Genomic DNA, 142,523 nt, shown 5'->3' on the forward strand with positions numbered 1-142,523 from the left:
CAGAGTCATGCCTTGACACATGCACAACTGTTTTGTAATTCTTACCTGCCTTACTGTTAGTTCTGTCATTCTGGTGAAGTGGGAATAGAATTGGGACTTGCTGTAACCTCATCCTGAGTATTCAGAGCATAAATGCTGCTCTACTAAAGAGCAAGAATTTAGTGGATTAGTGGAGATTGTGCTTAATGGCTTGCTAGTAGTTGTGTCAGCTTTTGTACTCAAAAAGAACCCACCAATCTACCTGGGCAGGATTACCAATGGACCTGTTGTGTGGGAAGAAATTTCAGGGCTTGGTGTTTTCACCATGCCAAGTAATTTAGGGTTTAGGAAGCCTTTTGGGAAAGTGGGAGGCAGGATGGAGAAAATCAGCAACTCTGCATTACTCCTGGTGTGTGATTGTTCAGGGTGATGTTTTCCATGGTTGTGTTCAGTGTTAACGAAAAGCATGGGAGAGGCTGCTGTTTCCAGTTAGCAGTTCCACCCTTTGTGCTGGGAAATGGTTGTAGAAGAATCTGTTTATGATCACCAGGGTGAAAACTGCAACCTGGATCTAGATACAGAGTTTACAAATGACCCTGATCCTTAACTGTGCTACAACCCACACCCCTCTCCTACCTTTCCATCCTGAAGTTCAGCTGTGTGATGGCTGAAGGAAACCTCTGCTTAATTCCCTTTGTTCATTTTTGTCCTGTTATTCTGTCTTTCACACCCTGGAGTCCTCTTTAAGCAGCTCGAGTTGTGTGATGTTCTACTGTGGGTCATTGCAGTCTCTCCATAGCTGTCATCCAGCCAACATGTTGTGCACATTCAAACTTATTAATCTAGTGAAGAAACTGATGAATTGGGTGATTCTTTCGGAGCATTCTTTGTTTCTCCAGGTTTCCTCTTACCTTCAGATACTTGGACTTCCCTGGCTCTGAGGGTACCCAATATTTCTACCAGTATTTAATGCTCAGCTTTGACTGGTGAGATAAAAATCAGTAGGCTAGAGAAACAAATTCCTCAGCTCAAGGGAATCTGTACTGCTGAGTTACGTGGTTTCTGTGACGCTTACTACTTGGCTAAGTTGCCTTGTTTCTTCAGCAGTGTGTTTGCTTATGTTGCAAAATTAGTCATCAAATCTGTGCCACCTTCTTCATTGGCTTTCATTTTAATTTCTATATTGTACAGCATAGGAAACCAGTATGTAATATTTGTCATGAACTTCTCTCAACTGAGCATCTGCTCTTCCTCGCCTTTGCCAAAGAAAGCATTAGGGATCCAGGCTGGATAGGAAAGAAATAAAAAAAATAAAAATCCTGTTTTGTGTTAGAATTGTCTGTCAAAAGACTTCTTTGTAGCACAAAGGACTGAGAGTGAAGTGTGACCAGTGTGCATGGAGGCTCTGGGCTACCTTGGTAGTCCAATGAGAGAGAAGCTCCTTGCCTTATAATGAGACTTTGTGGGACAAAGGCAGTTCTGATCTGTCACTTAGAAAAGCCAGATGAGGGCAAAATGGGATGGCAGCCCTAAAGGTTTTCTCTTGGAACTTCTGGAAGGCAGCAGTGTGCATTGGTGAGTTTCTGCCCATGCTCTGCTAGGAGACGCTCCGTCTCCTGTGGGTTTTGGCAGCTTCTCAGAGCTGTCTGTGCAGCTCAAGTCAGGAGGAGCTCTGTATTCATGTGCTGCCCATGAGCTAAGGAGCCCACAGAGGTCTGGAATGTCTGCTCTATTTCAAAGGCCACTCAGTGTTACAGCTGGAAAGAGCAGATCGGGTCAGTGCGTCCTCTGACCAATAATAGAAGGAACTGAGGCTGAACAAAGTGAGCTGGGTGGTGTGAGTGCCCAGTTGGTGTGTGGGAGATGGGGAAATGCATGTGAGATAGGGGTCATCCAGAGAAGAAATAATTGTTCTTGTTCTGTTTTCTGGTGGCTGGCATTGCCTTTGAAAGCAAATCTCTTTAACAGATCTAGTGTTGTTCTCCAGTTAGCAGTCTCCTTTGGCTTCACCGTCAAAATGTCAATTAATACCAAAGAGAAAATCTTCTTGAACTTGGACATGAAAAAGGATTGGGTGAAGATTCTACTGAAACACTGAGTATAGGACTTCAGAGTGTCTGTGCATCTCAGGCAACTAAAGAAACTTTTTTATTACTAAAAAGGGGAGGAAAAGTTAACAAAAAACCTTTCACAGAAGCTGATCCCTTGAGGTAGTCTGGGTCAGCATCCAGCCCCTTGAAAACCCTTTCCAAGGAAATGTGGCACAGTTATTCTCTGTTAATCCTGAAATGTAGCATAGCTTTCATGTGATGCTGCAGTGCCTCCTTCAATCCATTAGTTTTAAGAGGCAATTGAGTTTAGCAAGTGGGGTTTTAGCTTTGTTTTTTAGCATCTCTTTCCTCCATTCATGGATCTTAAGTGTAGGAATCCAAGGAGCTTGACAGTGCTGTTATGTCAGCCTGTCATTCTTCTGTGATGTTTATTGATGTATTTATTTCCTGTTACTTTGTGAAAGCTTAAATGAAATTATTCTGGGCTGTAATTTGAATGTCAAGTGTAATTATTGCTGAGATGATCTGCTTTCTAGTGCCCTTGACTCTCTGGATCCTTCATCCTGAAGAGTGAACAGAAATTGAGACGAGGTTGCTTAAGGCCAACACTTGTAGTTTGTGTCCACAGGAGAGCATTTTGCTTCCCCTATTTGCTATGTGAACAAACTTCACATAAGGGTATTTAATTTAATGTTAAAGGAACTGTTAGAAGCATATCAATAACAAATGTGTGTTTGGTGGCGTAACTCTGCCATTAGCCTCAGGGTAACCTGGGGTTTATAGCAGCAGCCTGGGGGTCAGCATCTCCAGGGTTGGTTGTTATCTTTAGATGGGCAATAGTGATTGGCTCAGTGACTGCACACTTCTCTACCAATTCCCTGTTTAAAACAAACAAAAAGTCCAAACAAACCCCATGAGCATCAACAGGAAATGCTGAATGGCTTTCACTTCGTAAGAACATTTCAGTATCCCATGTTTGCATGGATCCTTTGGCTTTCTGACCAGTGTGTTAGTGCCAGGGAAAAGGATTCTGCTGCAGTAGTTGACAGCTGACTGGAAAACTGCCAAAGGGTGTTTAGATCTGCTTTAAAATGGGAACTGGGCATCTGTTGCATTGGTTTGTGAGAACGAGAATGGCAAAGATGCTCCTCTTCGGCCTCTGTAGTGGATAGAGAACACATGTGGGTTTGGAATTCATAAGAAAAAAAACATTGACAAATTGGCAAAGCATCTGAGGGCCACTTGAATTACTGCTTTTTGTGATCCAGGAGTAAGAAAAGGTTCTGAAGGTATCTGTTCCTTTAAGTGTGTGGGTTACTGTTCTGCCTTTGGCTGCTTCCAGGCTGACTCCAGACTGAAAATTGAGCGGAAAACTAATCACAGCAACATAGCAAATCCATGTTAATAGTTTTACTACAAGCATGCTCAAAGATGTGTGCTGCAGATGTGTTTAAATACGAAAATGAATGGGGTAGAGCTCTGTCAGTGGCAAGTAAGCTGCTCTGAGTAACAGCTTGGCGTATTCAAATCCAAATGTGCTGCTTCCAAAATGTCATGAAAATGTATGTGTAGTGTTTGACTGTCTGTGTGCCATCTGTGTGTGTTCTGGTAAAGCTCTTCAATAACTTGTTAATCGTTACTGTGTTGTTCCTTTCTTTAGCACCCTCTGGTCGTTAGCAGGATTCCTCAGATAATCTTATTCGTAGGGGTTTCATTCAGCTAGGTGATTCTCCTTGGCTGGATCTCACATCTGAGGAGGAAATTAAACTGTGAGCTCTTATGCTTACATGAGTGTTTTGGATTGAGGAGTGATCCTATTTTTTTTTTTTTTTTTAAGCTTTTTTTTTTAAAGGGCATTTTAAAGGGTGAGAACACAGCTTCTATATACTGAAGAGAATATGAGCAAGGGAATGCATCATGTTGGGCAGTAATGAAGTGATCTGAGGAGGGAAAGCAGAGGAGAATCTAAGCTGGCAGCTTTGGAAACTGATTAAGAACTAATTGTGCCCTGATTTTGCAGAGCTTCTTGGTGTGGCAAGAAGACAGCACAGCTCTGACAGAAGATGTATTCAGAAGATACCCACAATTTGTCATATAAAAATGTAATTTAGCTTCCGTTATCTTTGGGAAGGAGAGAAGCATAATTGCCCCACTGCTGAGTTAACTTCAGACTGTCCAGGTGTCTTATACATATTTATACAATCTGTGTGATTGGCAGTCCAAAATGAGCAAGGCTTGTTTGTGCTTTTGAGATGTGAAAGTGGTTATTAGAGGAGTACAGGTGTCCATGGAAGCTGTATGCAGCATCATTTTACTTGAAAAGTGTTTACTTTTTAAAATTCATCTCTTTCACTCGTGTATTTCTTCCTGTTCACTTCAGCAATTCTTTGCTGATGTTGTTTGTTTGAATGGAAACCAAAGGCTGCAAAAAAGTCAAGACTTCAAATTGTGAGCTGAGGCTGGGACTGGTTCTCCCTACAATGGCAGCCCAGGTCTCAGCTTTGATTCTCTTTCAAAGCATTTATTGAAAACAACAGATTTTCAGCTCTGACCTCTGGGCTCTGTTCCAGCGAACTGACATTCACCTGAGGTTTTGATGCTGTGTTTTTCAGTGGATTGGATTTAAATCCCTGCAATGGAGAATGTCTTCTCCAGAAGAGCAGTAAATGGGCAAGCTGCGAAGCGTGGGGGAGAGGATTTAGAGAGTGGGATTTACTGCAAGATAGACAGGGAAGGCTCTTCCTGAGCTGTAATGAGGGAGTTTAACATGAAGAGTGTGAAGTTTTGGCAAGCCGTGTGAGGAATGTGAAATGGAGCAAGGCAGGAAGAGGTCAGAGAATTGCCCCGAAGGGATGCAAAAACAAAATAGGGTCTGGAAAGCTCAGTGTAGGGCAAGACCTGCTGTGTGCCTTGGAACTCTGATCTTATTAAGAAAGGCCTTGCTGCGTGTTAATGCAATAAAAAGGAGGAAGAGCTTTTGTGCGTGCTTTGTGTGTAGTCTGTCCTGCCCTGAGCTCTTGCTGGAGGATGCCTCAGCATTGCACAAGTTCAGGGTACAGCTGTGTGGATTAAAGCGAGTCTCCAAGATTGTTTGAAATCAAAACTCCTTCTGGTTAAACATAATCAAAGGGAGTGGAAAAGGGAAATGAAATGGAGGGGGGGGGGGGGGGGGGGGGAAAAGGGGGACTGTTTTCATGTTTCTTTAATTCAGTGCCTCTCATAACTGCACAAAATGTTTCTTTTCAAATTGGGGACAAAGCAGCCAGATGTTGGGAAAACTCTGACTTTTCTGTGGAGAATTTGAGACTATTTAATGTTGTTTCTACAGTGCCTCCTGCACTACACTTACCCTCACGAATGCTAAAGTAAGGGTTTGGGTCTTGGCTGAGATCATGTTTTGCAGTTAGGGAATGAAGGAGCAGATAGTCAGCTGCTTGGATAGTTTCAAATAGACAGCATTAAGTAATATATCTGAGTTTAGTAGACTGACATGTGCTGATTAAGGATGTTTCAGTATGTTTGCTTTGGCTTCTATCCTAATGCTTATTTCAGCATGAGATGGTATATTTATGGTAGGAGTAACTGCATCAGATTCAGATGCTCTTTGCAGTTAAGTCTTACCTGTGGAGACTTGACTACAATCCAAAAACAACATGTATTGGTGTGATTTTTTTTCTCTCAATTTGTGAAGAAAATGGGAATTTCTGGGAAGTTTCTCCTAAACTTAGCAGTGGCACGGTGTGCTTACAGTGACTGTGGGCAGATGTCTGTGCTCCTCCAGGGCGCATGGCAACATCTGACCTTAAGCTGTCCTAGAGCTCTGTGCTGCCAGGTTTTGGTGCAGCTGCAAGGCAGCAGCTGTTTGGATGATGCTAACCTGGTCTGCAAGGCTCCTGTTTTGCACAGATGACAGTCAGCTCAGTTCCTTCCCACACAACCGCCTCCTTCACCTCCTCTGACAGTCAGGGCTCGTTTCCATGGAGCTGTTCCAGCCATACCTTAGGAAACCTTTTTTCTGTTCCCCTATAGACATCATTTGAGGTTTCCATGGAAACCTTCTGAAGGAAGGCCCATGGTATCTTTAAGCAAGTTAAGAACTTGATCAACTCCATGTGTGCTCCTAACACACATGATGGCAGTGTTCACTGCCTGATTTGTTATTCTACCTTGTGTTAAGGATGTTGAAAAAGGCCTCAGGCACTGCCTGACTTAAGCTCAAACTCTGAAAGTTAGTTTTTATTTAAAAAAAAAATCCTAGGAATTTCTAGCAATTAATGGCGTCGCGTTGTGCATTTGAGATATGAAATTATATCATTTTTTTAACTAGTGTTCATAGAATCATAGAATCACCAAGGTTGGAAAAGACCTAAAAGATCGTCCAGTCCAACCGTTCACCTGTTCCCAATAGCTCCCACTAAACCATGTCCCTCAACACAACATCCAGCCTTTCCTTGAACACCCCCAGGCTCAGTGACTCCACCACCTCCCTGGGCATCCATTGCAGTGCCTGACCACCCTTTCTGAAAAGTAATACTTCCTGATGTCCAGCCTGAATCTCCCCTGCCGTAGCTTGAAGCCATTCCCTCTGGTCCTATCACTGATGACACAAGAGGCTGACCCCCAGCTCACTACAACCTCCATTCAGGAAGTTATAGAGAGCAATGAGGTCTGCCCTGAGCCTCCTCTTCTCCAGGCTGAACATTCCCAGCTCCTTCAGCCTCTCCTCATATGGCCTGTGTTCCAGACCCCTCACCAGCTTTGTTGCCCTCCTTTGAACACGTTCCACGTGTTGGTCTTCTATAAACGTGGGAGTGCATCCTATAGATCCATAAGAATTCTTTTTTAAGCTTTCAATATTAGAGTGGGAGAAATGAGGTAACTCATTCACTGTGAGTTGTTGGGAAGCTGTCAACAGGGGCAGCAGCATTGTGCAATTTAGGAGAGCCAACAGGTGGAGGTCACTGGTGGTACGAGATGCACAGAGATGAGGAAGTGACTGTGGAGCTGAAATTGCAGGCTCTGATCCAAGGGGCTGCGTGTGATGGGGTTGATGCAAAAGGTCTGGATGATAGAACGGGTCAGAAACAGCTGAGGAGGGGAGATGTGTGGGAAATGACCCAAGGGAGGATGTAGAGTTGGAGCTTATGTGGACTGAAACAACTGTGCTGCATTCATCTCCCTGCCCCCCATACTGGTCCTGTGTAACCTCAATTTGGTCTGAGAAGAATCATATATTTTTAACAGAAACTACTGATCTTGTGTTTGTGCTGCTTAGGTCAAGAGTAAGCACATCCTTTGTATGCCTGCTGTACTTGTTCAATTCCATTTGCTCTTAAGTTGATTAGGTTTTGTTGGTTGGACTGATTTTTAGATCAAATGCTGTGACTTTAGTATAGAAAGATACTTTGAAGAGTTCTAGAGATGGTAAAGATGCAAAAAAAAAAAAAGTGTCACTTCAGTAACTGGGAAGTGCATTTCAGTGGTGCTCACCATGAGGAGGACGGGAGGGCTCCACTCATGACTCATAAATAGAGGGAAGGCAGTGGGAAGTTTGAGTTTGGCTGAAGTGCTATGAGTGTCTGGAGGTGGATTCTCAATTATTGCATTACAGAAATGCTTGAAGAAGAAAAATGATGCCTTCAATCTTCTATTACAAACAAACAAAAAACTCAATCTTGTAGCACTTTGTATTTTTGTCGCTTGCCTTTTCTTGAATTGAAGGTGACTAACATGGAGTATGTCCTGGTAAGCAATCAGTTGAACATTCCTGTGCCTTTTTGCTGCTTGGATTACTAACAGCTGTTGTTGCACACTATGGGCTTCAATTCACTTTTTGTTCCCTTGTGTTGTCACTGCAGAAGCTTGAGAATCTCTTGATCAAGTTCCCTTTATTTTGTGTGCAGTCACTTGCTATCCTGGGCTACTAAACTTAGACCCATGAATAATTTGTAATCTTTTAAATGATCTTTGCACAGTCCTACATGTGCTGAGTGCTCCTATGGAAAAATGGCCTGGATTTTGAAGGGAGAATCTTGCAGTTCTTCTTTTTTTATAGCTGATTGAATAGTTCGTATTAACTGGAAGAGAACCTGTGTGCTGAGTACTGTATGAAGGCAGCATCAGAGAGCTTCAGAGAGGGAATGGTCTGTGCCTCCCATGTCACTTCATTTCTGGACTGGAGTTTGCTCAGGTCCTATGTCAAAGGCATAAATAGAAGAGCTTGGCTTTGTTGGTATCCGGATCCCATGTGGAAGAGAAGCACTGCCCTGGAAGGGAAATAGAGCGTTGCCTCTTTAAGAACAGCAATATCCTTTCAGAGGATTCCAGTTCAAAAGCCACCACCATAAGCTGGTGGGTTGACAGCACAAATAAATAGTTTCCTATGGGGAGGGATTCATGCAAGTGTCGATCTTCAGTTAGATAGCATTGCATGCTCTGTCATAATGCATGTGAAAGGTTGTGCCTGCATATGGAAAGTTGCTTGTGTGTATGTGCTTGCACATTAGTGATCCAGCTGCAGAATAGAGAGGACAGCTGTGTTTGCAAGTCTGCATTTCACCTGTGTGCTTATTTTATAAGCAGCACCTGTGAGTGAAGACTTGCTTAGGAGCCCAAATCCTGCAGTCCAGTAGTTACTTTTTGAGAAAGAGCAGTCAGGAATGTAACTTCTTATACATCAGCTCATACTGCTGACCCTAAAAACGATGCATGAAATCCCTAGTGCTCTACAAAAGGTTGTCTTCATATAAAATATATTTCTGCACATCTCTTGCTAGTGCTGCCTTCTCTCATAGAAAGGGATCTCTGCAGAGAGGTTGCTTGCAGGAGGGAGCAATGTGTGAGAGGAGAACTTCACCCAGTGGGTACTGCAGGCCCTGGTCCTGCTTTGCAGCCACTTGCTTTCCTTCCAGCCCTGTGGCAGCTGTGTAGCAGCAGTTGGTGCTTGCAGTTGCTCTCTCTGTGCTTGCTGAAATGCCAGAACAGGCTGTTAACTCACTGCAGTCGCAGACAGATTAGGGCCAGTGTTATAAATGTGAACTTTATTAGACGTAGCCTCGTCATTTGTTTCCTCTGGCTTTGAAACTGCTCTTTGGATAGTAGTGGGAGTGAGGGGGGTGGGGAGGGATGGAGAGGCACAGGAGATCCTGTCTGAAACTCATCCTCCATTCAGCAGGATTTCCTATGATCCTGCAATCCTTCCTGCTCCATTTTCCCCCACCTCCCTCTTTCCTGGCCACATGCAAGTCTGCACACAGTGTGCCTTTACTCCATCACTGCAGCTCTGGAAGGTGCTGACATGAACCCACTGCTGTGCTTTAGAGGTTTCCCTGATGAAGATGGCCATGGAAGACTGCCTATGTTTCCTGCTGTTCACTTAACCCTGTAAGTGCTGCACCACCATTTGCATTTCATACTGGCTGTTTCAAATGTGTGCTGTATTGAGCACTTAGACAATTTTAGTCCAGAAAGGATCAGCTATTAAAAGGGAGAAAACCACGAGTAGAGGATATGCATCAGTGGGTGTTACCCAGGTTTGTTTGTTGTAGTTGGGTTTTTTGGATGCTGGTCTGCATGGAGCAATAATGGCTTTGTAATTGCAAAGGAAACTGTTGGATGAGGAGTTGTTTGCTAGTGAAATTAGTGTCAAAGTGGTTTGTAGGAAAAGCATTCTGATGTCACATGCCAACTTTGTATGACGAGTTCTTAACCAAAGTGATACTTAGGTGAGTTTATTTAAATGCTTTGGTGTGTATATGGGATTTGAATCAGAGTTGTATTTATATGACTGTTAGATGCTCTTCAACCCTTAAAAAATAAGATGAGTGATTAGAACTTGCTTGGACAGATGGAAATACTCAGGAAAGTATGACAAAGGATCTCAAGGATCTTCATATGTTTGATTGCTGCTGGAATGTTCACATCTTCTAGAGGAACTGTGGCTTGAATGAAATGGATCTGTCTCACTTCTAATTACACCTAGCTTGAGTTTTGTTTTGTCTGAGATTCCCCCCCCAAGATCTTTGCTGGAAGGTATCCTTGTCTTTGTATAGATGTATGGCAAAGATTTGATCAAGGGTATGGGCAATACAGGGCTAGAGGTGAGTTGTTTGCTTCCAGTGGTCATGTTGACCCAAAATTAGCAGATCACATTGATGCTAAGGGAAGTGTTATGCCATCAGACATCAGGTGTTGATGGCAGTCTTTGAAGAGCTAGGATTTCAGTTGTCATTTTTTCCTATGTCAGCTGGTCAATCTCTTGTGAGAGTATATGGCATAACCAGAGGAAACTGCTCTACATGAAGGGGAGTTGTTTGGTAGCAAATAACAATTCTACTTGAACCAGAGGCTGTGCTGGTTCCAGGCTTTGCATCACTGAGGTCCACTGTCGTAATGGAAGGAGACAAACACTGACTCAGCTTGCATTAATGTTTGAACAGCTGTGCTGCTGTCACTGGGCAGACGCTGCAACACTGAGCTCTAATTTTACATCTTCATTCATTTCTTTTCTCTTGATTCCTTTCCTAAAAGCGTCATTCTAAACAAGCCCTCTGAGGTGAGTTGTGGTTTTCCCTTGTTTTGTTGTTTCTTCATGTAGGTTCATCTGAGAATGGAGTTGTTGTAAGCACCTGCTAGGAAGTGTTCATACTGTTCCCACTTCAGTAGATACCTCACTCCTGCCGCTGCCTTAAAATACACTGACGTGGGGGGAAAAAAAAATGACATGTCATGTAGATTCCTGCTCCTGGGGGCTGACTTCTGTGTTCAAAAGCTTGGTGCAGCTCCTCCAGAGAAGGAGCAGAGTTTCTGACTTCCAGAATCTCAGTCCTTCCTGCACATGAATTGGTTTGTGAGATGTGAGACTGTCGGATGATGCTTGTCTTTGTGTGACAGAAACCTTCTGCATTTCTTGAGCAGATGCTGTCGCTGAATCTTTGTTTCCTGATGGGGAGAGGCCCAGCCTGGCTGTCCATCTGGCTGTGCCTCACTAAGTGCTCTGTTCTTTAAGCAGTGCAGATTGTTGTGAGCTGAGCTGTTAGAAGTGGTTTTGTATCATGGGCAGACATCTGCATGGCTGTTTGTATACTTGATTGGACTGTCCTTTTAAGTTTGGGGGTAAAGGAACACTAACTTCTGCAGAGCACTTGATTTCCACTGAGCCTGAACACCTTGGGAAAGGTGCTTTGGGAATTCTTATCATAAAAGCTACTTGATGCAGCAGAACAAATTCCATTGAAAATTGCTGGAAGATACAGTTCTGTATTATAAAAGGATTATCAGAACAGAGCCATCTTGAACCGTGACTGCAGAAATAACATATGAATACAGACAGATTCCTCCCCACAGCCCCATGCCATATTTGTGTTCTATGAATGTTGATAGAAGTGTTAATTACTTGTGCTGTACTGTAAGATTCTGATGGTAATTCTGTGTAATTTAGATAAATGCTTGATGCTCATCAGTTGCTATCCAAAGTGGTTAAACCAAGGCATAACTTAAATCCAAAGGGATGTGACACATTTGTGTAAAGGTGAAAGATGTAACAGATGCCATCTCTTAAGTAAGGAAAGAAATCTATGGCCCTTCTCTTTGGGGAGCAGTGACAGCTATCAGGTCTATAGTCCCCTCTTCCAAAAGACAGAAAGATTTACTTCTTAGTACACATTTAGGATTTAAACAAAATGCTTTACTCTGAGAACTATTCAGGAATTGTTTGGCCATTGGCAGCCGTGCTACTGCTATCAGTACTCTTTAAACTGTGCGTAATTATAAAGTCCATTCGTTATTTTAGACCCAAATCAAGCACTTACATAAGCTCTGTGCCTTAGATTTAATTACTGGATGTGATTCGCATCAGACGCACTGATTCATCCAAAGAAGATAATTGCCAGATCCCAGTGTATTAAAGAAAGACATTTATCTCATGCCTCGCTTCCTCTTGCTGGGCTTTCTTCTTTGCCATTTGACGTGGGCCTCTTTCTGACACCTCTAAAAAGGTACTGTTGTACAGGTTAGCCCTAGGCATGCTGATGAGAGGTCCTGAAATAGCTTTTTTCTTTTCTTATCTAATAAATGTCATTGTTCACTTAAAACTTATACAGGTTTGCTGAGAAGTGGGAGTAAAACTGAGTGCAGGCAAGAGTGAATGGCAGGTGTATTTATAACTAATGAATAGATGCTGCGAGTATTCATTCCTGCAGAGACTATTGACTCAAATGCTGACAGTGGGCTGAATAATTTTCCAACTAAGAGTCAACTTTGGAAACGAAATCCAATTCATGGTCCAGAGCTTTTTGTCTATTCCTGCTTTCAGATTCTTTTCCAAATGTGATGGCATTGTTTGCTGGAATTGTTGCTTTTGGTTTTTTTTTTTTTTCATCCTACCATAGGTGGAATTCAGCACTGAGGAACAGAAGCTGTTCTGCTTGTAACTTGTCCTTTAAAAACTACTGAATGGCTTTCTGTAGAGAAACTACAGTTCTAAGAAAGGTGAAGAGTCCCAATTAGAAATATCTGGAATGACGCTTTCCCTACGCACATTCACACGTCTTGCCTGCATCCCCATCCCTCCTACTTGAAACAGACTTCTAAAATCAGCAGTGCTTAATATTTTAAATCCTGGAACAGTTTGCTCCCAGAAGAAGCTCTGGGTTTGTATGTTCAATAGACTGGGCAGAATGGGAGATGCAGGTACTGATTCACCTTGCAAAGCAGCTCAGTCAGTGGCAGATGGCAAAGTCCTGATTTGTTTTCCTTTCCTTTCTCTCAGTGATTGCTCTCACATTCCACCAAAATCTTGCCTTTTAGTTCTCCTTTGCTTAGCAGAAGTATAAAAGAAAGGCCAACCTGTCCTATATAATTCAATTTTTGGGTGACAGTTGGTTTCAGCTCTTCAGAAGGTGGTGAGGAAAGGGGATGAACTCCAGAACAGTCTTTCCTGGTGTGATTTCTTCGACTTTGTTTCCTCACAGCAGGAATTAGTTTGTTTCTCAGCAAATGCTACGCACCAAGTCTTGCACACGTGGCTAGCAAAACCTTTCAGCACACAACTAGATCCTTCAGCTTCCTCTACAAATGTCTGCCCAGGAGGAGGATTTTTTCTTCCTAAGGCTGCCTCAGAATAACTCTTTTTTTTTTTTTTTTTTTTTAAAAAAAAAAAGGGGAAAAAAAAAGGAAAAAATCCCAGTTGTAGTCATGTACGTTCTGCTGTTTTTATCTCCTCCTCCTCTGACAATTCGGTCCATGATCTGTTAGCACCCGCTTCTAAGATTTGTCCTTTGGAAGCAAACCTGGCATAACTTAAGAACATCTTGTACTCAGCAGCAAGACCCACGGGAAAAGCTTAGTGTCTGTATGAGCATGAGAACTGCTGATATCGAAGAATATCAGATGAGCAACTGGAATGTGCGAGGAAAAGCAAACCTGGTAAGGGCAGGAAAATTCTTTTGTCAGTTCCCAAAGACTATGAACAGTGCTAACGACCCAGCTCTTGGAGAAAGACTGACTTTGGCAGGCATGTCTGGCTGGCTTGAAGACCTCTCTGCATCCCCTGTGCAGACACAGCCATGTCTGTGGAGCATTGGGTTATCTGTCATGCACTGGCCAAGTGTTCCCTTATTCCATGGAATGTGGTAGCTGTCTGTGGCTGTTGGCAGAAGGAGATGTCAGTGTGTGGCTTGTAGGGTCTGGAACACTTGGCAGCCCATAACTCGATGCTCCAAGTGATCTCATAGGAATCTGTGCTCTTGTCCAATGAATTGATGGACAGATTTGTTAAGGGTTGAGATGTCTTTTGTGGATGGGACTGTGGGCTCTGGGTAAGATATCTTTGACTAGAGGTGAAAGAGTCTGGTAATTGTAGCAGCTAAGGATGTTGATCACTTGTAATATTGCATTAATATCTTCTATGTCCACGCAGGATGCTGGAGGCTAGGAACCATCTTAAAGCAGGTTCTATGCAGGCTGTGTCTGAAGCTAATCAGTAACCTTGCCTGCAGCTTTGTAGCCACTAGAGAGCAGCAGGGCCCTGTTGGGAGAGGTTCCCCCAGCAGCTGCGTTGTGCTGCTGCCCTGTTTGAGCTAAAGAGAATCTGCTGGACTGTGGACATGGGAAGGCAGGAGGAGGAACCCAGACTGAATGTGAAAATGCATATTATTTCAGGGGCTCATGAGACATCAAGAAACCTCAGGGCGAGTGAGAGGTCTGCTGCAGGTGCCTCACTACTGAGATGGTCAGAAAAACAGACTCACTGTGAGCTTAAGAGGCTGCCTCTTTAAACTGAATTGGGTGGCACATAAAGCATTTATTAGGGGAAATGAAGGAAAAGGTAGGACAGCCCCATTAGCAAGTAGCTTGTAATTTGCTGCTGTTAGATATGGCAGCTTTACTACTTAGTTTTTTTCTTCACATTGTCAGTGCTCCATGTAATGGTACCACATGCCATTTATTTTGGCTCCTGGTTTAGAAAGGGCTTTGAATATAGGTTCATGTCCTTCCGTTTTGTAACTTGTCCTTTACAGAAGATTATATTAAATGTGTGGCAGTGGTTATGAAACTCAGTAGGAGCTGTGAATAAAGCAGAGGGGTCATATGAAAACAGCCAGAGTGATGCTTAATTTGAGAATATTTTCTTCTCATTCACAGCTTCTCAGAGTTCAGATGTGGTAGGAGAAAAATCAGCATACTGTGTAATGATAAAGCTGGAGATGCTGAGATATCAACTCATTAAACAGTGCAATCTTCAGACTGAATTTCCTAATGAATAAGAAGAGGTCAGCAGGGTTTGGGAAACTTATGGATTCTTAATTTTCACCAAATCAGATGTCCTCTGAAAGAGCAGTGGGATTTCAATGCTGACATCAAGAGAGAAAGGAACTGTATCTTCTGTATCCATCCTTCAGGTGGATCCTTGATTTGGACTGCAGTCACTCCTGTGGGTGACAGACCACAGAACCTTCAGCTCTGTTAGGTCAGGTGGGCTCAGCTCTGCATACAGGATACACTTTGCTTGTCTCAAGGATGGCCGTGTGATTTACATACTTCCCTAAATTAACCTTGCTCAGTTCCAACGCATCAGACAGCCACCTTAATCTCCATTAAGGGAAATGGAGATCCAATGTGGAATGGCTCTTTCTGAAGGACAGATGAGAGCAATAGGATTGTATCCCTGGAACACAGATAGCCAATCTCAGCAGCAGTCCTGTCCAGCCCTAAGCCTCATCTCCCTGGCATTCAGTGAGTAGGGAAAAGCTTTTTAAGTAGCACTTGGTGCTATTAACACTGGTGGAACGCATGTAGGATCTGTTTGTAGGGCTTATGTGTGGTACAAACCTTTCTTTGGCCTCTAATGTGCTGTTAGAGCAACTGATGAGCATCAACGTGTTTGGTACGATCTCAGTGTAGAAGCATAGGAATTCCAGTGGTTCAGCATTACTTACAAACCCAGCTCAGTATCACCTTCCTGATCCTGCTGCTACTTCTATATTGAAAGGCAAACAAAACGGTAAGCAGGCTTTTAGCTGACTGTGATTGTTGGTGTTTGAAGCCATGCAGACAAATGAAAAAGAGCACTTTGAGGGTTTTGTTAGTGTGAGCTTTGCCCCAGAGCACTCGGATCTGACCTTGATCAAGTGCTTCTGCAGAGTCTGAGTGTAGCTGCATGGTACTGGGAAGGAAAACATGGGAAGCAGATTCCTGGCAAGTGGGACATAACCTGACAGCTATAAGCTGCTTCACTGAGGGATGACCATTGGATGCTGTTGTTTGGAACTAGGTCAGCAAGAGAGTCTGTGGTACCTGCATCTTTGTATGTATCATCATTCTGCATCTGTGTATATACAAAAATGAGCTTATTTCCAGCTTGGATCAGTAGGTGTGACTGACTGCCATGGTTTGGGTTGGGATGGACTTGATTTCAGACCTCAGTTGCCTGCTGGGTTAAACCACAGCAGTAACAACCACAATTGCAACCAAGGCATCTTAGCAAATGAACGTGTAATGACAAAAACACTGCTGGGAAGGTGCTGCTGTAAAAGGGTGGATGGCATCTGTCATGTCTCCAAATGATCTGCAGTGACTGTTTCAAGATGTATGGTATCAGCTGCATTCCTGCCAGTGGATTGTGGAGGTGTTTATCAGAGATTTCACACCTGCACATGCATTCTCTGGTGAAACTTGTGCCTGAGGGGCATATTCAAAGCATTCTGCTTATATGTGATAAATGTGGCATCTCCACTGTGACATTCATTGCAGTGATGGTGCTTTTGATCTGTGTAGAACCATCCCTGTTCATTCACTGTAAGTATTTGCTACCTGCTGGTGGTGCATGTACCATCTTACAGATGTGCTTGCAGTTATGCAAGCAAGAAACATGAGTTAATTTTGTGGTTGTAAATATACCTTGCCTCAAACAACTTCATGGCGTATAACCCAAGTGGAGAGAGAATTTCTATCAGCATTACATGCTGCTGTGGTTTGTGCTGTGTGTGTCGGGGAATGGCCTTGCTTTGTCTCTACATCAGCAGTGAAGTGCAGGATTCGAAGTGTGAGTGGCAAAGTCAGCTGGAGGAGACGTTTTTCAGCATTGTATGAAGTAGTTCCCAAATAGCTCAGTTCTGACAACTGTGAAGAGAAATGACAGCTTTCCTCAGGCATTTGTCTAATTGAGGAAATGAGCTTCTAACAGCCTTGCTGCTGAAGTTGGGGATAATTGAGGTGATGGGCAGGAATGATATTTTTAAAGCAATCTCTCTACACTAGCTGTAAAATGAGTTGACTAGCTGCAGAAAACCTTTCCTGTCCTTCCGTCATTCAGTGGCTACTAGGATTTCAGAGCTAGTTTTGGAGTTTCCATTTGATTTTGTACAGAATAAGACCGAGGAAAATACTTCTTTCTTTTCCTGCAGGCATTCTTTTTCTCAATATTTTGTAGGGCAAAGCAATATTCTGCTTTTTGCTCTTCCAACGGGGGTGGGGGGGCAGGACTTGGTTGTTACATGGTAGGATTGCTTTCAGTAGCCATCAATGTAAGACAGAGCAGAAATACTTCAGAACATTTCACTGTTAACCATGCTGTTGGTACAGAGGAATGAGTTGCAAGTAGCATTTAGGATCAGTTCCAACACTTCAACTTGATCTTTGTCTCATTTTTGGTGTCTAAAACCCAAGAGGGGTAAGAGTTCATATTGAATTGATCATATTGAGGCTATTTCGTGATGGTGTCACAATAAAACCATGCTTTTGTTCTGAGGGTAGGTGCTTACGATGCTTAATCAAGGTGAATGCATCTGTGTAAAATGGGGAGGAAATTCAGTGCAGTCTGATGCTCAGCTCTGTGCCTTTCTGTCCACCCCTGCTGTCAGTTCTGCTTCTGTAGGCTGTGTTTGTGAGGCTTGGTTGGGTTGCTCATGTATTGACAAGCCCAACTACTGCTGTGCTGAGCCCTCGCTAGGGTGTGTGTCTTGGAACTGAGATTTCTGGTGCAGATTGCAGCTGGCTTGACAGAGGGAAGCAAGGATTTATTGAAATCCAGTTGGTTTTCTTGGGGAGGAAAATAAAACTTAGCTATGCTTATTATTTTTAAAGAGGGCTTTGAGGATTTGTGTAGGCAGTTTTATGTCTTCCCAAATGCACACTGAGAAACTTCTACCATGTTTCTTTTTGTGTGGGTCTGGGTTAAATACAGCAAGCTGGACTGACTCGAGCTAGTGAAGCAGATATTTTAGCTGAGTAGGAAAGAATGTACTGTTCAGAGACCTTTTGTACTTACAGGCTTGTTCTGTGATTAATGGTGTGTGCTGTGAGCTGTGACACATTAGGAAAGTGCTGAGCAGGTAGTGGAAATCCAAGGAATTTGGGCAGAGTCACTTATTTGTGCACTGTGCATACAATGCAAAGCAAAAATGCCAAGCTCCCATGCAGATTCATTCAAACCATCACCTGTGCTTTGAGTGGGACCACATTCAGCCTGTGCTAGAGGAGGAGAGAGCCTTTGGTGATGCTTTTGTGATAATGCAGCAGTGTAAGTAGGCAGTGCAAAATTATAATCTGCTCCAGTTCTTAATAGAAAAGAAAACTGAGGAGAAGGCCCTTGATCCTTTGCTCCATTGCCATATTCTGACGAATCACTGCAAAGTCATGACAGCAATTTCACGTGTTTTGCTTGCTGGCCTTTGGCTCAGCTATCCATTTCAGTTTGGATGGAAAGTGCTAGAAAAGAGTTGTCCCACTGCTGGAAGAAATAGGTGGTGTGCTGTGCTGTTTGTGGATGGTGGTTGCTGGTGTTCTGGATGATGACTGAAGAACCTGGGGTTTGCAGCTGTGCACAAGGCTGTGTTTGAATGCTTCCAGTTGTGTGATACTGTATTAGCAATAATTAATAGCTAGGAGTCTTTGAGAGTTACTGTTGCTGTTAGAATTGCTTCTTTTGGGAGGTGAGAGAGAAAAGGGTACAAGGTAACTTTCAGCAGAAAGCACCGTGGGGATCAGACCGCTTTCAACCCCCTGCAAGCAGTATATAAAGCCATAAAACTCCCAGAAGTTCTATAGATGTGATTCTTTTAGGAGAGGTGGGATACAGTGCAATTAAGCCTGTTGCAACCCACGTTATTGCTCATTTCTACTGCTGCTGGTAGAAGTGGGCTGCTTATGGCAAATGAGGCAATGGTGGGCATGGAACTTCAGCATCAGGTAAACCATGGGTAGTGCACATACGGGCTGTGCTTTGTGTGGGGTAGAATGATGTATGTGCCACTGTTAAATTTCTAAGGCCATCAGTTTGCTGACTTGCAGTCCAGGTGTTTCACTTCACACTGAGATATGTGGTGTAATGAGACAAAGCCCTGGCACAAGGTAAAGACTTAGGAAATGTGAAGTCTGGCAGCAAATAATCCAGGCTGCAGTCATAGTGCAATATTTCTTGTGGCAGAGCTTGTCATTTCAAATTGGACATGATGCCTTCCATCGCTCTGTGGCCATTGTAACAGACACTGGTTTCCCTGCCTTGGTACTGACCTGCACAATTACTGACTGAGATGGGGCATGCTGAAGTCTTTGGCCACTGAAGTTTATGTAATTTATCCAAAAGCCACTGTTTTATTTTAGTGGAAATATGGCTGGAAACTATTCTGTTACCTGTGGTCAAACTCTAAGTAATTCTTATTTGGCCATGTGGAATGGAAGGTGAAAAATGCAGTCCTTTCCTTTCCCAGCATGTTTTTAGGAAATGAAGAGGTGCAGAGATCTTCAACCCAAGTAATTAGGGTTGGTGATCATTACACAATGTGTAGAATTGCTTTCTCACTTGTGAAAGAGATGCCAGCATGTCCTGAATGGATGTTGTAGCAGAGGTGGGAGAACTGGGGAGTGACTGGGCTACAAGATTGCTTCCATCTTGCTTTGTGATACACTGAGGTCAGCCTGCTGCTGGCATTTCTCACCCTGCAGCCTGTGAAATTGGTGGCATCTGTCTTGTAATGCAGTGCCTGGGTTTCAGAGAACAACACATGCAAGTGTCTGATGTCACGTATCCAAAATAAAATTGACTGCATGTGTTCAGATGGGAGCAACTGCTGGCTGGTGTGTTGTGACTTAAAGGGACAGATTTGTAGGGCACTGAAGTCAAGAATGGTCAGCTGGTAGGTGTTCCTTGCATGTATCCACAAGTCTGGCATTTGTTAAGTTGTAAAATGTCTCATTTAAACACCAAGGCCAGAGGATGTCACAGTCAGTCCTGCTGTAGGGATATGCTGTACTGTCACTAGTATGATTATTCTTGCAGAAAACTCTTGAAATAGGAAAGTAAATGCAGATACATATTTATCTTTTTCATAGCACTGACATGCTGTATTCATCTGCTGGGGATGATGTTCTGTTTAAGACACATGGGAAGGAGGCATTCTTCTTGCCAAAGAATACAGGCTGGCATTAGTTCGTGTTCTCAACTCAGGAAAGAGACTTTTAGTTTTCCTGGGGATGTTTTTCTTTATTCATCTTATCAGTCCTGTTCTACAGACACTGGAAACGTGTTCAGAATGCTTGTGTAGGAAGTGAGCAGTAATCCACAATCTCCTTGATCAAGCTGTAGGACTGACGGCCATTTGCTGCTTTGCTCGCTCTGGGCAGAGTACGGCTCCAGCAGCAGAGCCTCTCGTGGAAGCAGTTAAATAGTGCTGCCATTGTGATTTGCACAGAAATAGCACTTGATCCTGGGTGTTACGTCTCACTTTGTGGGTCAGGTGCTTGAGTGGTCTCTCCTATTACATAGCTCCTGTTTTTCTCTTAGAGAACTGGACAGGTGGTCGGCATCCTCTCTGCTCAATAAGAATATCCTGAGAATGCTTGAGAACAAATAAGTGTTGCTTACTAATCAGTGAAGCACTTGGAATTAAAGGGTACATGTACCCTGTGCTAACCAGGTTCCCTTGGCACTGCCAGAGGGGATTATTTGTGTTTGTGTGCGAGCGGAGTGGGGATGGATCCCATTTGAGGAGGTTTCCAGTGGGGTTCAGTGAGGCAGAGGGTGAAGAAACTGCTGGAATTAACAAGCAGATCAGTGTGAGGGTTCAGCCTTGCCAAAGAAGCAGTTCCAAGCAATGGTCCAAATTAATACAGTGTGAGTCTGGTTGACTAATTTGTCATTTGTAGGGGTTTTGAGGGTCAGCAATATACGCTGTGTGAATTATTACTAAAGCAAGAAAGCATGCAAAACTGCAAACATTTTGACCCTGTTAATTGCTGAGTAGCTGTGAATAAGTATTAAAATCTTGCTTACTGGATTAAATATTCCACTGGAAATCAAGCTCAGTGTATGGGACAAAACTTCTTTGGGATGGCCTGCAAAGGACTGCTCATCTGCTTGCTGCATTTGGAGAGGAATGGAAGTACTTCTAGAGGATGGGATGTGGGTGGGATTTAAGGGTAAAACACTTTCTGTTCTTACCATCTTTTCCTTATGTGAGAAATGAAGCAGGAAAGATCGCCCCCCCAGTTGCAGTTATTTGCTCTTGGTTAAGATTTAGCAATGATTTTGTGCTTTTGGACACAGGTGTGTGGCCATGCACTGAAAGGGGGTTTTCTGTGAGTTAACAGCTGGTTGATAATGTTCTGTATGTACAGGTGGCAGCAGGTGGCTGGAGTACTTGATTGCAGGTTGCTCCCTATTTGAGTCTCAGATTTAACTCTTTTATTCCCTGCATATTTTTAATTTAAACGGGATGTTTGTGGAAGATGTTCTGATTGTGCTTGGTATATTGGTACCCAAGTGGCCGAAGTTCTGGATGTTGATTTCAAGCTTTGCTCAAGCTAGTAACTTAAAGGAGAAGCGGAGCACAAAAAAGGCAGTGCTACAAAGTAGGATTTAGGGATTCCTCCCCCTTTTGCTCCTGACATTCTAAGTCTTCCCTTTTTTGACATGTTCAGTTAGGTATGTCCCAGATTCCACAGTTTCTGATGTTCCAGGTTCATGTGAGGTTTATTTTCAAGCAGAACTTTGAGGCAGCTCATGCAAAGCAAAATATTTTGGTTTGGGTCAAGAGAAATATTTTTTTTTTAACCTGAAATCAATGTGTTTTTTAAAGGTTCCAGCTGTTGAGTGAAAATTAAAGCTGTGCCAGATTCATTGGGATATTTTTTTCTGACAGCATGCTTAGAATTCATGCAGCTGAATTGTAGTTGCTCTCCTTAAGTACTTAAGTTCTATCGCTCTCACCTAAAAATCCATCTTAATGCAGTTTCATCCAGGAGCTTTTGAATAATAGGTGATCCAGGGGATCTGAATGGTGAATCACTTGTGGTGTTTGTTCTTACTGATTTGGTTTCATTAGCAGAATTTTGCAAGGCTGGTCCCAATGCTGCTGTTCCTCCCAGTGCATGATCCCTGTTTTTTGCCTCCTTAGCATACTCGAATCTTCCACATAGCATGTATGTTTATCCTGGTCTGAATCTGTCCTGCACATTGTCTTTGTGGTGTCTTTGTTCCTGGACCTTGAGACCGTTCATCACCCACTGTGCCATTTTGGAAGCAGCATCGCCCTACAGCGGCTCCCTTTTGTCAGCTTACACCCACATGGATCTGAGCTAGAAAACCAGCCAGCCTCGCAGTTCTGGTGCCACTTGCTGCCACTGCCTCTGAAGCTTCTCCTCAGTCCCTCTCCTTCGCTGCCCTTTCTGTGAGCAATTAATGGGGACAACAAATCCTCACCTTGCAAAAAGGCTGTGCAAGCCTGAGTGTGCTTGCTCCCTCCCTGCACAGGGTGGGCTGTCCAAGCAGGAAGGTGGGACGAGGGGAAAGCCTGTCCAATTGGCTTCTACAGAAAGTTACTATTCCTTTGTACCCTTGTCATTCGGTTGATTTGCAGCAGCAGCATATTTGGTAATATAAACCCTGTCCATTGGGATTATGAGTGCGGTGATGCTTGGAGCAGCTGCCTGCACATGTCTTATCTGCTACAGAAAAAGAACATGCTGCTGCTCCTCCTCCTCCTGATATTATCTAGTATCATTTCTTCCCTCCTTCTTTGTCTCTCTCTGACCTCCTCACAGCTCCACGTCGCTCCATACTTGCTTCGTCTCTTAAGAAGACCACAGCTGAGTTTTCCAGCACAGCACCAGGAGAGTTTATGAACCAACTTTAGGCAAAGAGGACAGAAAGCAAAAAAGGAGGGGAGAGGGGGGGAGGGAGGGAATCTGAAAGTGAGCCAAGCTTTTGCAAGCAAGTCCTGGTGCTAAACCTGCTGCTTTCAGAGACCAGGAGGGGAAGAACCTTGTTTGGTGGAGAGGGGAAGGACAAAAGAAACTTGAAACTGGCTTTCCTTGTGGCATGTCGGTCCTGAACAACCCCCCCTCCCCACCCCCTGCTCGTTAAATGAAAGCACCTGAGGAACACGAGATTGCCTGCGTGAGAGGGAGGGCTGGTGCTGGACTGGGTGAGGGAGCAGAAAGGCGACTTGTGGCTTTGTGGTGTGGCTTACACTGAGATCAGAGCTAGCGTGCCTGGGGGTGGGAGCAGAAGGAGAAAGGGCACCTGATGCCAGCTGCCAATATGACAGAAACCCTGCAGCTCCCTGCCCTGCAAGTCCCAGAGCAGCAGGTGGTGGAGGGCAGCCGTGCCTGGTCCAGCTCATCCACCCCCACCCTGCGCAGGAAGCGCTTCAAGATGAGGCGGATGAAGAATGTGCAGGAGCAGAGCCTGGAGGCCGGCAGTTATCAGGATTCTCCTTCCTCCAGCAAGGAATACCTGCAGCTCCCATCCATTGAGATCACTCCCTCCAGTGATGAGGACACTCCCTGGTCCAACTGTTCCACACCCAGTGCCTCCCCGCGCCGCAAGCGCTTCCTTCTGCGGAAGTGGCTGCGTGTCAGAGAGAAGAAGGAGTGCAGTGAGAGCAGGTAGGTTGGTGGCCGTCTCCCTTCCCTGCTCCCCAAACAGCCCCTGGCAGTGGGTAGGGCCTGCTGAGCTTTTGGTGTGGATCTCCAGAGCACTTTGTCCTCACCCAGTGGTTGGAATGGGTAATACGATGGGTTGGGCTTGGTGATGGTGGATCAGATGGTACTGTTGTATGCCCAAACAGTGGGGCATGTTGAAAATGACATTGCGGTGCTTTATTGTGGCCTTCCCTGTATCTTTTCTAGACAGTGCAGGTCAAGTGAAAAGAACTCGTCTGAGTGGGGGAAATTGTGCTTAAAGATTGGGTGGTGGGACTGACTGCTGCGGGGTGTCCTGCGGAGACCTTCAGGAGAAAGGACAGTGAATCTCAGCTGGGATTACCTGGACAGGGAGTGGTGATGCTGAACCCTTGCTGGTGTGGGTTTTCTTGTTGTTGGGTTGTTTCTGTGATGATGGGTCAAATCTTTCCCCTGAGATTGTTTCTGGAGCTCTTCATTCACTTGCTGGCATTGGGTCAGGGAGGGGAGGATGGACACCGTGGATATGTGTGTCAAGATGTCTGAATTCAACTCCTGGCTTCTTTCCAGACCTGAAAGTTACTCTGTTCTTTGGCTCAAAAGCAGGGGACGGATCATTCCAAGACTCCCAAGGGCTTGTCAGTGCAGCAGAATGGATGCCCAGTGAGTTACTGCATAGACATGAAGAAGGAGATTTACCTTATCGAACTGTGCAGGTGTGGTTGGTGCCTGTATCATGCAGTGTCGTTCACTCTGCTTTTAGTGTCTGAGGGGAACAATGTACCTGTCATGAAGGGCCTGAAAAATACAGCATGCTTTCTCTGCAGGAAGTTAGCACTTCATTAATCTTCATGCTAGCTTAGTGTGGGCTAACTTGTCTTTCCCTTCAGCCTATGGCTTTATGCCTGAATGTAGGGACTGTTTTCCCCTCTGAGCATGCAGTAACTCTTCTTGCAGAAATTCCCTTTGGCAAGCTCTGGCTTCCAGTCATTTCTTTTTTTAAATTTCAGGGAAGTGAACTCATGCCATAAAACCTCAATAATCCCTCTCAGAAGAGTAGCCTTGGAAAACATTTCTTGGCTGAGGAATATTACTGACTTCTTTCACCTACCTGTGGTGATGTAGGGAGTGATACAGGTGATGGTGTTGGGAAGATGGGAAGGGCAATGCATGGGGTGGATGCTGAAGTGTCAGATTCACAAAATTAAGTTCTGAATTTCACCTGAGAACAGCTTTTCAGTTCTGAACTTCACCTAAGGACTTGAACTGGGGCTTAGCAATAGTGAGTGATTGAGGCAGAGGTGAGATAGGGTTCTTTGTATATGTGTTCAGGAAATAAAAAATAATAATAAAAAAAAAGTAAAAAAGCAGTAAATCTGTGTACACGTGGTATTTGCATGGCTGTGCTGAGCGACTCCTTACTCATCTTCTTAAAGGCATCTGTGCCTTAACCTTGGTTATGTTTTTGAAGTGCCGACTGGAAAAAAGCCATCAGTTGATGGATTAGTTGGCATTAGCATACCAATGCCAGCATGGCACCTCCTTCTTTCAAATGTGGCAGGCTTCAAATCTGCCCCTTTACAATGGAAAACACATATGTTTTCAAATGGTATTTTTCCCTTTCCAGTCCAGAGGGGAAAAACCTGACATGGTTTTGGTCACTGTGCACTGAGCCACTGGATTCCTAATAACTCAGCTCTTTCTTGCTGCTGTTTCAGAGTGTGTTTTTTTTCTTTGCAACAGGTACTGGTTGTCACTTCACTGTTTAAATGCAGAAAGGAATACTGTGCAGCAATTAATTATTATAATCTTGGAATCCAGCAGCCTGTACCCCATCACATGGCCGGATTTCCGCAGGGCTCTCCAGAGAGAGCTGCTAGCTGAGAGCAAGCTGTGCTCCAGCTGATGTGTTGCACTGATGCACGCACTGCTCACAGCCCTGAGCCACAGCAGCAGCTCTGACCGTGAGCATCTGAGTGAATAAACTCCATTCTATAAAATATTTTAGGACACCGGGTAGTTTTTAGTAGCCTGTATAATTTTTATGGTTGTTTACTGACTGCAAACTGGTGGTTGATAGTGAGAGTCAACGAGCAGCTGTTTGTTAAACAGAAGGGAGTGTATGTAGGAGCCCAGCACTGCCTACACCACTGAAACAGTGGGAAGAAGCTGTTTTCTGACAGGGCTTTTCCTGTGGCTGATGACATGACCTGAAAACATGATGGTCCAGACAGCAGGATTACTCCAAGGGGCCTGTATGGGTAACTGAATGATTCCTTAAGTGATGCAGGAAGCTTCTCACCAGTGCTCCCTGTCTGTTGTTTGTCATCCTGGTAGAGAGAACATCTTGCAAGTGGTTTAAAACTGTTTTTGGTCTCAAGATTTGAATGAAGTGGGTTCTGTTCCACCAGAGCATCTGTTTCTAAGATGGTGGAAAGAAAAAATATTTTGGACTTATGGAAATTGTCCAGGCAGCCAAGCTTGCTCTGTGGGAAGTAAAGGAATGGTGAGATGGAGGAGCAGTGGAAGTGGGCTCTGCAGATTTAACCATTAAGAGACATGGTTCATCTTTACTTATTGCTTGAGAAGGTGCTGAAGAGTTTTAGATGATGTTTGGAGCCTCAGTGTTGGTGTGGGGTTTGAGAAACAACTTTATGAATTCTAGTTGTAACATTGCAGTGCCTCGGAATGAAATGAGAAGCTGTTTGCTGATTTCCTAAGACCTTTAACCACTTCTAGTATAAAATTGCAATGTCTGTGTATAAAGCTTTCCCCTTATATTACTTCTCAATGCTGTTCAGTCTCCTTATAATCATGTTTAATATCACAGCAGCAATTTGTTGTTCCACCGTCTCGGAGGAACACTCATCTTAAAAGCAGGTCAGTTTGCAATGGACTGAAGTATAATAATAAAACAATAGCTCTGCATTTCAGCCACTCTGTACTTCTTAGGGAATTCTATAGCTGTACTTTATAGTATTCAGAATGTTTAAATGACTTTCTCTTCATGTGAAGGGCTCCCAAACTTGAATGGAAAACTTCCATGCCAAACCCTGTTGCAATGAAGTAGGTGAGAGGGGAAGGAACTGAATTTTGTTGTTTTTTCCTCTCCCACACTGAGTTTCTTGAATTTCTTGTCTTGAGCATTGGCCAGTGACAAGAGGGCAAGATGTCACAATACCTCTATTCCATTAAACTTTAAACCTTGATCTGAGGGACTTCTTGAGCTGAGTGAATGAGCATGGAAGGGTCAAAGGTACATCTTGTATGACTGTAGTAAACCTTCAGCAGGGACTGCCAGCATTGCAGGAGTGGTAGTTGGGCTGTGCTATATTGGACTTCTCTTTCTGGTAAGTACCATTGCCTGCTTAATAGAAATGGATGTGGCAAAGGTTTGTGGTAAGATTTTCATTTGTGACTAATTAAGACGCTATGGATGTGATCCTGCCATGAATTTAATTTCAAAAGGGTGATGATACTTCCTAGGAGTTTAGAGCGGAATTCTGTCTTTTCTTGCACTCTTTCCAATGTATGTAGTTTAGTCAGCCATAGTTAAGCTCAGAAGTACAGGGAAGAGGTTTTCTTTCTGATTTAGGATATATTGTTGTCACCCAGCTGGATGCTAAAAGATGTAAACAATTTTGTTGTTACTCAAATAGACCCCTGGGTGCTCCATTCACCATGCAGTTGAGAGCAGAGCTCTTGGTGTGAGATGGGAGACCCAAAGAGCAACCATAGATACAGAGGGCCTAAAGAGCTGTCTGTGTATCTCAACATCCTTGCAAGAATCTTTCGAGTGACAGATAAGGGTGCAGTGTTGGACTTAATGAGTACAGAATGGGGAATTCTGTGGGAATTTTATGGATATTTGTATGTGAAATGTGTATAATGAGGGCCATTGAACTCTGAGGTGTGCTTTGTGGAGAGATCCCCATGCACCCAGTGCTGTAATAACCCAGTGTTGGCTTTCTAAAAAACTACCCCTTGGTTTAGACAACGTTCTTGGTTATGGTTCTTGGTAAGAAGCTGTTTCATAGCTTGAAGCCAATAAAGAGTTCTTGTTCTTGAGTTGTCCTTTCTGCTATGAGATGCAAGGGAAAAGAAGAATGATGGAGTATGTGGGTGTGGGAACAGCAAGTGCAGTCTCTCCCCTCTTGCTGTGTGCCATAATGTTTACCTGCCTTGGCTCTGATACAAAAACCACATTGTGTGCAGTGGGGAAACAAGAAAAGAGCTCTTTGTGGGATTAAGAGGTTGTGTATAGATGTGATGCTCCCCCCACCATACGGATGGAAATGCATGCATTTGTGTGTATGTAAGCACCCAGTTTAAACCTCCAGCCAAACATCACAAATTTGGGTAACCTTTTTATCCCAAGTCCAATCTCAAAGACCAATTTCTGCTCAAGGATTTCACAAATGATTGGTTTTTCTTGTTGTTCTTTCTACCTTAAGAATAAATGATTTTTTTCACTGTGTGGAAGCGGACAGGTTTGAGGGGTTTAGATTCCTAAAATCAGTAGGGGGGCTCGTTGAGCCACTTATTGTACAGAATTGCTGAAGAAATGCTGTCTAATACCAGAGCATGTAGTTATTGGTGGCAGATGATGCATTTTCTAGCTCCTGGTGTCAGGGAAAAGCACCGGGTCCTGGGTGGCACTGCACAGTTTGTGGTAGGGCTGTGCTGCCCTGGCTCACAGGTGGGTTCTCAAGTTTGGCAGAGGAAATCTAGCCCAGGGACAACTGCTCTTTGTGCTGCAGCCTGTTGTCTGAAGGCAGAATCAGACCCTCTTCAGGGCTTGGAAGGGAAGCTTTGATAAGAAACAAGCTATAGAAATGAGCAGCAGGAGCTCTGAGGCCTTGGTGCTAGTGGGGGTTGCTAGTAGAGAATCAGACCAACTCCATACAGTGCTGTTACAAAAACTAATAACACCAAAAAAAAGCAAATCCACAAAGCACTACAGAAACCCCCGACCCGTTTACAGGGGAAGAGTGACATCTTGTGGGCTCAACTTGCAGTTCTCCACCAAAACGCAGCGGTCACTTCGCCCTGAGCTGGGGCTCCCTTCCACGGCTGCCTTGCTGCCCAGACATGGGCACACAGCTCACAGGGGCTGTGAACACACAGCAGGCTGGTAGTTGAACGTTAGGCTGTATGAAACCATTCTCGGGTGGTGTGATGAAACATGCAGTGTTACTTCTGCATCTCCAGAAGTACTTAGGGAAGCTTTACTAGATGAGATGAAGAGGCTTTAAACCACTCGTGCCTGTTGTACATCAGATAGGAACTTCCTTGGTTTCTCTTTGCAACCCCAGTGAGATGAAGGATGAACCTTGCGGTGTTTTTGGTCTAGCTGTAAAACTTGAAGTGTCTAATGGGGAAATCTGTCTTAATTCTTGTCTTCTATTGCAGCAGCCAGCAGAGCAGCCAGCAGAGCAGCCATGATGACGACTCGTCCCGATTCTTGAGCCCTCACACACGTGACGACAGGTAGGGCTGGCAGCAGCTGAACTGCAGAGGGTTTCTGCAACCAATCCTGATGGGCCAGGCTGGTTGAGACCTCGCTTAAGTTTGTTCTTGGAGTTATCTAGCAAAAAAAAAAAAAGTCACTTGCATTTTTAAATGTGATTTAACAGGTCTTAGCGATGTCTGAAAAGATGCATTTTCATGTTGTTAATAGCAGAACGTGTGAGACAAATGCATCGCAAGCAGCTCTGATCCTTGAAAATGCACAGGTGAAATTTCATATGTAATTCTTCAGCATAACGTGAACGTTGGCTGTTTTATTCTACTTGTGATGTGTTGGGACAGTTCTTGGGTATTTTTTGCAATGAGGGCAGTGAGGCACTGGCACAGGTTGCCCAGAGCAGCAGTGATGTCCCATCCCTGCAACAGCTAAGGTCAGGCTGGATGGGGCTCTGAGCACTTTGAGGGTCCCTTCCAACTCGAACAGTTCTGTGATCTGAGCTCATTTGTAGCAGCTGTGATGTTCAAGAAGAAAAGTTTCTTGTGCTTAGGGTTGATTTATGACTGCTTTAAGCTGCAGCACTGGCACGGAAGCTGTTGAAAAATGAATGCTTATTTTGGTGTGTGATTTATTATTGTTACTCTGCCCAGAGCCCTATGATTAAGGGTTTTGCTGTATCTTGTAGTTCATCTTGTGAGCCTGAAAGTGCTTCGTTTCCTTCTGTGCCCTGAGCCTTTCTGTCCTGGGTTGGCTCCTGCAGGTTCTTTTCCCTAATAACACCCTGGTCTAGGTTCTAGATTCTACTATTTTTTTATGCTGTGACTGTGTTGCATTTTTCTTTAATGTTGCCATTGTGGATCACAGCAAAACTGACTGGAGTGCATGTGCTGGGAGTTGGGGAGAGGTGCCTTTCTGCTGCTGCGTAGTGCTTCATGAGAAGCATCTGAATGTGGCTTGTGCTCGATGTGTGCAGTCAGAAGAGCTGTGCTCCTGCTCTGTTACTCAGTTACCCACCCAAGCTATCCTTGAGGCCAAAGGCCCTTTTTTTCTGACTGCAGCAGGGCAAACTCTTTGTGAACTCAGATTCCCCACTGATGTCAAAGACCAATGGATTGAGTAAGGACTGAGTATCAGCTAAGGAAGCATCTGAGGAATCTCTCACTTGAGAGAACATCCCAACCCTGGAGAGCTAATTAATATCCCAGCAGAATTTGACTCTGAATTAGTACTTGGTAGTCATGGCTAACCTTCTCCTCCATATGCTTCCCTCCAATTATCAGTCTCTCTGGTGCTCTGGAGCCTGGCATAATTGACTGGTGGGTAGCAGTGTTTGCAACTGGTAAATAAAGAATCTGACAGCAAAGCAGATGGATACCTAGATTATACCTGGGCTTTCTATATAATATTGCATGTTGCTGTACTAACTGGTCTGGGATTTCATAGGGTTAGTAGAGTTAGGCTTCCTTAACACTCAGATGGGGGTTTTCTGGGCATGGAAAGAAGAGGCACTTCCAAATCGTTCCCAGGTTTCATATGTAGATTAAACCAGAACCCTTAGCCTGGTGTTGAGAGCATCTTTGTGGCTGGAGGAGATGCGCGTTTGATGGAGCGCTGCCAGATATCAGACCAGAGTGATGGTGAGCCTACAACGTTCTTGCAGCCTGGGTTTAATTTCAAGTCAGTTTTGCTTTCACAGAAGAATACTGATCCTAAAATGACCCATATGGCTACACTTCACAAAGTAACAGCTTCACTGCTGCTGCCTCCCTTTGGATAGCAGAGGCTCTTGCTCAAGTCACTTGCTAAAGATATCTCAAAATCATTTGTAGTTTCTTGTAAAATGCGAAGCTGGATGTGAATTCAGCTAGCAAAACTATCAAGAGCTTGCTACCTATTATTCCTATTAGCAAAGTTGAAGGTTGTTTCTGAAGCACTGTGAATGTACTAGACTCTTTAAGGTGCTGGTCTTGAACACTAACAAAGGTCCTCCATCCATGAGCTTTCACCTCTTCTCTGTGTTACACTGGTGAAGGCCTACAGGCAGCTGTGTCTGCTTGTTTAATTGATGATATAGGAGCTCTAACTAAAAATAACTAAGAGGTTTCATAAGTCCTGTAAGTGTTGACAAAAGCTGAAGAGAAGGGCAGAAGAGGGAAGAACAAGAAGTCTTGTAGTGCGCACCTTCTCTTGGCATGCTGCCTCTGCATCACAGGCAGGTGCACTGCAAGGAGCAGAGAGAGAGCATCCACAAGAGTTTGCCTGGAAAAGGGCTGAAAGAAGCTACTCCAGCCAGAATGAAAGGATGCTGAGTTGCTATGTGGACTGTGGGATTTAAAATAAAAATGGAGAGAAATGCATAGGTGAAGATAACTGATATGTGGACTAGGCATAAGCAAGATCTTAGCCTGCATGCTCTTACTGTGAATTATGGTACCAGGGAATGCTGCTCATGGAGTTAACTGCTCAGTGATGGGATTCCAAGGATCGTGCTCCAATCCCTGGGCTCTTCCAGAGAAGACTCAGTGTTTGCTCTGCTGGCAGATGCGCTCAGTGTCGGCTAATGGCTCCATTTCTTGAGTTGTGAGCAGTCTGTCAGCTGGTGAATTGTGAAGTACAGCCATGGTCCAGAACCCACACCCTGAAAAGGTGTCCTGCAGCACAGCAGTGAGGCAGGTCTGTCACCTGCACGTGTCTTCTCTGAGGAAAAAGCTTTCCTTCTGCAAAATCATGTAAGTTATGTGCATCATGTCTGGTTGCTAATGCTGGGAGGGAGCCTGTACAGATTTGATTTTTATGGTAAATATGTGGGTATTTTCTGGAGTTATGGAAGGGAAAAGTGAAGCTAGGAAGACTTAGTTTTTGCCTGAGCTTGGAGCTCAACTCCCTGCTCTCTGATCCTGGGTGAGTTTGGATGAATCATTTCAGTGATGCTGCCTATGAAATAAGGAGGAAGATTTTCTTACCTCACAGGAGATGGATAAGAGATGTTGGATTAAGCTGGTGGGTTGCTGAGGTACTGAAGCACCACAACCATAGGAGTACGAAGTGGTAGAGCTGAGTTGATGTCCAAATAGTTGTTCCCACGAGCAACTTAAAGTAATTTGGAGTGGGTAAGGTTGGGATGGAGACAGCTGGAGACCTTGATGTATACATACACATATCCTTGTCTTGTGACAATGATTAGGGAACTATGTGAGTTGCCTTGAGCTCTGGATTAAGTCTAAGGTCATGAGCCTGCTTGTGCTTGAACCAAGGACTTGTTCTTCCTTGTGGCATTGAGGTGCCTATCAGTTTTAGGGCGCAGAGATACTTTAATGAAGAGTTTCAGCTACTGAGCTGGGGGGGAAATCAGTCCTCAACCTTGTATGTAATCTAAGGGGAGAAAATGCTAAAGTGGAGGCATAAATGTGGGAGGTATGGGGATGGAGAACAATAGGGCACAGATGTGGGAGAAAAGAAGCAGTACACCTCTTACGGGCCTTATTAATAAAAATGGAAGAAATGAGAAAAGCTACTTCTAAAATGCCCTGGATTTTTATGCCCTGCGTCTTAATTAGCCCCCTACTCTGTGCAGTAACTTATTCTGGTAATTCTGGGGCTGTGGGGCTTGTTTTACCTTTGCATAATTTAATAAGAGTTTCCTCAATGGATCAAAATTGAGGACTTGCAGAAGGATTAGAGAACAGCTTAAGAATGAGACAAGCTGAAGAAATTCTGCCATTTGAGTTTGCAGGAAGTTGTGCAGAGATTGGAGGGAGGACAGACATCTTTTGTTAGTTGACATCCATTAACTCTGCTGAGTCAGTTGGACTTGATGTTAAATGGACTAACTTTGTAGAAGCTTAACCAGAATGGCACAAAGCTCCTTTGTCACACAGGAAAGATGGTTAACATTTAGTCAGAGCTCATGTCCTCCCTGAACCCTCCTCCTCACCTCCTTGCTGCTGATAGCTGGGCCCAGCACTGATTCTGAGCTGCAGAAGACAAGAAGAGCAGTGTAAGAGCAGCTCTCCTCCACTTGGGCTGCCAGATTTGCTGCTGTCAGCAGAGCTATTGTGAATGGAAATAGCAGCTGCCCTGTTCCTCATGCGCCAGCATTGTTCCTTCCTTTGAAGATGGGCTGTTGTTAATTACAGTGTGCTTGAAGCTGCTCTGGTGGATAAGGCAGGCTGCTACCAAGCAGATGGAATAAGATGAATTTCTTCTTTCTGTGTTTAGCTGAGAAGCCGCTTTTGCACCTGGGTGCCAGCTCAGTGGTTCTGCCCTGTAGAGGGGTAAGCAGTTTGGGAGGAAAGCTTTCATCCCTTTTCCCTGAAATCCTGGTGTTCTGCCAGTGAAGATAAGGATGTGTTTTGTTTTCCATTCTTACTCTCTTAATCTTAAGGAGACTGATCTTGAGAGCACTTTGTGATTTTGAAGCAAGAGGAATCCACCCTATGCTTCCTCCTTCAGGGCAGAGGGATGTGGAAGCACGGGCACCTCCTCTGCCTGCCTGGGGCCAGCAACCAGGAGGAGACCTGAGAGGATGAACTGGCTTTCTTGTGCCCATGTGCTCAGTTGATGCCACTGCTCAGCATGGCAGTATGAAGCTTCGAAGAGTTTAGAGCAATTGGCAAACTTGAGAGCAGGGTGATTTCATGCTTCCTATAGTAATGTAACACATCCTGCCTCTCAGTGTTAGCTGGTGGCTGCTGGTGAGAGGCAATTTGATTGATATCACAGCTTTTGTACAGACAGTAGGTAGAGTACATTCAGAGTCCCAACCATCACTGAAAATAAATCATTCTTAAAATTTGGCCCTCTGTTCCAAGCTGCTGTGGCACAAAGGTATCTGCCTGTTGCCCTTTTGAAAACTCAGTCAGCTCTAAGCTTTTAGCATGAGAGCATCCATGCAGATCAGTAGTGGAACTTCACAAGGAAAGGAGTGATCTTACACCAGATGTAACAGCAGGGTGGAGCAGGATTTGGATCTCGCATCTCAATTTCCTTATCAGTTCTGTCTCTACTGGACTAGTGCTTTATTGTTAGGTAAAACCCTGCTGTGCCTTGCATATCTCTGAATGCAGAGGAGTTCTGACAGACCTCATATGGCTGCGTCACCAACTCGTGATGCTCAGGAACAGGAGGAGGAGGAGAGGTTCTAATGTGTCTCTTCGCCCTTATCTGTGATGCAGGGCAGACTCTTTGCTCTGCTTTTCTGCCAGTTCCCAAGAGCAGAGGGCTCAGTTGTGAAACTGTATTTCACTTGGAGGCCTTCAGCAATGGTCACCCTATCAGCCCTGCATCCTCTGGGAGCATTGGGATATTCAGACTATCACAGCTTGAGGGATGCAGAGGTGGGGGGCAGGCTGGAACCTTTGGCATTGCTGTAAACCATCCCATTTCACAGAGCTCCAGTTCACTAGGCTGTCAGCAGGCTTACATGCAGCATGCTTTCGGCTGCTAAGCCCCTTGCATAGATTCGCCTTGCAACAGAGCACTTACTGTGCCTTAGAGCAATACTGCTATAGAAGCAGCCATCAGAGGGTTTCAGAGGACTTAATTGATTTTAGTCTCTCACAGCCAGAGCTCAGGCTTTTGAGTGCAGGGGAGTGAGGCTTTTTGAGGGAGCTTGACACTTAATTCAGATAGTGGTTGGCCAGGTTCATACAGTGATGCTATATAACCTGAACTAGACTTTTTTACTTCACAACTGGAGGCCAGAAGTTCTTAAGCTATGGAACACATCTCTTCTGTTGTATAGGTAGCTGCATAACCTGGGATACGTCTACATATGTATCCTTCCAATTATATTGCATGTATGCAAAGGTGGGTTATAGGAGTTGCGGCTGTACCAGGGATCTCTTCTTTTCAACACATAAAAATGAAGTGGTGGTAGAAGTACAAGGTTTTCTCAGAGCACTGTGTAGGCATTGCTTCTGTCTCACTGTCAGAGAAACCCACCTTCCTTTGCAGAAAGTGTTTTAACTGAGATCTCATGAGAAACCTCCGTGCATTTGCAAGTCCTGTAGGGAGCTTACTTGGCCCTCCTGTTGCAGAGATAAGATCTGGAAGCATGTTCTTCCTTTGTATTTTGTGGAATGATTGATGGATGAATGCAGTGCAGTAAAACAAAGGTGTTATTTAAAATAAAGGAGGGGAGGAGTGGGCAGAGAGATGATGCATAGCTCTCCAGGTCCCTTCTTCACAGCAGTTCTTCCTTGTGATGAGAAGGAAGCTCAGGAAAAAGCAGTGCTTGAGGTCCCCAGTTGCAGCCAGGGCCCTGATGTGTTGTTTAGGTGTTACCTGCATGGAGCTCCATCTCTAGGTGTACATCGAGACACACAGTTGGTAGAGAGGATGGTACAGAAGAAAGGGAACAGAATGTGTCCTTTAGCTTCTTGGTGGAGAAGCTTGGAGCCAAAAAGCCCCAGATTTGAAGATGTTTCCCTCTTCAAATGCTTCCTGAGAGCTGGAAGTGAAGCTTTTATGTTTCTTAATAAAAGATGAACTTGTGCTGCCCAAAAGAAATCTCAGTGGGAGAGATGACTGTTCTGTTAGTCAACTGTGCTACAGCTGAGCTACAACTGACTATTCAAGTAAGGAGATGGAACTGTTTCTTGTGTCTGAAGGAAGTGCATAACACCTCTTCTGCTGTCCATAGTACAGTGCTTTGTAATTAATGGCAAGGGGTGAGGTGAGAAGGGTGCCTTGAGGTGTCAGTCCCTTCAGCTGCTGCAACTGAAATCTGCTTAGGTTGCTGTTAAGGTCTCAAAGCTCTCAAGCTTTTCCTGAGAGCCTTGAAGATGAGAAATATCTGCTAATTTGTAGTGACTTGTTGGGTGTGCAGTGGGCATGGAAAAGAAGATAACTGCTCAAGAGAATAGCTGGGTTAACTATTCTAGGCTAAGCAGGTTAAAACCCATCTGTTGAGCCAGTAAATGAGCAGGCAGGACTGGCACATATCAGAGGGGAGAAACTGGAAGCTTCTTAAAATTTTAATGGAGTTCTTGTTGCTTTACTGTGGCCTTTTTCATGCTTTTAGTGCTGTTTATCTTTGGCATATGGAAGTATTTGCAATGTTTACCTTGGAAAATGTGTGCGTATTTGCATTTCATAGTTGGCTGCCTAAGTGGGGAAATACCAAGCACTGAAAACATATAATACAAAACAAAGAAGCAGAAATGAGACTGGGGCTGCCTGGGAGTTCTGCAGTGTTTGATTCTTGATGCATTCCATGAATGCTGGAAATAAGATACTGTTTGGAAATGCAGTGCACAAAAAATAATGTAAGGAAGAGGCGGTGAAGCATTAAGTGCTTTACAGAGAGCTGTTCTTGCAACTTTGGGTTTTAGTTGCCTCTTTTCATAGAATCTCAGAGTGAAGAGAAAGCCTGTCTCCATTTAGCAAAGTGCTCAACCCAACGAGGAGCTCATCTGTGTGACACCCCCATAGCAGGAGCATCCGTAGCAGGTTTGAGTGATGCTGTGCCTTTAAAATTGAATCGCTTGTGATAGAAGAAATCTGAGAGCACAGAAAGGAAACCAGTGCCTCTTGCGCAGAGCAGGCTCTTTGGAGATTTCTCCATTGCTCTGCATTCTCACCAGCCTGGTCACTGCTCCTTCCCTTTGGGGCCAAACGGCAGCCACTAGGATAGCATCGATGAAAGCCATCCCAGAGCCATCTTAATGGTGACATTACATCTTTCTGCTGTGGACTCTGAGGTCACCAATCTGTGCCTCTTTCTCCCCAAAACTGCTGTGTGTATGTGTAAGCCAGCTGGGATTCCATCTTCTGACTAAACAGCGCTTCACTCCCTCGCTGCTGAAGCAACACTTGCTCAGGTTTCTGGGGAGCACATGGCACTTGGACAGACCTCCCTATGCTGATGACTGTAACCGTGTGAGTGCTTACCGACCTCATTTCCTCCTTTCCTTCTCCTCCTTCCTTGTTTATCTTCCCATCTGTTTCTTTCTTGGCCTTTGCAGAGTATTTGTTGTGCATTTCGGTGATAAGATGGCAGCATGCGTCTCCCCACCGCGCCATGCATCGTAACAAGGTCAGCTGTTATCATGGGTACTAACCAAGGTCTGTCCTTGAGCCCCTCTGCTGGACCTCTGCTTTTCTTCGTGCTCCTGCAAGTTTCACTCTGAACTCTTCCTTAAGCCCTCTCTGCTGCTCGTTCTCCCTTCCCTCTTAAGTACCCCACTGTAATTCTTTGGTTGTAGAATGCCTTTGTGCTCTTTCCCTTACCCTTTTCTTTTTGTTTAGATAGAGGGTCGTGTGTAAGCATGGGCCTTGCTTGAGGGATGCTGGTCTGTCAGAGTTTCAGGTGTGGTAAGGTGATGGTATTTCTCTGTTGTGGATAAGGAGTAGCTTCACTTCAGGCTTAGACATGGAGGTGCTCAGATTTCCTTACCTATCCTGAGCCTAAGAGGTGTTGCTTTTTCTGTGCAACAACTGCCATGCATCAGTGCCTTCAAGCTCAGAATCATTCTGGGTTTCTGAATGAAGGGTGGCTTTGTGGTCTGTGACACAGTGAGATAAGTCATCCTCTGTATCATACCCCTAATTGCAAGCAGTCACCCTTTGTTCCACCTTGGTGATGCCACTTCTATTGGAAGGCCCCTCTAACATGTAGGAGTATGGTGTGCTTGGGCTGAGATGCCTCTGTCTGCAAGTTGAAGGCTTTTGTCTGAGAGCTGTGTCTGGAGCAGCTGCTTTCTCTGATTCAGAAACAAGAGGGCTCTTTTCCTTCAAGACTTTGCAGTGATTTCTCTAGTTGCTCATTCTTGAAGTCAACACACTGTGCACATGTTCCTGCTGCAGTACTTCTCCCCCCTTTATCTGCAGCATCTGAAGTTATTTTTTTTTTTGCCTGGGAGAAGATATTGCATTAGATGCATGGGTCAGATCAGTACAGACAGCTTTGTTTCTCTGATGTGCTACCTCTGTGCCTCTATGGATTATCTTTTTAAGCCGTGCCAGCCCAAAGGCTAAAGTTCATATCTTATTTAAAGATTTAGCTTGACATAACTGAAAGCTGTCTTATTACAAAGGATCCAGGCTGTCAAGCATTTCAGAGCACTCCGATTTTGAGAGATCGAGTGTTGAGCATTATACACTCATCCTGTTGTCAGGCTTGGGCATGATGTATCCCATGCCATGAGTTACTTCAAGTATCCTGACCTAACAAAAAGGAAGGTGATCAGTCCATAGCACGTGTGCCCAAACTATGAAGCCTTACTGCCTTCCTGTTGCTTGCTGCAAGGTTACTTGCAATGGAAGGTAAAATTCAAAGATGGCTTTTCAACTTCCTGACACATTGAGAGCAAGGAGTTTCAAGGCATAATCCATATGCTGTGAGTCCTGAAGCTGTCTTTTGTTAGCCTGCCTCTTCCCACAGTGAATGAGCCTTTTTTGGAAGGGCTGTTGCACCTTTGTAGGCAAAGGCAAGTTTGAACTCTTAACCTTCCAAGACAATGATGGGAAGAAGAGCCAGAAGACTGTGTGAAAGCACCAGGCCTCTTTCGTTACAGCATTGCTCTGAATCATCCTGTTTTCCCTACTCTGCTGATACTGATCATCTTTCTCCTTTTGAAAAATATTCTTCCCTTTCTAAATCTTTACAGGAAATTACTTTCTTTTCTTCTCTGTACAGAGAGAAGCTTCTATTCATGTTATTTTGTGGTAGCCAAAGTTCTCTCTTTCCTGCTGCAATACTCTTTAGTCTTGCTCTCCCTTCCAAGACCCTCAGACGTAGTTTTCGTGCCCTGCTAAACCACACTTAGCATAGAAAGAAGCAGCTTAGGTGCACTTTCTGTTCTGCATATGGTGTGACTACACCTCCCATGATGCCAGGAGTGCAAAATGCATATTTTATTTCTGGAAATGAAGTCTCACGTGACTTCCCAGCTGCTGCAGCAAACAGGGAACTCCCTTCTGAGGTTTTTTTCCCTGGGAAATGGAGGTGTGTCCTAGCTTGCAGATGCTGTGATTGCGTCTGACAGCAGAGGCTGTGGGGCTGCAGAACGCTGCTGACTTTGGGAACGAATTGGGAATTTATCCATCTGGCTTGTTTTCCTAAATGCTAAGGTGCAGAACAGTCAAACTACCTCTTCCATATGTTCAGCTGCACTTCATAGTTTTCTTTCTCCCCCTAATGTTCACTGTTTATTTATTCCCTACCCTTCCCCCCCCACTAGCCCTGTCACTAACAGGGTTTTGTCTTGCCTGCATATTCCACAGAAGCTTTGTATCCATCATGTGGGTACCTAAACCACTCGTGTTTTGGTTTGTGGGGATCTTTGAGGCTTTGCAGGCTCACACCCCAAAGTAATGCAGTGCTGTATATCTATTCATAGAGCTTTGGATCTTTACCCAGAGCTCGGTGTGTCACACTGGGTTGTTCGCTTCCGAAAAGTGGACTTCCTCAGGAGATGTTTCCTGTTTTGCTCTTAAGTTCATGAGCTGGAATTAGCTGCTGTAATGACAGTGCAGAGTGGGAACTGGGCTTTTTTTCTGAAAAGCAAACTGTTTTTTATGAGGAGGTGACTACGTGAAAGGCACCAGAAATACACCCTTTTTATATGCATTTAATAGAATATAGAATGTAGTACATTTAATTCAATAAAACTCAATGAGATTGCTTTATGGGGTGTGTGCACGCATGCCTCTGCACAAGAAATGAGTAGCACAGCTTTGCAGAAAATAGGTAGCTGCCCTTGAATTCATGTGAACTGTTGAGTGCATTGTAAATTACATGGCGCTGCCCCCTGGGCTTTGTGTACTGTAGTGTGCAGTGCCTGCCGTGTGCTGGAGCACCGCTTGCTGCACTGCTCTATGAATAAGCACTTTCATGCAGTGATGTTTCTAGCCCTTAGAGGCTCTTAATTTGACTGAGCTCTGCAGTGGTTTTTTTCCAGCCTTCCTCTCCCTCCCTCCCAGCCTGGATTGCTCACGTCTCTCTGCTCTGCCAGCACTGGGATGCTCTGACCACTCGCATGCAGCAGCTCCTGGCTGGCTCACCGGCTCCAGCCTGGTTTTGTGTCTGGAGCAGACTGGGAAGAGCGAGAGGGAGAGGCTGGGTGATGGTTGGGGCTGGCTGAAGTCACCCCGTGCCACCAATCACTGCCTCAGCAGCTCCGGGTGCCTTTTGACGCCAGCACAGATTCAGCTTAGAGGATGATTTGATATTTGCAGCGTCTGAGCTGACAGTGTGCACCACAGAGTTCTTAGTTTTAGGCCCAGTCATTTCTGTGTGTTATCCTGAGGTGAGTGCTCTCAGTAGGGTGCAGATGACTAACCTCCACCTTTTTTTTTTCTCTGCACGTGTTAATCTCTCTTTAAATGGTCTCTGCTAAGCTTATCTTCTCTTGCAGCATTGCTTCTCTGCCTGTCTGGCTGTCTTCTCTCACGCTTTCCTTTCCTCTTCCTCCTCATCTCACCTCATCCCTCCTCCTTTACCCACTGCGCTGCCCAAGCCCCACTCACCACTCTCCTTTCTCCTGATTTCTGAAGCACCCACGTTAGTGGTTTGTTGCCCCTCTCCCCTTCCATAGAGCAAGAAGGAGGAAGAGCAGCATGGCCTCTTACCCCCAGGCAGGGGTGGGTCGCTGCCTGCTCCTTGCAGCAGCTCAGATTTGAAGTCAAGGGGGAGGAGGCAGGCTGATCCCCAGCATCCTACAATAATTTGGGGGGGGGGGCCAGCAGCAGGGAGGGCTGCCAAATTTCATGGATTTTTGTGCCAGCCTTCAGTTGGGAATCTAAATTGGGACCATCAGCTTGAGATGCTTTTCCTTTGTTTGGGGACAGCATGGTGAGCTCTTCCATGACCTCCATGACACCTGTCAAATTGTCTGTCCTCTCTTCACCCTCCTTTTCTTGACTCTCCTTTTCTCTCCCCCTTTTCCTTCAATGCCCTTGTTTACTGATAGGCCAAGCAGAAAACATGGAGACGTCTGATATGGCGACAGCAAAGGTAGGATGGAAATGCTGCCGGCCTCACTGTGCGTAAGTGGTTTTGCTTGGCAACTTCTTATTTCTCTCACCCTTTTTGCTTTCTCCAGACCCTGTTCTCTGAAGCTGGGAGTGGTTTTAGTGCTGGGGTTGGCAGCAGGGTTTGCATTCCAGAAGGAAGTTGGTATTGGGGCCACGCAGTGCTTTGCATGTAAGATTTCAGATAGAATCTTCCTGCCCTAAAATATCGATGCTCCAGGCTGATGTGGGGATAGGAGAGACATGGGGGGGGTCTGCATTGCTGCCAGCGGCAGGGCTTCTTTTGTCCAAAGGAAAACCTGAGGAGAGAGCCGGGATGCTGGCTGCAGCCTGCACTGCTGCTGTATGAGAAGGGATCGCTAGAGGGTGCTTAAGAGGAAGGCTTCCTACCGAGTCGGTCTTGTGGAGCAGAAACGCCTTTTGGCAGCTTAATTTTCTTCTTTTTTTTTTTTTCTTTTTTTTGGGGGGGGAGGGGGGGGAAAAGGGGGGGAGGGAAGGACCTCAGGGGAGTCCTGAGTGATGCAGTAATTGGAGCTTGTAGATGCATCCGCCCTTTTTGTGCAAGGCTTCTCTGCTGGCTTTGCCCAGGCTGTAGGTTCTGCTCTCTGGGCTGGCAGATGGGAAATGTGTAGGGATGGAGGGGGAGAGGGTGAGATAGAGGAGGGAGATGGATGCTACACATGGCTTCAGCATGCTCCTCCAGGGAGGACTGGGAAGCATTAAGCCAGCTCACTATTAGATGGCTCTCTATCATAGCAGGGGATGTTGATGGTGTCTTCGTAGCAAATGGTGGTTTTCTATCACGAGCCTGCAGCTTCACTTGGCATCGCAGCAAAAGTAATGTGCAGATTGTCTGTGGGCATCTCTTGGTGTGCTGTGTGTCAGCAGCGTTTGCCACTGAGCAGGATTGAGAAGGCAGAGCTTGGAAAGATTGGGAAATGTCATTAGTGGTTATAAAGCACCTGCACTGAACTGGATGCTCAAGCCTGGCAATCTGGTGGTCTGTGCTCCAGGAGGCACCTGCTTCACATGGAGGTAGTCCTCAGTTCAAAAACCCATGGTGCTGTCCAGATTAAAGGGCTTTGTCCTATATCTTAGTTAAAATTCAAGTGAAGTAACTATTTTCCCTTTTCCCATTTATTTCTGCTGAATACTGTGTATTTTCCAGTTCACATTGCCATAATTCCCTTAAGACTGCGTGATGCTTGTGAACAGCTGCCCTGTTTAGTCCCAGGACTGAGCTATAGGATTTGAGTTTGTGGCATTAGTTAATAAGTTCTATGAAATGCTTCAGGGTAAACATAATTTTATAAAAGCAAAATCATTCTCACTATCATGTTTACGTAGACTTCAGCTGCCTGTCACTGCATACCCACAAAGAATTGGAGGAGAAGGCTTAACTGGTTTATTTCTGTCAGCCTGAGTGCTGGGAGCATCCCAGGGCTGTAGCACAGGATGTTGCTTACTTCCATGGTTGCTCTCCATTGTATTGCACCACTGCTTCCTTTGCTGCTGGGACACCTTCCAGGGCATCTCAGGAACTGGCATTTCCTGCCATGCCAGAGAAGGGTCCCACATTGAGTGCTTCAAAAATAGAGGCACAGCTTTGAGCAGCTTAAAGATTGTGGCTTTAATCTTGGGGTGATCATTCACTCATGTTATAAGGCTTTCTGGAACTGCTCTTGCAATCAAACACTGCTTGCCCTGTGCATGCTGTGAGACACTCTGCAGTGGGATTGTGACACGCTGTCCCATCACCTCACAACTTGGCTTCTATACTGTCCCAATAAATGTAGAAGCACTGTTGTGTTTTTTTTTTTTCTCCTGCCCCTTGCTGAGAACCAGAGGGTAACGCAGTTAACCCATTAACAAAGAAAATTGGCTTGACGTGATGCTCAAATGCTTCCCAGGAAAGCATGAATCACCTTCCAGGTAATCAGTGAGTGGAAAGGTGGAATATAAGTCAGAGAGATGGCTTTCATTCCCCTCACAGCAGAAGGTTTCTGCACTGCAAGTGTGCGCACAGCAAGTCCTCAGTGCTGCTGGTGTGGTGCAGAGGTAATTAAGCACCTGATTTACGTGTTCTGTCTTGAAGGAAATCTGTTTGTCTTATGAGCTGTAACTCGAACAATGAGTGAAGTGAGAAAAGATGCCTGTTAGCAGTACCTCAGGGCTCCTGCGTGGGGACGTTTGTTGGCTTCTATTAGATGGCTCTTGCTGAGACTGGGACTGCTGAGGGGAGTAAGGGGAGAAAGATGATGGAGTAACGCAGGATAACTGGCTGCTGTTTTTTTTGTTTTTTACACAGAGGGTGGTGAGGCACTGGAACAGGTTGCACAGAGGCTGTGGATGCCCCATCCCTGCAGGCATTCAAGGCCAGGCTGGATGTGGCTCTGGGCAGCCTGGGCTGCTGGTTGGTGACCTGCACACAGCAGGGGGTTGGAACTGGATGAACGCTGTGGTCTTTTCCAACCCAGGGCATTCTGTGGTTCTGTGAGTGAAGCACTGCCAAACAGTAATGGCTGGTAGGATTTTCATTAGTGGTCTCTGTGCTTTTGGTTCAACCTGGGCCCTGACTGCAGAGGTGGCACAGCGCTGGACACAAGCACATCTGGACACAAGCATTTAGTTCTTCTTTCATCCAAGGTGGGGGTCAGAAAACAAAATCAGCTCAGTTTTGTGTATTACAGCCTCTTCTAAAAGGTTTGTTGTTGCAGGTCAGGAAAACACCCATTCTTTTTTCTAACCCCCTTTTCCTGCTGCTCAGAATCCCTGAGTCTGTCCTTGGTTTGGGAAAGCTGGGCATGTTTTGATGTTGTTGCTGTATTTAGTGTGTGTATGCTGTTTGACTTCCTCATCCTGACCAGTGCTCCCCAAGGGGAGGCTGTGTCCATGGTGTTCTTGCTCTGGATCAGAAATCTCCCAAATGCTGCTGGCTGTAGGCCAGGATCCAAATTATCTTATTGAATCCCTATTGAAGTTGATGGGAATTCCGCTTGTGGGGAGGGACAGGGGATGAGTTGGATGCTGTGTCTGTTTGTTGTGGTGGTAGTTGCTGTACATAGTAGTAATTACATACACAGTACTTTGCAATCAAAAAGATGGGATCCCTTTCCTAAACAACTAAAATTCTACTGCAGTAAGGAAATAATTTGCCTTAGATATTTTACAATGAGAAGGGAGATGATGAGCATCTGATCTAACATCCTGTATGAAGGGCAGTCCTCGGTGCAAATACCCACCTGGCTCCATGTAAAATAGGTAGACTGCAAACAAATAGAAAGAAGAAAGAGGAGGGTGGACTGGGGCAAAATAATGCAAAATTGGAGTTGAGTGAGGGGGGAAAAAAGGTGATGCGGTGATTGGTGTGTGAACGGGAGCTGAGAACAGAGCATGACACTGAACAAGATGTGGAGTTGTGATCTGAGTGCTGTGGTTAAGCATTGGAACTTTGGACACCACTTCCTTCCTCAGCAGAAGGGCACTTCTCACTGTTTCCAGTCCACTGCTGTGAGATGTGAAGGAACCAGGATTTTGTGATCGTTAACACTTGCCGGATAGGCGCCCACTCTCAGAAACACTTCTGTTTTCAACCACTGCGCTCATTCTTCTGAAACATCACAACAGACAGAAGTGAAAACTCATTTACGCTGCATTCTTATTTTCAGTTACTTTTTTTTTTTTTTTTTTTTTTTTGCCATTCACGTGGAAAAAGTTTTTGCCCAAAAGAAGGAGATTTTTTGAGGGCTCTTTTGCATGCAGGACGTGATTATCAAAGATGATCTGTGTTCACGTTGACACAACACACAGCCTGCCCTTGGAGCTTCTATATCACAACATGAGGAGCATCTCCTTGCAGTGCAGTCTCACATCAATGAGAAGACACGCACAGCTTGCCCAGTTTCCAACCAGAGCTTTATGGCAGAGCCAGAACTGCTTTTGATCCCTGAAGGCCCCGGTTCTCACGATGCTTTTCTGCTTTCCCATTCTCCTGCTCTGTGGGATGGATGCTCAGGATGGAGTAGGTAGATAATTTATCTGGAATTCAGCTTGCTTGTGACTTCTAAGTATTCTTAGCACTGTGGAGGTGGGCAGGGTGGCTGCACGGAGCCTACCTCTCTTGATATGTACACGTGCTCTTTTGTTACCCTATTTAAATGTTAATATTCCTTGTTCCTCTTGAGTATTGCTTTGCAGATGAAGGAGGAGAAAGGAAAGGGTTTGCCCATGCAGTTCAAACTGCCACAGAGGGAGCAGCTCAAGGACTGTCCCCACCATAGGTGACAGAGGGTCACCTGTGAGCATGGGGTTTGCTTTGGATGGTGACCTGCAGTCCTCTCTCCTTCAGGCTGCTGCTGTGAGCAGAGAGCAGACTGCAGCTGTGATGGAGATGGCAGCGCCTGCCAGTCTGCTCATACAGATACTTCCCACTTCTAAGTGATCTATTTCCTTTGATAATTTCCTAACCATCACGTTACTCTTCTATTTTTTAAAGTAAATGACTGCTTATCTCTTAATACCTTTCTTGCCTGAGCTTTGATTTCTAAACATGTGACTGCAGCATTAGTCTGTCCCAGATTTGCCAAGCTTGCAGGTCTCCTGACCCATTTTACAGCATTGTGATTTGCTTCCCTCCTTGCAACCTGCGGGCCACAGATGTGCAGCATTTCATGGTGAGAAGCAGCTCTGGAGCTGAGCTGAGGCCAGGCAGCTCATATAGGATGGACCAAATGAGGGCTGAGATTTGAGTGTTTCTCCCATGTTGTTTGTGACATTTGGAAACGCATGTGTAAGTTGTCAGTGGGTTTTGTCTGGAAATAAAAGCTCATGTTCCAAGCAAACTTTTAACTGCTTGAGAATGGAGTTTTATCTCAAACTCCTTTGCCTGGCATGGCTCTCCTGAGGCACTCACTTCTCCTCAGCCCTTTGCAGATGGGAGCAGAGGGCAGCTGTGGGCAGGATGCAGTTCCCCATTCATTGCTTCCTTCTGCAGACAGCTCAGTATTAAATGCTTAAACAGAAAGTGCAACCTGTCACAAGCCTGGGGGAAGCCATCTGGATGGGGTTAGCATCGAATTGCTTTTTTCCTTTTACAATTCAACTTCTGAGAAAGGCTTCTCAGCATCACTCGTGTGCTTTCTGAAACTTCTGCCCCCTGCTGAGAATCCAGTTTCCTTTCAGCTGTGGGTTTTGAATGCCAGAAGCTATTTCTAGCTGAAATCAGAACTAGAACTTTGCTTCTGCTTGTGCTTCGGGGGCATCAGTCAGGGGAAAAAAAAAAGTCCGGTGCTGCTCTTGAGTGGGATGAGGTGGAGGTGAGGAGGAACGTTTGGTGCTTTGTGAAGGTTGATGTGCACGATGTGCCAGTGATTCCTGGCTACTCAGGCCCAATTTCACAGAAAGCTTTTTAAACCAAAAGTGAAGAACTCGTCCTCCCTGCTGCTACCCGGGGAGCTGAATGGAGCTCAGGCTGTTGCAGGTGGGGATTCTGTGTTGCAGCCATTAATAGCGGCGTCACCCCTGGACCGTGAGGTTTGTCATTCAAGGTGTCACAAAAAATCACCTCCCAAATACATCCTTCAGGCTACACCGCACAACCCCGAAGCGTGAGGAGAAGGAAAGGAGGGAGCCGGTATTGGTAACGGGCGCTTCTCCCCCTTCTGCGTCACTCGTCGCCCTGCAGCTCCGGCTCGCACCGGCCACCACCGCTGCCCCCCATCACAGGAGCAGAGCACAGAAGCGGAGCCCAGGCCGTTGCCGGGGGCGGGCCGTGCGGTGCCGCACATGCTCAGCAGGCGGCGGGGCGGTTCGGGAGCCGGCGGTGCGGCTGCGGGCGGCCCTGCGCCTCTCGGCCGCGCTCGGGGCGGGCGCCGGGGGCGGGAGGCGGCGGGGCCGCGCCGCTGGGGGGTTCGGTGGATGGAGCGCGGCGGCCGGCTCCGCTCCAATATGTCCTGGGAGCTGCGGAGCTGGCGGTGGGCACGCGAGGACGCGGGCAGCGGCTTCTCGTGACTGTACTGATGAAAGGCTTCAAGCTCGCCTGGTAAGCGGAGCCACGGGGGCGGGGGGAGCGCTCCCGAACGCCGCTCCGCCGCAGCAGCCCTGCGGGCATCCACCGAATCCGCGGTGCTTTTCCTCCCGCTCGGGCGTCTCCGTCTCTCTGCGCCGTCCTCTGCTCCGGGCATCCGCTGCCTCCGGGCCGCCGCTTCTCCTCCTCTGAGCGCTTTCTTCGGGGCTGTGCATGAATTTGCATCCCTGGATGCGCGCACATCGCATCCGCGCACCTGAGCGCCTGGAGCGCACGTATTGAGCTAGAGAAAAGAAAGCTTTTCCCCGAAGAAAGGTGGAGGATATGGCTTGCGTCCTACGTGCGTGGAATGGCTTCTGCTAGGCTTGTCCTTTAAATAGCTGCTTTCGGGGATATACGCACCTTGTCGACATCTTTCCGTAAGGACGGCTGGGAGTTGGCAGCGCCCTGCAGGTACCGCGGCGCTCCGGAACGCCGTGATGCTCCGGGGGGTTCGGGGAAGCGAGCCGGGCTGCACCGGGGGGAGCGGAAGGGATGGGTGTGGAGGTGGAAGCTGGGTGTGTATCTGAAATGTTTGCACGTAAACATTTTGATTGCGATTTTAAGGTCGGTGTTCTACATATGTGGGGGATATACAGTGCAGTTATGCATATGGTGTGTCTAATAAAACTCGGCTAGCAGAGATCTGTATAAGATCTTGAGCATGTCAAAAGTACCCAGCTGCAGTAAATAGCCTTTGAATTACAAAGATGAGATCAATTTAATTACAACTTTATCAGATGGGAACGGTTCCATCGTGGAATGATGGAATGTGACTTTGTAATTTGGATTGAAATCACCGAGGGGATGACAGGAGCAACGAAGGCCTGTTTCTTAATCCTCTTCCTCTCTGATGGTAAAGGGAGTAATCATAGGGATAACGGCCTCTTGCTGAACTCTGCAGTTTCACATCAGTTTGAATTTAGTACTCTGAGATCCTTGCCCATAAAGTGTGAGAAAGCAGGAAAGTTATTTTTCGTTTGTTATTTTATTTATTGTGGTTATTTTTATTATTATTATTTTTGCTGTGGAAGAGAAGCAGTAGGGCACAGCAGTAGGAAGCATCCTGTGCTGGGCCCCAGGGGACGGGCTGGAGCCAGGGATGACTCAATAGGGCATCTCTTCTGATTTCTGTAATTTTGCCTTTTATTTAATTGCAGCTAGAGCCTTTAGAGTTTTCCTGCGCGCATACGACCATACCTAAGGCACAGTATACAAAAAGCATAGCCTGTGTAGCTTTTTTGTCCCCTTTTGCTGCTCTACGTGGTGTGCAGTTGGGCTGATGAGTTGCATAATAGCTGAGCGTACTACTGGGTAAAGCTGAGCATGTGTTAGAAATGCCATGATGGTGTGGATCTGCAATAACATGGCACCCTGCTGCATTCGGCTCAGCCCATCCGTGAGCAGCACCGGCCGTTCCTGTTAGTTGTGTAACTGGAGCACTTTTGCACGCTCAGTTCTATCGCAATGTTTATCATGATTAGCATGGAAGCCAATCTGTTAATTTAGTCAGTGCTGGGGAGGAGCAGGAGCTGGGTTGGGGGCATTCCAGCACTACTGAAATGGTCGTGGTGTTTTAGCAGGTGATGCTCTTTCCTCTGAGCTGTGTGTGCCCAGCACTTGTGGCCAGCTGCTGGGTGCACAGTGCTGCCCTGGGGCTGTGTGGACAGCAGGGAGCTGTGCAAACGGCCTGTGCTGTTCCCTGGGAACGCTTAGAGGGTGCTGCCCAAACTGCAGCACCCCCTTCATCTTCCTCAGAATCCCAAGAGAAACAGGTGAGCTGTTCTGATGGCTCACTGTGTTTAAGAAAAGCCCGCAACGTTTTGAATCTCTGCAGCAGTCGTTATGTTCCTCCTCAAGGACGTCTGTGTTTGCACACAGTTTTATTTACTTTATTTGTTCAGCATTATCCAGGCACCAAAGGGGGTGTTAAGGATGCTGTTTAAGTCCTGGGTCACCTATGTAGATGTGCGTGTCTATGCTGGGCTGGTCAGTGTGGTTCCAGGAGCACAGACCTCAAGAGAGACCGCAGAGTTCTCTGCTGCTCATCAGATGTGCCTTGGATACCTCCACACGGGTCAGATGGCCTCAAATATTCATAATAAGCTTGCTTTGCAGGCTTAGCATTTGTCTCGAGTGAAAAAAAAGTGCCTCAAACACGGTTTGGTCCTTGCTTTAGAAGCAGGGATTCCAACTTGAGGCGGCACTGCTGGGGTTAATGCAGATTTCCGCATGGAACAGTTCTGAAAGGACACATGATTTCTTTCTGTACCAGGAAGGGCAGCAGCACGGGGACAGAGTGCTGTCAGCAGGAGCTGCCCTCCCTGACCACGAGGATGTGCACCCGCCTGCCTTCAGCCCAGCCCTTGGTTTGGTGCTCCTGCTCTGCTCAGGATGCTGCAGGGCATTTTCTTGGAGTGTCTTTGGCCACCTCAGTGTCGCAGGGGGAGCATTGGTTTGGCACAGGACCACGTGCTGAGCCCTGAGACGATGTCATGCATTTTTTTGCAGCCTTAATTTGGCCCAAAATGATCTCATCACCATCTGGTGTCGTGTCAGAGCTGCGTGCTGTCGAGTCACTGGGCTGTCACAGCACACTGCAGCACGGCACAGTCCTGCTGTGTAACCATCACAGCTTCGTGACATCGCAGTGTGACAGCACGGTGTCCATGCAAGGCCATGGAGTACCAGCACTGTGTCTCACTGTTGCAGTCCAGCATCCAGATATCCAAAATGATCCTGCAGTTCCCCGGTGGCTCATTACCACCCCACAACATGCATTTGTCTCATTGAGGCCCCATGTCCTGGTTTGGTAAGTTGTCTTTGTGTCACAGTGTGCTGCTTTAATGCTGTGAGAGGACTTGTGCTTTTTCTCCTCTTCAGTCCCAGGCATTGCTGCTTGCTGCTGCTGTGCTCCCTTCCTCAGGCTTCTGGGCCGAAGCAAATGACTGAAGAAGTCTTGCAGGGACCAAAGCAAGCTGGTAGCTGAGCTCCACATCCCATAAATAGGATGCTGAGCAAAGCTCTTCTACCTCCTTGTCTTGTTCCTCTTGCATGGCTCGTTTGTTGATGGGGGTATTTCTCAACCTCAGGACCCACTGTATGGAACTTAAGGAGAAAATAAAGGCCAAAGGCTCAGCCTAAAAATAAGCCTGCAATTCATTTTTCTCCAAGTGCCTGTGAGTGAGAAAAAAACTGTGAATGTTCCAACACCCTACTTATGTGAAGGAAGGATCTATTATATAGTTGTGGGGGTGGGATGGGAACTAGGTAGGGTTACAGAACAGCAGAGCTAAAATTAGCCCTTGTTTGATGTCAGGGAGCAGGGAAGATTAACGTGGGGTGGTTTCAGTGAGGCGTGCTGTAAGGCAGTGACTGCAGGATTCTTTTGCATGCAGAGCTGGTCAGAGGCACCTGCCCTTACAGAGGGTCCTAACAGGGTCTCAGGGTCACAGGTATTTAGGAGAGCAGTGAGGGGCTCCACCAGCATCACACTATTCCTGTGTAGCTTTATCCTTACGGTCCAGCCTTGCAAATTCTTCCAAGCCTGAAATAATAGGGAAAGCAGAAATCATAGAATCCTGTGATTCTGTGAATGCGATATAGAGGATGTGGACTTGCTGTAATGCAGTGAAGTGACACGTGTGGGTGTGTGGTGTCTAGGATTCACACTTCCTTAATTACGCAGTGAAACAGTGATGCGGCGTAAATAATTTTTAGCTTCACCTCCACACTGCAGAGAGTTAAAGAGCTGCCCTGGGCGGTGGAAATGAACTTAGTTCCGTTGCATTGCAAATGAAAGATGGATTTTAAAACTGGTCCTTGCTCGGATTTGTTGGAGGAGGGGAGCAAAAGAGTTCAGCTGAAATTACATAATTGTGCAGTTGTGCGTATTGTGTTTGACCTTCCTGTTAGGAGTTAAAGTGTTATTTGTGTCAGTGTGCCCAGTGTTAACCAGGTCTTTTTGCCTCTACATCTTTTTTTTTATTATCCCTGTGCTTTTTGTTCAAAAGGAATAGAATAGAGCTAGACAATCCTCCCCTCACAGCCATCAAAGATGACCCACATACGTGTAAGTTCTGAATGGGGCTCTACCATTTGGAAATGAGGTGCTTCCCCTCTTTACACCTTCTGCACACGGATCTGGGGAGCCAGAATGTTCCCGTTTGCTGTGATGTGGTGGGAAGAAGGAACCACATTGGTGGGGCAATCTGCATGATGTTCTGCATCCAAAATATTCTGGGTATTTGGCTGAACCTCTGACAGGTATGGGCTCTCTGCTTTCTCTCTTAACAGGAATAAATGTTACGACGTTGTGTCAAATGGCTGAAAGAACTTGCAATGGTGTTGCTAGATTAATTTTGTAAATGGTTTCACGGAACGATCAAGCGATTAGCAGCAGGTTTTGTGCTAATTTCTCTGGGCTTTTAGGGAGTGGGAAGTGATAGCAAGCAGCTGGGAGCCCAGGCCAAGCGTGCTGATGGGAAGGGAAAACCTCGCATGCGATTCGCATGGCCAGGCTGTGCTCAGCAGCAGTAACAGCCACAAATAGAACCGAGATCGGCTCATTTCCAGTTTTTGTCCTGGGCCGCACGTTGAATTAATACCTTCAGTGCTAATATGGTATGCAGTACAATCGAAGGGACTTTTTTAGTTCAGAATGAACAAAAAAATACAGTGGAAGTAGACTGCGTGAAGAAAAACTGAGTCATTGTGAGCCCCGTGGTCTGAGATTTGGTTTGCTCTGGTTCTGTGTGATGGCAGACGTGTAGAACTCCCCTTTGGTGTTATTTTGTTTGCAACGGGGTTTGCTTTCGGCATCAGATTTTGACTCCAAATGAGACGAACAGCCAACGTTTTGTTCTGTAATGCACATGTGGTGATGGAGAGCTCAGTGAGCACAGCGTGACGTACACTGTGGCAGCGCAGAGCTGTGCTGCCGGCCCCCAGCATCCGTCCCCCAAATTTCTCCTTGGGCTGCAGATTATCTTGACTGATTGAATCCCAATCATTTGCGTCCTTCTAAAATTGCCTTCTCTGCTTATCGGATGGTAAAATCACCTTGCTGGCAACGTAGTCCTTCAACAGCCTCACAAATGTCAAGTGAAGGGCAAACTGCTTGGAGCCATCCTGCAGCCACTGCTTGCTCAGAGCTGAGAGCAGTGAGGCTGCAACATGGCTCCTCCTGAGGTTCCTCTCCTTGGGTAAAAGCATGAAAAGAGGTAAATACAATGAAGAAGTGGTTGTGGATAAGATTTATCAGGAACTGGTTATCTCTGTCAAGGCATAAATTGGAGTGGAGGCTCTGCTTGTGCTGTTTAACTGCTGGGTACCTTCCAATGAGAAGCAAGGCCCAGGCTACAGGAGCTGGGAATTGGAAGAGATCATTTATGCCAGTTTAGTGCCAAGGTCTGTCCACATGGGCCACAATCTTGCCTCTGTGCTGCTTTCTCTGCAGAATGGGGGATGCCAGTGCTCTCTCTTCTCCCTTGTGCTCCCTCCTGCTGAAGCCATTTGGTATTTGCATGTGCAGGAAGGGGATGGAGAACAGCGTTCAGCAGTGTGTGTGCGATTCACCCCACGTGTATCAATGGTTCTATTGAAGTAAACAGAAACACTCACATGTTTTAACTTTTTGCTCAATCAGGGCTGTTCTGTTCAATAAGTGGGCAAGGTCAAAGCTTGAAAGAGCCAACCATTGCCATCAGGGATCTTGTGGCACATTACACAAGAGTCAGCATCCCGGTCAAGATCTCTTTTGGTTGATTGCTTTTGCCAACTGAAAGTTCCCTTGGGAGCAGAGCTCCTCAATCCCAACTCCAAGCTCACCATGCATTCCTTTGCTGTGTTTAGCAGCTCTGTGCTTGTTCTTGAGTCTTCCTTTGCTTGTTGCTCATTTCAGTTCTGGTTGTGAAGTGTAGCTCAATATCAGGCTGCTGTTATGTTTATAATTGATGCTTACTATGCACAGTAACCGTTAATTTTCAGTATTTTGAGTCTGGAAAAGTAAATTATATAAATTGAGATATAATAGCAGTAATACTATCCAAGCATAAAATAAGCAAGTTCAGAAAAGGGTACTTGAGACCAAAACAAACGCTGTGCATAAGTTCGTTGCTTTTCCTTCTGCTACTCTTTCAGAGCCACATGCTCAGTGCACGATGGTGGAATGTTCTCTAAGCTTCTCCTTTACTGGAGTTTTCCCTTTGGCCAGCTTTGGGTCCGTGCTGGTGGTTACATTTCACTTTGTGCAGTGGTTTGCTCTCCATAACCATTTCTCTTGGACAGAACGCTCTCTGTGGTTAGCCAAGAGGCCTGACAATGGATGTTCTGCTTTCTGTTTGCAAACATGGGATGTGAAGCACTGCCATCCTCCTTGGGTGGAGTCACAGCCACTCTATGCATGTGGCAAGGGAGCAGAGATGGAAGGATGTTTTTTGGTGGCAGGGTTTTGGTATTTTGGGAGATTTTAAACCACTTGGAATCTCAGGTTTGGATGAATGTGGTTTTGCCACACCTAACTGTGGAGCTAGAAGGAGAAAAATGGAGAACACGAGTTGAGTGGAAATGATGTAGGAGAAAAGAAGGAGGTGTGCAGTCAGGAGTAGCAAAAATGTGATTATGTAAAAAAAAATAAATATACATTTACATGATATAAGGCACCAAATTAGCTGCGGGGGGAGGAGAGAAAACAACTTGTTTACCTTTGGTGTAGAGAACAGCTCTCTCTTTAACTAGATGTATTCTTTAAATGAAATACTAAGCAAACAAGCCTGGGTTTAAATGATGGCAAGAAGAGAATCCAAGGATTCCAGGGGAGTCGTTTGGAAGCTGTACACAAGTGAGGGATGGTGCATGAAGTGCTGTGAATTAAAAGGTTTGCTCTGGGGACAGGCATTTTAGAAAGCCTGGAAAGATAGGGCTGTAATTTTGGTGTCTCTCTGACCCGTTAGGAATAGAAATAAAGCAGCTATGCAGTTCTGAAAGAAGCATCCTTTGTTTATGAGGAAATTGGGTTGTGGGTTTGCAGCCCTCGGTACTGCAGTTTATTTTTTTCAGATCTGTCAGTAATTAAGAAGCAGTGTGGTGATGTGGTGGCCTTCAATCTGATGTATGTTTTAAGAATGAGGTTTGGGAGGTGAACTGCTGCTTAGCTGTAGGCCTTGGAGGATGGTCTGCGTGTGTCTCAGCTGCAGCTCAGGGACTCTGGCCAGCATTCAGTGGCTGTTTCAAAGCAATGAAACTGCGTCATCAGTGCAGATACACGCAATATTGTTTTTTCAAGCTTTTTCCCCTTTGACTCTTGTGAGATTCTTTTTGAGGATGGGTCATAGCAGGAGTGGTTTTGGAGATGGATCTGAATTTTTTTTTTTTTTTTTTTTTTAGTGAGAAGGTTTTGCAAATAGCTCTTCACCATGCAAAGAGAGATTAATGTACAAGAGCCAGTGTGAGTCCTGAGGACTTCCAGCCACTACAGGCCATGCAGGCAAAGGGTAGAGAAAATGAAATGATAATAACCTTGGTTTGCAGATGAGACAAACCAGCCTACCACATCACTGCCATTTCTCATAGCTGACATGGCCAGAGTTGCAAGCTGAACCCACGTTGCCCAAAAGCAACCTGTGTGTTCTTCACAATTAAAAAAACTGTATGACTGTAAGGATATTTGTTCTTTCAAGGTTCACAATCTTAAATACATCAGATGAAAGCTTTGCAGGTGATTCACTAACACAGAGTAACTCTAAACTGTGATGCTCAAAGATCTGTAACACTGATCCAGCTGAGCGTAAACGTTTAAGGAGACTCACAGTGCTAGTCAACAGCAGCAACCAGAAAGTTGTTGGGTTGGGCTGCTGCCTGTTAGGAAAGTGATGAGAAGCAGAATGGAGAGAGAGAAAAGGACTTGATAGAATTGAGTCATTGATCTGTGCCCCTGACGGTGCCACGTGGTTCCCCGTTTTGCCCTTATTAATGGTTACCTAATGCTATTTATGAGCATGGCTGTACCACTTCTCTGATTCTCCTGACTGCAGTGATTTGCCTTCAGCCTCGTTTTTTCTCCCCTCAATTTAGTTTCATCTCATTGCTCATTGTTATAAAATCTTTTAATATAGCTGCTCTTTCTCCGTGGCATTTGCATTCCTTAAATATTTGTTGACTACTTTGCTTTGTTTAACCTTCAAGTGTCTTTTCATAAATGAGCCTCATGAATAATGTGATGTTTTTGTTGCTTTCCTTTGAGCTTATTCCTGTACAGGAATGTGGAGCTGTGCTGATTCTTTGCTTTCTCAGTTCCTTGGCTTGATGTACATGCTTTGCTGTTGCCTCTGTAATGCCTGTATGGACTAGGAACAAAATAAAGGACTGGGGGAGGATAGCTATCTTCATGCTTTGCCTGGAAGAGAAGCAATCACAGCCTGTTTATTTTTCTTATGAGACAGGCTTTCATATACATTTATTTATAGACTTTTATATGTATGTTTATATATGCTTTCAGTATGACTCACGTTGTTACCTTCTGCGTTTTATAACCTTTCTGGCCTTTCCTAGAGCTTGTATTTGGAAACACCCCTGTGTTGAGGGCAAGTGTTTCTCCTGCAGCTGGCTGTGCTGCCTGCTGATGTCTCAGGGAAGCGGAAAGCTTGGGCTGTGCCTGGTGGGGTAAGGGGCTGCCCAGCACCCAGGGTCTGCAAGGTGAACTCCAGCTGTCTGTGGGAGTGATGGTGTGTTCAGACAAGAACGGCTTGTGGAAGTGAGGAGAGGTGAATCTAGAGGTATTTAAGATGCTTACATCAGTGCTGACTACTCCTTTGTTGTCATAGGAGTCCTCCCTGCATTTCAGAGCACTGGGATATTTGCTAAAAAGCACAGCTCACACGTGGCGTGGGATGCCAGGGATGTGCAGTGAGGAAACTGACATCTGCAGCTGCGGCCAGCAAAGAGAGCAAGGAGCAGGCAGGGTTAAGGAAGCCCTGCTGATGTGGGATATGAGCATTCTTAAAGAGACAGTGGGTGCGTTTCTTTTCAGTGGGCAGCAGCCAGTTGAGATGCCAGGGCTGGTGGCACGTTGCAAAGAAGGCTTTGTTTCAACTATGCTGGGCTGCTATCAGAGCAGGGAATCTTTATGTCAACTACTTTTTGAGAACACAGAATGCATCGGAGCAGGGAGAAGCTCGCATGCTGTAATGGTCTCTCCCTCAGCAGAACTGCTGCTGTCTGCAGTTTAAAAGGTTTCAGAATTGGAGAGCAGAGGAGCAGGGAAGACACGGTGCAGTGCCTCGGGAAAAGCGATGTGATAACAGGCTATGCAAGCAGTTAGCTCTTCATTGCTCACCTCCCCAGCAGGCAGCAGGACTCTCCCAGTGGATGCAGGTTTCTGTGTGTTTGAGTGTGTGCAGAGGTCTGGCAGTTCCTTGGGAAGATGTCCTGACGCAGTGCGGGGCTGGGATGGGGCACAGGGGGTTGCCAGGAAAGTGGAAGCTGGGATGTAAGGGTGTGGGGTGTGGGGGAGAAGCTGGGCAAGGCTCTTAGAGAGCAGCGCGTCCACGCTGTGCAAGAGTAAGGGCTGCACTGAGTAACTGCTCAGTGGGTTTCTGGGTGAGGCCAGCAGGATTACAGGAATCTGAGCCCATCCCGGAAGGAAAGGGTCATACAAGGTTAAGAAAGTCAATTAGTGAGAGTGGGGATGGATCCATTGTGTCTGAATGGGCGGCTGGAGAGAAGATCGCTGGTGGTTCAGGGGGGTCTGAAAGCAGTGATTGGTGAAGGCTTTCAAAGGCTGATTTTGGCTGGAATAAAGAGATTTGAGCAGCCCCGAAAAACGGAGCAGCTGCTGTAACTGCAGCTGTATGACACGATGGAGAAGCGAATGTTGCACCAGGCAGTGCTAAAGAAAAAGATGACACCCTTGTAGTGCCCTTTTCCCTTTAAACAAATGTACTCGTGGGTCAGGGCTGTTCCTGTGCAGTGAAGTGTGGGGCAGGGAGCAGAGAGGACTGCAGCAGTGGGGCATGGCTGTACCAGGAGGCTGGTTGTAGCCCGCCGCTGGCACCGAGCAGCTGATGCACATTCTGCTCTCTCCAATGGCAGCTATTGAAGCTTTACCCAGATGGCAGGGAGTTCTCCCTTTGTGCTCGGCTTGCCTAAGGGCAGTGTACATAAGGGTTGCTTCCCTGCTATTTGGAGCAAGAGTGGATGTGGCTTTCTCATGTTGAGTGATGTCCAAAGGATGGGATTGGTGTGCTTTGGGTTTGAGGTGATGTTTTGCTGCTGCTTTTCTGATGTTGGTCAAAATACAACTGAAAATACAGTGGTGTGTGATGTTTACCTCCATCCTGAAGGGGTAAGAGAAGAAACACACAGATTACAGAGGCAGTTTTGTAATGATCCTGCAGGAGCTTGTCATTAATGGCTGATCTCCTGTTTCTACTGCTATTTATCTGTGTGTATGAGATTATTACTGTGGTTAACCCGTTGTTTTGCTTTTCCCTTCATCCTCTCTTAAACTTGGCACGCTTCCTGCACCCAGGATGCCCTCAGACCTTGCAGTTGAAGCTATCTCCTTGAGCACAGCGAGGTTTGGACCAAGCACAGCCTGCTGTCCCCATGCCCTTCACTGCAGGGTTGAAGGCTGGCACTGCCAGCTCCTTGAGGTGAGGGCTCTGTCTGTCTGCAAGCTGCCCAGCCCTCAGCACAGTGCTAACAGAGAAATGCAGGTGTTACATTTAGTGCTGGAGCTGTGAGACTTCTGCTGTTGTTATTGATGGGCTGGTTAATTTTCATTTCCAAGCACAACGACTGCTGTGTGCATTATCTGTCAGTGCAGCATGAGTGCTTCTGGAGAAAAACATGCAACAGCTTATCATGAGTGCATGGGGCAGAGCATGTGATGGCTTCAGAGGCAAAAATGAGATGGGCTTAATATCAAACAAAAATTGGCAAGGAATATAAATACAGAGCAATGTAGGCGAGGCTTACAGGAATGAACTTTTTAAGAAGTGCGTTGCTTTTATACCTGCCTTCAGTTTGAAAAAGTTCAGTATTTCAAGTGTTTTGAATGGTTATCCCTTCACTGAGACGCTTCAGTCCATTCTGCAGGTGGTCAGCATATACAGGAGTGTGTCAATGAAAGTTTTCATCCAAGTGTTTGTGAAGTTACAGTTCTGCCTTTGATAACACACAAACCATCAGAAGTTCAGAATTTGGCATGGGAAGAGATGGTGCAGTGTAATAGCTGCATAATGTAGAATATAAATATCTTCTGTCACATCAGGAATTGGTGCACTCTTGCAAATACACAGTTTGCAAATAATTTTTGGAAGGTATCATTAGAAATTGAGGGCAGGCTGTGGGAGGTCAGCTCAGGCAGCCTTTTCCACTGCGTCATCCCAGACCAGTGGGTTCCAGGCTGGAGCTGTTGCATCTGTGTGTTGAGTTGGGTATTTGCTTTCTTCTGTCTATTTGTCCTTACCAGGATGCCATGCCAGGGAGGGATGTGATTCACAGAATCACAGAATGGCCTGGGTTGGAAGGGACCTCAAGGATCTTGAATCTCCAGCCCTTCTGCAATACGCAGGGCCACCAAACTCCACATTTAATATTAGACCAGACTGCCGAGGGCCCCATCCAACCTGACCTTGAACACCTCCAGGGACGGGGCATCCACAGCCTCTGTTTTGGTTTCAGTGCATAGAGCAGTGTTGGGCCTATGGAGAGACATGGGCTGATTTTCCTTTTGCTGTCCCCCCTCCTCATTTTCAGATACTGCACTGATTTAAAGAGGGTTACAAGTGCGTATCCTCATGGATAATAGTTTATGAAAACATCACTGCAGAGTTCTGGGGCAGTTCCACATGTGATAGCAGTGGTTGATGATAAAACTGCATGGAAAGATCCTGGGCACACTAAAGTCACTTGTCCCCTTTGAAGGAGACTCCAGCCCTCCCTCACATGCCTTACCCCTTGGTGCTGTCCCTCACTCCCCACACACTGTCATGACATCTGTTGTGACGTCCTGTCACCTTTCCTGCTCTGAGCTCTCCGTGTGCAGTTTGGAGCATGGTGCAATCCCGACAGGTAGGACTCTGTTTCCTGGGTGAGGTAGGATCTGCTCCTGTGAATGCCTTGAATTGTGTGTGGTTCCTTTTGTGCAATTAAGGAGAGCTAATTAGCTCCTTTTAGTGCAGTCTCCTTGCAGAGGTAGCTGACCTCTTGTTAATCCTGGATTAAGTTCTTAGTAAGAACTGGCTCTTTGTGTGTCCCAGTTAAGATGTTGACACTTTGTTCTCTTTCTCCTTGTTCTCCTCCTCCCCCCTCAGCCTTCCCATGCCTTTGAGCACACGAATGCCTCTTTCCTCCCCTATGCTGGAGGAGCCCATGTGCTCTTAGGAGCCATCGCATCCATGAAAACGTTGTCAGTTCTGAGTACTCCAACAAGATTTTGACTTCTTCTGGGAGCCCTTTTTTTTTTTTTTCTTTTTTGCAAAAGGTTCTGGAAATTCTCTTTATTGCTTAACAGAGTGAGAATATTGGGGTTTGAAGTGCAGCACCCACTTTGCGTGCTGGATGTTCTGTGGGCAGAAAGCAGCCAACACGACTGCACGTCCCAGTCGCAGAGTAGAGGGTGTGATGGAGAAATGCAGCTTCTGTGCTGCAACAGTGACGCGAGCAAAACTTTAATTACCATCCAAATAAGTCGGCTACCCATTAACAGTAATCTTACTTGCAGATCCTGAGGTTGTAGCGCTCTGCTGAGGATCCCCTGAGGACAAGCATTCTGAGATGCCTGCTGTGCTTTGCTGCGGCTGACAGCAGTGCTGTGGGAGTGTAACTGTCCTTGGTTCTGTTCTGAACTCAGCTGAAGATTTGACCTGTTGGGTGAAACTCACTCAGTGGCTTTCGGTTTTTCAAAAAAGGTCGTTAAAAACGAGCAAGGAGTTGTTGGGGAAGGAGCAGTGAGAGATCTTACCTGTTTTCGCGCGTTGCAGACAGATTTGTTTCATTCCTGTTGCTGGTGTGGATTGCACAGAGAGCACGATTGCTCCCCTTGGATGCAGAGTGCACCTCAAATCCACCCCTTCCTCTGGAGACCTTGTGTGTTCAGACTGTCTCTTGGGCATCCATTGTCAGCTTTGGGCTTTAATTACATGACCAATGCATCATTTTCCCTCACCTGAGGTTCAGTGTGCATTAACATACTTGAGTTTTGGCTGGGCAGTGCTGTCTGGTGTGTGTGCTTGGAACCAGAGCTCCTTGCTGTTGTGGGAGCTTCCACCCCACTGTGGGGCTCACTAATGTGGTGTTGGGGCAGTGGTGTGAGGCCGTGCCGTGAGAAGGTTAGCAGTCAAGGCCTCCCCAAGCCAACCTCACAGGAAATCATGTGCTGATGCTTGACTTGGTTTTCTAACACCATGGCAAGAAGTGAGAGCATGATGTGCAGGCAGAACTGGTCAATGTAAAATGAGTTCTGCAACTTGAACTGTATAGGAACTGGTAGCTTAAGAAAACTTTAAGAGCTTCCTTAAAGGGCGTGAAGATCCTTTTCCCAGTGCACTGTTACCAAAACATCTCAACAAGCTGTCTTCATAGTGACATGAATGGTGCTCCAGAGAGCCAGAAACATACCAGTATGTTTCTCCCTCTGTTGAGTTCTTGGTTGAATTTCGAAGAATCTAATTAAGTTCTTAAAGCACTTGAGTTATCGTGTGATTTTTTTTGAGTTACCCATAACTTTGCCTTCTGCACACCACCCGAGCAAAGCCAAAGAAGCTTTTCTTCAGGTAAGCCTTGCATTTTTACAACTGCTCTTACGGTGCTTTTAGAAACCAAGACAAATCTTTCATCTTGCCCGATGTCTCTCTGAAGAATGGGAAGGTCTTAACCTCAGGTGCTGGACCTATCTTGCCACTTTATGACCTGCTTTGAGCCTTGATGTGCTCTTCATGCATGACTTCGAATGTCATACAGAAATAAACAATAAAGATTCACAGACTGAAACAGAATGGGGTCATTCAGCTGCCTGCTTTGAAGTATAAGACTTGCCCAAACTGATTCTTATTTGAGGTACAGAACAGAATTTAGAAAAGCATGGAACCTTTCTTGGTACTGTTTTTCAAAGGAGGATAATCTAGCCTTGAATTAAGTACAGTTTTTAGTGCTGTTACTTCTAAAAATGCATCTCTTTCATCTTGGCAGTTTGCTTTGCTGCAGCCAGGGCAGACTTGCAGAGTTGGAGTCTGAATTCAGGCATTAATGGGTGAAGTGGCAGTTAGCTCTTGTGGTGTTATGGATTATTTTTGGTGCTCTTTGTAAATCTCAGATGATTGTGAACATGTAATTATTTGAGAAACATCACTGTCTCCTTTTAGCAGAAGTTTTTCTTGTAAGTAGGGATAAACCCTTGAAAACACAACCTGAATGAATGCGTACTGATGGAATTAGGAGAATAAAACCAGGTTTGCTTTCATTAAATTAGGTTTTGTGAGCCAGTAGTATGTTTGGGAGGTTGTTGTGTTTTGATGCTGGTGATGGGCAGCGTTGTAATGGGAAAAGCTGTAGAAGGAAGCATGTCCACAAGAAGGATGTCACAAAATTAGCATTGAGCTGATGGTTCTCTTAATGATACACAATGCATTTGTTAGAACAATGGCTTATGCACAGGGAAGGGATGTGCACGTATGTGCATTCTTTCAGTAATGGTAAAAAATGCTGTTATTGTTCTGCTATCCTAATCTGAGTAGGTGTATGATGAGAGTGTTTTTCAATTTAAAATCATGCACAGCATTTGAATTGCATGGGGGCACGTGGGCTGGTGCAGATCATCGATTCATAGGAGCAAAGCACCTCCTGCTCCCACTGCTCTTGGTTATAGTGAGGTGCTGGATGATCAGCCTTTTGGAGAGACGGTCTGTTGGGACGTTAGTGCTGAAAGTGGTGACTGATTCAGAAGAGAAAATTGTCAGCCCTGTTTCAGTGGCTGGAGTGGATGAAATACAACACAAGGAAGCGGAGGGCAGAGCAATGCATATTTACATCACTTAAGGAGCAGTGGGAGCAGTGCATCTCCAAGGGGTCATTTGCAGCATCTAAATTTGGCTGCAGATGCCTTGCTTAGGTAGCCTGAATCATGCTCTGGAGTTGCCTTCCTGGCTCGATTGACACCACAGGGAACTCTTACAGCAAACATCCCTGATAGGTGATGAGAAGGAATGCATTTTTAAACCACTGTGGCCAAACTGGTGCAGCATCTTTGGCCTGAAGGTGCCTGGGAGCAGGTGTGTGTCCTCCAGACACCTCACTGACGCTACAAAGTCACCATCTTCCCATGATACAACTCTTAAAAATCCCCAGGCCTGTTTATACATGGCTAGGCATGAAAAATTAAACCTCATTAGCTTTGTGGATGGAGTGAGCTAAATTGAGTTGAGGTCACCTTAATTCGGAATGTGTCCTCACGGTGTTTCATTCAGTTTAGATAATCCACTTTGCCTGTTAATTAGGGTTTAATTTTCCTGACTGTTCTTGTATTGACATGCTTGCAGGTTTTGAAACTTTCTCCCGCACATAGGACTGGATGGGTGTGTGCACAGGGAGGATGAAGGGATATATTTTTTTTAACCTGCAGGATCTTCACTCACTTTGGCTTTGCCAAACTCGACGAAGGGCACCCAGAAATGCCAAGATTGTAATCGGGGGCCGTTGGGAAAAATCCTAGGAGCTCCCCCCTCCCCCTTCTGGTGGGCAGGGATGGATCCCCAGGCATTAAGGGGCTCGCGTTATGTAAAGCGGCAGCCCACAGGCTGCGTGCATGCGCACGCGTGTGTGCGGGTGTGAAAAAGCCGGCGGTGCGGGGAGCGGCACCCGGCATCACCAGCAGCACAAAGAGAGGAGCGGGGGGAGCGAGAGGCCGAACCATGGCAGGAGCCCGGGCAGCGTGTGGAGAGGCCAGGAGAGAGGGTTGGGGGTGTCCGTGAAGGACCCCTGCCCCTGTCCCCTCAGCACGGGCTTGGCGATGGTGCTGGAGGTGAGCTGCCTCCCCCCCCAGCGCTCTGCTCCCACCACATGCGAGTGAATGAATGAATGAATTCTTAGCTGCTCCGCGCCGCGCTCCGGTCCCTAATGGCTACCAGGTTAGTGTTCCTCTCCTGTTCCGTTGCCAGTGTCTCTCTTCCTCTCTCTCTCTGCCTGTGTGTGCAGTCTGCCGGCTCCGAACGTGTGTGCCTGCGTGTGTATGTGTGCATATATGCGTGTGAAAGATGGAGCCCGAGGGCTGCGTGTGCCACGCTGGGCACAGGTTTGCTGAGCAAATCTACCGTCCGAGACGTACGCTTTCCAGGCAGATTAAATCTGGAGTCCATGTTGGTTGCCATTGCTGCTGCTCCTTTCTGTTCGGGGGACTTGAAAGCAGACAGCGTGACATCATGTTGCAGAGATGCTTCTTTTCTTTCCCCTTCCCCAGCCCGATTCCTTTCTCCCTTTTTCTCCCCCATACGTGCGCCCTACCTCTCCTGCAGCAGAATTGCCAGAGCAGCCTTTTCGATTGTTTGAAACAACGAGGATCAAATCTGATTGTTGTTTGCAGCTTTCTCTCCCCGCACCCCTCCTGCTTTTTCCGTCACGCCGGCTGCCCACCCCCACCTCCCACCCCCACCACCAAGGGACAGCTCTGCTCGCTGGGCAGTGGGAGGCCGGAGGGGCTGAGCCCACTGTCTGGCCCCACAGCAACTCACCGGAGGCAGCAGCTGCAGGAAGATGGTGTTTTTGTTTGCCCATGTGCTCCCATGCTCTTAAAAGCTCTCAGAGCATGCACGCTGCTGTCTCAGTTCTGCTTTGCATTCCTGTCAGCGTTGATGTATTTGCAGAGACAGGGATAGACAGGATTTGTTTTGTGCTGCTCCATCCTCCAAACACTATACAGGTGGCTATTTATTTATTTTTTGGCAGGGGATAGCAATAGGAAACAAGGGCTCATTGCACTGTGCAAATCTAGGGACAGTGAGAATGTGATGAATACCTATTCCTTAAAAATACTACTTTCCTTAGATTATTGATGACTAGCATCATCCTGTCCGTTGTGGAAATTACTGATTCAGTACAGAGAATCTATACCTGTGTCTTTGCTCTGTAAGTCACATGCATTTTCAGGACAACCCCTTTTGAAGCTGGTAGATTTACCATGGAGCTCCTGACTTTGTCTCAGTAGAGTAGAAGGAAGTTTTAAGCTAAAGTGCAATAATTCTTCATGCCCAACTGCTCATGCCACCGAACACCAGAAGGCTGGATGAAGCAAGAGAATATACCACGTGCGGACAAGGCTGAATCAGGTCCTGAGGACAAAAGACTGTATGTGAGTGATGGTTTTCTGCCCTTGGCCCTCTCTATTTTTAACTTTCAGCTGGACAGTGCTGCTGCACGTTTAGAGCAAAGGAGGATGGAGGCATGGAGGATGTCGGGATGAGGGGGTGGGAGGATGTTGCATTGTTGTTTTTAGAACGGTAAAATGGTGAAGCGCTGAGGGATGAGGGAAATAAACCAATTTGGTCAGGGTTGAAGATCAGAGAATCTTTCATTAATCCCTGGAAGCTAATGGTGATGTCTGGCAGGAGTGAGTGGGAGGATGTAGAACTCCAGCTTTGTCTTCCAGTCCTGAGATGCACGGTGTTTCTGTACACCTGCACCTTGTTGCTGGCAAAGCATGACGTGAGGCTTTGTTAGATGAGTAATTTGTGATTTATAAAACTCTTGCTGCACGACTGGATTGCATTCAGGAGGATTCTACCTGTGCTGGGAATAAAGGCCTCTGTCAGCTTTGCTGAGGTTATGGTGTGAGGCGGGCTGGAAGGAACGAGGTTTGTGCTCTCCTTGAGGTAACACAGGAACTATCCAAAAATCAGTCTGGGTGTTGATCATTAACTATTGAGTGCATTATTGCATTTTTTTTAAACTCTGTGTTGAGAAGATGTGCAAGGCATTGAAGGTAATGTCAGATATTGCAGTTCCTGCTGTTAATTACAGCAGAGCCATTGCGATGGGAAGGAGAGGAAACAAAGCCTCTACCATTAACCCTTCTGGAGGTACAGCTGGGGCTGTGGCAGGGCTGGGGGTGAAGCAGGCACACAGTGAGCTTCACAGGGATATGGAAGTCTTACTTTGCATCATTTTGCGTTGTTCTCCCTTTACTGCTGCCCAAAATTCATCTTATTATTCATCCCACTTTGTTCCAGGTGGTTTGCCTCCCTTCAGAGCAGATGTAACTATTAATTTGTGGGTGATTAAGCGGTTTAGAATATAATTTATAACACATTTTTGGTTCTCTGCAGATGAATGGTCCTCTCTAGCATATGCCTGTATCAGACATTATTGTTAAGATCTCTCTTGTTCTATTTAGAAAACACATTCTGACTTTTTCTTGGGAAATTGAGGATTGTTTCAAGAGCAGTACAGTGGGAATTTCCATATGATGTGAGACCATTGGAATTGCTAGTCTGTCTCCAGTGGTGACCAGTATCAGATTCAGAGAAAGACAATGGCAGTGTTAATAATGCATTTGACCAACCTCACGGTGCTGTATGTGTGCTGAAGGCAAATTCCTTCCTAACGCCTGCAGTGATTTGCTGCTCCCCTGAAGCACAGTAATTGCATTAATTTTATCTCGTCAATAGGTAAACATGCTGTTGAATTTCATAGGAGGAGGAAACTATTCTGTGAACTTTCAAAATAATCTCGGAAATGTTTGGACATGGCTAAAAAATAACTGCTTAAAAAGCATGCAGAAAGTATACTCTAAGTACTGTTTTTAAAGCAGTTGTCATGCAACACTGCTTAGTGTCTGCATAGCTCTATAGTTGTCTCTCCTAATGCTTTAATGCTTTCTTTGTATCTTTTTTGCTGGGAGATGCAATGTAAGCATAGCGTTCTGTTATTGCCTTTAGGGCAAGGGATGCATGGAGGGTTTCGTTCTCAGATGATCAATCCGTGTAGGTTGGTGATGACCAAAAGTTGCTGCCATCTGCTTGCTGCTTGGTGGGCTGCATAATGAGTTTCTGAACCTCATCTTTTTCCAGTGATGTCAGACTGTATCAGTGAAAAGCATTTTTGTGGGCGTCTAATTAACCCCCTTGCTGTCTGCTGCTGAAGAGAATTAACTCTTTTTGTCAGACAGCCAGGCTTGAGGTGCCTTCTTGACCTTGTGTTATTTCCTGCTCTTTTCAAGGCTTTACCAGCACACTTCTGTTTTGTGTGAGGATATCCTTCGTCCTTGAAAGCGTGTAAGCACAGGCCTGACTTTGTTTGCAGCCTAGATTTCATTGGGCCTCTACACAGAGCTAAATGCCTGCCTAAGTTCTTTGCTTCTTCACAGATGTAGCACTCAGCACTGTGCAGAATGAAGCCTGACGATTGCAGTGCTGCCCGTTGCCCCATTTGGGGCCCCTGTTGCATGCTGACAGGTGGGTGCCCTGGGCTGCGGGGGGGGGGCATGCGACTTTTGCACCTCTGTTCTGGCAAAGCAAGTTCCTCTGGGAAACATGGCGATGGTGGTGGAGGCTGCAATTAGCTTTCCGGATCAGGACTTTCTTCAGGAAGTCTGAGGGGGTTAGAAATATGCAGCAGGAAATGGTGTCACCGATCTGCGTCTGCCTTCTGGGAAGCCGGTGGTGGCAGGGAGCTGTGCGAGTGAAGCTGCCCCTTGTTCCCACAAGCTGCCCTCCTTCCAAATCCTTCAGTACCCTCCTAACACGGCGATTACGACCGGCTGAGTTCCAGTTCACATTCTGCAGCTGCAAGATTGAAATGGATTTGCGTTGCGTCCTGTTAATCCCAGCTGATCGCTACCTGCGAGGAGCCCAGCACTGTGCCCACAGCATGGCTGTACCTCATGGCTGCTGCATGAGGCAGTGGGCAGAAGCCCTTCAGCAGGTGCATACAGCCCATGGGGGGCTGTGTTGGCTGGGGGTTGCATCCAGGAGCAACAAGGGGCTGCATCCTGGGGGGGCTTGTTGGTGTTCCGTCCCTCGCTCGGTCTGTTGCATCCGCTGAAGGCTGCCCTGCAGCGGTGTGTGTGAGAGCCCTGAATGCTCTCTGCTCAATTAGTTCTGCAAAGCATTATGTATTAGTATTATTTTTTTATTATTATTATTATTATTGTCAAAGTGGGTCAAGTCGTTTTGGCGTTTCAGGCGCCCGATTCCTGGTTCAATTGCAGGCCTTGGTCACTATGGCAACTGCAGCAAGCGTTCGTCATGGCTGTGCCTTGGGCCGGGTTCAAACTTGGGGCTGCAGCAGCAGTGGCGGCATAGAAGGTTGTGAGGGGCTTGGGACAGAGGGCTGCAGGTTTGTGGGGCTGCGCAGAGAGCTGATTTAGTTTTTTAGGGCACACAGAAGATGCTCAGTGAGTGGAAAGCAAATTCCGAGGCCAATCTGCTCTCAGAGGTTCCTTTTGGCAGAGCTGGCACTGGCACAGGCAGGGCACGCCGAGCTGGGTGAGCAGCCATGTGCCAGCTGCTGTGGAGCTTGGTTGTTCAAGCATGGCCAAAAAAATCCACTGGAGGAGCTCTGCAAGTCCTTGAGCCATCAGCATGAGCTGGCCGTCTCAGCCACACGCTGCCTGGGCCAGGCATGCTGCAAGCAGCCTTAAAGCACACGAGAGAGAGCAGAGAATGTGTTTTTCATGTCTGTGTGAGTGTGCATAGAAATGAGTATTAAGTTATTGCAGCCCACAGGAGGCAAAGTCTGTCTCATTTGTCATTTGATTACATTTTGTCAGGTTTCATCTGAGTTTCACGTGTGCGTGATGCTTCTCTGCCCAGCTTTTCATCTGGTTACCCTATGCTTTACTTTAGAAACAGACAGAATTCGGTGCTCTGCCATAATTGTAATGAGCAGAGCCTTGGCTGAATGTGACCTGGTCTTTATAGAGTTGCTTGAAGTTGAAACTCAAAGTGAAACCTGTGTGTGAGCTCCCATGAGCTGAAAATGAAAAGGAGGTGGTGTGTGAGGGGCTCAAGTTCTGTTGGGCTGCAGCAGAAAATGAGGATGTCTGTTCAGAGCAATCCAGCACAGTGATACGTGATTCAGGAACGCTCGATTCAAATTCCTCTCTTGTAATTCAGGGGACTCTCGAATCAGTTTGCGTTGAGTCAAGCATGCTGAGGCAAGATTGAGGAAATTTGCTGTAATGCCAGATAAGCAATTACACAGCGTGAACAGGAGCAATACAGCCTCAGAATCTGGAATTATTAATAAGCATAGGAATGGCAATTTGAAACCATTTCCGTCTCTGGAAGCACTTCTAATGAAGTGCAGGATGCAGGGCCCTTTGCACAGCACCTTGTGCATGTAGCTGGTGATTGTGGCTGATGGACTTAGATGCAGCTGTGTTGGGTTAAAAAAATCATAATTGGTGCTTCTTAAATTGAACAGGAAAGGTAGCAGTGGGAGGGCAGAGTGAGTGCAATGCCCATTTGACTTGGGTCAGCTGAAAGTCTGGAAAGAAATCTGGTACTTTAGTGTGTTTTAATAAGTCAAAAAGATGGTAGTGTTTTGACTTCATGATATACCTGAACTGCTGCCGGTGCTGCAGCGTAGAATAGATGTGGTGTTTGGAGGAATCTGCCAGGAAAAAAGGCATCAGAGAAGGAACCGGAGGGGAATCTGAGTTTTCCTGTCTTACACTGGGATTGCTGCTCAGCTCTGTGTAGATGCAGAACTGGCTTTCTGCTTTAGGTGTTGAGGCATTGGCGGAAGGCATGGGATGAGAAGTTCCACTCCCCTCAACGATTCACTGTTTCTGTGAATCTCTTTCCTTTTCTGCTTTTATGTTTTCAAGTCGTGAAAGCTTTTATGTTCCGGTGAACCGTTTTCATGTTAACTCTGACTGGTGTGGGAAAAGGATGGTTTGGTGCAGGAAATCATGACTGCATCATCTGTGAGTGATGGCACACCCCCTTCAGTCCCCCCGCAGTGCCCCAGGGGGTTTGGTGAACTTTAATAGAGCATTTCCTAAAAGATAAGGTTCCTTTTTTTGTGCACGCTGTTGGGAAGGAGCACTCCTGCTGAAATAAAAAATAGAGGGGTAGGGTGAGAGTGCTGGCATCTCCCTTATTGAGCACAAGTTGAGGTTTTGTTAGCTCAGCTCATCGGTTTCAAGTCTCAGAGCTTACAGGACAAAATGAGTTCATTTTCCCCTGTCTTCTCTGTGAATAGATCAGTGGAAGAGTGGGTGGAAAAAGACACTGACAGGCAGCTGAAGTTCCAATCGTTCTCAGTGAATGACACCTGTGTGCTGCCTAACTTCACTGGGGGAGATCAGTCCCAAGTGTGGCAGTGGGTGCGTGGCTTTGGGCAGCTTTATCTGCTGTGATACTGGAGAAAACCTCTGGGTAAAGCTTCACCTCAAGGGACAGTGAAGCATTTGCTTTCTCTTGGAGCAGAAAGTTGACATCTGTGCTCTGTGTTTCTGTTTGCAGTACTGCCAGTAACTCAAACCGCAGCACGCCTGCCTGCTCCCCCATCCTGCGCAAACGCTCCCGGTCCCCAACACCGCAGGACTCCCAAGGAGACACCATGGTGGAAAAAGGCTCAGACCACTCGTCAGACAAATCCCCTTCCACGCCGGAGCAGGGTGTACAGCGGAGCTGTTCCTCTCAGTCAGGCCGCAGTGGGGCCAAGAACTCCAAGGTAAGGAGCGAGCAAATAACTGCAGTCAAGATGCACACGCATCTGCTGCTCTAAGCTCTGTAATGTGGTGCACTGGCTTTGTCCAGTGCTATCTTCTTTATTTACCTCTGGCTAACCCTCCTTCTTCCCCCAGCATGATTCTAAAAACTCTAACTGGAGGCCATCTGGGGAGGTCAGACCTACCCTCTGTCATCCTTTCATTGAACTCAGCCCATGAATTGCTGATGGCTTGGACTGTGGCTCAAAACTGGCTTTCGTAGGCTAATCATTTTGCAGTCAGGGCCCTGTTTTCTTGGCAGGCTCTGTGCTTTTGAATTAGACCTTGAAAATCAGCTGTTGCAATTGCTCTTTATCAATTAGATCACAAAGGGTCATGGAACACATGAAGATTCCTCTGTGCAGACAGCTTGTAAAAAGCCCACGCATCTCTCCAGTCCTGGCCAAGCCATGTTGAGATGAGGTTCAGACTGCACAGAATCAGTTTGCTAGTCCTCTGCACGGTGTGTCTTAATGGTGCAATATTACAGGTGTCTGACAAACTCCATGGAAGTCTTGGACAGATGATGCTTTTCCTCAGGAAGGGCTCTGTCTTTTGGTAGTACTGGAGCCAACATCAGCCGTGTCTTTGCTGTACTGGAAGGATGAGGGTTTCAGGTGTAGGGACTCTTGATTTTCTGTGAGCAGTGGGATTTGGTGAAGCAGATGGGTGCTGTGGGAACCAAGAGTAACCTTTGATAGTAATGCTGACGTCAGTGGTGTAGGAGCTGCCAGGAGCATTTGCATTTTACTCATTTTGCGAAGTGAAATATTTCACCTTGAACCACTCCGCAGTGTCACAGATGACTGTATGGCGTAGATGTTGGCTTGTGGGAAATGAGCTGTTGGGTCCTTTGCCTAGCTTATTGCAGGATTGTGTCACGTGCATAAATAGTCTTCATCCCCTCCTCTTGGTATTCACCATCAGCAGAAGAAACAGGATCCACTGGCCCACACTCCCTGGGCTGAATTGCTCTCTCACCTCTAAGGAAGGAGGGTGTGTGTTGAAAAGATGGGACGGAGGGATTTTTTGGGACGATTCATTTGAGGCTAGGCAATTCTGGGGCTGCCCTTGAGGTTAGACTTGCTTCCTGTGTGCCTGATAACCTTCAGCCACCACCCCAGGGTGGAGGAGGATGCCCATGGGCGTGATGGTGCTGTCAGGCCTGTGTGCATGGGCAGTCTGTCCCCAGAAGGAAGCCATGCAGGTGGGAGGAGGCGGGATGCTCACTGTTCATTGCCACGCTGGGGGTCAGTTTGCCAGGGCAATTGCATCCTCAGCAAAGGGTGTTCCTGAGATGAGTTGCCCTGGCTGTGATGTGCTGTGATTCAAGGTCACGGGAATGTGATCACAGAATCACAGAATTCTGATTCTTGACAACACAGTGACTAGTGAAGCTTAATAGCATAGCTTAATAGTAATTCATGGTGCTTTTAACAAGGAAAGGAAGTGGAATTGGGAGGGATGTGATGCTGTCTGCTGGGTTTGTGGGTTTTCCTTCTCTGGAATCATGAGGTAATTTTTCTTCTTTCCTTAATTTCTCTCTTTTCATTCCTGCATGCTTTCTCTCCGATTAAGTCACACAAGCGCCTCTCCAAAGTAAGCCTTCTTTTTTCTCTCCTGTGCCCCACTGTAGAATTGTCTCATCCTGCAGAAACCCACCCCGTGGTACTGAGCAGTGACTCCAGTAAGGCATTCTCCTGGCGTGGCTGTGAGAATGTCAGCAAGAGCTCACCCCGATGCCTGTAGCTGAGAAGCTGGTTTCACTTATATCACTGGGATCTCATTAATATTTGCTCACGTGGTGTGAAAACTGGCCTGTTCCCCACCCTCCTTCAATTACTTCCAAGTAATTTTAGGCTTTGTTTTAAGATCTGTTTTCCCTCTCCCTTACAATGAGTTGTTGTCTTTACAGGGAGAGATCCTCTGGCTTTGGTAGGCTGAACTGTACCATAATCCATCCTCTTTCCTCTCTTCTTTATGCCTTTTGGAAACAGGAGTTGATCTCCCTAACTTAACTGTTAGTTTGTTTTTTGTTTTTTTCTAATGATGAAGAGTTGATTTGAGGCCATTGATCTCAGTTTACTGACCTTGCACGTTTTTCTGTGTGATGTAAATATTAAAGATCAGTGATTTCAAATGAACCCAGCTTACACCTGGTAGAACAGATTTGTCCCAAATGAATTGTGAGAATTCATGGGCTCGCTCTGAAAGGTAATAAGTAGAAAATCCCTCTGTGGGTGCTTGGATTGGAGATAAGCTCATCTGAGATGTGATCTCAAATCTCATTGCTACCCTCAGAAGAGTGTAAAAATCAGAAACGCTGTTGGGATGCTTATTGGACAAAGTGTCAGGCTGTTGGCATTTCTACATGTGAATGCAAGTGAAGTTAAAATCAGAATGGCTTGGATGGCTTCATCATCTGCCAAATCAGTGTCTTGGCTTTTTCCCAGCTGAATACCTTGGATTCAATTCTAGGCAAGCTCCTAGTAAGCAGTGAAGTTTACAGTACTATTTTACTGTTTTTCCTTGGTCAGAATGCCCTTTTAGCCAGCCTTGTCTTGCATGATTGCTGGTGGCTGCTGGGAACTTCATGTTTTTCTTTAGACAGGTTGACTTTTGCATGGTGACAGTAGCTTGGGTGCTACTAAAGAGGACTGTGGGCCTAAGATTTGAGGTGAGATGTGACACCAGTTCTATGGAAGACATGGGTGTGGAGTGGCACAGCTGCAGGGCTTGCTGGTGAGTAGAAGTATGTGGGCAGGCTGGGCTGGGCTGGAGGTGCTCAGCCAAGCAGAGGAGAGGTGGGAAGAGCCTTGGTAGGGAGTGATGTGTGCAATGTGTTTGTATTCCTGCTGTGATAAGCTTGCAGAGAGAAGAAATGCTTTATAACAGCTAGAGAAACAAAAGGAAGATGGAGCCGAGGTGAGTGCTGGTACATGGAAAGCAGGTGCAGAGAAGGGGGTCCTGGGCTCCGCCAGCCTGAATCAAAGCTGCCCTGACCCCCCGCCCCAGCCAGAATCTCACCCCATGCTCCACAAAGCAGCTCTTTTTGGTAGGAGAGAATCAGGTGCAGTGAGCTCCCTGTCTCTCCCCACATGACAAAGATAGCTGCTTAAGATGGGGAAAGGCTGGGAACAAAGAAAGGAGGGGCGCACGTGGTAAAATCTCCTTTCTCAGTCTCTTCTCTCCCCCCCCTTCTTCTGCAAGAAGAAGAAGAGTTTAATTTTCCAACCTGTCTCGCTGATGAAATGAAACAGCTTGAGCCCATGAGTTTGATGCTGTGTTTATACAACCGCTGACAGCTCTGCTTGAAGTCCCTTGCCCTCTTTTGTCTGTTGCGCTGATCGCCGTGCTGCAGTGCTGCCATCAGAGGGAGCGCTTCACCAGGAGTTTTTAAGCACTGGATTGCATCTGTAAGAGGCCTTTCCTGGAGCTGCTTTCCCTTGCCACCCACCACCGTGGTGTGGACCAGATGATTTGTAAGCCTGTCTCAGCCTTGGGGGAACACTGCTGCTCCTGAAACAGCTTTCTGGGCTCAAGGAATGAAGGGATTTTGCTTGCTGCCAACTGTGGGATAACGTATTTTTAACTCTCTTGCTCTTGCATAAAGAAAAAAGTGATTTCATCTCTGTTGCAAAGCTTTCAATATTCTTCCTACTGCCTATACCTAGTAGCAATGCAGACTCAGAAGACTGTAGAGCCATTTAGGTGGGGAGGGGTTATCTGAAGGTCTCTGGTCCAAAATCCTGTTCAAAATGGGATTGATTTGGTTAGACTGAGTTGCCCAGAGACTTCTCTGCATTTCGGATGGAGATATCACAGCCTTGCTGGGTCCCTGCTCCAGTGCTTAACCACTCCTGCTGTGAACAGGCTTTATCCAAGTAGAATTTCCCTACTGCAGCATATAACTGTTGCACCTTGTCCTTTTAGTGTCAGTTTTGAGAAGAGCTTGGCTGTGTCTTCCCATTTGATCCTCCTGCTGGGTGGCACAATCCTCCTTTAGGTATTCTGCTCATTTTGAACAGAGGTGAGGAGTCTGAGAATAAAGAGCATCAATTTATTTGAGATACAGGGATACAGAAGGGAGTTGAACAGTGTAGATCTGGAGGTATGCAGACCAGGAGGAAGGGCTGTGGAATGTATTCAGAGTTCTGTGCCCTCACCTTGTCTCTGTGCCCCTATTTCCCTGGTTATAAAATGGACTTAGTGATGCATCTATAGCCCATGGCATGTCATTCACTTGGCAGAATGTTTCTGTTCCTCTGGAAGCAGAAGTATGTAGGAGGGATTGTGATCCTGCTCCCAGTAGTGCTAAAAGATGGAAACTCTGTTGGCTTCAAGCTAGCAAGCCAAACTTCATTCATGTGATCCACCGCTTCCCATCTGCACTGTAAAGCTGTAACTTTCCAAGCAAATCCAGGATTATTAGCATATGAAGATTCAGGGGCAGCCTTACAGTCGTTAGAGGCTCATAAATCCCCCATTTTTCTCAGCTTCTCCAAAGTTCTTCCTGGTTACAGCCACCACGTAACTCTGCGTTCTGCTGTCTGCTCCCACAGCATCACCTCTGCAAACCAGTGACATCTTTTCCACTTTTGTGTGCAGCTCCCTTCCTCCCTTCCTGCTTTATTTCATTTTTTTTTCTGTTCTAATGCTTATGGTTTCTTTTTCCAGTATGACAGACTTAACCTGCTCAAAGTAAGAATATGTTTTTCCTTTTTCACCCCCCTCTGCTGTACTGTCTCTTGATTTTCACAGTTTGCAGCCCTCTACATTCTGACACTCAGTGATAAACCTTTTTTCTTTTTAAAGTTGAATGCAGTTGAAGTTGGATTTAAGAAGTCAGATTATCACAGAACCTTAGTTTTGCTCTTCTTTGGACTCTCTGTAGTCTGTTACGTGTAAAAGGTAGATGACAGGAAGAAGGAACCTCCTCACATTTAGAAAACTTGAAGCAAAAGATGAGGCTTGGGTATCCATCTAAAGGTGTGGAAGAGGGAAGATGCTGCAGAGAAGCCATCACTGGAGGGACTTTTCCTTGTCCCCCTGCAGAGAAGGACAATTTCAGCTGACAGTTCATGAATGGAGGGTATGGCCAAGTGTGGGGAAGTGTAGCAAGCAAGAGAAGGTTCCTGAGGTTAGTTACTGTGCCTTAGTGTGTATTCAGCTCTTCAGCTCATATCTTTTCCCCTGGGTTTGGGGAGAGGCCTTAGGAGTGCTGCTCTTTCAAGTGTCAAATTGTTGTGGCTTATTTTGTGACATATTTCCTGTTACTGTGGGGATTTTCGCTGGAGATCAGTGCAGTAAACAGGATGATTTCCCAGCTGGCCAAAGTGCCCGAGGTGGCAAGCAGTCCTTGGAAGGGTTGGCTGCCAGCTGGGTGTGGGATCCAGGTGCTGGGGAGGTTAGCTGGGTGCAGTGGTGTACAGGGAGCACAGGAAACTGTGAGCAGGGTGGAGAGCAGTGTAGGCAAAGCATGTCTTCATAGCAATCTCTGTTCCAATCTGTTCTCATTCACGCTCTGCACTTACTTTCTTATGGTAAAACATGATGAATGTCCTTGCTCCTGCTGTGGGCTGTCCCAGCACAGCTGATTTCTGTGTTTCTGGCAGTAGGAACTTAGCTCTCTGAGTGCAGCTTTCCCAAACTCCCTTAAAAGTCTGAGATGAGTTTGTTTGTAGCCCGGATGGGGTATAAAACTGGAAAATACTCCCAGTCCAAAGTCAGAAGCGAGGTGTCTTCAAAGAAAGAAGTGCAGTGAGACACTGCTTCTGTCTTTGTCCATTAAGCAGAACTCGGCCGGGTGCCATGCAGACGTGTGGCTGTGGGTTGGAGGAAGGGACAGGTGGAGCTGTGGGGCTGCTGGCACCTGCAGTGCTGATGCTGTGCCCCATGGCTCAGCACTGCTAATGGCATAAGGCTGCGGTGCCCCATGCTTTGCTGTTCTGGGCTAAATCTGCCCCAGCTGTGGGGATGCTTCTGCTCTGTGTCCTGACATTGGAAAGCCAGCTTTGCTGGAATGGGAGTGTGAGGCTCGTTTCTTCCTCCCTCTGTGCTGAAAAATTGCACCTCTGGCTGAAAATGGCCAAGAGTGACTTTCCAAGCCGAGTGAACCTTTTCAGATGCTCCACTGTGACTTGTGGCCTGTCCTGAAACCATCTGAAATGCCGTAATAAGGGCGAAAATGTACGTGTGCAGATGATGCAAAACACTGTGTGCTAAAATTTTGCAAATAAGTCTTTTTTTTTTCTTCTGTTCAGCTTTTCTATTGCTTTCCTTCAGCAATGTTCTTGTCTCTGTACGTGTCTCCCTTTTAAAATTTAAAATACTACCGAAAGCGTTGGCTGATGGCTGCTGTGAGTAAAAAGGTCTCCCTGCATTCCAAGAATTCTCCAAGGGTTGTTGTTTGCAGCAGGTCTGTTCACATCAATGTGATATTCCCAACCTAGGCAGCAGGCCTGGAAAATAAAGCCTCGACCAGAGATGTGTGGCAGTGATTATGATGAGCTCCTCTGTTGCTAGTGGGCGCTGCTGCTCTGCAAAAGGGATTGCAGCATGTGTGCAGGTTTGTGTGCGTGTGCGTGCATGTGGACATGCACACATTAGCCTGAACTGTTTCCTATTATAGATTCTTGCTCCTGGATTTGATCTTTGTTTCTGTAACTGGAAATAGCTGTGTTAGACCGTGCTGTGAAATTCACTGAAATCTCCTGTTTAATCTCACTTTCACTTCGCTAATTATGCAAGCCAGATTGGACCTACTTTCTCTGTCCATCTTTCTTTTTGATCCTAAGATCTCTGTGCTAACTAATGCTTCTCTTTTATTTTGTCCTTACAGAAAAGCCAGAGTTGGTATAATGTAAGTACTCCTGTTTCTCTTGTCCCTGGGTGAAAGTGGGCTGGGTGCTTGGGTGGGGGGGAAGGTGCAAAGGGGCTTTGCAGTGGCAGTGGGGCATACTGACCATTTCTGAAAAGATGGAAATGGCTCAGAACTGGCAAAGGACACCTGACATCCTAAGGGAAAGGGTGCCAGAGACAAGGAGCAAAAGCTTCGTCCTTCCAGTCACTCCTCTGATGTTCTCTACATCCTGTACCTTCCAGTTCCCTATGAGAGTTGGTCTTGATGTGGTGACAAGCAGAGCTGCCATCGTGCAAACCCTTTGCATCTCAGGGTGGAGCGGGGCAAGAGAGGAATTACCTTCTGTTGATCTCACAGAAAAGCAAAGATGGTTTATCTTTTGCTTCTGCCTCAATCTTATTTTTGTTCTGCGAGCATGAGTAGCAGTGTTGTAGGCACACAGCTGGTGGTTTGCACATTCCCATAGTCGATCACCTTGCATGGTTGAACCCTACCCTCAGGCTCTTCAGGGCAGCTTTCAGCAGCGCAGTGCCTTTGCAGCAAAATGCAGCAGTCACTCCACGTTCTGCAGCATCCTCACCTTTCTGCAGCATGAGACAGGAGAATCAGGGCTTTTAGCTGCTGTGATGTGCTCAGATCTGACACAGGCACGAGGGGCAGACTTCAAATAACCACCACCAGGATGTTTCACCTTCTCTGCCTTGTCTGAAAGTCCTTCGTGTGGCTGGTTAGGTACCATGCTGTGTAGTTGTGGCATCTTGTGTCCTGGCTGGGAAGCACTATGGCAGGAGGCTGAGGTCTTGTCAGCATTAACAGCAGCTCTAGTTTGTCTGGGGTTGTGGGTCTGAGTCACTGGACAGACACATCAGAGAGGGGCTCCTGGTGGAGCGTGCTCTTTGCTACCAGCAAAGGAGAAGGTGCTTTGTTGGTTTTGTCTTCTTTTTGCACCTTACTCCTTTTGCTTCAGTAAGTGATAAGTCTGCTATGTCTTTGGGGTGAAATCCTATTTGCCGATTATTCCAAGTGTCAAATGTATCTGGTTTGATGTGGGAATTCTTTGTGCTCTTGGTAGGAAGTGGGCAGGCCTCCCTCAAAAAGAGAAGGAAATTTAGTAGGGAGGGCTGCAGTGGGGAGAGAGAGATGTGTGAACACAGAACAGCTGTCCTCTTGGCAGCAACATCACTGCAAACTCCATTTGCTGGAAAGAAGAGCCAAGGTGGATAATCAGATTGCAAGGTAGAGAGCAGCACAGACAAGCAAGAGTTGACCTCAGAAAAACAGATAGTGGCATGGAGACAATAGCATGAAGAGAGGAGGATAAACACAGGAGAGCAGGTTGGCAGAGAATTGGCAGTCAGAGGCAGCTGGGGCACATAGGCAGCCCAGCCAGGCACATGGAGGCCATGGCCATGGCTCAGGGTGACTTTTGCTGTTGCACAAGAGCTGAGTCAGGCTGTAGCTGCTGAGATGCACACCCTGCTGCACGATGCTTTGCTGTGGTCTGCTTCTGTGGGTCTCTCGTTTTTCTGTGTCCTCTCTATCTTATCTTTCTGTTCTCTTGTTTTTCCTCCATATATTTTCAGCATGAGAGACAGTACATCCGGAGAGTAAGCACTGGCTGCATATTTTGTGGTTCGCCCCACAATTATTTTCCTTTAGAAAACAAAACATGTTCTAGTGAGTAGAGACGTTCTGGCCAGATAAAAGCAGCAATGTGGAGACGCAGATGGGCTGCAAACTCCAGGAAGGCATTAAATCCTATTGGCAGTATTAATATTAAAAATTTGCTAATGTTTCTCCTCGATAGAGTTTCTTTTCTTTGCCAGCTCCTTCCCAGCAGGATTTTTCTGGCACTTGGACCAGTCTGATTCCTCTGTTTATTTTCCATACTGAGAGCAGCTCTAGAAATGAATCTGTAGAGGCAGCCCCATTGTGAAGCCTCAACATTTTGTTTATCTCACTTGCCCTTGCTTCCATTGTACAAGAAGTTCTGTGTTCTTGCAGCAAACACTCTGCTTTCCGTGTGTCACTTTGGTGGCCCTGGGTGCCAGACCAAAGGTACAGACCCTGCCTCAAAGAGCAAACGGCCCTCAGAGCCCCCCAGAGCATCACTGGTCAGAATGCCAGCGTCAGTTTTTGCTGCTTTTAACTGGTCTTTTTGTCTCTGTAGCACCATGCCCCTGTTTGCCAATTGGAAGCTTTCCTTTTCTCTCTCCCAGATTCCTATTTTTCTACTTTTTCCTTAATATGTTACCAACTTTTCTGCCCTTGCGTGTTCTCCTCTTGATCCTAGCAGTGCTTTTTGGGATTGGCATCCCTACCAGACTGACAAGTGGGAGAAAGGGAGTGAACCAAGCTCATGGGTTGATGTGGCAAGAGACCTGTCCTTCCGTGCTCTTGGTGCTTTCTCTTCTTTGCTTTCCAGAGATGAGTACGAGCTGGTCAGGTTCACTGTGAGATTTTAGAAAAGGAGCACCGGAATGAATGCACTCAACTTCCATGGGTTTGCTTTGTGTTTGTGCCCTTATGGTGGAAAAGCAAACATCTCTGGGCTGGCTGAGCCGTGGCAAGGAGACGTCGCTGAGGTGTTTCTCCTGCCTTTGGTGGGGAACGTCAGACATGGAGCCCCTGGCCTGGAGGAATTGCTTTCGTGCAGACTGCAGCTCCCTGGCAGTGCCTCACCCATCTGTGCTCATCCATCAGGATGCAGTTTGAGTCGTCTGCGTGCCAAATTATCATTGATTGGTTTATTACTCTTAAGAGAGTTTTTAAATCTGTTTTTAAGGAAAGAACAGAGCTTCCCAAACAAGTTTTCTCTGTAATTTTGTTTACTGAAACAGAGATGTGACTTATTCTGCAGACCCGACGTGCTTAGCAGTGGGGAGTTCACGTCCCTTTTCCCTGGTGAAATGGAGGAGGAGGCTGTGCTGACAGTGTGGGATGCAGGAGCTCCACAAGTCACCAGAAAGAATCATTCCCTCAGTACAAGTCCTTAAAATTAGAGGCAAATTGGAGACGTTTTATTGACAGAGAAAATAGTCTCTTTGTCCTTCTCTTGCTGGGCTTTGGGGGAGGAGGAGCACTTGGGTTTCATGTCTGCCCCTCTGTAGCGAAAGTTGCTTCTGTAAGTTCCCATCTCTGCTCCCAGATCTGGGGCTGCTGTGTGCTAGGAGAGTTAGCACAGAACATCCCCAGAAAAGAGCATGAGATGACTGTGAAAGTTAAACAGTTGACGCTGGGGAAGATGGAAGATTTATTTGTATATATATGTCCACAAGGTTTGTTCGCAGTTTAATGTTTAGAACTCAAGGACAGCCCTAGTCTGTACTCCTTTCTTTTGTGTTTATCTACTTCCAGCCCTTTCACCTGCCTACTCTTTTGCAACCAGGCTTGCATTCTTGCCTTCTTACAGCTTCTCCCTATAACTAACCTGAGTCTCACCCTCCCCACCCATGTGCAGGACCATCCCAGGGCACTGAATGGGAAAATTACAGTGTGAAGACACTAACTGCCTTTTTTAGCTGTTCTTAAATAGTAAGTCTGAAAAGTTGTCTTTGGGAAAGCACAGTCTGTACTGAGGATTGCAACAGGCAGGGACGCAAGTGAAGGAGGCAGGAGGAATGGCAGCAGGAGAAGCAGCTGAACAGAGGGACAAGCCTCAGTGTGGTCTTGTAAAGAGCTGACCTGACTGTGCAGTCTGTCTGTGACTACGTCAGATGATCACAGGGCTGAACACAGTAAGAAACCAGCCTTTGGTGGAGTCGGTGTGCTGACTTCTTTAAAGCAGCGCCCTGTTGGAGACCTTACAGATAGCAGAGTGAAGGGGAATTCTCAGCTGCTGGAAAGAAAAGTAAGCACTATTTTAGGTAAGACATTGGAAAAGGCCAGCTGGCAGGTGGAAGCCTGAGTCTGACCAGAAACAGCGATCTTATCAGCAGGATTTAGTGCAGAAATCCAGGCGTGATGGTGAGAGAGTGAGGTGCATTCTGTCAGTGCTGTCAGCTTCTGGGTTCCATCACCGCACATCCAGCTGTTCCTGGAGCACTGCTAACTCACTGTCCTTCAGGTGGTTTTGCAGGCCATTCCCTTCAGCCTTGATATGATGTATTGATCACTGCGCCCAGCATGGCTGCTGTGGTGTAGTGGCACTGAGTTGCAATGAATTTCTGGTGCGAGCTTATGGGGTGATAGATTCAAACTCACTTCCTAACCACGAGCTGCCATTGGTTACTCTGAAGCTTCTCCCTGTGTTGTTCAATCACTTTTAAAAGAAAAGAAGAAAAAGAAGAAAAAAGGCCCCAGAGAGCAAACCAGGTTGAGAAGAGAAGCTGTGGGACAGGTGGTCAGTTTCCCTGCTGGCATTCATCAGCACAGCAGCCCTGCTGTCACTGGGGTTGGAACTCTCTCCCAGGCACACTGTGTATCCTGGCCTTTCCAGTCGTGTTTCTGTTCTGTCCAGAAGCAACGTAAATCTTCCTTAAATGTTAGGTGCAAATCCATCACTCATGCAGATCAGTCAAGGTTTTCCTTTCCCCTTTTCTCCCTGCCTCATGCCGTCTCTCTCCTGACCCACCTGCTTTCTGTGCCACATGCTGTACCAAGACCATTTCTTTCTCAGTTCTTGCGCTGTCAAACTCCCCTGTGCTGTCCCATCCCCCAGCAGTGGCTGCTTTAGATTTCCCACGTATTTCTCAGTGTATTATCAGCAAGATGTGACCCTGGGTGCCCTGTTCTCCCCTTTCCTCCCTTGAGTCTTCCTCTCCACCCTTCGCAGTGCCATCCTGTCCCGTCTCTTTCTGTTTGCAGAAGAGTTAATGTTTGCTGTCCCCACCTCCGGGTTAGCTCATCTGATCACTGGTGCCATTCAGATCTGGCACAGGGATGGTGGGTGTGTAATCTGAGGGGTTTGCTAGAAGTAATCCCGTGAGTCATTTGCAGCAAGGAGGGACATCCGGTGCAACAAAGCAGATAGCTTGTGGCTGTCTGCAGTGCTGGTACATCATCCTCTTTAGGCTGCAGGAATCGCTTTGCTCTCTCTGTGTCTTGGGGTGACTGATGGTTGTGCCCTTCTAATGGCGACAGGCCCCAGCAGTGCTTCTGTAGTGCACCCGAGCAGCTTGGTGCTTTTCCCTGTCTGTGGGCAGCCTGCACTTGCTGGCCCTGCATTGAAACTGTGGCTTTCCAGTGGTTTGTTAGTTTGCTTGGAGACAGCTGTGTGCACAGGTTATTTGGAAGAATGAGGCTGTTTCTTCCTTATTCTTGTCTCTTGTTTCCACAGACAGCATTGCAGTTGAGCAGTGCTGGTGTGGACTTTTCCTTTGTGTTTCTGTGCCTGAGTAAAGAGATGGACAGGGTGGAGGTGAGGGGCAGAGGGATACAGGGAGCTGTGCTCCAGCAGTCCTTCTCTGGAGATGTTCAAGACCTGCCTGGATGCCTACCTGTGCGACCTGGTGTAGGGAACCTGCTTTGGCAGGGGGTTGGACTCGATGAGCTCTGGAGGTCCCTTCCAACCCCTACAATTCTGTGATTCTGTGACCTGCAGGGAGTTCATTGCTGGTGCCCGAAGGAGCTCTTGCTCTTCATTCCCAAAGTGACCCAACTGATGAGGTGACACCGAACCCAGACCCATTTTGGAGGGGCTCAGTAATGCATGCAGGAGCAGCTGAGCCCTGAAGTCCTAACTGTGTGCATCTCAGATGGCTGATTTCATCATGACTATGTTCTGCAGGCTGGTCTTTCCTTACCCCGGCCCCCCTCACCCCCCCACGCCTCCCCCAGCACACTCTGTCCAGCAACTTTCCATTACAGGAAACATCTGCTGGGAGGCAGGGCCCAGCCTGGGTTACTGCAGGGCATTGGCCCACAGAATTACCCAGCCACAGTAACTTAAAGCATGTGCGAGTGGTTTCGGTATCTCCACACCCGCTCCTTCCTACAGAAACAGAGACTGAAACTGCTTTTCAGAGCCGAGAGGGACAGGAGAGGAGAGCCTGCGGTGGGCACTGAGGAATAACTGCTTTTCTGCTTTCAAAGGGGAAAAAAAAGCAAACAACGAGCTGAAGTCTCTGAGCTGCTGACCGTCCTGGAACTGCAGCTAGATCTGTGAATACTGCTGGGCTGGCAGGGTGCTGGCAATTGGAACTATTTTAGTTAGCAGCTCTGGCAGTGCTGGCCGTCAGGGCTGCAGACAAGGCATTGCACAGAGCTGCTTGGGCTGTCGGCATATTTACAGCCCTTCTTCAGAGGATACCCTCAGCAACAAGTTGGGAAGACTGGAAGAGAGGAGCTCAACCATTACCACGCTTATCCTCATGAGCCTCTTTATTGAAGTCTTCTGGAGGAGGAGTCCTCTTTCAGTTCTGCAGAGGCCGCTGGGGCAGATGACCTGAATGTGAGCAGGGAAGCAGGGGAAGGCACGTAAACTCCTGCCAAACTGCTGAATCTCTTTCGACATTGAATCTAAACAAGAAGTGGTGACAGCAGGAACAGGAAAAGCAGAGTTTGACTGAGAACACGGGGAGCTGTGCAAGTGCTGAGGGAGCACCATGGATTCCTTGCTGGAGTGCGGGGTTCTCTGGCATCCCATACTGGATCAAGAACTCCCATATCTGCAGTGGGACCTGGAGGGGCTTGCTGACCTACTCCAAGAGGTTCTCTGCAATGGATCAGATGGAATTCCAGCTGTGAGTGTCTCTAAACTGAAGTGTTTGTACCAGAAGTTCTGCTAAGCAGAAGTGTCTACAGGCTTTGGACAGGTCAGAACATCCCAGACAGTGGGAGAGGGAGTGGAGCACTCTTCCGTATGGAGACCATACTGCTAAGTCTGGTTGCTATAATGCAATGAACCCAAAGCTCAGGGCTGATTATAGTCTTATTCGCACCTCCTTTGTACATCCTCTCTGCTGGTCCCAGGAAATCTTGGGTTTAAGCTCTTGGTGGAGCCCATCTCTGTCCAAGGTCTTTTCCAGATATTCAGGCTAGCAGTTTGGTGAGTGAAATCGTATTTCTGTCAATTGCTGGTTTGTAGGTTTTATTTATTCAAAAGTAAGTGCCTTTGGGCACACAGGGCTGGAGCATGTATTTGAAGTACTAAAATAATGTTGAAACAATGCTGTTTCTAATTCATTGAATTGGTGTGTGGAAGAGGGAATGTTTATGAGTGGTTCTGTCTTGGCTTTGACACCATTTGATGGTTTTGAGAGGGTAGTGCTAAGCAATCTTTGTATTTCCCCCACCACTATATGTGCCCTCTTTCCCCCTTTTCTCAAACAGAATCTGCTATAATCAGACTAATTTGGGGGAGCCCTCAGATGTGTGCCCACCATTCTGCATTGGGAGAGTTGTATTTTGCAGCTGGAGGAGGTAGGAAAGGATTGTTGAGAGGAAAGGGAGGGTTCCCCAGGTTGCTCTGCCATTCCTTTGTGGGATGAAGCATGAGAGATTTGATGAGATACTCAGTCCTCCTGAAATTGCACCTGCCTTTATTTAAATCAGCTCTGCCTGCAGAAGATGTTCTGGCTGTTCTGAGCTGCTGTCAGCGTGTGCATGGCGTTAGGAGATGGTCTTTGGCTAGAATTGTAGGCCCAGGGACAGACTTGCATGAAGCTCAGTAAAGACCAGAGAGAAGCCAGCTCCTGATTTCCCCACAGCCAGCAGCACGGCCTCCTCTGGTGCCTTCCATGAGGTCTGCAGAATAAGTGAAAAATGTGGTTGAGCCCCCACACAAACCTCTTCTGCAACCACGTTCCCCCTCTGCCAGCAGGTAGCGCTGGGTTCACTGGCTGCCAGGTGAAGCACTTGATGGGGAGGAGAAAGGGAATGACTGCGTTACTGTGGAGCTGTTGGTGACATTGGTCACTCAAGCTCCTGTGTCAGGGCTGCAGCTGTACTTAAGCTCCTATTGTCTGGGGTTGCTCTGCTGTTCATGGCACTGGTAGCTAACTGATGCATTAGAACTGAGCATGTATCATACCTTGGACAGTGTATGATGGCAGGAAGAGATTTTCTCTGCAGTCACAGCTCCCATGCAGTTCTGCATTGCAGACAAAAGTATAGACCTTCTCTGCTGTACTTATTCTTCCAAGTCAGGTTCTCCTCTTCCTCTCACTTAATGCAATGATTCCCACATCCTCCCATCTGTGTCTGCTGTGATGGGAGCTCCTGGCCTCATGCTTTGTAAGTGCATCGGATCCCCCTTTTCCTTATCAAGGTGTTCCTGTTTTCCCACTCCATTTCTCCATGCTCATGCCTGCCCCTCTCTTTAACAGGCTCTCTGTTATTTGCAGGTATTGAGTCCGACCTACAAACAACGGAATGAAGATTTCAGGAAACTCTTCAAACATCTTCCTGACACGGAGCGCCTCATCGTAGGTAAGGACAGTCCCTTTGTGCAGTGCTCTTTTTTTGTGCAGGCCTGTGGTTTTAGGATTAAAGCAGCACAAGTACATGCAGCATTTCCCTGTCCTAAGAGGCTGCCACCATGGAGCAAGCCTGTTGTCTCCTGTCCACAGGCAATTCCCTCTCCTCACTCTTTCCCATGGATGTCATTTGTTTGGCTCACGGAAAGCAAAGCTGGTTGGTATCGGCTGCAGTGTTGTCTCCTGATGGTTTGAGGAGCGTGTTCTCCTCCATAGTGCTCCCCAGATCTCACTGTTAGTGTCTGAGCTCTTTCCTCCATTGGTCAGGGTTGTGTGTCTCAATGTGCACACTGCTGAACTTCCCTTTTTTTGAACTCTTTTGTACGTCTCCAGTGCTCCCTACTCACACACCACTGCCTTCCCTAAATACATTTAGGCTTTGGTCCTGCAGTTGATTAGTGACTGTCTGCTGCATTGCATCTGTTCTTTTATCTTATGTAACTGATGATCTCATACCATGTCTCATACTGCTCAAGTATGCACAGTACTAGCAGAGGACTAGAAATTGTTTAGGAGGAGGCTGAAACTGGGAGAGAAACAAGCAACGACACTAGAAGGTGAGAAGGAAAACCCAGGTTAAAATCTAGAAGTACTTCATAAAATGCTACCACATGGCCAGCTAATGGGGCAAGGCAGTGTGTCACTAAGAGAGATGGTCTGCAGCGTGCTGCAACTGCAACCCAGTGGACAGAGCAGCAGCTGTGGTCCAGCTCCTTCTGGCTTTGCACTGACTTTCTGCAGAATTACGTTGAGTAACTTCCCTTGGTGCTGCTGCTTAGCCTCACATTTAGGCTGTCCTGCCTCCTCATCTCGATGCTCTTTAATTACCATCTGTTGTTCACCTGCAGATTACTCATGTGCGCTACAAAGAGACATTCTCCTGCAGGGCCGCCTCTACCTCTCTGAAAACTGGATCTGCTTTTACAGCAACATCTTCCGCTGGGAGACGCTGGTAAGGCTCTCTGACTGGCACACTGAGCATGTGTTTTACGTCAGTATATTTGCTGACAACTTTAAAAGCACTCCTTCCGTCGTCCTTCTCACCAGTGTCTCTCATTACCTGCTTTCTTTTTCTGCCTTCCCCTTTCTGCATGGCTCTGACTGTAGCTGACAGTTCGCTTGAAGGATATCTGCTCGATGACCAAGGAAAAAACAGCACGGCTCATTCCTAATGCCATCCAAGTTTGCACTGACACTGAAAAGGTACCTCCTGGAAGCCTCCACCTCTGGGGCCACAATTTCTGGGTGTCACGGGCAGGGGAATGGAGTTAGCACCACCTCCATGGGAGTTTTCTGAATGGAAAGGACTGCTGGTGGTTCATGGGGCATGGGAGAAAGCACGAATGGAAAAGGGCTGGGTGCAGAGCTTCTGCAGACCTTGGGCTTCAGCTGAGTCTGGAATTCATGTATGTAGCTCCTATACAGAGTGTTGTGGAAGTAGAGCTGGGTTATACAGTATACCTTAGCTGATGGAGCTCTTTCTGTGCTCAGACCAGCTCTGTTGGTCGACAGGCACTCAGCCATGCCATGCAGGCTCTGTGGACTTGTATCTGTGCCCAAGAACCAAGTGGCAGTGCTGTACGGCTTGCTCAGCCCTTCTGTGCACTGTCTCTGAGAAGTGATCCAAAGAGGTGTTTTTCTTCATCTCTTTGAGGGCCTTTTCTGAACTGATTTTTCTTTCCATCTCTTCCCATTCAGCACTTTTTTACTTCCTTTGGGGCTCGAGACAGGACGTACATGATGATGTTCAGACTCTGGCAGAACGCTCTCCTTGACAAGGTATTGAGGCCAGCACCTCAGCATTGGGGTGGAATGAAAGGCAGCTGGGGTATTTATGCAGAAGCACAATTCCTGGGACTAATTGTGTACCTAAAAGATGTAATGGCAACAAGCACGTGTGTTTAGATGAAGCAGGGACATTGCTGTGGGTGCAAATATCTCTTTTTGCATTGAATTCTGTCTACCTACAGGCATGTCTTGTACATGCAGTGGGTGTCTCTCTGACCCTGCTGAGGTGTGGAAGCCTCGGAGGGGTTTTTCAGCTCTGTAATCAAATTACAGCCCAGAAGAAAGCAGTTCAAACTGTAACACAGACAACTCAGCACACAGACAGTGTTCTTAGTATGTCTGTGCTTCAGAAGTGTAAAGGGCATCCCCAGTTAGAATGAGAATGGTGCGGGGTGCATTGAGTAAAGGCTCAGTGGGTTGGATTTTAAAATAAAGTGGGAAAATGCACCTGCTGTGCTAGAATCACTGTATATACTATATTTGGTCTGAGTATCTGTTCCACTGTCCATTGAGTATTTCTGGCTTTACTGCACGAGTAAGACTTATGAGCTGATCTTACAGGGTTGCCAGCATTTGGAGACGTTTGGGCTTAAGTTCACACTGTACTGAAGGCTGAAGCTGTCGTGTACCAGAATGCCCTGTCCTGAGGTTGGGGTAGTATCTAGTGTGCAAAGGGATCACTTTGCAATAGGCAGCTTCTGTTGCTACCATATGCTGTAATTTAATCAGCCTTTGGAAGTTCATAACAAAATTTAGTGCCCTTGGTTTCAAAGTCATAGCGAATGGGAACTGAGATATGGAGTGATCAAGGCAGGAAACACTTAGAGAGTGCTTTGTCCCTGTGTGGGATCAGTGCCTAGCAGGAGAGGGAGCGACAGAGCCGAGTGTGGTTTTCTTGACAGGACGTGTGAATTATAGAGAGTGTATGTGAAAAGAAGGTCAAACAGAATGAGAAATTGATTCTGGATAAAAATTTCTCATTTGAGTCTTTTTTCTCATTTTTGATGGCCACTTTTAGGAACTAGTTTAAAAATGTCCTGCCTTACCACGTACAGTAACTGTGCGAACAAGTTCAAGCCAGCAATTCTGAAAAAGTCCCCTAGGGTTATTTTCCATCATTACCAAGAAATCTTTGTCATTGGTCATACATTTCTCACATGTGAAAATCTGTTTTCTTTCACTTATGTCCCACGTACTTAAATCACGAGTTCTGCCCCTTTTCTTGAGCTGCAGAATGCAGTCATATGGCAGTCGGCTGACCTGCATCCCTGAAAAGTTGGGCTTTTGTGAATGGTCTTGTTAACTCTTTTTCTGTTTTTAACTTGAGATACATATAGGCTTTTCCCAGTAGTAACTTCTCTTGATTTTAAACTGCAGCAGAAAATGTTTCTCTAGATAGTTTTCCTGGTTTCTGTAGTTTTCAGGTGGCTTTTATTTAAGCAGACTTGGAGGGAAGGAAATCTCCTAATGCACTGGGCTTTGGCATAGCAGGAGACATTATTTGGAGCAGAAGAGGTAGGAGGTAGGAAGAATGCATGTGGAGGAAAGCAGTGTTTTACTGCTTGCATGGTTACATGCACAGCATTGTAGTAGCAGGAAAACACATTACTTGTGCTGTTCTGGGTGTAGCCTCATGCTGGGGAAAAAGGGCATCCTAATCTTCAGTGCTGCTCACTGCCATTACCTGCAACAGGAGTCAAACATGAAAATTGTTTAGACAGTGCTAAATTAGCACTTGGCAGTGTGAGTCCCAGTGTAAGCGTGGTGTATTCAGTATGGTTTAGTCGTTTGGGTTGAAAGTGTACCCTAATCTCTGTTCTCTCTTCTAGCCTCTCTGCCCAAAGGAGCTCTGGCACTTTGTCCACCAGTGTTATGGGAATGAGCTGGGTCTGACCAGCGATGATGAAGATTATGTGCCTCCAGATGATGATTTCAACACAATGGGGTGAGTGAGGGAATGGTGTCTGTTTGTGATGAAGAAAAGATGGCTTCAGGAGAGCAAAAGTCCTTCAGTATTTCATGTCGAACTGCTGTTTGTCCCTGCTGAGAGGTTTTGGGTTCTGGCCAAATATTTCTGTGGCAGTAGGTGTGTAATGGCTAAAAAGCTGAAAGCGTACCAGTTCCTCCTAGAAACTGGTAGGAGCTGAAAGGAGTTGCTTCTCCATTTGCTGAGTTAGATGAGCGATCCTGTAAATGTGCCAAAGTGTCCCATTCACTGGGCTAGTCAGCATGTTGCGTGGTCAGAAAGTGCTGATGCTTGTCAGTCTGTGTATAAACACTTGAATAGTTTGGGCTTGATCTCCCCTGCTCTTCCAATCAGACTAGAGACTGCACAGAAATATTCTTACTTGCTCTGTGTGTCCAGTTGTAGCTGTACAGAGAGGTGTAAACATAAAAACCTGTGTTCTCTGTGGCGTCTCAGCTACTGTGAAGAAATTCCCGTGGAAGAGAATGAAGTCAATGACAGCTCCTCAAAAAGCAGCATGGAGGCCAAGCCAGAAGCTAGCCCTCAGCTGCCAAAGAAATCAGTAACTGCCAGCACTCTGACATCCACAGGGAGCAGTGAAGCACCAGCCTCAGTAAGTGTCTTCCTCCACTGCAATGGCATCATTAGTCCTTTTTTCTGGGATTTCACTGGCAACCACAGTCCTTGTGAGATCCTTTTGGAGCTCCTGACATTTGCATGAGGGGGTGAAAGCAAGCTGTGCCTGACCTAAAAGCTATACATTGCACTCCCAGCAGCAAGGCTGTTTCCCCACTTACAGTTTTAGGTTAAAAGAAATGGAGAATTGGAGATAAAGGAATTACAATTCTTCCTCTGCCTGCAGCGTGGTGAAAGTGGTGGGCAACTTTGTTAGCAGAGCTGCAGGGTGCACCTTGTTTAACTCTAACCTGAACTCAGATTTTCCTAGCTGGTGTAGTACTTGTCTGGAGCACAAAAACTCTTGTTTGTGCACTTGTCTGAACAAATGAAAAGCAGTGTGTATATCCCAAGCTTGAATTACATGTGTTTTTTTTGAGAGGATGTGATCTAATGCACCCATGTGCTTTATACAAGTACCACGTGGTAACTTTTCACCTCTCCATTATTTAATTTCCAGACATGGAGAGGCCAAATGTTCAAAGGTGTGATAATATATGAACAATATGCAGATATGAATAGTTGTCAGAAATAATCCCCACTTTCTAGTTGCTGGTGGTGCCCTCACTGTGCTCTGTCCTCGCTGCAGTTTGATGGGGTGCTACCAGAAGAGGAGGAGGCGGTAGCAGAGAGTCCTGTGGAAAAAGACCTTGGCATTGCAAATATCATGGGAGAGAAGATAGAGATCATTGCCCCTGTGAACTCCCCTTCCCTGGACTTCAATGACAATGAAGACATTCCCACTGAGCTCAGCGACTCGTCTGAGACCCATGATGAAGGTATGCAGTGCCATAAGTGCTCTCCTTTGTCTCTTCCATGGAGGGACTGGGACAGCAAATACTGAATTCCTTTTCTGGACCTTAAATTCCAGATGCAAAGAATTCTTGGTCTAGACTGCAGGAAGTGATTATGGGGGGGTGGGTATTTGGAAAATGTCCCTAAAAATTGCCATTACCCCTCCTGATGTCCCTGCTGTTGTCCTGGGATCAGTGGAGAAAAAGGGATAAAAGCAATTCCATTCTGTGAAGCACTGTCCTGTAAAAGCACAGCCTGTGATGCTGGCACAGAGGATCAAGGTGGGGCTGGCGGGCCTGTTTTCCCACAGGTGAAGTCCAGGCATTTTATGAGGACTTGAACGGCCGTCAGTATGTGAATGAAGTGTTCAACTTCAGCGTGGACAAACTGTATGACTTGCTTTTCACGGACTCCCAGTTCCAGAGGGACTTCATGGAACAGCGCCGGTTCTCTGGTAAGCTGCTGCTGGCAAAGCCCAGCTGCTGATGAGGGCTGTGCTCCCTGTGAGTTGCAGAGGTCTGCATAGAAGCAGGGTCTTATGGTGTAGCTCTAGAGCACATCCCTTGGAAGCACAGTGTGGCTGATGATAGAGGCACTGGGTAATGCTGCTGAGGGACTGCTGTAATCTGTACTGATGTCAATCAAAAGCAAGCAGAACCTGCCTTGTTTAGCCCTGTGGGTTTATTGTCTAAGAGCCATGTGTAAGTTTATGGTTGAATCACATTCTTTATCTGTGTTTTTTTTTGCTGTCAGCTAAGGTCTGATCCTATGTTCAAGGCCTAATAATCAACAAAATAGCTAGCTCCACACCAGACACTAGCACACAGACTGATGATGCACAGAGTGCATTCCTTGGCATACTGCTGTCCTCCTTTCCCTATAACTCTAGGAAGCAAAAGGAGCAACAACTCCAGCCTACCCCTTCTCCCTGCACTGCAGGAGGGGAAAGTATTCCTCACACTTGTGGTTCCTTGTGGGTGTCTAAATCTGAAGCCATGCTGCAGTGAGGCTCTTTCTGCAGCCGCTCTGCTTAGCCCTCAGACTAGCAGACTTGCAGGACTCTGCAAGCTCAGGGCAGAGCTGCTTGAAAGCAGCTCCAGGCAGAAATATTCCCATCTAATCTTGGGAGAGGACGCACCTTGTCCCTGCAGTGATCACATTTAGTACAGGAGACCTCTCCTACATACTTACTTGAACTGTAGTGCTTCTGCAACTGAGCTCTGCATGGGGAAGGAAATACTCTCCTGAGCTTGGTTATTATTTGGATATGCCTTTTTTCTGACTTGGCATCCCTTTCAATTACTTTGATGGAATCTTGTTTTCTCCTCTCAGATATTATCTTTCACCCCTGGAAGAAGGAAGAAAATGGCAATCAAACCAGAGTGATCTTGTACACCATTACCCTCACCAACCCTCTGGCTCCCAAAACTGCCACTGTCACTGAGACACAGGTATGTGAAAGTGCAGCATTGGTGTAATGCTTTGTACAAACAGACCTGTGATTTTCTTTCTTGCCTCAGGCATGCTGCTTTGCACGTTTGCATCCTCCCTATCCATTTTCCTTTACACATTTTTCTTGTATTAACTTGCTACCCAGTATCACTACAAATGTGAAAAGCTGATCTTAAGCTCGCACTGGTTTGTGCTGCAAGGAAAGGACAGTTATATTTCCAGCAAAAGCTGATCTGTTGGTCACCAAGCAGCAGGTTCTGTCTGTTGTGGTGGTTTTTGTGCTGCCCAGCACAGAACAGTCACATACTGTCAGCTCATCTGTCTCACAGCTCTGCACAGAGCTATCAGGATTTTTAGTGGTGAGGACAGTTAGATGGCTGCTGTAAAAGGTAAAAAATAAAATAAAAAATGGGAGCATCTGCAGTGCGTTAGAAGAGCTGGGCTACCTATATCCAGTAGGTGCTACAGAGATCAAAAGCCTCCACCCATGTCCAGAGATGTGTTCAAGTGATCAAGGATAAGAGCTGTAAGTTAGCTTGAGAGAATATTAAGGGGAATCAAGAAAAGATGGGGGTGGCTCAGCAGTCTGCTTCAGGGAAGGAGAATCCCACCTTGCAAAGGTGAGAAGAAGTGTGCTGTGCAGAAGCAAGGACTGTGTGCAGGGAAGGTAAGAGAAAGGATAGGATAGCGTGATGGGCAGAGGGCACACTTACAGGCAAGCAAGGACATGGGGTATTTTATTCTGAATGTGGTGCCAGCCACAGAGGTGCACTTTACTGTATCCTCACCGCAGAGGTAAGTGGGAAGAGTCTGTAAGAAAAGCCACAGTTTTATTATGGGTCTTCAGTTACTGTGTCTGTTCCCCCTTGAGGTCTTTTTGGAGACAAATAAAGAAGCAGATCAGAAACAATTAAATAGACTGATGCATCCTTACAGTGTTCAGATTTGAAGGACCTCTGTTCAAAGCAGGGTCAGCTCTCCTTTTAGATCAGGTTGCTACATGAAAAGCTAGATACTAGTTCAGTGAGAAGAGATAACAGCTGCAAAGGTCCCTCAGAATTGGTCCTCATGTGGCAGAGAACTGTCTCTGATGCAAAATGCTGGATGGGGCTTGGGCATGGGCATGGGCATGGTCTATTTGTCACGGGGCTGTGTTTGTGAAGTGCTAGTAAAGGTGCCTATCTATCAAAGCCATGTTCTAACCAGACTAATAGTTGCCTTGCATGCTGTCTTTTATGCAGACAATGTACAAAGCCAGCCAAGAAAGCGAGTGCTATGTCATAGATGCAGAGGTGCTAACTCACGACGTCCCCTACCATGATTATTTCTACACCATTAACCGCTACACACTGACTCGTGTTGCCAGAAACAAAAGCCGACTCAGGTACACTTCTGGTGGGATGAACAGCTTTACTGACAATCAAAAGTCACCCTTGGGTGGGAGTGCTTCCCTTGGTGCGTTAGGAGGGATGGGGAGAACTGAGCCTTGTGTCCTTATTGCCAGAAAACTCCTGTCGCAGACAATTAGCATGGAGCAGCTGCCTGTTGTGGCAGCACTGAGGAAACAGTACAGTTGTTGCAGAGGACTTGTGGTTGGGCCAGGGAGATCTGCAGATTGAATTCTTTGAAGCAGTTGTTTGCAGGAGCAGCTGCCATATGCAGCAAACAGAATGCACTAAGCAGTAGGACGTACTTGCAGGCTGTGCCTCGGTGAAGCACCAGAAATTTGGTATTAGGAAAAACTGTAGGGCTTGTGTTTCACTCTGCTAAGTAATCTATATGCCTGCCTGCACATGGCCAGGGGTGTTGGGAATCCTCTCAGGGGAAGCTCTCTTGAAGCCTTCCTGCTTTTGGAAGGACTTTTCATGTGGTGTTTCTGATGTGGAAACACAAAGGAAAGAAACCATTCCAGAGATAAGCGTGGGCATGATTGATTTTCATGTACACATTGACAAAGGACTGGGAATTGATGTAACCTCTGGAAGGAAAATGGAGAGTGACTTCTCCTTCTTGCAGGGTTTCCACAGAGTTACGTTACAGGAAACAGCCTTGGGGGCTGGTAAAATCCTTCATTGAGAAGAATTTCTGGAGCGGCCTGGAAGATTATTTCCGTCATTTAGGTAAGGGTGGCAGTGACCAGAGCTGCTGCAACAACAGCAGCACTCTCAGTAGCTTATGCATGTCTCCTATAAGCAGGCAGTGTAACGGTGTGGTAGCTGCTAATGGCCTGCAGATTAGACTTCAGAGAGGCTTTTAAATAGGGTCAGCCAAAGTTACTGCCCAGCATCTGGCAGCACCTGCTGATCATCAGCTCCTCTCTAACATGAGTGTGGGGTAAGGGTTTGGCTGAAGGTGTGGGGGATCTGTACTGTGTACTGTGGCACAGTCATCTCATACCCCAGCAGTCAATACCTGAATTCCATCCAGCTGCTGTGCCAGTAGAGAGCTCAGAGTTTGTATCATTGCAATGCTAGTTCCGCTTCTATTAAATGCTTTCTCTCCTCGTTGTCACTGCAGAAAGTGAACTGACCAAAACAGAGAGCACCTACCTGGCTGAGGTCCACAGACAATCCCCCAAAGAGAAAGTGAGCAAGCAATCAACAGTCCGCCGGAGGAAACGGGCCCATGCCCATCTGCGGGTGCCGCACTTGGAGGAGGTGCTGAGTCCTGTCACCACCCCCACGGATGAGGAGGTTGCTCACCGAATCAAGCACGTGGCAGGTAAGGAACCACAGACCCCTCACACTTGGGGATGGAGAGCTGGACAAGCCTTGGAGACAAGCTGGAAGTTTGCTCATGGAGAGTTAATGGAGAGAAAAGCCTGGGCTTTCCAGAGCAGTGGATCCCTGAGTATTGTTTTGAATAAGGTAGAGGATCATGTAGTAGGAAAACGTAGGAAAAACACTGCCCTCTCCATGGGACAGCATTTCATAGCCTACACACACCTGTCTCCTCAGGTTCCACACAGACACGGCACATCCCTGAGGAGAGCCCCAGTGGCTTCCACCTGCAGAGCGTTTCCAAGCTGCTCCTTGTCATCAGTTTTGTGTAAGTGATGTTTTTTATTTTAACTCTGCCTTCACAGTCAGCCGTTAATTTTTTCCTCTCATGTTTCTGGTGTTCTCTGCTCCCGTCAGTGTTCTCACTAGATCAGCAGCAAAAACCATATTCAGTCTGTGTCTTTTTTTATGCCACCACCTTTCTAGTCTTGGGCTTGCTGGATGTGTGCTTTGAGTGAGCCTTATATTCCCATGACTCAGTCTTCAGGTGGAAAGGGCAGGAGTGGTTATTGCTTCTCTGCCTCCTGGCCTGCCTGTAGCTTTCATGTGCTAGTGCTGCAGCTGTAGCTGGGCAGGGCTGAGAAGCAGTACAAATTAAAGCAGCAGTCCAGGTACAGCAGGTGTTTTTATTGCTAAGGAAGCTGAAGGCATAATATTAAAACTGTGGAGGAACAGCAGAACTTGTGGTCACTCTTTCATAGGATCCACTCGTCCTTTAGTGAGGAGGCTGAGATTGGCAGACTGGGGTTAGTTTTTCTGCATTTTTTTCCCTATGGGGAGGAAGGCTGCAGAAGTTTACAGCTACAACTCGGAGCTGTTGGAGAAATATGGGCCTTTGTGACAGTTTTGGGCAGGCACCTGGTGCTGCCTTCTGTGGTTAGACAGGTGAATGGCAAGGCACAAAAACTTTCTCTTGCAAGCTGCTAGCTTAGCTTAGAGCCCTCCATGTGCTAACCCTGTGTGCTGAAAGCAGTGGTTTGCACATCCTGTGGTGGCATTCCCATTTCAGCACAAAGCAAGAGTGGGGAGTGCTGGCTGCAGCGTGCCTTTATGTGGCAGTGCCCTGCATGAATGCTCTTTATAGGTGCCTGTAAAAGCCACACAGCTTGTCTTTTTTTTGTGGTTGAAGTTCAGTAATTGCAAGCCCACAGTTTGTTCTTTCCCTCTTGAGTCTCTTCCCACTGTTCCTTCCTGCCCTCCTCCCTGCTATTTATCTTCTGTACTGTCTGTGAGCCTTCTCTGCTCAGCCCAGTTTCTCCTATTCTGTGTCAGTCTGTTTCTAACCTGCAGCTACTCCGTCTTTTCTCTTCCCTGCTCCCATTAGGATCTGTTTCAGGTACTGTCTCTCTCTCTCTCTCTTTTTTTTTCTTCTTTTAAACCTCCTTATTCTCCTGTATCCCTCCCCTTCTCCACATTCAGCACGTCCACTCATTCAGTCTGATGCATCAGTCATTGCTATCTGTCCTCCTTATACATCTCCCTCATGTGATGAAGTTTTGGGTTCTGCTTTCTTGGCCCTTACTCAGAGTAAATCCTCACTGACACACAGCGTGGACCTGGGTCCCAGGAACCTTGAGAAAGCCCTGGGTGTTTTCCCAGGTCTGACAGGCAGGCAGTGGAGTAGCAGCACTCACAGTAAATGACTGCTTTCTTTATTTGCAGCCTGGTGTTGCTGGTCATTCTCAATATGATGCTGTTCTACAAACTGTGGATGTTGGAGTATACCACCCAGACACTCACAGCATGGCAGGGCTTGCGGCTACAGGAAAGGTACTGTCACACCACCTTTGTTTTTACATCTTCTTGCATGTTTCCTGCTGGTGTTAGAGACATCAAAGCTCAGGGCTATGTGGTAGATTGTTTCTCTTTTGTATGTAATAGATGAAACATGTAATAGGTGAAGCAGGTAATTAGCTCCAGCTACTTGTTGGGGAAAAGCCCCTCTTTCTTCCTCTCCTTTCCTCTTTCTCTCCTTCCCTCCCCACCTTCTGTCTCTCTTCCTCCCCTTCTCTCTTTCTTCCTCCCCCCTTTCCCTCCCTAGTTAAGTATAGCATTTAACTTACATGCTGTTCAATATTACAGCTAGCTCTATGCCCCTGTACACACAACTTTGTTGTGTTTTAACTGTAGTTGCTGTGACCTACACCAAACCCACCCGCTGGGTCAGAAATAGTCTATGCTCACCCTGAGGCTCCCCTGCCCATTCCTTTGTATCCGTGTGACTTACAGCTGGCAGGGACAGTGAGTGATCCCACATATAAGTATAATCAATGCTCTTCCTTTAGACAAAGAAAGCAACAGTTGTTAGAAGTAGACTGCTATTTATTAGAGATTGAGAGTGCATCCATTTTTAAATTGCAGTAGCTTTTTATTGTTACACTTGAAATGTCATTGCTTTATATCCACGTTTGGAGCTGCTTGAGCAGGACAGTTGCAAGCACTCAAACTCCTGGGAAGCTTGAGGTCCTGGAAAGATCACCAGGACAGGTTGCTACTCACAACCAAGTGACTGCAGCACACCAGGCAAGTAGGTGAAGCATGACTGGCTCAAGGCAAGGATAAATCTCTGCAAGGCAAGGAGCATCCCTGAAGCAGTTAACACAGCAGTCAGCAATAGCAAATGAGCAGTGGGTGCTAAGAGAAGAACCTCTGTTAAATTATAGCACTAGGAGAAAGAACAAACATATCTGAGAGGTTATAGCCATAGGAAGGCTGTCCACTCAGTTTCCAGGGAGGACACATGAAAATCTCCACTACATCCTGTAAAGCTTAAGAGGTATAAGATAGGCAATAGCTAAGAGAGGAGGGATTCTAAGAGGTAAGTTGAAGACAAAGCAATGATTTAGTTGTTTTACAGACAAGCAAAGCCCAAGAGAATAAAGAAGAGACACCCAGCAGAAGACAAAAGCTTATCTACAAGCTTAACTACCTTAGAAACCAGTGAGGCCCAAGACAAAGCAATAGAGTTAGATGAGGGCATACAAAAACAAAGTACCTCTCCAGGGAAAAGTGTGCAAAAAGGGCCCTGACATGCCCTGAAGTCTTCCTGCAACTGTCTTGACTCTGCTCCTCCTCACATCTTTATGCTCCATGGAGATTTATCCTCATCTTAGCCCAGGCAAACTCCACCTGCTATCCAGGCACACTGCTTGCACCTGCTTGAGCCCCTGAATTGCAGCTCAGGGCAGCCAGTCCTGGGGATCATCTCATCAGTAGCTTGAGTGCTTGCATCTGGAGGATTGATTAGGCCTGAAAAGAGGAGACAGTAATTAAGAGATAAAGAATATCTGGCATTAAGACTCACACAGCAAGAAAAAAAACCACCCCCCAAAATATGGAAACTGTTCAGGATTACCTGTCCAGCTGTGCTACATTGCATTCCCCATCAGTGCCATGGTGCTACGTCCTGCTGTACTCATCTCCCAGGCAGTGACAGCACACTGCCCCCCTGACACGTAGGCATTTGGCTCCAACACACTACAGCTCTTCTGCAAAAGACATCTTTGCTCGTAATTACCACAGTTAAGTTAATAGTGATAGGCAAATGTTAAGAGAATTTACTTCTTTCAGGTGTGAGGATTTAACAGACACTGATGCTATCTACCACCCCCTCACCTGCTGGTCCACTTTGCTCATCCTTGCCTAAGTAGTTTCCCCAGATTCACTCCTGCTCCTATTCTGCTTGGCAGGTTACCCCAGTCACAGACAGAATGGGCCCAGTTACTAGAATCTCAGCAGAAGTATCACGATTCAGAGCTACAAAAATGGCGTGAGATCATCAAATCGTCTGTGATGCTTCTAGACCAGGTGAGACCACACATCCCAGCAGCACTGTGAGCAGACAGTCACCGTGTCCTCCCAGCCCATCACCTGCAATCCCTCAGCCTTACACAGACCATTGCAGCCCATCAGGTGCATTGCCTCTGTCCCATCTCCCTTTAAGTCAGTCTTCTGACACTGGGTTGGGCAGGAGGTCCCAAGGGCTGTTCAGATAGAGAACCCATCTCACAGGCATCCAGACAAGTCAAGGAGAACATCCTGCAAGGCCAAAGCCTTATATTAGACAACACAGCTTGTATCTAGTCTCTGGCATCTGAGAGGGTGCTATAAAGACCTTGGCACACTTTGCAATGCGGAATTTTTCTCCTTGACTCTGGGGTCGTATGTAGCTTACAGGGACAAAGGCACAGGCCCTACACAGCACAGATGCAGCCATTTTAGAACCCATTCCCTCAAGAACAGCTAAGACACCAGGCAGCTTGGAATGGTGTTCATAAATGAAAGAAACTGCTGTTCCCTAAGGTGAGTGCCTGTTACCCTGTGCATCACTCTGCTCGACCCTTATTTGTTAGCTCACTGGCTCCCATCTCCTGATTGCCCTGTCAGTTGCCCAGCCCTGCTACACAAGTCCCAAAAAACAGATGTTTATGGTATCAATACTTACATGGATGGAGGAGGCACCGATGAGGAAGGAAATCCCAAAGTGCTGTCACCTTCAGGGTAGCACATTGGAGACGTTTCTTGTCTTGCAGATGAAGGATTCCCTAATAAATCTCCAGAATGGCATCGGGTCCCGGGACTTCGGGTCAGATCCAGAGGAGAAACGGAAACGTTTCCACTAACAGGCAGGAATGCAGGAGGCCAGAGGACGGTGTGCAATATGTGTAAATAGGATATATAAATATATATATATATATAAATATATATACAGAATATAAATATATATATTATATACAGATTTTAAGAGGAAAAAAAAAAAAAAAAAAGCCTATGTACCGAGAGGAAGGACTGACCTCCAACACTGGCTGAAATGGAGAGTCTCAGTGGTAGTGTGGGGTGTGTGTGTGCGTGTGTGTGTGTGTATGGGAGGGCTGTGCTCTCCTGGCACTGAGGTGCGCTTAGGGATGCACCCAAGTGTGCTACCCTGGGCCTGTTTGCACCACTGTTCTGTAATATTCCTGGCTGTTTGTCTGTCTGTTTTGTTTCTGTCGTTTCAAAGGGAAGCATCAGAGTGAATGCCCCTCCCCTCCCTGTGCATGAAGGTCCCTGACTGACGATCTGTATCTACACATATAAAGGGAACACTGTCAACTTTCTTACCTTGCTGGCTTCAGGGCAGAGAGGTTTTGGCAATCACCGTCGATCCCTTACAAAATGATCCCCCATTTGGAGAGGAGGCCTCCAGAGGAATTGCTGTAGGTCTGTGGAGAGCAGGTCTCCCTGGCAATCATCTTCTACGTCTCTTGGAGCAGAAATGCAATTTGCTGCCATGCTGGCCAGCTTGGTTCAGAGAGCAAAGCACAGAATGTAAATGAGCTTGAAATGCTTTCTCCAAACACTTAGTTTGCCTCCTCCTGTAATTGATAGTGCATTAACAGCCAAGGAGAGGGCAGGGAGCAGGAGTATCTGCCCACATGGTGCTTGGAGGAAGGAGAGCCACACTGCAGAAAGCACACTTCCATTTCTTTTGACAGTGTCCCCTTTACTTTTGCTGTGGTTCTCTGCTTTCTGTGTGCTTGGGCCCCTGCCATTAAGCCATCCCTGTGCTGAAGATCTACATTGGTGCTGATAAGGGCTGCCTGTGGGACTTCTCACAACGGGGAGAGTGCCCCAACTCCAAAAGAAAACCAAAATGAGTATTTATATGTGAGCACTCCTTCCTGCCAAGCTGTGTGCTATTAGCACAACGTGGAGTGGGAGAGCTAAGGAAGCAGCAGAACTGTTCTTGCTGTCCTGCTTGGTAGATTTACCTCTCATTCCTGGTCTGCGAGATCCTTTTGCTCGTACCTCTTCGCTCTCATCTTTACTTCTGAGCTATGTAGGAAACAAATTCTTTTCCTTCAGCGGTGACAGCAAAAGGATATCTTTGCTTTTGATACTTACATGCCTGCATCTACAGCTGCAGGGCCTCCGTCAGCCTAGGAGAGATAAGGAAAGGCCCCAGGGAATAAAGAAGACAGAAAAAGCACAGCCAAGGAGTGTGAGATAGACCTGGGTGTTACCCACAGTGTAAGGTAGTGACTGGGATCTCTCCTAAGCTAGACAGCACTGCGTTGGCTCTCTAAGCAAGTCAGGTGGCAAACCTGCATTAAAAAAATAGTATGCATTTTTACTTCTCCTAGGGCATTTCTCCAGATTCCTATTAGCAGCCACGTGAGGGGAGAGGGACTGTGCTCTGGGTAGGATGGGGGCTGCAGGAGTAAGCAATTAATAAATGCCTTCTCATCTTACCCAGCCTGGTAGGTTAGGTGATGTGCTCAACTCTCCATCTTTGTCCAGAACCTCTCTTCAGAACCAGGCCATGTCCACCTCTTAGATGGCAGGGAGGAGTCAGCTGTGTGTTCCCCACAAGAAATGGTGCAGGTCTCATGTGTCCGTTGGTCTCTAGCTCTAATTGGCACTGAAAGAGCAGGGGACAAAGGTGAGTGTTTTTTGCATCTTTGTATAGCAGGAACACAAATCCACAAAGCTGGAGAAAACCCTCACAAGCTCCAGCATATGGAGCCCAACCAATGGCAAGGTACCTCTGTTGAAGTAACCTGCTGATTTCTCCCAGCCTGCCTAATAATTTAATGACCAAACACTAGACACAGTATGAGCTAGAGAAGAAGACTGACAAACAGGTTATTGAATGCACTCAAAAGACTGTGAAAGCAAGGTACAACTGGCAATGCCTTGAGAACTAGGGAGTAACTTGCATTTATGACTGTTTCATTTCATGCTGCTGACTACTGTGATGCTCCCTGACTTTTTCCAGGGATGCTGCTGAAATGGCTGCTATACAATGAATCTGAGCTGCTAGAGCCTGAGAGGGGCATCCTGCTGCTCTTCACCTTGGAACCAGGGGGCCCCAGTTCCCTGCTGCTGCCTTGCCACACTGGCTGAGATGCTCCTTCACCAGTTGCTAAAGCACAGAAAAATGCTTTGCAGCCCATCTTGCCCTCTTTTAGTATTTAATTCCATAGGGCAGGAAAAAATAAAGAGAGAGGAAGGCCTGTGTTTGCTGCCTAGCCAGAAAAGAAAAAGCAAGAGAAAGAAACCTGGAATGGGGGTCTCGGCAGCATGGCCAGCAAACTTCTGTACATACACAAACATAACCCAGCAGAGAACAGAAAGAGTCCAAAATAAATGCCAGTAGCTAGAGCTGCCTGCTTACCAAATCTGACATTCTCTTGCTAGTTATGGAGGCAAGAAATCCCTTTGCTCATTGGTGCATCCTCCTTTCTCTGCAGCATCTCCGCAGACTGCGGTGACTCTGGCTGTTCCCACTGGTACAGCTTCCTTGGGCTTGGGCTTGAAGACAAATTAATGTTACACACAGGCAGCTGTTCATTAGCACTACTGTTCATTTTACCTGCAGATTAAACTGAGTTTAACATGTTTGACATAAATAATCTGTCCAGCAAGTGGAGCTGGTTTGGATGTGCTGAATTTTGGCAGCTACAAAAGAGACTGTCAAAGAAACATGGCTCCAGCCAAATGTGAGCATTCATGCCAACAGAGTGGCCTGATTTGTGCCAAGTAAGATGCTACCTATCAGCAGGAGGGAGATGATGAAGCTCTACTTGCCAGTTTGTCTATGTCACCTGCTTCTGTAGGAGAAGAATAAATCACTAATCCTAGCTTGATAGGATTTTAATAAACACATACCTTTTAATGATTAGCTAAAAGGAAATGTTTGGGTTATGGCATCTGGGATGAGCTCAAGGTGGATTTGAGCACTTTCCCCATCAGACAGGCCGTTTGTTTCAGGAGCTCACTTGGATGTAGATGGGGACAGACTTCAACCTGCTCATCCCTCAGCACAAAACTATGTAGCCTACCCATATATGCTATTCCCCACCTTCATAGGAGCCAGTAGAAAGTTCACCTTCCAATTTACAACTGGGAACACAGTGCCAGTACTTAAGATGAGACCTTTTGGATATGCTCTGCAATGATTTCTGGGACAGGTAGGCCTGCAATACACTAAAGCTGAGTAGAAGAAACATCTGCAAGCCTCATATTTTGGCTGCATGTAAGAAGTGCTACTCAGAAGTGCATATGTGCAGGCTGTGCTGAGTGCAGCCCTTCCTTGTCACATGGCCTTTATCCCTCTTCCTTTCCTGCTAGCTTTGCCTTCTCAGATCTGTATTTCAGAAGCACCTGTATAGAGGAGACAGAGCAGCCTGCAGCTCGTACCCCCCCCAGCACCAGGAAAGAGCTCCAGGCTCAGGTGGTTCTCTCCATACTACTCAAGAGTGGGAAAACTTTTGGGACTCTTCTTCCTCTTGGGTTCATTTACATAGAGTTGATTTACATCAAGTTAGAATGCGAGTTCACACGTATACAAACCCCTCTGTGAATGCTGGTCTCCAGGTCTATTGCAGTGACCTGGGAAGAGGCTCTGACCCCAGTAGGTATTCCTTCTTACCATGTGGCTAACTAACATGCTGAGTCCTACTCTGCTACCACTGCGAAGAGGCCATGCTCTTCTTCTCTATAAGAACATCCTTAGTTGCATTCCCATGCTTGCTCCCAGGTGAGGTACGTACCAAACTAACCATTTTCCAGCATACAACCAGGCAGCTCTAAGTTTCCTTTTCCCAACCAGAACAACAGGCTGACGACTTTCTAATTTAAAAGCTAGGAATTTCTGGTTCCACAGAATGCTGAAAGTGGCAGAGAGCTGAAGCTGCAGTGCTTGGTGCTCGCAGCACTGCTGGCTGGGGGCAGGAGGGGCAATTCTGTCACGTTTCTCAGGGCAGCTGGCAGAACTGTGTTGGCAAAACTTTGAGGTATGTGCTCACAGGGTCTGCTGCCATTGAGGGGTTTTGTGGTGGGGTCGTGTAGATTCTGGCTTGGTCTTTTCAGTCTCAGCACTAGTTTAAACATCCAGCAGGGGCTTGCTTAAAAACAATACTCAAAACAGAGACTCAAACCAAAGCACCCGAGGTAAGTAGCTTGCAAAACATTCGTTGTCAGCGTAGTTGCTGAGGTGTAACTGTGCTGCCTTTTTGGCCCGTTCCCTCTGCCAGGCATGCTCTGATCTCTGTGCTTTGCACCCTCCCCTGCACGAGTCTCTTTGTGCCATAATACCTTTCTTTTTTAGATGTGCACACTGGCCAAATAATATCCTCATGTCTTTACTGACTGCCGACTGAGATTATTCCCTGACCTAGCCAGACAGCATGGGCTTCAACCTCTGCATGGATCCTGGTGTGCCATGCTTCCCTCTCCCACACCTTTCGCAGCGCTTGCTATGGCTTTTCCCTCTCCCCATACACCTCTGCTGCCAGACAATCATTCCCTTTGTCATGGATGGACTGACCTGGTGCTGTCCCTGCTTGCCTTCCCTTGATGCTGTCTGTTTGCCCTTTAAGCGAATGTGTTTTGTTTGTTTCCTTATTTTATTTTTCAGTAGGGAAAAGACTTCCTTCTGTGGAAGGAGTGATATTTGCACATGGCTCAGGGAGGTAACCTCCTCTGGCCGTTTCTGTTACCTCACTCATGTAGGCCAATTCCATTGCTAACGTTAAATGGCCACCCTTCCCCAACCCAAACTCCAAGAATCGGTAGGGAATAAAACAAATGTGCAGCTCAGGTTCTACAGCTGCTTGGTCGTGTCTCAGTCTCGGCCCAAACTGCCCCAGCAGCATTAGGAGGTGGGAGAACAGCTGTTGCAAAACAGCTCTACCCAGCAAAGAGGTGGAGCCTGCGCCACACACGTGCATTCCAGTCTTTGCAAGCCCACCTCCCTTGAAATAGCACTTAGCAGAGCAGATACAGCAGCACTAACCTGGCTCTTGGCCCGACGAGCTCAGAGCAGAGGGAGGAGCAGCAGAACCATCGCAGCGTACATCTCTGACCACCAGGACTGGCACTGTGTGGCTGTGGCACCTCTGGGACGTCGTCACTCTCACAGCAGTTCATCTCATCACACGCTCCAGGGCTGGGTAAAGCTGCTAAACACCCTGGAGTGTGTTCTGCCCACCTGAGCCCCAGATCCTGCAACCCCCAATTGCTGCCCTAATGGCAGATGAATGAGGATCTCCTCATGTCAGCGAGGCGAGGGAACGGTCACACCGACACCCATGGGTGTGCGCTTCCCTTCTGGATATCAGCACCCGGGAAGCAGAGGCTGTTGGCCACAGCCTGCAGCAGTGATGTGAACTTCAGGGTGGGCCGGGGGAGGACCCGTGGTTTTGTTTTAGGAGTTGTTTAACTGTCATCAGGTTTGCGCTGTGCGCAAAACGCGAGAAAATGATGATGAAACTTACCTGCTAGAACCTAGGAACTGTAAAGGCTATGCAGCCAAAACTCCATGTAAGTAGCTAGAACAATGGAAGTACGGTATAAATTAAACAAAAAAGTCTATCAAACCACAGTGTGACTTGTGAGTGCTTTGTTCTTTTTATTGTCCTGCCTGCTTTCTAGGCTTTTCTATCATTTCCAGATACACAGAGAAGGTCTCTTCAGATCCCAACCAGGACCGTCTCTCCCAGGACATAACCTGCCTTTAATGCTGCCCTTGAAATACACCAACCTTTTTTTTTTCACCGTTGGAATCCTGAGCAAAATTTAGACACCATTTTCCCATCTAGGACAACACAGGGCAATAGTCAGATGCAGGAATTGGAAAAGTGAAAGATGTGTCCAAAAAAGCATCTAAAGAAGATGTGTGTAAAATAGCACAAGGTGCAGGACTACAGGACAGCCCTCCCTTACCACCCGAGGTAGCTCTCAAGAAACTGTTTACTCCTTTTTTTGGTTTTCTTTTGGCACAACGCTGTACCATCAGAAGGTTATCAGCACTTCATAAGGGCTGGGAGGAACACGGCTGAAGTGGGAGAGGGGTTTAATGGCCTTACCTAAAAATCACCCTGGGTGTTAGTGCCATGATCAGCGACGGAAACTGCAGGGCCAGCTCCTCTGTTTCTGTGGATCTAGAGTTAGAATTATGCCCCCAAACGCCCTGAGGCCAGGCAAGATGGCCTAGGGAAAATGAAGACACCCAGCAGAATGAGAAGAGGAGGCATTTGGGGGGTATTAGAGTTTAAGGTGCCCAGACTACAAGCGTGATTCAGCTGCAAAACGTGCTCAGGTTGCCAGACTCAGCTCTGTGAACTGCATTGTAACAGCTGGCTGAAGTTGAAACTTGCTCTTAAAAAAGGAATTTTGAACAACGGCCAGTTAGAAATCCGGCCTGGACCTGACTTACAAATGGAGACATTTCTATGGTTTTTAGCAACACAAACTGCAGCAGAACATAAGCAGGGGAAATCCCGTATGTACAGAGCATGCCTTGAGATTCACAAGCACTTCAGAGTACTTAGAAGCAGTCGGTGTAGCAAAATTTGTCAGCTCTTGCAAGCAATAAAGGCTCCATTGCAGCAGGGATGTAACAACATCTCCCACACGAAAAAAACCCCCTCAATCTTTCCCCACTTCATCCTAAAGTACAACTTTACCCTGGCCAGTATTTCTGCCTGTTTTTCTCCTCATAATCCTGGTGGTTGTGCTCAACTGATCTACACTCGAAGCCAGCAAACTAATTGCACTCTGCTTAAGCCACTAAGACTTAGAAGCTAAATTTGCATAGGTGCCATTGAATTTACAGGGTATTTCCTGTGCAGAAATGTGTCATTTACAATGAATACTGACTACTCAAATCGGTGACTAATCACAAAACAGAATTACTGCAGACTAGGGAAAAATAAGCATTTTCTTTCTATTCCTCTGGGTGGTGCTGCAATACAGTATAAGATGACCATCACAATTGCAAGGATTATAGCCCACAGAGGGCTGTGCATCCTAGTTACTTTCCTTGCCTGTTCTTCCTTTCAGAGCATCCCCCAGAAATATGTTCTTTAACATACCTTGTCTTACTGGCTCCCCTGTGGTTGCTGAACATGGCTCCACAGGTTATTCCTATCACTGTGTCTCTGTAAGCTGGAGGAGTAAACCTGCTGCACAAGGCAAATGGAAGGAACTAAGAATTTCAACTCTTGCTAAGTGAAAGGGAGGGGACAGGGGATTCTTATACTTACGTTATGCAGCCTCCCAAATTAGGAGTACTTCAGGATTTATATTCTCAGCTCCCTCCTTCAGAAGCAGGTGTGACCATAGCACAGGGACTCATCTTTCTACTACACATTTTTATCTGAATGCATTTATAGTTCTCATGCTACTCTGCATCTACCCTGGCAGCCCAAAGTCCAAAGGAACTTACTGAGCAACAACTACACTAATTAAACTCTTCCTGTTTAACACCTATAGTCACATCCTGGGCTGTGGTGGAACATCATCACCTTAAGATGAAGATATTCCCAGTCCTGCAGGTCAGAGTAACAATACACATACCCTTTATGTCTGCAATGGAGAACTAGCATATTTTGCAAATAAAGGTGGTGGTGATAGCAGCTAAGAAATGACATTAACAGTTACAAAGCCATTAACGTGATGATGGAACTGAAACTTGGGAAGGAGCCGTGCTGCCCACACCCCCTGTGCCCTTTGCTCAGCATGCTTCAAAAGGAGAGTCCTGTAACAAATGGGCTGGCAGCTCAGAATGGAGTCATGAGGCCAAAGTCAAGGCTGTACAGAGTCCAAGGCAAATGGAAGAGAATTTACACTTCCCCGTATTTCCTCCTGATGGCGCAGAGCTCCCCCTCAAACCTGGCTGGCATGACGTGATCCTTCTGTCTTCAGAGCCCCTGCAAGTGAGAGAATTCCCCATGGAGTGCAAGTCATTGGAATGTACTCAAGTAAGGGTCACGCCACAATCAGCACAATGCCTGAAGGGACACGAACAAGACTTCCAGGGATCCAGATTCCAGTCTTCTGCACACAAAGCCCTCCCACAGCAGCTGTTTCCTCTGGAGATAGTGTCATTCCTCCTGCACAGCTCCCTGTCTGCAGGGGACAGTCACTATTTCCCACTCCAGAGGATTAGGTAAAAGAGCAGTAATTAAATCACGGCCTGAATGCCGCCATTCAGTGATACCTAAATTGCTTCTGAGGTCACTATGGAAGCTCCAGACATGGGGCAAAACCTCCAGGAATCTCTCCTGTGCCATCTCTCCAGCACCACGCAAATCCTAACCCACAGCAGCAAGGCTGAAGTGTGGACAGGCACAAGCAGCAATTCACTGCTCCCTCATCACTTACCCTGGTGCTGTGCACTCTGCAGATACCTCTCTGTTATTCCTCTACAGGCACGGCACAGTTTTCCTTGTTTTCCGATGGAATTGCAAGGTAGTCTGTCCTGCAGTTGGAAAAAAAGATGAAAGCATAACCTGAAGTGTGTAGCTCAAGTCCTTTCACTCTTTCAGAGATGCTGAATTCCCTGAAGGATCTCTAAGGTAACAAATATCATTCATAAAAGATCCTTGGCATAACCAGAAGCAGATGCTGAGCCTTACCTTCCGTAAAACCCTATGCATACAGCTTTCCCATCACTGTTACTTAAGCTGAGAATGTAAAAAAGACTGGAATGGGCCAGCATAAAAACTGGAACATTGCTGCTCTGTCAACTGCCAGAATTACCCTCTTCTACTGCTTTATCACAGTATAGGCTACAGACTTGTGAGTCAGATCTCTAGAAGTGGGCCTTCCAGGAGAGCATTTCCATGTGGTTCAAATTGGGCCACCTTGGAATCCTGCCCACCTTGGCCATCCTCCCTACCATGTGCATCATCCCTCCCTTGCCAGTGCACTGTCTCTTTGCGTACTCCCGTCCAGTGCAATGATTTCACACACAGCAAACCTCAACTAGAAATGTGCAACAGCAAAGAAATGTGCAACAGCAAAGTTCAGCCTTCTTGCAATCTGACCTGGACTGAGACATCTGAAGGACCCCTCGTAGAACAGCTGACATCTGGAGAGATTTCACACTTACGCATTTTCCTGGGCAGCCTCCTCTGCCTTAGAGACTTTCCTGTAGCAATAGACCATTTCTATCAGTAGCCACAAGGTGAGGAAGACCAGCAGAATGTACATCATGATTTCAGAGATGACTGAGGTGAAGTCTTCTCCAGCTGTTAAGAAAATGAAATTGTCTCTGGTCATTTACATACAGCTGTTGGAGCACAGCAGCTCCATTCAGACCTTCCCACCCTCGTCTCCTCTCTTTCCTAACCCACTTTATTACACAGTCCCAACTGCCACTACTCTGTGAGGGGTCAAAAGACAAGAAACAGGTAAGGCTGCCAATAAAACACGCCAGCAGCAATTTCAGGGCATGTTTCCACTGGTATCAAAGATGCATAGGCTTGCCTGTGTCTTGTGTTCTCTTCAACCTACACATTCATACAGACTGCTCACCATGAGCCTATCTCAGCTGCACATGCCCTTTCCTTCACGTGTCTTACTTGCTGCAGTTGTTTGAGCATGCTGTGCCAACACTGATTTGGAGAGAGATCAAAACAGGCAGGGAAGAAAGGAAGGGAAGGCACAAAATAAAAAGATGGGGGTAAAACCTGTCCCACTCTGGAGTGGACAGCAGGATTTCTACAGCCAGGATCTCAGCACAGAACTGGGCAAAAACAAGAGTAACAGTAAGACAGAAGAGCAGTACAAAGGAAAGGAGGATGCAAGAGACTGAAATCAAAATGGAGAATGAGTTCAGAGAGGGAGGGGGAGGAAGTGAGGAGGGAGCAGCTGTGGGCAGCCAGGCAAAATCTGTGTTGTAGCATCCCTGAGCCACCAGGGGAGAGGTGAGGGTTCCGACCAGATAAAGTGGAAACCTCTGCTTGACACGACTGTCTGGCAGCTCAGTCATCTCCCTCCTACAACGCAATAGAAATCCTGTCCCTGTGTAAAACACCCACGGCCAGTTAGGACACGACACAATTTCTGCCAGTCCTCCATACCCTCCTCCACCACGGTGAGGTGGATCAATCTGGAGCTTGTGAAGAGAGGCCGGTGAATCTCAAACTCAAACTCCCGGGTGATATTACAGGTGTAGATACCCGAATCATTCAAGGTGACATTTAACACAGTGATGGATACATCCTGCATGTCTTTACTTCCATTCCATTGTATCCGACCACTGAAGCGGCTTGGAAACTCGTGATTCATTTTCCTGTGCTCGTAGATCTGCGAAGGAACATGAAGGGATATTCTGATTAACAGCTGACTTCAATTTCAGACAACAACACAGCATATCCAAGGAACTCTGCTCTCCTCTGGCTGCATGCTTCATGTTCTGGGATATGCCCTTCCTGGCATCAACATAATACTTTGTTATCCCTTACCTCACAATCTCAGCCTGCTTTACCAATGAGAGAAAACTGAATTATTTCCATCATGGAAGTAAAAAAAACAGAGGCAGAGAACAGTAGAGAGACATATGGACAATGACACACGCAAAAAAATCAGCAACTGAACTAAAATTAGGATGCTGTAGCCTTAGTGACTGGCCTGTCAGTCACTGGGTCATCTTCAGAAGGCACCACAGAAAACAACACAGCCAAGACAAAAAGTCCTTTTCTGTAAGCCCTGAGATATCCAGCTAACGTGGAGGTGTTGTAAAAGGACAACAGTGTGAGAACAGCATCAGAAGCACAGACCTTGGGTGGCTTTCACAAGCCTGGGCATTGGCAAGTTTCTGGCTGGCCACAGCCATCACACTGCCTGCCCAGCTCACCCTCATGGCCAACCTTTGGGCTGCTGCTAGCAGGTCTCACCCATCTCATTCCCTTGTGTGGTTCCTTTCGTTCTCAGAGTAGGAGATTATTTGCTGTCTTGCCTGGCCCTACTTAATCATGATGAAATGAAGGCACAGATCTAATTCTTCACGCTTGGATAAAATAGCTACTGAAACCTTATTCTCAGATTAACCATTCTTGTAAGGCTCCCATTTTAATTCACCCTGAAAACTAATTTTACCTTTTCCTGACAGGAATCCAAAAGCAACTCGCACAGATCCTCCCACAGTCAGCACACCATTGGCTTCTTTGTGGCAAAAAAGAATTAAGTTCTGTCCTACAGATTTAGCAGAGCCTGATTTAACCTCCAAAGAACAGTTTCAGAATTCAGAAGCATCCCAAAAAATAAGAGTTGGCCAATATGGCTGGTGCCATTCCATGCTTCTGTCTTTCCTTCTCCATTCCCTTGTATACTGGATGATAGACATTCAAAGAAAGAAACTAGAAATTGACATTCATGTACATGCAACCCAAAATGTCTGAACTCACCAACAGACTCCAGCTTTTCCTGCCATGGGTACCTGCTGTGTGCTAATCAGCTCAGCTCATCAGCTCAGCAAGGAAAAGATGCTTTAGTTACTGCTCAGCTGAACCTTTAGGTAAAAATACCACACAAATTGAAGATCTAGGGTTCGCAGCTGAATTTAGCTACCAGCTCATCTCTCCTCCATGATATTAAAGCAGCCTGCTGGGCATTCCTACAGACTTTGAATGAAAACATGGCATAAACCTTGTCTTCATGTCTGGGTCTCTTCATCAAGGATCTGTGGCAAGACAAACTCACACTCTTCATATTAAATCTTTTGGCTTCTGCCATGAGTTCTCTGGACCAACATGGCCAACCAAAGCAAGGGCTCAGCTACCCAAACATACATACGGGTTCATCTTTGCCACCATCCGGCCTGTAGAACCATTCCACCACTGTGCTGGCTGTGACCTCTTCCCTCTTCATGCAGGAGATGCAGAGCAGCTTCATGTCTGTCCCCTGGACTGCCTCTGTCTCTGATGGAACTTCAACACATACTGCAGAACAAAAACCAGCTAGGAAAAAAGCAGTGGAAGAAAAGTGAGCAAAGATATGGGAGAGAAACACAGAGACAGCAGTTATCCATGCACACAGTGGAAAACCCTTTGATTCATTACTAGCACCCTCTGCTTCTCTTCCTTCTCTGAGATATAAACAGTGCTTCATAATTAACAGAAGGTGATCAATTCATGCAGATTCACCTCTCCAGCATCTGCTTTGTTACAACTTTTAATTTTTCCCATAGTAATTGATGCTGTTTTGAAAGCATGGCTCATTCGTTCTCCCACATGCTGAGCATGCTCCCGTTCCAGCAGCAATTAGAGGCTGGGATGAGAGAAAGCCCAGAATTCAAGCATGGAGGCACAGCTCGCTCTTTGTGCGAGTTGGAAGGTGGATGTTTTCATCTGGCAGCCCGCTCAAAATAAAGGGTTAAGATTCTCCATGCTTCCTGTTTCTAGGTTTCGTAAGCAGTCCTGGAAATCAAGGGCTTGGACCTGAGTGCATTTGGCAGCTGGGGGAGTTATTGATTTTACGTGCACTCCGCTTTAGAACGCTTCCAATCAGATTTGTGCAAACATGGGCAGCTATAAAATACAGTTCTCTCAAACGAGACAAAAATCAGAGTCTGTGAAGGCAAATGCTTGATATGAAACCCAATGCTCCAGCGCGACATCTCAAGACTAAATCTCTGCTGACATTTGTCCCCTGGGCTAAACAATGCTGGGTTCCGTCTGTCCCACCCTGTCTCTGAGTGCAGCTCAGTGGAGATGCTGACTTTGCTGCTGCTCCCTCCTCCCCAAGCCTCTGAGATTCCATTAACCCTCACTCTCATGCCCTGTATTTTCCTGGGTCCTATCCTGGAAACGGTTCCTTTTCTCCCACATCGCCTCTATGGATAGCAACAGTTTTCTGGGAGAAATAAAGAAACGACTACTGGCTCGTGCTCTACTCCAGTTACATTAAACACACACATGCAAACAGAGCTGTAGGTATCCATGCACATTAAACCGAGCTGTGTTAGCAAAACTAACGGCGTATCTTCCGATTGCAGATGAAATGGCAATAAAACCCAAACGTTTCCTTCAGGTTACGCTGCCCGCACAGAAAAGCAGCGCTGCATATGGGTTCATGTGGCCTCTCTGTGGAAACTGCACGTTAAATTACACTGCAAATTTTACAACAAAAGCAAACAGGAAACAGCGAGGAACTTGCAGGCGTGTGCAAGCGCACGCTTTCTGCCAGAAGTCCGCTCAGCAATATTACATTTCTCTGCTCATATTAACTCCAGTAGGTTGCTATTAACTCCGCACCGATGTTATTTCCTTCTGCTCTCACAAACAAAACAAAAAGCCGCTCCAAAGCTTTTGTGACAGCCTGAAAGGAACCCCGTGAGAAAAGAGCATCCTACGAGCACGCAGCGTGGGGAGAAAGAACCCTCCTAAACACAACAGGCAATGGAAGCACTTACCCCAAACGACCAAAGCGGCCGAAGAAGCGCAGAGCAGCCTCGGCAGCGCAGCCATTGTTCCGAGCGAGGAGCTCATCATCCGTCGGGCTCAGCTCCTCCCGTACAACGCAACAGGATGCTCCGAGGATCCGCGCTCCGGCGGCAGCACCACGGACAGGGCCGGGGCGAGGCGGGGCGGCTCCGGGAGCAGCAGGTGGCTGCGGGAGAAAGCGAGCGGCGCTCCGCCGGCTCTCGGCAACCCCACGGTCGGCAACGGCTGCGCGGAGCTCAGCCTCGCCCGGGCGGGGGGCCCGGCTCACGGCAGGCATGCGCGGGCCCTCCCTCACCGCCGGCCCCAACCCCAACGCGGGGCTCCTCCCGGTTGTGGAGATGCAGCTCGAGGTTTCCTTGCTGGGTTCTGTTGGAGTCAGGGGAGGGGGCCGTGCTCTTTTTCCCTTTTGGCTGGAGAGGGGTTATTAGCATCGTTTATCTGTCTCGGAAATAAAGCCAGATAAAGAGGAGGGGGAGAGTTATCCGTGCGAGGTCACCGGGAGGGCTTTGCCTGTAATGAGTTTAATACTAGCATTTGTACGGCTCTGAAGGTCACGTCTGGAAATACTGGGAAATCCTCTCCTCGTGTTCCAGTCCGACTCCCAGGAACTCAGTGCCAGCAGCAGGCTGGGCTTTCTCTGCTTGGACTGGAGCCACAGCACCCAGAAAGGCTCCAACTCTGAAGGTCACAGTGGGCAGAGAGGGAGAAACGAAGCGCTCGTTAAATGGGCTCCCTCTTCACAAAGCATCTGTGCTGATGGCAGCTCAATGCACAGCGCAATCTATTGAATGAAACCTGGCCAATTCCATCAGACAATGACATGGGAGCAACTCCCTGTGCCAAAACCCAGACGTGCGTTTTGGACAGATGTGAACCACCCAACAGAAAACAGCAGCCATCTGAAAGCATTGGCTTCAGCCCTCTGGCTGGATGTGGGCTCCCCAGCAGGGCACTACACTGCTGAGTCTGGACCTTCCCAGCACTGCAGCTTGGTCCTGAGGGCACACGCATGCAATCTGGTCCCTACACTGCATAAGCAAAGCAGGCATAGAACAAAGACAGTGAATGCTCTTCCTAAACATCATCCAACTGTTTGTAGCAGAGGCTGTGAACCTGAAACCTTTGCAACCCTGAAATATTGCAGCAGTGGCTGACCGAAGCCATGGGAGCTTCTATCTCCTCTGCCCGTGGGGTTCTCCAGCTTTATCCACCATGCTACCATCAAACTTCCCAAAGAAAACACCTATATATCTCCAGGAGCCAGGAGCAGAGACCAGATGTCAGCAACACCCTTCCACTTTCTCCCTTAAAAGCCATCCGTCGTGAATGGCTGAATCAGAATATTTAACTTTTCCCTGAAGGAAGCAAAAATAGCACCCCCAATATCCAGAGATGATAATACATAAAGCCACATGCTCACCTCCCATTGCCCCTCACTGTTTCCATAACTCAACAAAAGGAAAGGCAGGCTTAGCTACAGGATTTGCTCCTAGCTTTTCCGGAACAATCCAGCCTGAGTGCTGGTGAAGGGTATTTTTATAGCCACAGGAAGCACTGAACAATGTTCACAGCCATCTCATTTGACAAGCACCTGTTTCATGAAGTGCAGTGGAAATCACATCTGTTCCTGGGCAGCCAGGTGCACTGCCAGGAGCTGCAGGACACGGATCAGCAGAGCTGCATTGTGCTGTGCTGCTCTACTTACATCTATTCCGGAGAGCACTGCCAGGATTGGCAGAGAGGGTCCAAGTCTATAGGATTACAAGGATGCAGCAGCTCTATGATTTGCTCAGCAGCCACTAATTGACCCTTCATCCTCATCACAGTCTTGCTCAGGTGTCTTGGTGCTCTTCCTCTTCTCCTTTAACCCCAGGCACTCCAGAAGTCATCTGACAACCAATTGAAATGACAGCAACAAACAAACATCCTTCAGCAGTAATGAGTTTTCCCTCAGGATCATTTATGTGCCAACCTGAAGCACTGCACACAGTACTCATCCTGGTCAGACTGAGTTCTAATTACTACTTAAAAATGGGAAATGTGGCCCAGGGGTGAAGAAAATCGCTGGTGAAACCGGGCTTGGGTTTTGGTGGACTGTAACATGATAAGGCACAGGGAAGAGAAGCAAGCAGACATCACATCCTCTCCCCCTCTAGAGCACACTTCGACATGCACTACAGACAAAGCATTTTCATAGAATGGCCTGGGATGAAAAGGAGCACAGTGCTCATCCAGTTTCAAGCCCCTGCTACATGCAGGGTCGCCAACCACCAGACCAGGCTGCCCAGAGCCACATCCAGCCTGGCCTTGAATGCCTGCAGAGATGGGGCAAAGATGATTTGCAGTGCATGCTCTTGGTCCAGAACGTGTTCCCTGACTATTTGGGTATGCTGTGTGTTTTCAGAATGAAAGGGTGAGATCCTTTAATTCTTGCTCTGAGCTGGGCTTGGCTGGGAACCACTCCAACATCTCCACGTGCCTGTTTTGAACAGATGACAAATGCTGCCCAGACCCCTTCAGAAAACCTTGCAAATAAACAAGATGTCATACCGAAAGCTTCTTTGCTGCGTGAGAGATGGAGAGCACATATTCTTCATAACCCACCCACTCTAAGGATGCACAGCCTCTCCTCCTTGCTCTGATGCCTGCAGGGAGCAGGCTGGAGCAGAGGCACAGCCCATAGGGCGAAGGATGTTCAGTGCCACAAAGCCCTCGGCCATTTTAGCACTTCAGGGGACGTGGTGAAGGGAAATGAATGTTGAGAAATCTTGAGAGCTGCAAGAAGCAGCCCAACTTATCATGCAGGGGTTGCTATGGCAACCCACCCAGTTAATGCTTCACCAGCAAAAAGAAAAGAAAAAAGGGGGAAAAAAAAGGCTGGTACTTCTGCACAGGCACAACAGGACGAGGAGATAAAAAATAAATTCAGCATCCCCACCCCCATTAATGCCTCAGTCTTCTGGTCTCTGAGCCAGGCTATGGGAGTGGGAGCACAGAACCTGCATCTCTGGCCTCCACGTGACAGCCCCATCTCAGCAGTTCCTCTGCCACTGCAATAATCGTGCCAGCTCACTTCAGCACAACTGTCCTCTTCGCTGTGCAGCTAAACATCAGCAAAGCTTGTTCCTTGCCCCTTTCCTGTCCATCAGGAGCCAACACAGACCCACTGCTGGCACCAATTTCTCCTTGCCATCCCAGCCTCAAGGCAGCCAAAGCAGTGCAACAACAGACTGTGCATGTTCTCACTTTACTACTGCTCCCAGAGCTTCAACTAGCTCTGCTCGTGGCTGAAGAAGAGACCTCCAAGGCCCCTGGATGGGCGATATTCTGACCTCTTAACTCCAACTGCTCTCCCTTTCTGTTGTTTTCAATGACAACACACAAAGCATCCCTGTGCCATCCTTATCTCCCAGAGAAAACAGTCTGCTCAATATGCCTCCTTAGTTCTTAGAATTCTTTTCCTTTCAGATCTACAAAGAGGGAGATCTGAACAAGAGGGCTCAGGCCAGCCATCTGTGAGCCCTCAGTGCCTTTCATAGCTGTGCTCTCTCAGATAAATACTTCTTCCAACACAGAAGAGCACTAAATAAGCCCAGGCCTGTGCACACACACAGCCTGTGTACTTGGATCCCTCTAAGCAGCAGGTGTGCTGTGAAGGCTGGGTTAAAAACTGCCCCATGTCTGAGAAATTGGCACTGAGATTCATTCTTCCACACTGCTACCACTTTGTGGTCAGTTAAGCCCTGGTGCCACTGCAGGTACTTTTGAGATATTGTTTTCTGAGCCTCAGCACCAAGAAGATCAAGCAGTGTATAAGCACTTAGGCAAGCCTTTGCGTGCTGTAACTGAAGTGCTGTTTTACCAATCTGCAATTTAACAAGGTGGCACTTTCACAGATTTGCTTTTAGGCCTCTCCTCAGCCCATTCATTTCAGCAGTGGATGGAAATCCATTAGCAGCGGATTGCCACACGCAGTCATTCACATTTGCTCATTTAATTTCTCTTAAAACTCTTACTGCTACTGAAATACACCGCTGCATCAATTATTTTAGCACCTTGCAATGACTCTTCTGCTGTAAAATAAAACCTGGTGCACCATCTTACCTTGGCTGAATTGAATTGAAAACCAAAGCAGTTTTCTTCCTTAAAGGGTAAGGCTGAACCTCCCCACAGCTGGCATTAAACAAGGAAAACACATCATTAACTCCTTTTCAAGTCCCCTAGAATGCCGCTTCTCAAATGTGATTTGTTCTGTTGACCAGGGAATACAAAGGATTCAGGAACACAGCACATGTGTGGCTGCATATATTCACTATCTTGCACTGCTGTGTCCCCCATTGTGAAAAAGAAACTTTCTCAGTTTTTGGCCTTGTCCTGTACCTTCCATCTGCGTGTTTCCAGCTCTCTCTTCCAGTAACACAACTGTCATCATCTTTCAGCTAAAAGAACAAGCACATTTGTAGTATATCAGACATCACATGTAAAAAAAGGAAAAACAGTTTTCCCAGCCTCAATATGACAAATCTGAAAGGGCTTTTGACAGTGAGAAACGCCTTCTCGGTCCAATTCAAAGTTGCTGGGTAAAGTGATGCAAGTTTCACAGAGCTCTGAATCTGTAAAAAGTCTCTTTTGCTTTCAAAGCTATCTTTTTCAAAGGGAACTTCAACACCCAAGCAAGCACCCTTCTCCTGGCTAGGTATTCTGCTACAGCTCGCTGCGTTTTAGTCGTTCTATTAACTTTGCACAAAGAAACAAGCATTAAAAAAAAAAAAAGAGAGAGAGCAGTCACTGGTTTCTATCCAAATTCTGTGTAGGAAAGGAGAGGTTACGCGCAGCCCGGCGGGGTTTGCAGTGCCGCTGACGGCCGCCAGAGGGCGCTGTTCTCTCTGCGTTACGGAGCGCTCAGGCAGAGCCCGGCTCCTCCCTGCACAGGGCGGCAATGCGCTTCTTAAGAGCTGGAGACTTACTGCGTTCGTGGGCTCCCGTGCTCTGCTCTGATGTGTTTGTTGTTAACTGTTCACCTCAGTGAGTCCCCATCACTTTGCACGCACGACACTTTGCTCAGCGGATGAGCCTTTCTGGCTTTCTGTCCTCAAGGCTGTCCAGGGTCCCAGCTGGTCAATAATTAAAAATCAACTGAGAACAAAACTTACTGCGGAAGAGCCATGAGTTGTACAAAAAGAATGGACCCCATAAACCTGTGATGTTCCATTTCTGGCCTGGATTCTTCTTAGTATTCTACCAACAAGCTGGGCAATCCCGCACTATCTCACCTCTGCAAATTTCCTTTAGCTTATCTACAAATAGAGTACACGTACAGACCCTGGCTTACGCCCTTTGCTAGTTACTGAGAAGTTCTTCAGAAGTACTTTACTTCTCTGAGATGAAAAACAAACCAACGTCAAAGCTGCATGTGGTGGCTGTCAGGCAGAATGCAGTACTTAACCCTTTATATGCGAGGCTGAACAGGGCTCTTTCACCCCAAAGACCTGAAATTCCTGATACAGCAAAACCATAAAATCCCTACAAATAGACCAGCTTTGTTCAATGCCTGCCAAGGCTAAAAGCATTTGGCCATAAAGGACATAAGTGATGCTTAATGAAGACCTCAGATTTCTGCGACGCAGTAAAAGCAAGAGGGATGCAGAAAGTCCTCCCCAGACCTGAGCTTGGAATGCAGCACCACCAACTCCATGCACACGCTCACCTTGCCCTCACTCCTCCTGTTTCACCTCTTGCTGTCCTCTTTGCCCTGCCAACCCCTGCGCCTCCTACACGTCCCTCAATTTGCTCTGTCATTCTGCCCTGCCTGCAGCTCACCTGCAGCCCTGTCTGCCCTCAGCCCCTGTCACTGCTCAGCAGATGGGCAGTTGCTCTCTCCTCCATGGTGCCTCCACAGATCACGTGCTTTGCATTGAACAAAGAGGGCACTACACAAAAATAGACTCTATTGCATGCAGTGACCAATTACAGTGAGTCACTACTTTTATCAAGAAGATACAGACTGTATAAAAACACTGGCGTTGGCTATAATTAATAAACAAGATGCTCTAAGAAGAATGAATCAGTAACTGCTGATACCATACACAGATATCTGTGCACTCCAGCCAGATATCAGCCACTTAAGCTAAATAAAGTGATTCAAAAAACTAAAGATACCTGGGGAATCAGACGGGCTGGCAGGAACAGGGAATAATGCAATTCCAGCAGCAGTCCTTGAACAGAGCAGAACAAAAGTGCCCCTATATCACGTTCCATGGATGGCCAACTACCTGAGTCAGATAATTAATTGCTTGGAGGTCACTGTGGTTGCATATTTCAAGGTCAGCTTAAACTAGGTCATCAGCTCAAGTCTGTGTTTTGGCCAAGGCTAAAAATCAGGGTCAACTGCCAGCACCACGTTGAGGATGAAACCAAGAGTGTTCTTGGTCCTAAAGGTGCCATTATTATTTGTCCACTCTCAATACTAATGAAACCAAACCCAGTTTTTTGGATGGTACTTACTTTGGAAAGAGAGACAGCTTCCTTCCAGCACTAGAGGTGAAGCCCTCCAACTCAAGAACATGGGATGCTGTTGGTGGATGCTCCCCAATCACACTCACACAGCAGAAATCCAGCATTCCAGCATCTTGCTTCCAGAAGGCCATTGCTATTGGAAGAACTCCTTATTAAAAGAAAAGGGTGTTCATTATTACTCATAAATGAGAGAGAAGCTTGCTGTTATAAGAGAATCAAGTTTTATCTTATGTATTCCAATACATTTTCCTTGCTATTACTATGTGTACTTTTGAATAATCAAAACAAGAAACCACTTGCTGTGCTTTTTGTCTCTTTCTTTCCTATCTGTACAGATTCAGCCCCACAGGATCCCTGTCCAGATAACAATCACCCAATGAAAACAACAGGCTGTGCATAAGAAGCCATGCAGATCGCATCAGGGAGAGAACACCATACACATGTATGCCACTCTAAGAGGCAACTGTATGTGTCCCTCTATATAGAAGTTGGGGTACTGGAAGCCATCCATAGTGTCACAAAAGCCCTGTAGGAATGAGGTGAAAGGGTACCCAAGTGACCCAGTGAGGAGTGGTGTGATCATTCCCATTCCAATGGCACTACACAGCTGCTAACAGTACCCGAGTTCCTCAATTCTGATCATTCAAGCACCCAGGATGCTCACAGTACATCTCCAACAGCTACTTATTACCTCCAATGTAAACAACCTCCAATCTAAAAACATTTTTGGAAGAACAGTTTTCATTCTAAAGCCAAGATCTTTTATTTTCAAGACCTTCGACGGGCTTTTATGGGTAGGATCAGCAGAATGAAGGACACAGAGGTCACCACCTTCATGCACCTGAATGAATACCACAGACATCATGGGATGCCCATGATTTTTCAGAAGACTCTGAACAAAACCACTAAGGGAGAAATATATATATATATTTTTTCTATAAAAACACACAAGTTTTATGCCAGAAATTTCATTACATTAAAACCAGGCTGTGCATTCCAAAGCACAACCCTGACAGATGTTCCCAGTTGGCATCATTTAAACATCCCCCCTTTGCCTGGTAGGGATTATATTCCCATCTCCAGTGCATAACTGCTCTCCCTGCACAGCTCTGGGTGCCAGAGAGAAAGGTGCTCAGTGGGTTTGGGCTGCACACTGCAGAGGGCAACTCCCACTGCTTTTACCACAGTCCTTCCTCCTCCTACATCCATCCTGACATAAACCAGATGACATATTCTAACAAAGGAGCTGTTTGTTCTATAAATAGGTTTTTTTCCCTCACATACCACAGGCGTGAGAGCCCTTTCCCAGCATCTAAGAACAACAACACACAACCAGTATCAACACGGGTTGTCTCTCCAAGAGATGACACACTTCAGTGCAGCACACACGAGCATGGAGCTATTTCTGAAGGAGAAATAAGGATTTCACACATCCTCAGTGAATGCTGGAAGCTTACTTTGATTTAGAAAGAAACGTGCTTTCTGTGATGTGTCAGGGCAGCTTCTTTCATTCTCTGAAAGCAAGAAAGAAAACTGCATTTTCAGAGGAACTGTAATCTAAAATCACTTTAAAAACTAACAGCAAACTATCAACAAGTATCTAAAACACAACAGCTAATTTGAGTTGACCCAAAATACCACAAAACGTACCAATTTTCCACCCCAATTATTTTAGGGTCCATAGAAGGAGAATTTGGAAGACCATGTAGATACATGGGGTAAACTCCATACACAACTGATGCTGAATACATTTGGGTTTTCAATATCCCTTAACTATCACCTCCTGATTTCTGGAGGTGCTGCCAATGAATCAGTCCCTCAACCACTGCAGCCCATGAGGACCAACCCCAACAGGAGGCACAGGGGCTGACCGAGGCCAAGCACTTTGCTGAAGGCCACAGATTAAAGCCAGGCTGAGGCGAGGGCCCCTGCCTTCCTATTTCCTGTTGCCATGACCAGGTTACACAGCCTCTGCCCCACCACTGACCCCTTCATTGCATTCATACCTTCATTGCTGCCCCATGATCATGCGCAGGTCTGTTGATCAAACCTGGACACAGCTTGCTCAGCAAAACCTTCTCACTCATTTCCCTTTCCAGGCAAAGCTTTACAGTCCCTTCTTTTCCCCATCTTGCTCGTGGAACACATGGATGCCCACACGCTAACATTTCAGTACCAGCAGCTGCTCCTGCTGAAGATGACAGCATCTTCTTACCTTAATCCATTTCACACAACAGCACAGACCTGAGCACAACCCTGGGAATCCACTGCACGACTCTGAGGACAGGCTACGACTGACAGGTAGGAATGTTTCCTGCAGCAGACAGATTTTCCTGAGTGTTGTTCCAGCCTCAAAGCCAAAAAATGGGCTTGACAGGCTGAAGTCTTCTGACTACACCTGGAAAATACAACGCAAACACCCTGCTGTGAGTAGCAGCTATCTCCAAGATATATACTTTATACACTATCTCAGGAGGTGTTTCAACATTCCTGGCCACCAAACTGCAAATTCCTTTCAGCTCATAATGTAATAACATGGGATTTTTCATAGGGTACAGTGATGCTGAACAGTATCAGAGGGTTGAGCAGCATCAGGAGTCCTTCAGGGAGAAAGAGGAGAGCACAGGGCTTCACTACAGCAGGTTGGTGAAGCAGAGAGCACAGCTACTGATCAGGAGAACTGCCTGCCTTGCCCAGCAGATCCCAGTACTCATTCAAGGAATCTCAGAAAAGGAAATGTTTTCCCACCTGTGTCCTGCTCTATTGAGGCCAACCCAATTTTGGCTTCAGCTGGAATTTCCTTCTTCAACCTGACCAAAACTCCCCAGCCCTTCCCTGGAGCAGTCTAGAATGCAGTTCATGTGTGATAGAGGTTCTCAATGTGTGACAGAGGTTCTCAATCTTTGGTGCAGTGCTCGGAAGTGGGAAGGAAGCAGCATTCCCACACTCATTCCCATTGCCAGCTGGTTGCCTCTAAGCAGTTAATCACCCACCTCTCACGTGGCCTGTAACACTTTCTGCAAGGAGGCTGGCAAGAACAAGCTGGCTACCAATACAGAAATAGGGCATGCAGCACTGATGAGCATGAAGATGAAGATAGGAGTTCTGCCCTTGGGTCTTTCCAGACATACACAGGATATGAAGCTGAGTTTTGCTGTTTATCAACACACAATGCCAGAACAGAAAGTAGGTCAGCAAGTGGGGTATCTCAAAACTGCAGGAAGCTACCTGCCAATGTCTGTCCCTAGGGTGGGCTGGATGTGTGTAGGCACCAGCAGAGCTGATTTTTAGAGAGAAAAAGCAGAAACTGCTTGATCCCAAGTGTGTAGTGGGCTTCCAAACACTACGTGAAGCAGCAGAGCAAGAGAGCCAGTGCTCAGGAGAGGGAGATGTTCACACTGAGGTGCTGGAGCCCTGGGCAGAGGCATGCTGCCAGCCCTGGGTGCTGTCTCTGCACCAAAAAGTGAGCCCAATGCATGGCAAAGCAGGGATTACAACATCAGACCCAGCACAGGCACACACAGCTTTAAGCTATTCTTCCTGAGTGTCCTACATAACAAACCCAAACAAATTAAGGAATGAGTAATGGAAAGGTAGGAGGTGGCAAGGCTTGTTTTGGTTCAGGAAAGGATTCCCACCCCTTGCCTGGAATCTAAATTAGATTCAATTTAGATTACAATGAGGCAAGGCCAAACCCCCTTGATGAATGAGTTGCTGAAGTAGATCACTTGTATTTCGCAGCTGTTCTTTAATAAATTCATTTATTTGTCCCCTGCTTCTGCTTTTGTTTCTGATGTTATCAGCCTCGTGCCATGTCCTCCCCTGTCCCTCTAGTTTAGGATAGCCCTTACAATCTCTCTCAGTGAGGACAGAAGCAATTTGTTTTCTGGTGGAGAGAGAATGTGTGCTTGGGCTGATAAGTGGATTATCTCCATAAACACCCTTTATAATGCTATGACACCCCACCCTCACAAAACCAAAGGAATTAATCACAGCCAGCAATGTGACATCCAAAGGAGAAAGCTCCCTCTCCTGCCTACTATGCTGGTATTGCAGCCAGGCTCTCCTCTTAAGGGAAAAGCAAGGAAAAATGCACATAAAATAAGAAGATCCATGTTCATGCTCACCATGTGTCTGCAGGAAAATGTGCCCAGTGAATACAGATCACAGCAGCTGTGAGCTTACAGCACTGTGTGCCCCAGCTGGGCGTTCAATTGCAAGAAACACGATGCACACAGTCAGCACCTCTAGTTTTCAACATCAGATCACATGGTGGGCAGATTCTGAAGATTCAAAACTTGCTTTTACACCCTAAATAACTGCTGACAGCCCAGTCCATATTGCACTGCACGGACAGAATGGTTTACAGAGCAAAACCTCCAGCTGAAATGCATTTAACAGCTTAGAAACATACAGAGAGAAACGGTGCCAGGAAGTGCAGTGCCTCAGAGCACCTCAAATGGATGCAAAGAATGAACAAAGGAACTTTAGGGATGGTCTGAAGGAAACAAAAGAATGTCTTACACAAAAGGGATGGGGACAGTGCTGGCTGCAGGACAGAGTCCAGCTACTTTGGGGATGCTCAGGCACTGTCTGGTTGGCTTGCTGCAGTACAGGCGTTCATTTTGTTCTCCTGATACTCCCCATCCCAAAGGTACTGCAGGAGGGATCACAGCCCCTGTTATCTCCCTCTCAAGAGAAATCAAGAACATGCAGCTACTTAAAGCAGATGCTCAGTTCCTCAATGGACTGAAACTCTTTTATCTCTGACTCATCTCCACAAGGAAGTGAAGCACATGCAAATCACATATGGGTCCAGAGCAGTGCACCTGGCAGATCTTTACATGCTCTGGATGGCTTCCTTTAACAGCAGGCATTCATTCATTTCATACTTCTCAAGCACTAATTTACAGCTTGCTCTTGCTGAGTAATGGGGTTGGTGTAAATCAAAAGCAAAATCTGTCAGTGGCAGCTGGTAACAAAGAAGGGATGTGTCTGAAGGCAGACAGGACAGAATGCTGACCAGCAGCAGCCAGCAGTAGCAGCAGGCATGCTCTTCACCTCCAGCAACTTCAAGCTGCCCACCATGAGGGTCAAACGCACTCTATTGCTTTACCCCAGTTTCATGAAGTCCAATCACAGAATTGCTCAGGTTCGAAAGACCTTCAAGATCATTGAGTTCAGTAGGAAAGACAGAACCCTGCAACCCAGCCTGAAACCCACAGCAGGAAGCTGAATGCAATGGGTCAAAGCCCTGCTTGGAGGGAAAGCCCACAGTGCTTGGGTTTAACTTCACAGCTCAGTGACTCAGGAGCAGAGGTGGATTTGGGGGAAAGGGCGTAAGTGAGGATCTTACCTGGGGATGACACAGCTCTGTGATGTGATGCCAGTTTCCTCTGATGGATCAAAACCAAAGTGCTGTCATTCCAATGCAAGTGTGCTCATTTTTGTCTCTTCCTTAGAGAACCCAACTTCACAACGGGTCACAAACAGAAACACTGAGCTTTTAGTTTCTGTCACCTTTGGCAGGTTCAGCCCACTCATCATTCTGGTGAGGAGAAATCACAACATTACTTTGCAGAGTACAAAACAACTCACCCAGGACCAGCACTGCATTACGACCACCTCTCCTTACGATGCTATTTTCCCTTTCCCATTTTCTGAGGCCTTCTCAATTGTTTCACTGTTGTATTTTAGTCTTCTTTTCCTATTATGTAGCACATAATTCTTCCTTCCCTTTAGCTTTGCATGCATTTTAATATAAAATGATACTCATTTTGTAGTATCACTTCAGCAGCTGAATAATACACTTCAGGATGATCTGCAAGACAGAAATATTTGAACGCACTTCTGATTTTATGTACCAACCCAATAAACACAGTTCTTTGCCCAAAGAGCTTTCCTAAATGGATGTTCAGTTATTAATCTTCAAATACATTACATTAAAAAGTAATTTATTTTCAAACGATGCAGCAGCATCCATTTCTACATGCTATGATTACAAAGCCTCATTTTTCCAACAAGAGGAAATTTTCAGGGCCCTGAAATAGCTGTAAGTGAGGTATTATTATATCCACATCAGCTATCAAAGTACCAGATTTCACTTCCAAGGAAGCAAATACTAACTCATGTATTTCAATTTGCCACGATTACATTTTCCTTAGGAGAGAGGAATAATATACGTTTTGGAACTTTTTGAGCCATCATTATCTGTCTCTATTGTCCTGGCTGCCCAAACTGCACTACAATTTAAAAGAATTACAGAGCAGACAAAGACCAAGTTTACTATTGCCAGCTAAAAAGCACGTGGAGAGTGGCCAACGAAACCCCAAGTCAGTAACTAAGTTATGCACATTTCCAAATATAAAATCCCATCATCATCAAGAAGAATGAGAACTTCTAAAGTAAAATTACCACGCTGGCGCTAAGCACTGTAAATCTCATCACCAAGCAGCTCTCACATTAAGAGAGATGGCTTTTAAGATGCCCCCTGGAATGGAGATGGCAAAATGCTGCACGTTCCTCTACCAACAGATCTCTAAACCCAGTCGGTTTCACAGCTCATCAATACACTTGAGAAGGAATAAGGCTGTCTAGTCACAACCAAGCTGAAAAAAAAAAAAAGCTGTCTGACTCAATCTTTTATTTTACATTCATGCCAATCTCCTAACTGCTTAATTAGCTGTGAGGGTGAGCTATGCAGAGGCTCTGGAAGCCAACCTATTTATCATTTGCATTTCAGCAATTTCTCCGTCTTTGCAAAGCGATATGCAAACACCAATTACTGCTGTGATGCAGCTCATGCTGGTGGGCACAGTGCTGATGGGGCTGTGCTGTTCCAGCTCTGCAGCTGGCTCCTATGCCAGCAGTGGCTGCCCTGTTGCAAGGTGCAGCTGTGCTCCGACCCTCTCTGCCCTGGGAGGTGCCTGGAAGTGGGGTACCATGGAACATCAGTGCTGATCTCCAAAAGGAGATGAGCTGGAGCACAGTGCTTGCTGCATTGCTTGTGCAGACAGGTTGCACGGCAGCAAGGAGGAGCGCTTGGGGCAGAGCCACAACCAAGACAACTCAATTTGTTCTCCCTCTCATCAAAAGCGGAGATCTTGCCAAGCTATTTCAGCTTGTTTGCTTGCTTATATTACCACGATTCTTATTTGCATGTAACTCATGACTGACCTCAACCACCACCCCGCTGACTTGTAGGGCTCTCATACTGAGCACGGCATTGGCCACATAGGCACCTCTCCTTCCCACTTAGTTTGTTCACAAATCCACTCAGCCCAGATGCATTCAGGATAATTGACTCTCGAAGCAGAACTTGATGGGACTTGTCAGAACCTTTCTTGGTAAAAATCAGCAATAGCAGCAAATCCTTCCCCATGGATGTGACAGACGGAAGATCAATTCCTGCCTAAATGTGTTCATTGGAAGCCCAAGGACAACACGTGCCCACATCTGCGGCTCCTTATGACAGGTCTGAACACAAAAGCCAAATCAAAATATGCCATATCCTTCAAAAATGCTTGTTTTGGCATTTAAAACATGTCACCTGGGCTCATCTGTAGGCATTTATTCCTCAGGACAGGACTCGCCTCCCCTAAAAGCCAGGGATTTCATCCAAATTATTCTTCCAGGCTCCTCCTCTGTTCAGGCAGAGAGCAGCATGCCTCCACAGTGTAATCATTATCTCATATATGCTTAACACAAACGAGATGAATTGCTGTCTGGAGGTGCTTCTTTCTTCCCTTTGGCTATAAAGACAAACTGAGTGACTAGCACAGCCTCAGAGTTAAATTAGATGAGCCGTATCTCATCCTAAGCAATTTTATACTAGGGGATCCCATTATGTTTCTCAGCCATCAAGCAAATTATATGGCAAAGGGACACAAATGAAGCAAGCAGAAAGCTCGGGTCTCACTACTACCATTCATTTCATTGTGGGAGCACTCAGGCTGTGGGGCAGCCAGCTGTGCAAACCCTGGAGCAGACTGACAGCCCCACAGAGCAGCACATCACAGAGCTGTGACACTGTGACCACGATGCCTGCAGATTTCCTGGTTCTTCTGCAGGTTGCTGCCCCTCTGTGACTCAGTTTCTCCATCCATAAAGAGGCAATGATGCTCCTGACCTCTTTTGATCCACTGGTGGAAAAACAACCCTGGCACATAGTGGAAATGCTCAAGATGCCCAGGGCTGAGCCTTGAAGGGTGGTACTAAAAAGGTCAACCCTATGGGGCCTTTCTGGGAATGAGCACAGTAAATAACGAAGTACTGCAGAAATGATGTTCAAAAGGAGAAAATCTACAGGGAAAAAGCTAAACTCAGTGGACGTTTTCTACTGAATACAATACCTTGGAACTGTTCAATACAAACATTTCACCAGAACAAAACTACAAAACACCTGTGTACATGTCATACCTAACAAGACTTGGTAGCCTTTGTGAAATGCCTTTTCCAACACTAACCATGCTGCCTCGAGCCAATCCCAAAGCTGCATGGACCACAATGGGACACGAATTCAAAGACGCTGTCAACATCATGTCCAAGTTTCCAGCCCATCAGGCACAGAATCCATCTTCTCTCCCAACAGTGACTCAAACTTCCACTAACTCAAGTGTTGCAAGAGTGCAGAAACAGACTTTGTATAGAAGCCAGGGTGACAGCAAAAGCATGAGGCTTTATTAAATATCAACTAATTATTCCTAATCAGAATAACTTCTGTCCATCCAATTCGTAATTATTTTAGAGGTGAGAAAGAATGAAAAAAATGCCTTAAGAAAAAGCCTGGCTGTTACTAATGTCACTAAGTCAGAAAGCAGAATGTAGCAGCTATGGCCCAGTTCAAAACAACGTTCAAATGTGAACTGCTTTAAAATTGATTAATATTGTGCTAAACGAGGGTCTGTCCCTTCCTGTAAGAGTCAATGGGTCACTGAGCGTGGCTGCTGTCATTCCTGGGCCATACAGTCCTCTGGAAAACATTTTGGTTCACTTTTACCTCTGGAAAACACGTGGCTGTGTGGCCCTGCCAGCCAAGCCCCAACCGTATAACTGTAATTCTTAGGGAACTGACTTTGCACCCATCTGCATCCAACGGGCGGTTGGACTGGTTTTGAGCAGCAGCCAAACGATACCCAGAGTCAATCCAAGCTGAGGGCATTTTCCCAAGAGGAAAGCAGGTGAAAGGTCCGACAGCCCCAGGATGGAGCACGGGGATGCACTCAGTCCATGGGGAGCTCAGAAGGAGCACAGCCTCCTCCTCCCCTGCCCCCAGTTGCTCCCCTCAAGGCCATCTCTGCATGTGAAACTGGATGGAGCCAAGGGCAGGGAAACCAATGTGAGACCACAGCAAGCCGAGCCCCTTCACGTGCCTTCGACAAATATGAAACGAGTTTTTCCTGACCCTAAGCATTTTCAGTGCAAGGTCTACAAGGGTGACGTTTCACACTGCCCTGGGCTGCATACGAACCCACGTGGTTTTTAAATTCCACAGACAAAATGCTGCTTTCAACTTCACATTGCAGCTCGAACATCTCCGCTGTGTCACCCCCACAACCACTTCAAAGACCATTTTCCCTCACTCTGAAAGCCTCTGTTTTACTCCAGCACATAAATCTGACTGCTATTGGAAGATGGCAGAATCTCAGAAGGAAATACAATAAAAATGAAATATACACAGGTTCTCTGAAATATCTCTAAAGGTATAATTGAGAAGAGAAAGCTCTCTTTCCATCCACACCATTTAAAGCAGCCTGCTGAATTCCACTGCAATGATACCACATGTAAGTGGGGAGAAAATAAAGGGAAGAAAAGGACACAACACACTCTATTAAATGCTTCAATTGATTCCTACCACTGCTTTTACAACCTATCCAGTTTTCTGGGAATGCAGATGCAAAGGCAAAATGAAAAAATAATTTTAAAAACAGCCATTTTAAAACACGTTCCACTCTCCTCTTTGAGGCTGAAGCCCACCTTTCTCAATGCCCACTCCAACCACTGGCAAACGTAAACTTTGCTCCCTGCCTGCAAATCTGCAAGCACAGTCCCAGGTGGGAATACCAAGCAGAGGTCAACCTGCATCCATGCAATGGTCACTGGCTGTCAGGTCTTGTAAACCATGAGCCATCACTTCGTCAGTCCCAGCCTTTGGCCTTGCAGACTGTGACTAAAGATCCAGACTTGCTCTGCCAGCAGCTGTTGCAAGCTGTGAGCCAGCATGTTGGCATTCTCAGCTGACACACTCACCCCTTCAGTGCTCACAAACCGTCATTTTCTCTTAGCAGAGCTCTTGGGTGACGTGACATCAATGCAGGGCCATCACGGGGTAAAAAGATAAATAAAAAAATCCATCTGTTTGAACAACCCACATTCAACCAACTGATTCATTTTTAATCACTTTCCAATAGAGGTCACCCAGCCAGTAAACATCTGGCTGTGGCACCTCAACAGCCTTACGATGTGAATTATCTCACAGTCAACATCTTGTCCTGCCGTATCGGTTCTCAATTACTTGTACAGTCACGTTAGTCCAATGACCTGCTTTCCATTATAAAAATAGCAAGAGCCACAAGACCAAAGAGCTCTTGCAAGAACTTCAGGCCTAATAATGGAAAACATCCTTCCAGCAGCTGCGTATGGAAACCTTTACTAACCATAGAATGCTGTCACTTTACATCACGGTTTAGAAACAAGCTCTGCACACACCAAATATTTTACAAGTGGAACTCTGCCCCAAAGATTCCTTTCCTACGTTTACAGAGGTGCTTTAGGGTAAACATAACTTTGTATTACCGTCCATTTTCTCTTCCCACGTGCCCAACTTCAGCTGCACATGGGTCTATATTCACATCTTTCTCTTAACTGTTTATTTTCACCCCATTGCACAGTTGCCTTGCCTCTGTCACTTGATGGGCTGTGACGTCTCTCAGGAATGAGGTTGGATATGTTGTTGTAGAGGACTGAATGTAGACTGCAAACTACAAGTCAGCTGTGCAAGCTCCAGATGTACTAGTTTGGAATACCTGACTGGCACATTACAGAGCATTTTAGAAGGAAAAATGTATCAAAACATAACAAAAGACCGGAATTATTTAATTCCTATAATTTACATATAATCTCAAATGAAACACTGAAAACACCAGAATGTTAAAGAAGAAAAACTTTCAGCCCTAAACAAACCTCCGGGCAGCACCAGACAGTCGTAAGGAGGAGGAAGTTCCATTCTCCTAATTCCTTTAATACCACGTTCAGTAAGGTTTGAGCAATGGTTCGTATCACTAGTGCTAAGAAGCAGGAAGGATAAGAAAGTCCAAGATCTTGTGCCTCACCTGTGGCTTCTATTTTTTTCCCCCCCCTCAGAAATGTAACGTTTCAACAGATTGCTCCCTTCGTATTTGTCAAAGGCACGTGAAGGGGCTTGGCTGAGCCCTGCACCCCATCCCGACCCAAAAAAATGTGCAAGTTTTACTTCTCTTTTTGAACTTCCTTAAGGCAAGGAGCAGCGAGTTCAGCAGCCAGCAGCACGCTGTGAAAGGCAGAGCTCTGCAGCTCCCTGCTTCACACAACCCACAGGCACTTTGGGTGTAGCGCAGACAGTCGTGGCTTCTTCACGATCCACCTGAAAAGGTCTCAAGTGAGCAATTCTCCACATTAGAAAGCAGCTCAATATCTACGACTGCATCGTTGTAGATTTTAAGTAGAAACTCTGTAAGCAAGGAGTAGAGATAACAAGACCAGTCGCTTCTTCCGTGCCTGCCTCTTCTTCGGATAGAGCGAAGAAATAAATGATGTATTGAAATATATGCATGAAACGATCCATTTTATCTGTGCTATCGCTTGTGGATACACAAGAATCAGCTCAACAATGCATGAGCTCCAAAATCCATTGAGGTGCAGCAATTCCTTTTATAGAATGGAGATAAAACTTTCACTCAGGCTACGCCAGCAGTGACCGTGCCGCGTCTTTAGGGATAGAAGGTCGACACAGTACTGCTATTGAGGCAGACTACAGTTCCATTAAAGTGCCATCTTAAAAGCTGAGCACCTCATAATTCCACACTCCTCTCTGATAAACAAGATAGCAAATTATGAAAGAGCACAGAAATATACCTTTCCATGAACCCCATGCAGTGCTACATGAAACAGAACACAATTTCTTGAGCACTGAAGCATTCAGACACAGAGCACGGTATAGGCAGCGTCAATACAAGTACAACGTTCATCACATGCAGCCTATGAATTGCAGTTTAACGTCTTTGACTTCAGAATAAGAAGATTTAACAACAGCTTTTCCCTCTGCTCAGGGCTCTTCCTCTCCCTGAGTAAGGAAGAGGGGAATCCTCCCAGCTTTCTGCCTTTACTAATGGAGGAACCCAGAAGGTGTTCTCAGCCCAGCAGCCTCTGGAGGAAGCTGGCTGCACAACCCAACCCCACAGCACATCCACGTATCTGCCAGCAATGCCTAACCCCTCTGCAGTCCCATCCTGCCTCTGAAAGATGACTTTAGCACAACGAAACGCTCGCCTGAACTGGTTTTACCTTTACAATGCAAGATAAAAAGCAACACAACACGTCTCCCTACAACCAGAGACAGGCACGTAGTAAGGCAACAAGACGTGCACACTGTACCCCAAAACCATATTTTTGCTGCTGTGAAAGCAGTGCATGAAGAAGGAAAGCACTGAGCACAGAGGCCACTGTGCTCCCTCTGCTGCTCTCCCAGAGGAAAGGCAACAAGTTTCGGGAAAGCAAATGAGCACACATCTACCACCACCCAAACCTGCATCTCTGGCTGCTTCTAAAGCTGCACAGTGCCCATTTTGCAAATGCAGGCACAGGAGACATGTAAATACAACTAATATTTCCAAAGGTAAACATCTGCAGGAAGAAAAAGGCAGGCAAATCCATTCTACTGCCTCTTTACTCAGAAAGCTTTTAAAACCATTTTCCCCTTCTCTGCACAAGCAGAACAAATACAAGACCCTGGGTCTTGTACCAGCAAGCCTGCAGCCTTCACACAGTACAAGAGACATCTCAGCATGATAAACAGCCAAACATGCTCGTTTGTCCTTGTGCAGCACTTGTTAGCAGACATGACCTTAGAACAGGATCAAAATAAGACAATATTTCAGAAAGGACACTTGCTATTTTCCTAGACCAATATTTAGAAATCAGAACAACACGCATTTATTTTACCTTCAAACCAGGGCTCAGCTCTGAGTGTTGAGACACGCTGGGAACTCACGTGATGATTACAGCTCTCTGGCACAGACACAGGCTTCATCCCTCTCGATGCATGTCACATCTTGCCAAACCAAGGGAAAAACACTTCACTGCCAGAATTCAAAGGTCTATATGCACTTGTCCAGAACTGCAGCCTGGCTTCTCACCTGGGCTTTATTTCTGATTTACTTCTGCAGCAGGGCTAAACAATAAAAAACAAGACCAGTGCTCCCAACAGAAGGATATTACACTGCCCAACCACAGTACGTTGGTTCATAACGTGGGATTTGCCTTTTATAGCACTTCTCATTGGCACTTCGTAATTTACAAGGGAACCAACCATTCCAAAAGTTAATAACAACCCCTGCCACTGAGCTTTTTAACCAGCAGTTTCTTATTTTTAGCTTGGCAAATCATAACAGACCATTTGTTAGCAAGGTGATCCCAGGTCAACACCTTGTATGCTGTTACACTATGGCACTGTCATAGGGCTTTCCCAGTTTAATTAATTTTCTACAAGAACTTCCTTTAGTAAGAGATAGTTCAGTGTAAATGCTGCAGCTAGACCAAAGCATACAGCCTGCTTTGTTGCCAAACACTTCTCTAACTGCATTTCTAACATTTGTCCTCAGGCAAAAGTCTTCTCTTTGAGAAGAGAAATGCAAAACCTGCCAAAATGACCCAGATGACATCCTAAATCATGAATTATTACTTATTTCCACAAGTCAATTAACAGCAGGATACTATATACGTTCCTGTGTTCCACCCACCAGTTATTCCTCAGTGATGGATTGTGAATCCAAGTTCCCAGTTAAAAATTGCCAGTGAACAAGTCAAGTATGCCGCCCTGTTTCCACATTCTCCAGCCTGCAGACTTTGCTAACAAATCTGATGGACAACACAACGACATGTCTGGATGGCACTTCTCTATTTCCAAGTATGTGTTTGCTTATGAAAGCCCCTCATTTCCAGTATCAGCAGTGAGTTTGGTGCCAAATCTGCTCACCGCACTTCTTGATCCTCGTGGCTCCAGTGCCTTGGTAATGGGCACCACTGGCTGCAATCAGTGTGTTCTTGTATATGGCACATATTATGAAATCTCAAATACTTGTACATTGTATGAAAAGGTTTCTATTCAAGCTCCAGGATACAATCCAATTCTCAATAAAATAAACAGGAGAAACTGAATGTGAAACCTTTCCAGGTGTACTTCTGTATCTTGCATAACGTCTTAAGATTGAGAATACCATGGGAAAAGGCCAATAGACGTAAACTGAAAAGTAGAAACAGCTTTACTTATATGATAATCATTTAAGGAGGATAAGTACAACACTACTTATTGGAGCCCATCCATAATTTGAACGTGGATTTGTTTATGCTGTTTAAGCAGTAAGGGATGTTTCTTGCTTGTCTTCCCTACCAACTGCTTATTCATCTAGCTTGAAATGGTCACTGTTACTTACTTTTAACACATCATATCTCTTACCACAATTTCAGTCACCTGCTAAGGACTGTGGTACCTCGCAGCATCTCAGACGATGCAGTTTTAAGCCCATGAATCACGCAGTGCAGAACACCAACTGCTGCAACCTTATGCTGTGCTGTGAGACCAGTTCTGCCAGGCAGATGTAAGACACTCTTCCCCAAAGTAATGTTAAAGCATAGAGAATATTTCCACGTGTATAACTTCGTTTTAATTCAGTCAAATTGCAGGGATGTAGAAAAGGTTAATGTTACTTCTGACTGATGAGATACACTAGGCATCAAGTGTGTCGTAAGTCTTTATGACTCCCATATGGAAGCTTGTAATTGGTACAAGAGCATTTCCATGCAGTATTTGGCTAAGTGCTCTTACTGAAAACACACTTGGAAGTTATTTCTTTCAGTTATGCATGAAAGTTAAAAACACAACAAATGCAATCCACAAATAAAGAGTGAACTCCAAGTTAAGAAACTTGATGGACCATTGCTCCGCTAAACCCCCAGTACATACAGGGCAGGGATCTGGCTTCCAGGGACCCTAGGCAGCACACAGAGCATCACACCAGCTGCTAGGAGGCACAACACGTGCACAGACTTCCTTTTCTCCAGCAGACGTTGCTGTAACAGCTGGATATGCAAAGGGGAGTCCAGTGCTGGAAAGCCTGTGAAGGAAACTCTTTGCTTCTAGCAAGATGAATAATACACCTGTTCCCTAGTCATGAGCAAACACTACAAAGGAATAATTAGAAACTATCTGACCTGAAACCCACATGCCCATTACTGTGGTATTTTTCCACCTACTACAGGTGAAACAGAAGATGGGCTGGACCTGGAAGGGGAGGGGTGGAGTGGCAGCACAAGATGCTGATTTATAAAGCACCAGCAAACAGTGCTCTTTCTCCACAGGCTCTGGACAACGAACTCGTCCTGCCTGAAGGATGCCAAAACGCAAGCAGGATTCCAGCTAACATCTGCTTGTCAACTGAGAGGGAACTACCACCCCTGTGAGCTTTTGCACTGCAACAGGCAGAAGTGTTCTGAGTTCCACTTTTCTCCTGTTGGGCTTTTGCTTTTCATCTGGAGCTTTTGGCTTGGCTGCTTCATTGCATCTGGAAAGGAATAAGCTCACCAAGATGGTAAAGGTGAGTACACTGTTCACCAAAACTGCTGCTGCTATGTGAGTTTCTTCCTACTAACAAGCTCTCATTTAATCTATGTGTATCAGAAATATGAGCAAAGCAAAAAAATGTAATTGATACTAGACACTATTGGGCATCCAGTCTTAATGACTAAGGTTGTCAGTCTAGCTAAGTATGCACTTCCAATCCTAAAATGCGAAGAGATTGGATAGAAAACACCTCCAGGAATGGCTAGTATTGTAATTAAGATTTTTACTTTTGCAAATGCCAAAATCTGAGATTTTATGAAAATCTGCAGGTTAGAGGTTATATGTACATCATGCACAGCAACCAACAGAATTTCCTAACTTCACTAATTTTCTTTTCTCTTCCTGCTAGGTTGTCATGATAGACAGTTGCTTTCTCTATCTTGGTTTCTGTGCAGATTTGAAAAGCCAAACAGATCTTTGAGTTGGATAGTTGAAGGGAAGAGTAGGAGTGCAAAGGAAGAATCCCAGTAGATAAACCAGATTGTGTGTCTTTGGTGTGATTCAAAATTTAGAACGTCCTGTAATAGAGATGTTCTGTATCTGGGATATTTGTCAAACAAACTGAAGTGCTTGAGAAAGACTTCAGGCTTGTAATTGGCTGAACCATTCACCAGCTCTTAGCTTTTCCCTTCCTCAAGATAAAATGTTAATATTTCAACATTCCTTTAATTAAAGGGCATCTGAGGACAGGAGGTCAGTTTGGAGTTCAGAATAATAGCAAGCAATGGGATGTCCAAACCTATTCTTTCCTTGTTGTTTCCATCACTTAAGCTGTCTGATTTAGGCTTTATACAGGACATTCACTTTCACTCACCTGAAATATTCCCTTTGTGGCAACCTAAATGACAAATGTCCTACAAAACGTGTGTGTACCCATCAGCAGCACACCAGCACATCCATCCCACCAGTAAAGCACACCATCAGATAAGACCCAGCATGACTCTCATGAGACTCCGATGGCTAATCTCTAAGGAAGCCTCTGAAATGGGGTCAACCAATAGTTCTTCCAAGGAATGGCATGTAATTTACAAGATAATTAGGATCTGGAACGTTATGATTATAGAAGCTGGCAAATGGGCAACACAGGAAGTCTGCCCTTCAGAGCGCGGTGTTAACGTAGAGTTAGGAGGATGCAACCCTCCTGAAGTTACATTATCCATAAAGCAGAACGTCAGAGGTTTGGCAGCATCCCTGGGTTTCTTACCTGTTACTAGATTGGCCAGTATGGGTAAACAAGAAAGAAGCAACAGGCTTGGTTCTCCCTGGCAGCCCGATAAGCTGTTTGCCTCCATTTTATGTCATCTGGTGTAAACGTGTGAATGGTAATTTTAAGTGAAAATAACAGTGAAGTCATGGATCTAAAAAGCTGTAGGAGCAGCCAAAGAAAAAAACTTCTCAATTTCTTTTTCTTCTTTCGCCTTTTCCACTCCATGTTAATTTTGCTGAGGTCCTGGGCAGCATTCCCACACTTTGTGTTAGATCATAAAACACTGGAAGCGTTGTGCTCTCTAAAGGAATCACTGTAATTGACAGATGCTGAAGACCTGATTGTGAGTGCTGCAGTGCTTGCTCTAGGGATATAAGGACAGGGATAGCACTCAAAGTTGCTGGGAGAAAGAAACAGCAGCAATTCCAACTTAGCAAAGAAACAGAAGGACTTGTCAGAGTCTGATTTGTGCAGGTGCATGGAACAAAGCTAAAACCTTCCTTCTTCCACAGAAAAAGTCTGATGTTTACTCAATTGAGATCAATGGGCTAAAAGATCTGGAAAAAACAAAGACTGGAGAGGAAGAAAAGTGCAAAGACCTGAAGGGCAACAAGAAAAAAAAGAATGAAGAACTGAAGAAAGAACTGGACCTGGTGAGTATTGCTAACTCCATGTCAGCTGGCAGGACAGACTCAACCACTGTTTGAATGAATGCTGGTGAAGGGAAGTGCCAATGCTGAAAATCCAGCAGGGAGAAATAAGCTTCCTTACACCCCTGTAGTACGCCTGAAAAAAAGCTGTGCAGGATTAGTATCTGTAATGAAAGGATGATTCTGACTTGATGAAGCCACCGTTGGTACAGAGCAGTGCATCCCTACCAAGGTCTGTACTTTCCCAGATGGAATTAATATGTAATATTAAGCTGCCTTCTCTCAGCTGCCATTTGCACAGCCAGCCAGGAAGCAGAAGGAAGAGAGGAGCAAAACATCTTGCTCCAGAGATTGCTAGTAGATCTAGAAGCACAGCTCAGCTTTACAGTTTTCTCCCTGCAAGGTACTTCAAGGAGAGAGCACTAAGCTCAAGCAACCTGCGTTTCCTTCTGGCTTGCCAGGGACCCGCTGGCTGGGTTTGGAAAACTCACTTCCTCCATGCATGCTTCAGTTTCCCAATCTGAAACATGAAGTTAATTATTCTGACCTCTTTTCTGAACTGCCTTAAGAACAGCTCACAGCAAAGGCAATGCATGGGTTAGGCAGTATTTCAAAGGTAAGGAAATCCCCAAACGAGCCATCAATTTCTCCATCATCTTTCTGAGCTCTATTCAGTCCCAGCTAAATAATTCTCAATGTATCTCATCTTTGCCACCGGGGATGTAACAGTACTCTCATGTTTCTAAAGAAAAATCAAAGCACAGACAAGTTAATTGACTCATCCGAGCAGCAATGAATCATGCTGTGAAAACAATGGTGAGAACTCACAAATTCTTGGCTTCTAAACCTCTGTTCACCACAAGATGTAATTGGGTCAGCAATAGCACAGCGTTGTCACTGCAGGGAAAGGAGGAGAGCTTTCTGATTTCCCTCTCCCATGCCTCTTTCTTAACTGTGCTTAGAACCTGCTGCCTCTTTCCATGAGACCACAGCAAATCATTTCACTCCCTCGTCACTTTATCAGTTAAGCTTCTCGACTCCACGTAACACTGACATTTATGGTGAAACCCATTTCCGTCCAGCAGAAGACAAGTGTTGTAAATGCTCTGCAAATAGTAAAATAGGAGCAAATGCCAGAGGTGTGAATATGTAAGAGGAGACTTGTGCTTTTTCTGATCAACTACACTGTTTGTTTGTGGAAGTGGGATGTCATGCTAGCAACTGGATCCATAGCTCCAGATCCAGGCACTCTGAACCACTTCCAGATCCTGATACAAAATTTACAAGTCTGCTGGTCTGCTTACTGTCATTTTCTTTCTTTTGGAATCCAGGATGACCACAAACTCAGCACTTCACAACTGGAGGAAAAGTACGGTACAAGCATCGACAAAGTAAGTCCATAGGGCATCATTAAAACTTCCTGATTCAGATGCCTTCCTTCACCTCTGGCTAACCCAAAGCTGCTTAGAGGCAGTGGGAAAGCATTCAAATTGGCAAACTGACAAAGCTGCACTCATGGATGCGTGCCTGCATAATCATGGAGCACCAGCTCCCAGTAAAGCCTCAAACAAACAGCATCTCAGTGCACGGCCCTGTCCTGGTTTTAAACTGGAGTTTCTCCATAGTCTGAAGGATTCCTCTGTTTTGTAACCAAAATCCCCATGCAAAACTGGACCACCACGTTCTCATCAGGACCACAGCTTTTCTGAAGGTATTCAAAGTTCGCCACAGGTCATTTTTCCCTAGCAGTATCACTATCCTGAAATCACTACCTTTGGAAATCAAAGGTGCAGGTTAACACTAACAACATTTAAGAAACAAGCAGCATACACTTCTTTTTCCTGAGCTGAGCTGAAAAGCTGTTTTCTGTGACCCCATGATAAACGTGGCATTTACTTTTGCAGGGTCTCTCCAGCGCAAGAGCAGCAGAGATTCTGGCTCGTGATGGTCCCAACTCGCTCACTCCTCCCAAAGCCACTCCTGAAATTGTTAAGTTCCTCAAGCAGATGGTGGGAGGTTTTTCCATCCTCTTATGGATAGGAGCTGTCTTCTCCTGGATTTCATTTGGCATTCAGTTGGCTCAGGGAGCTGAATCAGCCTTTGACAACGTAAGTGTTTGAATAAGTACAAAGTGAGTATGCGACCCTTTGACAATCTAAGTAACTTGAATACTACTTCATAGTTACTCAGTAACAACCAGGAGGTCTTTTGTTCTTCAGGACTCTCCCTTTACGACTGAACATTTCTGCTAAATACCTGACATACCACTTCTAAGAGTGCCTGTCCAAAGGTTTTATAACTACTGCCTGTAATCACAATACTTGAGTATGCTGGAATCTTTGACTTTGATTCTCTGCTAGGAATATAACTGATTCAGGTTCATGCCAGGTTTGATTTAGAGAAGATTTTTAGAGACACAGGACGTTTACCATTATAACTTTTTTTTATACCCCAGCTTTACTTGATCGATAGCAAGGCAAAACTTGAAAGCTTTTAATTTGTCTTTTAGTCTGCCTCAATACTTCACTTCAAGTCTCTTGAAACCATACAGAACGATATGATTTACTCCATCAGAGGAACTACTTAGCATATACTTTCAACTAACTGGATTATTTCTTTCACTGATTAGCTCTACCTTGGTGTAGTCCTTGCAGTGGTCGTCATCCTCACTGGTATCTTCGCTTACTATCAGGAAGCAAAAAGCACAAACATCATGGCTAGCTTCAGTAAAATGATTCCACAGGTAAGAATAACAAGCATTTCTTCCCTGATAACACCTCAAAATGACTGAAGTGGAACTTTACATATAAGCACCTTACATATCAGCAATAAGCATAACTTGAATCTACCTCTCGGTTGGGTGTTTAGAGGTAGCACCATGCTCATGTCAGTCATACTTCTGTCCTTCAGCAAGCTCTCGTCATAAGAGATGCAGAAAAGAAGGAAATGTCAGCAGACCAGCTGGTAGTGGGAGACATTGTGGAGATAAAGGGAGGAGACAGGATCCCAGCAGACATTCGTCTGATCACTACTCAGGGGTGCAAGGTAAGCAATGCTTTGTAGAGCACAGTGTAAGAGTGCTTTAGAGGCATTCATGACATGAACTACTTCTGCGCACCTAATATGAGTTATTAGAGCTTTAAAATTTGACCACATATAAGTCACAGAATGCAGAAGCTCTGCTGGGATGCCCAGCTCATGCCATACTAACATACTGACCCCCTTCCTGAACACCAGAACAGGCCATTGTGGCCATAGCATGTTCTAGCAATACTCCTTGCCAGGGCAGCACCAGATGTAGCAACACTGCATTACGTGCCTCCAGAGACCTGCAGTGAGGTCTTTGCCTTTCCTTTCAGGCTGCCACTGAAAATCCCACCAACAAACACATAGCATGGGCTGAACCAATTTCCTGCTGAAATACGTTCCTACAGTGACAGTGGCAATCATCTCATAGAACAGCACTGAGACATGATGGCCCTGTCACCTGTTATTAAATGTGCTGCAGCCTTCCTTCTGGGCTGTATGTAACTGCAAGTTACTGACTTTAACATGGGCATATCTCCGTTTCATTAAAGGTGGACAATTCTTCACTCACAGGGGAATCAGAGCCACAGTCCCGCTCCTGTGACTTCACCCATGAGAACCCCTTGGAGACCAGGAATATTGCATTCTACTCTACCACCTGTGTGGAAGGTGTGTAGCAACAAAGACCTCCAGAAATGGCACCTGTAGAGAGTGCCAAATAATATTTTTAACTCATTTTGAACTATTCAGCCTCAAGGAATTCCAGAAAGGTTTGATTGCTATAAGAAATGGTTTCCAAAGGACACCAAAATAAAGCCTGCAGCACTGAGCTGGTCATTCACCACGTCAACCAGTGAGACCTTTGTTTTAACACCTAGACTGGTTATGGGTGCAACCAGCATTAATTGCAGTTTTATTGTGGTCTTTCAATCATCACCTTTAGAAACGACAAGTTGCAGAAGCCTTTATGTACTTGTGGATGCTTCTGTGAAAGGGCTCTGTACACTTGAAGGTGTTGTTCCTGTGATCAGAACTAAAAGGCATGTGTACAGACTAACAGACTATCTGCTAGGAAATTGCACTGTGCCTTGGGTAATGCTGCATTCCTACTGCAACACCATCAGCAAAGGCTAAGGAAAATGGATTTTGTCCTTCTTTCCCTTTCTAAAGGAAAATAAATAATTCTGGGGTGAGGTCTCAGCCACGTAAAGGCTGAAAGGTGTCTTTGTTAATCAATACTGTGTAGAGAAGACAGGCCTGAAACTGATGGACTTATTTCTTTACAGGCACTGCTACTGGCATTGTAATCAACACTGGGGACCGCACGATCATTGGGCGGATTGCTTCTCTTGCATCAGGAGTAGGAAACGAGAAAACACCCATTGCTATTGAGATAGAACACTTTGTCTACCTGGTGGCAGGAGTGGCCATTTCCATCGGTGTCCTCTTCTTCATTATTTCTGTATCAATGCGGTACAAGATTCTGGACTCCATCATTTTTCTCATTGGCATCATCGTGGCAAACGTGCCAGAGGGACTGCTAGCCACAGTGACAGTGAGTCTGAGCTGCCACTCGTAGTGCTTCAGTCACTACCACAATTCATTTCCCTTAACTTCAATACAGCATAACGCTAAAAAACAGATTACCTCACTTGAGATGAGGTGGGGTGTTTCTTTTTCCATGAAACTGATAGGACAAACATTTAGGAATTCTGGCGTAACTGAGCTATTAATCTGAGCTTCAGCACAAGAATTCAGCTCTGAACAATGGTTTTGAAATACTGTTCTGCCTCAGTTGCTAACAGTATGATGATGTGAGTCATTTCTCCACAACCTGTTCCTATTTGGAATGGAAGACACTGTACCCTAAAAGTTGCATGAAAATTCCATTTACTAATACATAAAAATGGTCTTTACAATCCCCAGCTAAGAAGCAGCAGAACTGTTAAGCATTGTTAGCCCTAAAGCACACTAACAATGAACTGCAGTACGAAGAGCTTCACTTCAGGATTCATTAGATTGGGAATTCCCCCAACATTGCAGCTTCTTCCATCTTAGACAGCCTCTTAACTGATACAGCACTCATCACTATCAGCAAGCAACCAGGTTGCTCTCATTAACACATGTACTTTTTCTTAGTTTCAGCTGCACGTCTGAGCTAAATAATGCTTTTGCAATGCAAAATTGCAGCCACCAAAAGATGACTTTGAAGAAAATGCTCTCTTTCAGAAAAGCAACAACGTTAAAAGTAGCAGTCTGTAGGTTGCTTACATCATTCTTTAGTGGTATCTCGCTGGCAGCAAGCTGAACTTCTTGCTTTACCTCTGCCAGGTGAGCCTGTCTCTGACAGCCAAACGGATGGCAAAGAAGAACTGCTTGGTGAAGAACTTGGAAGCTGTGGAAACGCTTGGCTCTACTTCCATCATCTGCTCTGACAAGACAGGGACCCTCACGCAGAACAGGATGACTGTTGCCCACCTCTGGTTTGATAATCAAATCTACTCAGCTGATACCAGTGAAGATCAAACAAGTAAATATGGCAGTGGGGGGATCTAGAAAAGGGTGGCTATGTGGGATGTTTCCCACTTACAGTCTGTCCAACTGATGTCAATGAGGATATCTTTTCAGAGATGAAACATATACCTCCCTGCC

General features: G+C 46.2%; 3 protein-coding genes across 9 annotated transcripts in view; 2 read left to right on the forward strand and 1 right to left on the reverse strand.

The window, feature by feature from the left end:
- Positions 1 to 23,052: 23,052 nt before the first annotated feature.
- On the forward strand, positions 23,053 to 99,004 carry GRAMD1B (GRAM domain containing 1B; the record flags this gene model as incomplete). 7 transcript variants are annotated; one of them, XM_079545684.1, is made up of 23 exons in its annotated part: positions 23,053 to 23,414; positions 28,842 to 28,919; positions 69,400 to 69,610; positions 71,226 to 71,246; positions 76,489 to 76,509; positions 78,093 to 78,116; positions 84,795 to 84,879; positions 85,775 to 85,878; positions 86,034 to 86,129; positions 86,625 to 86,705; positions 88,544 to 88,659; positions 89,080 to 89,293; positions 89,945 to 90,134; positions 90,461 to 90,604; positions 91,483 to 91,601; positions 92,844 to 92,986; positions 93,619 to 93,722; positions 94,120 to 94,323; positions 94,560 to 94,650; positions 95,707 to 95,718; positions 96,045 to 96,152; positions 98,072 to 98,189; positions 98,915 to 99,004. In XM_079545684.1, the coding sequence occupies 23 exons, from the start codon at positions 23,053 to 23,055 to the stop codon at positions 99,002 to 99,004; spliced, it is 2,736 nt and encodes a 911-aa protein (XP_079401810.1). The 7 variants fall into 7 exon arrangements, with proteins under 7 accessions (XP_079401810.1, XP_079401813.1, XP_079401812.1 ...); XM_079545687.1 differs by lacking the exons at positions 71,226 to 71,246; positions 78,093 to 78,116; positions 95,707 to 95,718 and adding an exon at positions 74,325 to 74,348 and having other exon boundaries at positions 89,137 to 89,293; XM_079545686.1 differs by lacking the exons at positions 71,226 to 71,246; positions 95,707 to 95,718 and having other exon boundaries at positions 89,137 to 89,293.
- An 8,560-nt stretch (positions 99,005 to 107,564) lies between these two features.
- Positions 107,565 to 112,874, reverse strand: SCN3B (sodium voltage-gated channel beta subunit 3; the record flags this gene model as incomplete). Its single annotated transcript, XM_079545680.1, is given in 7 exon segments — positions 107,565 to 107,628; positions 108,262 to 108,400; positions 109,235 to 109,460; positions 110,949 to 111,112; positions 112,567 to 112,654; positions 112,657 to 112,797; positions 112,800 to 112,874. Coding segments are annotated over 7 exon segments (897 nt in total).
- Positions 112,875 to 134,952: 22,078 nt separating this feature from the next.
- The window catches only part of ATP12A (ATPase H+/K+ transporting non-gastric alpha2 subunit), a gene marked incomplete at both ends in the record, with an annotated part of 16,513 nt that continues 8,942 nt past the window's right edge, over positions 134,953 to 142,523 (forward strand). The window contains 9 exons of the mRNA XM_079545873.1: positions 134,953 to 134,961; positions 136,707 to 136,847; positions 138,176 to 138,235; positions 138,749 to 138,952; positions 139,474 to 139,587; positions 139,755 to 139,889; positions 140,423 to 140,540; positions 141,158 to 141,426; positions 142,203 to 142,401. Of these exons, the coding sequence (XP_079401999.1) occupies positions 134,953 to 134,961; positions 136,707 to 136,847; positions 138,176 to 138,235; positions 138,749 to 138,952; positions 139,474 to 139,587; positions 139,755 to 139,889; positions 140,423 to 140,540; positions 141,158 to 141,426; positions 142,203 to 142,401 (1,249 nt within the window). The remainder of the gene's footprint in view (positions 134,962 to 136,706; positions 136,848 to 138,175; positions 138,236 to 138,748; positions 138,953 to 139,473; positions 139,588 to 139,754; positions 139,890 to 140,422; positions 140,541 to 141,157; positions 141,427 to 142,202; positions 142,402 to 142,523) is intronic.

This window comes from Tetrao urogallus (assembly GCF_951394365.1).
Source record: "Tetrao urogallus genome assembly, chromosome: 22".
Lineage (NCBI taxonomy): Eukaryota > Metazoa > Chordata > Aves > Galliformes > Phasianidae > Tetrao > Tetrao urogallus.